This window comes from Dromiciops gliroides, chromosome 3 (genome assembly GCF_019393635.1).
Source record: "Dromiciops gliroides isolate mDroGli1 chromosome 3, mDroGli1.pri, whole genome shotgun sequence".
NCBI classification, from domain to species: Eukaryota; Metazoa; Chordata; class Mammalia; order Microbiotheria; family Microbiotheriidae; genus Dromiciops; species Dromiciops gliroides.
Window position 1 is genome coordinate 657,392,562 of NC_057863.1, and position 121,896 is coordinate 657,514,457.

The following is a 121,896-nucleotide window of genomic DNA, read 5'->3' on the forward strand; positions in this document are numbered from 1 at the left end:
AGAAGGTGGTGGCTGCAATTGAGCCTTCAGAAGGGAACGTGGAGGATGATTGGAAGGTCAGTGTTAGTCCCCTGGAGCTCCCAAGGAAGGAGGACAGGGGCACTGCAAGACCAAGACACACGTTTATGCTGCCTTTCCCTTTATCCAGGCCTCTGTCTCCCTGGCAATCAAGGGTGGGTCTGAGAGAAATGGAGTGAAGCAGGAGGGGAAAGGGTCAGGAGGCCTCTCCCTGTGAAGGGGAGAAGTGAGATGAAGGCCAAACTTCTAAGGAGCCTCGAGGTCCACTTTTTCTTTATCTTTTTCTTTTCTTTTTTTTTTTTTTTTGTGAGGCAATTGGGGTTAAGTGACTTTCCCAGGGTCACACAGCTAGTAAGTATCAAGTGTCCGAGGCTGGATTTGAACTCAGGTCCTCCTGAATCCAGGGCTGGTGCTTTATCCACTGCACCACCTAGCTGCCCCTTGTCCACTTTTCAAGATGATGTCTTGGGGGGGGGGGGGCTCCTGCTCAGCTAGAGAAGTCCCTTTCAGCTCAGAGACTTTGTGGTTCTGTGATTCTAGGCACCTGAGGATGAGGAGAATGAACCACTCCAGATTCTCTCCAGCAGTGGACAGAGCAGCTTCCATGCAGAAACCCAGCCCAGAGTGTCTTTCTGGATTGTCAGGTTGCCCCATCGGATGGCCCGGGCCGAGAGCCGAGCTGGGAGCCGCTGGCTCAGTGAGAAGCGTCATCGGCTTCAGGCTATCCGGGATGGGCTTCGAGAGGGAGCCCACGAGGAGGCCCCCTTGCACCTCCGCCCTGTGCCTCGGAGGGCCCATTTTCTCTACCTCCTAAGGCCCCCTCAAGGGCAGCTCTGAGCCCTGGGGGTTGGCAAAGAGGCAGGCTGAGGGCAGCAGCAGAGGAGAGAGGTGTGGATGTCTGTGTCAGCCCCTCAGTCCCCTTGGAAATGAATAAAGTTCTATCTTCAGTGAAAAAGGCAAGGCTGTCACCTTCAACCAAGATCTGTCATCACAAGGCCCTGTCTCTCTCATCTGTGGCCTTTTCTGTGTCTCTTCTCCCCTGTTCCATCATTGTATCCTGAAATAGAGACAGTTTCTGGACTAGGAATCAGAGACTTGGGTTCAGATCTCACCTCAAATACCTTAGGCAAATTATTTCTCAGATTTCCAGTTTCCTCACTCCTAAAATAAGCAAAAAGGGGATGAAGGTTTTGCCCTGGCCAGAAGACACACAAAAAACAAATGTAGGAACTGTGAAAACTTCCTCTCAGTCTCTCCAGAAAAAAACAAAAACCATCTCTGGGTAGAACTACTTGGTGGGTCAAAACCACAACTCGTGATCCTGCACTGAGGTGCTTTTTACCACCAAAGGGAACATTAGTTCAAAATACTAATGAAGGGGCAGCTAGGTGGCGCAGTGGATAAAGCACCGGCCCTGGATTCAGGAGGACCTGAGTTCAAATCCAGCCTCAGACACTTGACACTAGCTGTGTGACCCCGGGCAAGTCACTTAACCCCCATTGCCCCGCAAAACAAAGCAAAACAAAACAAAACAACAAAAAGAAATACTAATGAAACTCGGTAGGATATATTCTCCCACAACTTACCACACCAGGGGTGAGAGATACACAGAGAACAGGTGAGTCCACAGCACATGAAGGGAAAGTGCTGTTAGGTAATATAACATGAAAGGGTACATGCCCCAGGAACCCTTGGGGCTAGGGCCACTCTCTCCTGTGGCTTTACAAGGCTACCTATGTGCTCTTAAGATGGAATTTTTCTCTGCTAGGTATCTCCTTTCCATATGCTCAGCTGAGGGGCCACTGCTGGCTCTCCTATCTGCAGTGCAGTGGTTAGAAAGCATCTTCTTGACAGGGGGCAGGCTGAGCTTTTTTGATGCATAGTTCAGAGCCACAGGCTTTCGGTCACCACACCTAGCTAAGGACAGCCCCCCAAAAAGCCAGAGTGCCTCTGTTGTTCTGAATGCCTGTGCCTGGTATTATTTGAAGTTGTCCTAGATGTCAGTGCTTTGCGGGGCAGCTAGGTGGCGCAGTGGATAAGGCACAAGCCTTGGATTCAGGAGGATCTGAGTTCAAATTCGGCCTCAGACACTTAACACTTACTGGCTGTGCGACTCTGGGCAAGTCACTTAATCCCAACTGCCTCACCAAAAAAAAAAAAAAAGTGTTATCTCCAGTCCCAGTTCTGTCTTCCCTACCCTAATCTATCATGACTAGTCCTATCGCTTGCGGCTCTATAGAAATGAGTGTTCAGAGGATCTCCGATACCCTCAGTTGCCAGGAGTCATGTCTCTAGGACAGCCAGCTCTCTAGGACTTGTGAGACACTTTTGCCCCTTCACAGAACAGTTGGTGTCCCATAAGAACAGCTGTTTTACCTATTGGCATTAAAGGGTGTGGCATAGAACAGCTGTTTGGGGTGCCATACAAGGCTTGGCCACCAGGTGACGCTCAATGCTATAGCTTCCACAGCTCCCAACTATGTGGGTGCACAAAGTACCCGACAGTCTCACCTTCCCAGCCTCTTCTAGGGCTTTCTGAGTGGACCATTACACAGGGATATTCCAATAATAACTCCTGAATTTGTTGACTCGTGCCCCATCCAACTAGATCTACTCTTCAACATGGTCCCAAAGAATTCACTCAGCATATTGGTTCAAATACATTTATCCTGCGATGAAAAGCTGAATAGTAAGCTCTAAAGAGATTCAGCACACCTTTTCCTAGTAGAGCTCTATTTTCTTTTTTTTTTTTTTTTGGTGAGGCAATTGGGGTTAAGTGACTTGCCCAGGGTCACACAGCTAGTGTTAAGCGTCTGAGGCTGGATTTGAACTCAGGTACTCCTGACTCCAGGGCCATTGCACCATCTAGCTCCCCCCCCCCCAGCTCTATTTTCAATCCACCCAACCCTATTCTTTCTCACATCTCACTTTTTCAGACTAGGGGGATACAGCTCCCTGATCTAAACTTTACAGGAGAAAGGGGAAAGCATCTCCCCACACCCCAGCTTTTGACCCCTCTTGCTTCTCTTGTAAAAATAGTACCTAGCTCCTAGCTTAGCACCAGCCCGATGTGTTGCTCAGCTTGATGACCCAGCATTTCTTTTTTTTTTTTTTGTATTTGTAGGGCAATGAGGGTTAAGTGACTTGCCCAAGGTCACACAGCTAATGTCAAGTGTCTGAGGCTGGATTTGAACTCAGGTCCTCCTGAATCCAAGGCCAGTGCTTTATCCATTGTGCCACCTAGCTGCACCCCCCCTCCAGCATTTCTTTTGATGCTTGGGGTGGGCTGGCCTCAGGGGGGTTCTGGGAGCGCTCCCTTGGGGCCATGTCACCCATCTGCCGAACCCCACAGTTTTCTTCGCCAACTCTGGTCTGGCCAATGAAACCAGAAGTCTGAGGGGATCCTGAGCTGCTCCACGTTTCTATGGGCTTTGGAGACCCCAGAAGCAGGGCATGCAAAGACGAGAGTGGGGAGGGCAGGTTATGGGGGCACTCTTTGCTGAACTCCAATTTCTGCTAAAGGCAGAGTCACTGCCCCTCAGAGGCCCCGAGGGTGACTGAGAGCGGTCTGAGCTGTTTGCCTAAGTGGGCTCTGGTGGCAGTTTGGGGGAAATGCTGCGTTGAGAAGGGTTCTGGGGCTGGGGGGGAAGCCGGGGACCCCCCGGGATTGGGAGACTTCGATTCACGGAGCTGGGCACCTCTTGAGTTTTCCAAGGAGGATGGTCGGAAACTGCGCGACCCCTCCCTCCCGGTCCTCCCCCACCAGCCCCTGCCCCCGCGCCCTTTTCCTCGCCCCCCCCCCCCCCCGACTGAATGCTGGAGGTCATTCTCTTCCTGCCTCGGGGCGGGCTAAATTTAGCAGTCAAGCCTCCCCTTAAATTCGCTGGAAAGGCTTAGGTCGGAGCAACTTGGGGGAGGGGAGGAGGAGGAGGCGAAAGGGTCCGGAAAGAGGGGGCGGGACCGTAATTCCTTCCCCGCCCTCCTCTGGACTGGACCAGGGAGGGCGGAAAAGGACTGTGTTTGCGCAGGCGCGAGTCTTGACCAGGACGCATGCGCATGCCTTGGCAACGGTTGCTGAGCATTCTACTCCTGCGCCTGCGCCTGCGCCTGTCCCCTGCCTCGAGGGGGCGTCCGAGGGGTGGTGTGGGCAACAATTCACACAGGGCGCATGCGTACCCGCCCCTGCCTCCTCAACGCGCCAGGCCTGCTGATTCTGGCGGGAAAAGGATTCACGCCCAGCACCGTCTCCCAGCTTCCATCCAGTTGTCGAAGCCCAAGCCGGGCAGCAGGGTGAGGGGCGAGTGCCCCCCGGGACTGTCCAAAAGAGGGGGAGCTGGGGACCCTAAGACTGTCAGGGAGAGTGGGAACCTCAAAGCAGCCAGAGAAGGAGGCTCCGAACCCTGTGAGAAAGAACCCCCCAAGCCCTGTGAGAAAGGGCCCCCAGGCCTATCAGAGAGGGGGCCCCAAACCCTGTGAGGAAGAACCCCCAACCCTGTGAAAAAGAACCCCCCAAACTCTGTGAGAAGAAACCCCAGACCTGCAGGGGTCCCCAACCCTGTGAGAAAGGGCCCCATAACCTGTGGGGGCCCCAAACCCTGTGAGGAAGAACCCCCAGACCTGTAGGGGGGCCCCAACCCTGTGAGAAAGGGCCCCATGGCCTGTGGGGGCCCCAAACCCTGTGAGGAAGAACCCCCCAGACCTGTAGGGGGCCCCAACCCTGTGAGAAAGGGCCCCGTGGCTTGTGGGGGCCCCAAACCCTGTGAGGAAGAACCCCCAGACCTGTAGGGGGCCCCAACCCTGTGAGAAAGGGCCCCTAGGCCTGTGGGGGGCCTCAAACCCTGTGAGAGCCCCAGGTCTCAGAAAGGGGGTTCCCAAATTCTGTGGGAAAGGGCCTCCAGACCTGTTGGGGGGCCCCAAACCCTGTGAGAAAGGGCCCCAAGCCTGTCAGGCCTCCAGTTTCCCCAAATAGTGTTGATGAAAGCCCCCAGTCTGCTAGGAGACCCCCAAATCCTGTCAGGCCCCAAGTCTGGTCAGAGAGAGACCCCAAATGTCAGAAATGACCCCAAATGTTGCCGGACACCCCAAAGACTTACCAGTAGCCTGCCCAGATCCTGCCAGGAGCAGGGGCCCCAAGGGACCACTTGCCTGTTAGAGCAGGAGGGGGCCCCAGATCCCAACAGGAAGGCAATGTCCCCTCCCACCCCTCAAGAAAGAGCCCCAGCGAGACACCCAGGGGCAGGCCCCCCAACCCTGTGGGTGAAAAAACCCCAAGGTCCTTTCAGTGCCACCCCCTCCCCTGGGAGTGAGGCCTGGCCCAGGCCTCAGGCGTCTGGGGAGAAGGGAGAACAGGCTCTGGATAATGATCTGGGCTCAATTAAGGCGAGCAGGCCATAATTAAGACAGAAGACTGAGGGGTGCGGGCTGGGCCTGGGTCAGGGCCCTCAGTCCTGCTCTCTGCTCTCACAGGGGAGTCAGTGGCCATCGTCATCTGGCCCCCCTTCTCTTGAGAGACTGGGAAGCCGGTAGTCCACAGAGATCGTGCAGAGCCAGGGGGCCAACCCCAAAGTCCTCAGACCCGCCAACCTTATGTCAGAAAGTGGGTAATTCGTCGTGCCCTCTCAGGGTGGGGCTGGGGTAGGGGTTGATGACGGGGCCTCGGAGTCCCTGGGGTTCAACCCCAGCTGAGACCCCGGAAGGGGAAGGGACTCGTCCCAACAGGTGGTGGGAGGCGGCTGACTCAGCTCGGTGGGGCCTGAGGTGGGGCTACAGGGTGGGGATGGGGAGCCGTGCTGGGCCCTGGGGTGCAAAGAAGGAAAGAAAATGAAGGAATGAAGCAGCCCACTGTGCTGCTCCTCAAAGACCAGGCTGGGGGAAAAGCGGGGTGGGCCAGACTATGGAGAAGGACCAAGCGCCAAGGCAGAGGGGCAGGTATGGGTAAGGGCGAGGTATGGCATCCAGAAAGGGGCACCCAAGCTAGCCTGGAAAGGAGCCAGGCACTGCAGTAGCCACAACCCCAGAGGTGGGAGACAGACCAGGGTAAGTCACCCACTGAGGTCCCAGACCAAGGGGGAAGGCCCCAGCCTGGATGCCTAAACCAGGGCCTCCGAGAATCCTGGCGCTGCCACTTTTGAGCTGTGCCACACTTGAGCCTGTATCTTATTTTAGCTGAACCCCAGTTTCCTTCTCAGCAAAATGAAGCATTTTTTACTTTTAGGGGAGGGAATTACCTTCTCTGGGCCTCAGTTTCCTGGAATGTAAATTAAGAAGGAGTGACCTCTAATGAGTCTCAGGAGGTAGTCCTTAGGGGATAAATTTGGGGGGGTGAGTCCAGGCAGGGGATCTTGTGGGGCCCAGGTGATGGCCAGGATCTGGTATGGTGTTCAGGTCCTACATGGGAGTCAGAGTGAATGAGCAGGAATCAGCCCCTTCTCCCAGGACTCTTTGGGCAGCATACTGGGGGTCAGGCTCTGAGGGGGAAAGACCAGGGTTGTTGGTGACAGTGTCATATGGCTGGTGAGGAGGCCACAGGGTTAAGGAGCATGAGGCATCCCTAGCCAAAGGGGATCCCTGGCCAAAGGGGATCCCTAGCCAAATGACCCAAGAAAGCAGCACCTGCACAGGGGGGCTTCAACGGGCTTGGCTAAATAGGGAAGACAAGAGGGTTTTCATGGGGCTTGGGGTTGGCCTGGCCTCAGTTTCCTCACATGTGGAGAGGTAAATGGTCACTCATTGATCACCTGCCCAGCTCACTTTGCAGAAATCCAGTGGAAACAAAGCCACTTTGAGAGAAGACCTGGGCTCTAGTCCTAGTTTGTGCTACTTCTTGGCAGTGACCTTGTCACTTAACCTCTCAGGTTAACCTGTAAAATGGCAGGGCTGTGGCTGGGGGTGGGGTGAGGTGTAGACCAGGGCTTCTCAAACTTTTTCCACTTGACCCCTTTTCATCCGAGAAATTTGTTCACAGCCCTGGGCATATAGGTATATAAAATAGCTGTACATAACCTTTTACTGTTGCCCAAATTTTCACAAGCCCCACATTAAGTTAGGTTTCTCCATATGGGGTCGAGACCCATGGTTTAAAAAGCTTTGGTGTAGGGGCAGCTAGGTGGTGCAGTGGATAAAGCACTGTCCCTGGATTCAGGAGGATCTGGCCTCAGACACTTGACACTTACTAGCTGTGTGACCCTGGGCAAGTCACTTAACCCTCATTGCCTACCAAAAAAACAAAAAGCAGAAACAAAAAAATGCATATTCAAAAAGCTTTGGTGTAGACTAGCTCTAAATGGCCGATGGCCTCTCTTCCTACCAGTTCTAATACTTGGATGCTGGATCCCTCAGACCTGGGTTTATCTGGTGTAAGCTTCCCTGAGCCTGCAGAGGGCGTACAGAAACCGCAGGCCAAGCCTGGGTGGGTCAGGGCTGGAGCCTCCAGAGTAAGGCATCCTTCCCCCCACTCCAGCCCCCCCCCTACCCCCAGAGTAGAGGGAGAGGGGCTCAGGGAACATCTTTGCCTGTCAAGTGCCTGAACCAAAGCCAGGCATGAGTGAGCAAGCTGAGGTAGTCAGACGAGCTGCTGGAACAGAGAGAAAGTGTTATCCTGGAAGTAATTCTCACAAACTGGTACAGAAATAATGGCAACCTTGGGGAGGGGATAAGGAAAGTTCCCATTCCCTCTCAGAATTTGTAATGACAAAGGGGCAGCTAGGTGGACTCAGTGGATAGAGCACCGGCCCTGGAGTCAGGAGAAACCTGAGTTCAAATCCAGGCTCAGACACGTTGACACTTACTAGCTGTGTGACCCTGGCATGTCACTTAACCCGTCATTGCCCCACTACAAAAAAGAAAGAAGAAGGAAAGAGAAGAAAGAAAGAAGAAAGAAAGAGAAAGAAAGAAAGAGAAGAAAGAAAGAAAGAAGAGAAAGAGAAAGAAAGAAAGAAAGAAGATAAAGAAAGAAAGGAAAGAAAGAAAGAGAAATGTGGAATTTGTAATAAGAGAGGGAAAGTGAGGCATAGTCTGACACTCTAGATTTGGAAGACTAGATCAAAATGTTCTGACAAAGAATAAGTTAGCATCTCGTTGCATAAAATTGTATAGTTGCCTCAGGAGGAGTGGCAGACTCCTAAGAATGAAATTCTGCAGATACAATGGGAAACATTTCTGATAAACAGGAAAAGTAGAGTCGCGTAAATAGACATAGGTCTGCAAAGGAAATACCAACCAATTTCTATGTCATAAAGATCTCAGTAGGAGATGAAAGGAAAGGCAGGTAACTAAGGATGCATATAAAATCAGTCAGGACATCAGTATTAAAGTTCAGAGTGAGCTGAGACTGGCAATAAATGTCAAAGACAATGGAGAGGGGTTTTCTACCTAAAGGGGGGAAAGAGAAGGACCAAGGAAGTAAATCACTGCTCATTGTGAATGGAATGGTGCTAATGCATGGGGGCAGGAGTGTGTGTGTGTGTGGTGTGTGTGTGTGCGCGCGCGCGCACATGTCGTTATTCAGCTCTTTTTAAAAAAATTCTGTTTGCTCCATCAAAAAGAATGATCTTGAATTGGAAAGAATGATCAAAATTGACCTAATAAGGTGTTGAAATCCAAAAATAAGGAAAGAGATAATGAGAGTCCTGAGCAGCCTTTGCCGAAGTCTAAGTCATCAGGCACAGATGAACAATATCCCAGAACACTGAAAGAATTGTACATTGTACAGTAAACATAAATGCTGGCTAACAATAGGTGATGGAGAGGACTGGAGAAAGGCAAATTTTCAATGAAAGAAGAGAAGGGAATGTACAGACTATAGGCCAGTGAGATTGATTTTAACTTCTGTACAAATTCTACAATGTATTATTTTTTTGGGGGGGGGGGGACAATCAGGGCTAAGTGACTTGCCCAGGGTCACACAGCTAGTGTCAAGTGTCTGAGGCCGGATTTGAACTGAGGTCCTCCTGAATCCAGAGTTGGTGCTTTATCCACTGCTCCACCCAGCTACCCCTTCTCTAATGTATTTTTTTTTAAGTGAGGCAATTGGGGTTAAGTGACTTGCCCAGGGTCACACAGCTAGTAAGTGTCAAGTGTCTGAGGCTGGATTTGAACTGAGGTCCTCCTGAATCCAGGGCCAGTGCTTTTCTCACTGTGCCACCTAGCTGCCCCTCTCTAATGTATTATTGAGGGTTTGCTAATAAACACCCTGAGCAGGAAGCAGTGGTGACAATCTCTCAGCTTCCTTAAGAATATGGAGTGCCAGGAATAACCTCACTTCCTTCTTTGACCAGATCATTCCACGGGTAGATCTGAGGAACATGGTGGGGAGGTTTACCAAGGTTTTTGCAAGATTTGCCAGAGTCTCCCATGCTGATTAGATGAAGATATATGAGCTTAGACTATACAGTCCAGTAAAGTGTTTTCAGAACAGGTTGTATGACCACACCCAAAGAAAAGGCATGAGTTATTCTAGATTAACCTAGGAAGGGGTCGCTAGTGGAGTACCCTGTGAACATTTTTATTAATGACTTGGCTAAAGACATAAATGACATTTATCAAATTTGTAGATGGCACAAAGTTGGGAAGGACAGCAGACACAGTGGATGAAAATCAATAAGCATTTATTCAACACCTACTGTGTACCAGGCAGTATGCTAAGTGCTTTGAATACAAAAATAAAAATGAAAGTCACAGTCCTCAAGGAACTTACAGTCTGGGTGGGGGGCAATACCAGCACACATATAAATATATATAAATAAACACATTAAGCAGATGACATATGATAATGTAGAAGGTATTCTTGAACTGAATTTTTGAAGGAAGTGGGATTTAAAAAATTCTTTTAAAAAATTTTTTTAGAGGCTCTGGGGGTTGTGACTTGCTGAGGGTCACACAGCTAGTAAAGTCCCTGAGGCTGGATTTGAAGGAGCTGGTGCCCTATCCACTGCACCACCCAGCTGCCCCAGGCAATGGGCTTTTAAGAGGTAGAAGTGAAGAAGGTGGGCTCCAGCCAGTTCAAAGGCACTAAGACTAGAAATGGAATGTTATATGTGAGGAACAATAAGAAGGCAGGTCTGTCTAGACCTCCAAAGGGGGATAACGTGTAACAGGGCTGGGCAGGCGGCTGAAGCTGAGTTGTGAAGGGCTTTAAAGGCAGAACAGAATTTATGTGGACGGGGCTGGCCTCCGAGCTGAACTGGCTCTTCTGACTTTTCAGTTCCAAGCCCCTGCAATATTTGATGCTAAAGGCAATAAGTAGCTGTTGGCATTTGTTGAGTAGATGAGGGGCCTGCACTCTGGGAAGATCTCTTTGGCAGCTGAGTGGAACAGAGATTGAAGAGGACAGACTTGAAATGGGAGACCAATTAGGCGGCTAGTACCATAGTCTTGGCAAGAGACTAGGGCCTGCACAAGGGTGGGGGCTGTGTGAGCAGAGAGAAGGGCCAGATGGGGAAATGACGTGAAGATGGAAGAAACATTTGTCAATTGATCCGATATGTGGGAGTGAGGGAGAGTGAAGAATCAAGGACTCCAAGATTGTGAACCTGGGTGACTGGAAGGATGGTGATGTCTTCAATAAAAATAGACAAGTTTGGAAGAGGGGTGGGATTGGGGGGAAAGATAATGAGTTCTGTTTTGGATGTGTTGAACTGTAGGTGCCTACCAGACATCCAGCACAGCTGAAGATGTGTAACTGGAGAGCGAATTCTCAATATATAGCTCAGGGAGTCATCTGCTTAGAATTAAATGCATGAAAGCTGATGAGGTCACCAAGTGAGAAAGTGTAGAGAAGAGTCTTGAGGTACAGCCGCAGTGAAGAAGCAAGACATGAATAATAAATTCATTGATTTAAAGCTGAAAGAGATCTTAACTTACAGACTACCTAATCCACCCCACCCCTACCCCCATGGAAGAGCTAAGACTCGTCCACAGTCACATAGGTAGTAAGCAACAGAGCTGGAATTGGAATCCAGGTTCTCTGCACCCCCAACCCAGACCAGTTCCATCAAACCAAGATGTTGAACTGGGAAAGGGGACTAAGCAGTTACCAGACCAGTAAGACGGATGAGAGGACAGTCTCCACGAGGCTCTCCTGGATGCCCACTGCAGGAAATGGGGTCCAAAATGTCAAATCAGAATCCACAAAGTCATGCCAGGCTAGAAACTAAGTAGGGACAATGCCAAGTCCTAAACAAGTTTAGAAAGTGAACAAGTAAAGACAGAAGATGGGCTCCACAGCAGTTCACCTGCAGACCTGGGGGTTATAGCAAGTCCCATTTTCTTGTAAACAGCATGTTGTAGGATTCTGCTTTTTGATCCACTCTGCTATCCGCTTCTGTTTTATGGGAGAGTTCATCCCATTCATATTTACAGTTATGATTACTAGCTGTATATTTTCTCCTTGTTTATACTTTTTTCTCTCCTTTCCCCAGTCCCTTCTCACCAGTGTTTTGCTTCTGATCACCACCTCCCTCAATCTACCCTCCCTTCTATCAGCCCCCCACCCTTTTCTTTCCCTTTCCCCTCCTACTTCCCTATAGGGTAAGATAACATTCTATACCCAACTGAGAGTGTATATTATTTCCTCTTTGAGCCTAATCAAATGAGAGTAAGGTTGAAATAATGCTCATCCCTCCCTTCTTTCCCTCTATTGTAATAGGTCTTTTGTGCCTCTTCATGTGATGTGATTTACCCCATTCTGCCTTCCCTTTCCTCTTCTCTGAGTGTAATCCTTTTTGTCACCCCTTAAGCTTTTTTTTATATCATTACATCAAAATCAACTTATACCCACACCCTCTGTTTATGTGTACTCCTCCTATCTGCCTTAATAGGGATATAGTTCTCAAGAGTTATAAATATTAGGGCAGCTAGGTGGTGCAGTAGATAAAGCACCAGCTCTGGATTCAGGAGGACCAGAGTTCAAATCTGGCCTCAGACACTTGACACTAGCTGTGTGACTCTGGACAAGTCACTTAACCCTCCTTTTCCTGCAAAAAATTAAACAAAACAAAAAGAAAGAAAAAAACCCCAAGAGTTGCAAGTATCTTCTTCCTATGTAGGTATGTAAACCTTTTAAGCTTACTGAATAACATGTTTTGGATTCCCCCCCTCCCTGTTTTTCCTTTCTATGCTTCTCTTGAGTCTTGTATTTGTAAACTGGATTTTCTGTTCAGTTCTGGGCTTTTCATTAGGAAAGTTTTAATTTTTTGAATGCCCATCATTTCCCCTAAAAGATTATGCTTAATTTTGCAGGATAGTACATTCTTGGTTGTAATTCAAGTTCCTATGCCCTCCGGAATATCATATTCCAAGTCCTCCAATCCTTTCATGTTAAGGCTGCCAGGTCCTGTGTAATCCTGATAGTTACTCCTCAATATTTAAATTGTTTCTTTCTGACTGCTTGTAGTAATTTCTCCTTTACCTGATAATCCTGGAATTTGGATATGATATGCCTTGTAGTTTTACTTTTGGGGTCTTTTTTGGGAGGTGATTGATGGATTCTTTCAATGATTATTTTTTCCTCTGGTTCTAAGACATTGGGGCAATTCTCCTTGACAATTTCATGAAGTATGCTGTCCAGGCTCTTTTTTTTTTTTTTATCATGGCCCTCAGGTGGTCCAATTTTTTTTTTTTTTTTTTTTTAGGCAATGGGGGTTAAGTGACTTGCCCAGGGTCACACAGCTAGTAAGTGTTAAGTGTCTGAGGCTGTATTTGAACTCAGGTCCTCCTGAATTCAGGGCCAGTGCTCTATCCACTACACCATCTAGCTGCCCCAATTATTCTTAAATTGTCCCTCCTGAATCTATTTTCCAGGTCTGTTGTTTTTCTGAAGAGATATTTTACATTTTCTTCTACTTTTATATTCTTTTGATTCTGCTTTACTTCTTCCTGTTGTCTCATAGTGTCATTAGCTTCCATCTGTCTAATTCTGATTCTTTTTTTTTTTTTTTTAGTGAGGCAATTGGGGTTAAGTGACTTGCCAGAGTCACACAGCTAGTAAGTGTTACGTGTCCTGAGGCCGGATTTGAACTCAGGTCCTTTTGACTCCAGGGTCGGTGCTCTATCCACTGCGCCACCTAGCTGCCCCTAATTCTGATTCTTAAGGAATTACTTTCCCCACTTGACTTTTGCACCTCCTTTTCCATTTGTCCAATTGTATTTTTAAAGGAATTATTTTCTTTTTCCAAGCTATCAACTCTCTCTTGCATAATTCTCATTTCTTTTCCCAATTTTTCTTCTACCTATTTCATTTGGTTTATAAAATCCTTTTTGAGGGGGCAGCTAGGTGGGTCAGTGGATAGAGCACCGGCCCTGGAGTCAGGAGAACCTGAGTTCAAATCCAGGCTCAGACACTTGACACTTACTAGCTGTGTGACCCTGGGCAAGTCACTTAACCCTCATTGCCATGCAAAAAAAAAAATCCTTTTTGAGCTCTTCCAAGAAGGCTTTTTGGTCTTGAGACCAATTCTTATTCCCCTTTAATGGTTTACATGTAGGTATTTTGACATTGTTGTCCTTCTCTGAGTTTATGTTTTGGTCTTCCCTGTCACCATAGTAATCACCATAGTAATTTTCTATGGTGAGGGTTCTTTTCTGTTATTCATTATTTTAGCCTATTTCATGCCTTTTAAAGTTGAGCTCTGCTCCTGGGGTACAATGTGCACTCTCCCAAGTTTCTTTTGCTGGGGTCCACAGGCCCAGTCACTGACTTTCTGCTCTGAGGTCTCAGCAGTTTCCAGCTTGCTCACTGCACTATAGTGGCCCAGCCTAGTTGTGTCTGGTGGGTAGTGGCCTAGTTGGTAGGTCGCCTTCTGTGCTGAAGCTGGGGTGCCTTGCAACTGACCTGCTGTGCCATTAGCTTTCTGAGCTAGGACTAAGGGTCCTCGACTGCTGATCTGTGCTGTGGCTAAGAGCTATCGACTGGCTTGCTCAGACACCCTCTGAGCTGTGCTGCCCTTTTACCCAGGTGAGACAGACCTTTTCTGAAGACATTCTAGGTTATTTTAAGCTAGAAGATCGCTTCACTCCATCTTTTTGCCTGTTCTACAGCTCCAGAGTCTTAATTGAATGTTGTTTATGAGGGAAATTTGGGAAAGCTCAGGCAACTTCCTAGCTTCTCTCCACCATCTTGGCCCTGCCCCTCGGCCCTCCTGGAGCCCCCATTTTTTTTTTTGGAGGTCAATGAGGGTTAAGTGACATACCCAGTGTCACACAGCTAGTAGTATCAAGTGTCTGAGGCCAGATTTGAACTTGGGCTGGAGCCCCATTTTCAATAAGAATCCATGTTGTGATAAGACAGCCACAAAAGTGAATGGGATTTCAGGCACATTGAGAAGCATGGTGTCCAGAACTAGGGAAATCACAGTGCCATGGCCCCCACCCCAACCAGACCACATCTGGAGCATACTGTTCCCTTCCAAGTGCAGCATTTCAGGAACAACACTGATAGAGACCTGGTTTGTTAAAGAACTGATGGTGTTTCACTTGTAGAAGAGAAGACTTACAGGGCATGTTTTAAATATTTAAAAGATTAATTAGCCTTGTTCTGTGTAGCCATAGAGGGCCAAACTAGGAACAATAAGTAGAAATTGCAGAGACACAGATTTAGGCTTAACCTTAGGGAAATTTTCCTAACAATCATGCAATGGGCTGCCTCTGGAAGTGGTGGGTTTCCCCTCACTAGAAGTATAGCAGACATCTTTCTAGGCGCTAGGGGGCAGAAAAACAAAAATGAAAGCAATCCTTGCCATCTTCTAGACTGGATTTAATGAGCTTAAGTTCTAATACTCTGTGACTTTTGAGTTTGCACAGAGACACAGACAAAGACACGAGGACGGGGTAGGGAGAGACAGAGTCATAAGTAAAAAACAAAGATTGAAAGGTTTGTCTGGTGGGGGGGGGAAAGAAACAGGAGAGACAGATGGAGGAAAGAGCCAAAGGAGATGCAGAGATGGGAACAACATGGACAGGATGAACACAGAAAAAGGAAATGCAGAGAAGGGAGAATCAATGACAAGGAAGACGAGTGCAGAGATATGTGAGACCAATGGAGAGACCCTAAAGCCAAGGAAATGAGCACAGATACATGGCAGAGAAAGACAGAGGTAAGAGAGATTGTCAGAAAGCTGGGAGATGGGAGCAGCTAGGTGGTGCAGTGGTTAAAGCACTGGCCCTGGATTCAGGAGTACCTGAGTTCAAATCCAGCCTCAGACACTTGACACTTACTAGCTGTGTGACCCTGGGCAAGTCACTTAACCCTCATTGCCCTACCAAAAGAAAAAATTAATAAGCTGGGAGATGCCCACAGCAAGAGGAGCAACATCTGAGGTTTAAGAGATGGGCCTGTGAAGGTGGGGAAGAATGAGAACTAAGAGAAATGAGGAAAATCAGTACGACCTGTGTCCAACTTAGGAGTAAAGCATAGATGGATGTAGAGACGTGGATATGAAGCAGATGGCCCCAGAAATGGGAGTCCTGGACACGGATAGGAAAAGACGTGAACAGTGACCTCTCACAGATGAGTAGGGAGGGAAGAGGCAGCTTAAATACCAGGAGATGTGCCCAAAGATAGACTGGACTCCAAGGATTCCTTTCCCTGCCTGCCTTAATTTCTGAGCTGATGACGTCTGGACAGAGCCGAGCACAGCTGGGAGATTATAAGGAGAGGTCCAGGTCAGCAACTGGGTTCAGACAACCGGAGACAATTCCGCCAAGGATCGATGTCTTCCCAACAGTTATTGGATTGTTCTTGCCACTTGGGACTCTGGGCTCCTCTCAGTATCCTGTGCTCCTGAGCTGCCCACCTTCCTGCCTACCGACAGAAATCTTCCAGGGTCTTGTTGGCTATGGCAAGAGTGATGAGACTGGAATATTGAAGGACCTAGCAAGTGAACCAGATAATTCCCTCTCCTCCTCTCTCTTCCTCTAACCCTTTCTTGAAAGACATCCCTCTGGTCCTCCACTGGCCCACATTTTCAGGGAAACCTAAGTGTTCATGTCTGAAGGATAGCTTGGTCTGACAACAGGCAGGGTCAGTCGGTCAACAAGCATTGATTAAGTGCCTACTCTGTGCCAGACACTGTGCTATGTTCTGGAGATACAAGGAATAGTGAAAAATAGTCCCTGTTCTGCAGGCGCTCACAGTCTGATGGGGGAGACATACACAGGATATCATGGAGAGACTCAACATAGAGAAGGCCTAGAATGAAGGAGAACCAGGAAAGACTTCTTGTCTTGTGGGATTTAGTTGGCGTTTAGGGAAGCCCAACAGAGAGGAGGAGGGAGAGTTCCCGTCATGGGGGACAGCCAGGAAAAATCCCTGAAGCAGGGAGATGGAGGCTCTTGTGTGAAAAGCAGCAAGGCAGGGGGCCCAGGGCCATTAAGAACATGCAGTGGAGTAAAACCTTAGACTGGAAGGGCAGGAGTGGCGGGTTATGGAGGGCTTGGAACACCAGGCAGAGGGCTCTCTATCTGATCCTGGAGGTGAGAGGGAGCTGCCCACAAGTTCCTGGCAGGGGCAGAGTGGGGGGTGGAGAACATGCTCATGTTCCATCTTTTTAGGAAGATCATTTTGGAAGCTGAGTGCAGGATTGCCTGGAATGGGGAGAGCTGGGCGGGAGACCAACCCTAATACTATTGCCATAGTCTAGGCATAAGGGGATGAGACTTCCCTCCGAGAAGCAGCCGTGTACAAGGAGGGAAAGCTATGTGAAGGTAAAATCAACAGACCTTGGAAACATATTGGCTCTGCATGGGGTGAGAGAGTGAGGAGTCAGAGATGACATTGAGTTTCCCAGCTTAGGGAACTTGGGAGGATGGTGTTGCCCTTAACAATAATGGGGGGGGCAGCTAGGTGGTGCAGTGGATAAAGCAGGGTCCCTGGAGTCAGGAGGACCTGAATCCAAATCTGGCCTCAGACACTTGACACTTGCTAGCTGTGTGACCCTGGGCAAGTCATTTAACCCCCATTGCCTGCAAAACAACAACAACAACAACAACAAAACCCACCAAAAAACCCACAGTAATAGATAGGGAAGTTTGGAAGAGGGAAGACTTTGGGGGAGAAAGATAAGGAGTACATTTAGGGCACATCAAAATGTTTATGGGGTATCCCATTGGAGAGTCCAGGAGGCAAAGAAGTTAGGGCCAGATGTGAGAATCATCAGTTTAGAGATGGTAATCAGATCCATGGGAATTGATGAGATCACCAAATGAAGTCATATAGAAAGAGGAGAAGAGAGGGCCCCGGGCAGACCCCAAGGGACAACTGAGCTTAGAGGGTGAGGGATGGAGGAGGATCCAGTAAAGGAGACAGAGAAGGCAGGAAGAGAACTGAGGAGAGAGCCATGAACGGTGTCCAAGGCTGCTGAGAGGTCAGAAAAGGCAATTAACTTTGGTAACTTTAAAGAGTGAAAGGGGAGGAAGTAGAGATAGAGGTTACAAATGGTCTTCTCAAGGAGTTTAGCCACAAATGGAGGGGGAGGCCTAGAATAGTAGTTATGGGGATGAAAGGATCAAGTGAGGCTTTTTTGAGGTTGGGGGAAACAAGGGCATGTCTGTAGGCAGCAGGGAAGCAGCCAATAGGCAGGAAGAGATTTAAGACAAGTGCGAAAGGATGAAGGTGGGTAGAGATGTGCTAGAGAAGATAGGAGGAATGGGATCCACGGGTGCATGGAGAAGGGCTGGTGACTGGGGCCTAACGGAATTCTCCCTGTCTTTGCCCTCCCCATCTCTCTTCTCTCCTTAGTGGTGCTTTGGGATCAGCCTGAAGACTGGGGGCTTGGAACCCCACTCAGCCTCGAGGAACAGGTGCTTAACTCCACTTTTGAAGCTTGTGACTCAGAAAAGAAAGGTGAGGAGAGGGTATCATGGGAGATCATGGGGATGAATGGCTTAGACCTCGTGGCAAAGGGGATATGATGTGGAACACGAGTGTAAGGGGTCTGACCTGGCCTGGGGCCCTTTAGTGGAAAGGCTTGACTGACGGGGCTAACTTGGTTGAGGGAATAGGGTGACACTGAGGTCTGTGGGGGAAGGGGATGACTCAGTCCCAGAAGCCCTAGGAGGGGAGGAGGAGCATGGGGCATCTGGGGAAGAAGATGCCCTGGGCATTCTTAGAACTAGACCCTTATCTCCTGGGGAAGAGGCTGGCCTGGCCTGGGGGTCCCTGGGAGAACAGGGGAGGGCCAAGCCTGACCTTACCCAGGCCCCTCCTTGCTATCTCCAGGTGTGGTAGCTGTGGGTCAGGTTCTGGCCTACCTGGAAGCAGTGACGGGCCGGGGTCCTCAGGACAGTGACCTGTGCAGCTTGGCCCAGGCCCTGGACCCCCATGGGGAGGGCCCTGCCGCCACTGTGGACCGAGCCACCTTCTTCAGCATCATGCAGAGCTGGATCGCCACCTGCCAACTGGGGCCGTAGGTGCCTCCTCTCATTCTCCTTCTGTTCCCCCGGACCCTGGCCCTCCCATGGAAGCCTGGGGTGGGGGGGCGGGAGGTGGGAAGGGGCACTGGCCCCTGGCCACCCATCCTCCTTATCTCTCCTCCCCTCCCCTCGGGTGAGGGCCTGAGCTCTGTCCCTCACCATCTGGCCTCCCTCCCACCCTGCTGGGCCTCCTCCTCCGGCCTAGGCTTTCCTCCTGCTGCTCCCCCCGGGAGGGCCGGGCCTGCAGGCTTTCTGAGCTTCCTCCCTTTGCTGCAGGGCATTGGAGCTGGAAGAGGAGGCAGCCGCGGAACCCAGCCTCTCGCCATCTGGTGAGGACTCTATTTATAGCCTGCAGCAGGCACGTCCAGGGTCAGACAGCAGGGGGACTTCCCAGGGAGCCTGTGAGGCCCTACCAGACTCTGGAGCCCTGGCGCAAGGGCTGGTCTGCTCCGCCTGTCCCCCTTCCCTTTGGGTCCCTCCCCCTGCTGCTGGGCCTTACCCTCCTTCCATCCCTTAGTACAGTGGAAAGAGATTTAGAAGTTTGAGCCCTTTTGTCTGCTGCCCACTTTGATCCAAGGACAGTCTGTTCCCCTCTCTGGGCCTCAGTTTTCTTATCTGTGAAGTGGGTTTGGACTAGACGACTCCGAATCTTCCAGCCCTAAGTCCTATGATTCTGTGTGACACATTTCCCTGCTAGGGAATGTCCGAATCCGTCTCAATGTAGGGCCTAGCTCCTTGACCTTGGGGGTCAGAGGGTCTCACAGATCAGTGCCTAGACTATATTCATAGTCTCCTGGGTGTCTGTGTGTCCTTGTTGACTTAGGAGACCCTGCCCAGCTGGAGAGCTATGGAGGCGAGGAAGTCTTGCCTGAGATGTAAGTAGGCCTCAGAGGAAACCACTGGTCGAGCAGCAAGCATTTCTTAAGGGGCTATGCTGGTGTAAAGATAAAGGGACAAAAGTTAGCCTAGGTCTCCAAGGAGCCCTAGAAGAGACCACATAGATATGTGTGCATGCACAGGCGTGCACACACACACATACACACACTCCCAAAGTAAGCTCAGAGTCCCTTGGCTCTTGGGAAGGACCTGAGGTGGGGGGACGAGGCAATAATGGAAACCACGGCCAAAGCCTGGGTGATGCCAGGCTGGCAGAGATGGGGCTCCAGAAAGGAGAAGCGGGAGATTGGGCCAGAGCACCAGCCACACCGCCCCTCCTTGGTCATGCAGGCCGGCCACAGCTGAGCTGCTTAGCAGCCTGGAGGAGCTGGAACTGAGCAATCGGAGGCTGGCAGGGGAGAATGCCAAGCTGCAGAAAAGTGTGGAGACGGCCGATGAGGGGGCTGCCCGGCTGGGGGAGGAGCTGGCCTCCCTGCGCAAGCGGCTCCGCAGGTTCGCTGCTTCCCATACCCAGGGGGCCTGAGACCTCCCTATCCCACTTGGAGCCCTCTGTGCCCAAGGAATTCCCATCCCTTTGAGACAGTCCTCTCCCCGGGAACCTTGCAGGCCCCCGTTCTCCTCCAGGGGTACTAGCTGCTCTACTCCTAGATGATTTTAGGGCTCCTACTCTGCCCTAACCTTCCCCACGGTTCTCCCATCCACACTTCTCCTGGGCAGGACACAGTATGCCCCTCAAAGACCATCTTTTCTGAGCTCCCCAAGCACCTTGAATAACTTCCCCAGTGGCTATTACCTCTTTCCCCTAGGGTCTCCTCCAGTTGCACCCCTTTCCCACTTTGTCTCTCACCCCAACTTTCCTCCCAGTGTTTCTGTTTAGTGCCCATTTGAGTCCTGTGCCTTTCCCTTATCTTTCCTGGCTCAGTTCCCAGCAGGCTTTGCAGTTTGCCAAGGCTGTGGATGAGGAACTGGAAGATATGAAGAGTTTGGCCAAGAGCCTGGAGGAGGAAAATCGCAGCCTCGTGGCCCAGGCTCGGCAGACGGTGAGCAGGGGTCTGAGGCCTGCCCGTTCTTGCCCCAGGAGCCCTGAAGGAAAGCCCTTGCCCAGCCTTCCTTTGCCCCGCCCCCCCTACGGCTGACACAGAGCCTCCCAAGACTCCTCCATCAGAGCTTTTCAGTGCATCGCTGGGCAGCTGGGGAAGTAAGGAAACAAGGAGAGCCTGGAGACCACATCTGCAATGGGAAGGCATGGATAGAGTCAGTTCTCCCAGAGAGCCCTTGGCAGGTCTTGCAACCCGTGGCTCTGAGCCGGAGTCCCACAAAGGTCCCTTTGGCCTGGCTCGGGCTGGGAAGACCAGGCCCCAGGGACCCCCAGTGATGGGTTTTGTTTTTTCCTGTGATCCCTGGGCAGGAAAGAGAACAGCAGCAGCTGGTGGCTAAGGTGGAGACCCTGCAGGAGGAGGTGAGAGAGGGCTGTGGGCAAGGAACTAAAAGCGATTAACAGGAGCTCACCAGGGGGGAATCACCCTGAGCAATCAGCAGTCCTCCTCCTCAATCTGCACCATTAACATTCTCACCCTCCCCTTTTAAAGTCTAGACAACAGCACAGGTTTATGGCTTTGCCAATTTCTGGGGCATAAATGCTCACATTGAAAATTCGCCATCAGCCATCAGGAGCCGGTGAGAGCTGGCTCCAGCACAGGCCTTGCTCTTTAGGCCTATATGGGTGCCAGGTCCCCGGTAACCATCAGGGTGGGGTGGCAGGGCAGAGGACAGTCCCAGCCTCCCAGTTTAAGGTACATACCAGACCAGAGACCACACCAGTGCTAAGGATACCCCAGGGCGGCTATCCATGGAATCATCAAGTCACAGAATTAGGGCCTGTTGTAGAAGACAAAACCAAGGCCCAAGGAAGGAAAGACTTGTGCCCAAGGCCATGTGTACATCAAGTCGGGGGCACTAAATTATTCCGGGCCAGTCCTGTCCTTTTGCCAATGAAGAAACTGAGTCTCAGAGAGGTGAGTCCAGGGTGCAAGCTCCTAGAAATAATGAAGAGCAAAGGCAGGCCTTGGACATAGGTGGTCTGGCTCCAAGACCACTAGACCCTCAGAGCCCCCGTGAAGCCACAGCCACTGCCAGGCCAGAGGGCCCTGGAGGAATAGGAAAATCCCAGTGTATGTTGGGGCGGGGGGGGGCTCAGTCACCATCCTGCCTCGTGCCAGTGATCCGTGGTGCTCATGAGGTGCAGGCAGGACAATGCTCACATTGAGTCGATGCAGAGGGACCCCAATCTGGGAGTAGGAGGTACCAGAACTGCAAGTAACAACAGGCTGGCCCAGGCCCAGCCCAGCCCAGCCACATCATCTTGGCTGCCACCAGCAGAGGCCAGAGCCAAGGGTCATTAACATGATCCTGAGGCCTCAATTCCCTGACTCTGAGATGCCCCTGCAGTAACCCCTGAGGGTGATTCCAAAGGCAACTTTGGACCAACAGACGGGGCAGAGGGATGAGACCAGAGTAATTAAGGAATAGCTGAGCACCTCCCCCTCCCATACCTGTTCCTACCAGCTGGGCAGGTGGTGACTCAGCAACCTGGCTCCCCGTCCTTCCCCTGCCCTTCACTGGGCAGCCTGAGGCAGCTGAGGAAGACAAGACTGCAGGGAGCTGGCCAGGATCCCAGGCTGGGGAGGGACTCTGGATAAGGGGAGGGCCAGGGGTACTGGTCAGAGGCAGGCAGGCCTGCCCAAGGCCATCCTCCAGCTCCTGGGCTGCTCAGGGATTTTCTAGCCTCTCTTTTTGCTGTGTCCCAGCAGAATGGGAAGTTGGTCGCCGAGAGGGACAGTGCGAAGAAGAGGAATGAGGAGCTGGCCACAGAGAAGGAGGCCTTGAGGGTACTCCCCCAGGACCCCCCCAGGGCCCTTTGGGCCCACACCCTGCCTCAAGCCAGGTCCCTGGCACTGAGGAGACCCTGGCCTGTGAGCAATCATGGAATGAATGTTAGTGATCCACTGGGCCAGTGGCCTCACTTTATAGATGGAGAAACTGAGGCCCAGAGGGGAAGAGACTTACCCAAGGTCACACAGCTGCTAAGGAGTAGCATTGGGATTTGGACCCAGGTCTCCTGACTCCAAATTCCTGATACCCCAGGGACTGTTGGTGATACAATCACTGGTGGGAGGATGGGGGTGGGGAGGCTTAAAAGCAGACTGTGGTGCTTGTCCTGATGGGTGCCAGCCCTACAGCAGCCGGGGGGGGGGGGGGAGGGGCAGGACAAGTTGACTTCCTGGGAGCTCCAGGTCAAGGCCAGGCATGAACAGATGGACTGGCCCCCCTCTCCCTCCCTGCAGCGTCAGCTGTGTGAGTATGAGAGCCTCATTTGCCATCGAGACACTATCCTCTCTGAGGTGAGTGGGGTGGGGGACGTGAGGGGGGTCAGCAGGCCAGGTGAGCCACCCCTCCCCTCCTCCTCCTGCTCAGTTTCACCCTGAGGTGGGAGGACCAGAGGACAGGGGCCACCCCTGGGCTCACCCAGCATGGACACACTCTAGGCCCCCTTGCTCAGCTCTTGGCCTTTCACCTGCCCGTTAACGTAGGGACCCAGGGCACCAGGCCCTGGCTAGTCTGCCCCACCCAACCCTCTCCGGTGACTGTGACTCTGCTTCTGGGTTTGCCAGCGGACAAATTGGACAGAGAATCTGGCCGAGGCCTTGGAGGAGAACAAGGCCACAATCCGGGTGGGTCCCTGGCCCTTGGGCCACCCCCCCACAATATACTCTGCTTCCCTTGGTGACTGCCCTCTCTCCATAGGCCCATCCCTGACTGTGTCCCTCTGGGAGGTAGATACAATGGGCTGGGCTTCCTGGGAAGGGTGTCCAAGCAGAGGCTCAGGGTCCCCTGATTTGAGTGGGAGGAGGAAGCAAGGACACCATCACTGGGGGAGAAGGGCAGAGAGTCGCATAGCTGGGGAAGGCACTTATACTCCCTCCCTCTAGGAGCTGAAGCAGAAAATCTCTCACCTGGAGGAGCAGCTGAGTCAGAGCCAGGACGGGCCTGAGGGGTGAGTGAGGGAGGGGACAGGCCTGTGCCAGCCCCAGCCCCCAGGGAGAAGCCCCGGGAACAGCAGCAGAGTCAGAGGACTCAGACTAGGAAGCCGGGAGTTGGTGGAGGGCGGAGGGAGGAAGAGCCAGATGGAGAAGGTCTTCTCATTGCTTTGCCCAGGTTTCAAGAAGGGAGCCAAGAACTAGCTGGGGAATGGATAAAGCTGCACCCCCAGTCACTGTGCTTGGAGATTGAGGCCATTCAGCAGGTGAGACTGTCCCCTGCTACGGAAGGGCAGTGAGCTGCAGCCCTAGCCCTGCCCCCCCAGGTGGCCCTTCTAGTGTGGCCCGGGAGTGGAATCAATATCCTGCCCTCTGACCTGCAGGGGGTCAGCCAAGGATGCAGCCCCTCCCCTGATAGACAGGACAACATGGGCTCCAAAGAAGGGCCAGACTGGACCGTGGCTCTGTCCCTCCTCTGGGGGCTGGGGCTGGGAGGGCTTCTCTGAGGCCTTTCAGTGAGTCAGCTGCTGTCCCCTCAGCCTGCCCCTCACAGCCCCTGACTCTGCCTCTCGCCCCAGTCTGGGCTCTTCCCTCGAGCCCTCACTGGTGACCCCATCGTGAGCCCCAAGTCGTCTGACCTGCCTGGTTCTCTTTCCCATCTCCAGCCTCCTCTTCCCCGCCATGGCCATCCCCCAAACCCTGATTCTCTCCATTGTTCTCCCTCTCTCCAATCTCTAAACCACTGTCTTCAGTCCAGCTTCGGGCCCAAACTTCTGCCCATTTCAGCATCTGGTTCTCAGCTGGCCTATCTCCAGCCTCCAGCCCAGCCTCATCGCTTTCTGTCTCCTGCCCAGACTCCACCCCGATCCACAAGCCCATCTGTTGCCCCATACCTGCCTTCTCTCCGTTGCTGTCCCCCCCATCTCAGTGATGACCCCCTTTCCGAATCCCTCCCTGGTCTCAGTCCAAACCTGCCCTGCTCATTTCCCTCATTCTCTCTCAGAGACAAGAAATGGGAGCAGGCCTTCGCAACCCTCTGTGTGGTGCTCAGCCTTGGGGAGAAGCCTTGCATGGAACGGGAGGAGCCGAGGTCCTATGTAAACCCCTAGCTGAGGAGTTGGTGAGTGAGGAGTGGTGACTTCTAGGACCCCAGAGCCTGGGGGGGGGGACTAGAAGACTATTTATTCTAGACTTGGGAGTGGGGAGGGATGATTTCTATTGGAGAGACCCTTCCAGGAAGCAGCAAGCTTCTCCTGTATCGGCTTAGGCCTTTAGGATGGCCTAGAATGCGAGCTTGGCCTTTTTTGTACCCTGGACTGCTTTGGCAGTCTGATAAAGCCTGTGGATCCTTTCTCGGAATGATCTCCAGTACAGAAAAGAAAAAAGCATGGCATTAGAAAGGAGCTAATTACATTGAAATACAGTTACCAGATTAAACAACCACCAGCAGCCAAGTTCCTGGAGCCCAGGTCACCAAGCCCTTTGCTTAGAGAGAACCTGGCTGGGGGGAAAGAGGAATTTTCTGAGTGGGGGAGGGGGGTGGGGAAGCAGCTGGTGATATGGCTAAGGGGAGCAGTCAGAGCAGAGAAATGAAGGGATGGGGTCTGTGTGATGATCCCCCACATCCTACTCTCTTTCCAGACAACTGCCCAAGAGAAGCCAAGTGAATCACTCAGCAGCAGGGAGGAGAATTCCTGGTGCGGATTTAGCAGTGAAAAGGGCCCCCCCCCACCCCCCTGCCCCACTTTACTTACCCTGCCTCAGCTTCCCTTCTCCCTCTCAAGCTGTGGCCAGACCGGTCCAATCCCTCAGGCCCCTCAGAGGCTCAGACTGTCCAGCCACAGCCCATTCAGGGGCTCACTTCAGACCCCTTAGCCCTTCATCTCAGCACCCCAGCCCTCCCCTCACTGGCTACCCAACTTGCTGTGCTCCCAGCCTGGCCCAGCTGCGTGCCTACAGCCTCCATCCCCCGCTCCTGCTCTCCACCCCCCCCAACACCCCCCTCCCCGGCCCATTTCCTTCCTGTGCTGCTTCTAATAAGGCTGTCTGCCTGGGCTGCTAATTGGACTCGTCTGCCAGCTGAGACAGGGCTATGTAGGGGTCCCAGAGAGGTGATCCTCCCCCCAGCATTAGGTGCTGGGTTCCCTAAGGGAGGGGGTGTGAGGATCCAGATACAGTGGCCCCTGGGAGCCTGGGGGACCCTAGGAGCAGGGTCTCTGAGAGGCTGAGAGCCGAGGCCCAGATGCTCAGGTCACCACAGGAAGTAGAGTGGGGCTGGCTGCGATCCTTTATTAGGAAGAAGGTGGTGGAGCCTTGGGGGCCCCCAGGGAAAAAGGGGTTCTGTTAGGCTGGGGTGAACAGCAGAGAAGGAGGGAGAGGGCGGTGCCCCGGCTGGAGGAGGCTGTAATGACTGTGTCCTTTCCACAGCTCACTTGGAGAGAAGGGCAGCTGTGGACAGTGGGACCAACAAAGAGCCGGCGAAAATGGGCTGAGGCCCCAAGACGGGGTATGGAGCCCCCAGCCCTTCTCTTTCCAGTGACACCCCCCCCACACACACACACACACCCAGCTCCTGATATGCTGAGGGAAAATCTGAGCTCTGAGCGAGGAGGGCTGGGTAATAAGGCACTCAATGCCTCTAATGAGCCCGATGGCACAGCAGGGGTCGGCAAATCCGAACGGTCGTGGGAGGCAAGTCTGGTCCCCGGGGAGCCTCCCCCGCCCCTCCACACCAGCCGACACCCAGATAAACACAAATGAGCGAGCACACACGACCCTTGGGTACATCTGAGAGTGTCAGTCCATCAGAAAAAGGCAGGCAGGCGGCTACCCACAGAGCTCCAGGCAGCAGGCCTGGGGGAGGCTCTAGCACAGACTGGGCACAGAGGGGGGAGGAAGCCTGCAGAAAAAAAACAAACCCTTGGAGTTGGGAGTTTGAATCCTGGCTCTTCCGCTTCATGGGGAACACTAGGCAAGTGACTTCCCTTCTTAGAACCCCCAATTCCTCATCTGCAACAGAGGTTAGGTTCGGTGACCTAAGGATTCTTGAGTGTGGAAGGCACTGGCAGGGCTCGGCATGGCCAGGTCTATCTCGGGGCTGGCCCCAGCCGAGCTCCCCGAAGCCATCTAGTGGCCCCCGATCTCAGGAGCTGTCCACCCCGGAGGGAGAAGTATGGTCTGATAAGGCACCGTCCCTGACCTCAGGAAGCTCCCGTCAATAGAGGAATAGGACCCTCTAACTCTCCCCAACATAAAACAATACCTGGCAGGTGAGGAGGGCAGGAATAACAAGGCACTCGATGCCTCTGATGAGCTGAGGGCTCTCGGAGTCTGAAGGAACAGCACAGTGTGGGGCCCTGAATTTGGAGGCCAAGCCCACTCCCCAGTTGGGACCTCGACTTCCCCACAATGCAAGTGTTGGCAAAGGCCCAGAGACCGGAGATCCCAGGTCACAGAGAAGGCTTCATCTGACAGGGGCCAGCAGAAGTGGAGGAGGCTGTTTGCCCTTGACTCGGTGGGCAGCAGGTTTTGGTCAGATCTGTGAATGGGAGGGGCCTGAAAGCTGGGCAGCCCGTCATGTGGCATAGAGGCAAAGAAGCTCCGATCCCGGTCAAATGTCTCCTACTTACATGATCTTGGGCCCTCAGTTTCCTTGTCTGTAAAAGGAGAGGGTGCATTCTGTGCCCTGAAGTCTTTTCCATTGCTGCATCTCTGAGTTATGAGCAAAGAATAAAGCAGAGGGGTGAGAGCAGAGATGGGCAGGCCTTTGGGGAAGCTCTGCTCTGCTTGAAGGTTAGGGCCCATAGAAGGGAGAAAGAAGCATGAAAGAAAGCTGTTTGGAGGTGAAATCCAAAGGAAGGGAACTGAGACAGGAAACATAGAGGGAGATTCCTCAAGACTTGAAACCTAAGTGGGAATGAGGGCAAGAGAAGAGTCAAGGCGATGCCAAGGTTTGGGATGATGGGGGGCAGGGCCGGTGGAGAATGACAGCTCTGTGCTTTGGGAGCAACTGCACTGTGACTGGCCATGGCATGGGTTATAGTGCTTCCTCTGGGTGACCCGTTAGATGCTGAACCTCAGTTCAGTCTCTTTGTTCCCTCAGGCTGGACACCCAAGCACCCTCGGGAGCCTGCAGCCCGGAGACTCCCCTGATGCTGGGAGGTGAGGTGACCAGGCAGGGGCTCAGAGGGGAATGGGTGGGAGTCAGGGCCCTCACGCTACAGTGGGGCCCTAGTGCCTGGGCTGTGTCAGTCGCTGTGTGGCTTGGGCAGGCCTCCCTTTCCTCACCTGTCAGAGGAGAGGGCTGGCCTAAATGATTTCCAAGATCCCCCCTCCCCAAGCTTTACATACTATCCCTGCCATTGCTGAGGGTGCTCTTGGCTTCTCCCCTCAGCAGCCCCAGTGATCCAGGCCCCCATCAGGCCTTGGAGCCAGTAAGGAGCCAGCTGGTTTCAGCTCAGAGCAGGACAAGCTGGGATCAGATCTACCCCAGCCCTTTAACTGTCCAGAGACTGAGGTAAGCTGCCCCTGGACTCCCAGCCATGGGGTAGGGATCGTGATCAATCCCCAGGCCGTCATGCTGGCTGTGTCTGCTTCTTCCAGGATCCTCTGCCTTCCCTTGGCCCAGCCACGCATCCTGGGCCTCCTGTTACTGCTGCTTCTGCTCTCTGCCCTGGTCCTGGCCTCCTCCCGGTCTCTGGCCTGGCCCTACCTCCAGCTGCATTACCTCGGGCCCCCACCAGTGTGAGCCCCTGGCACTGTTTCTGATCCAATAAATTCCCTCCATTCCCCCACCCCCAGCCCGGAGTGCTGTTCTGCTTTGTAGGGACACCACTCCTTAGGGAGACCCTGGAGACCTGAGCGTGACTTCCTGCATCTCTCCTTGGGTGCTGGTAGCATTCTAGGAGCTGGTGGAGTTACTCTGTCACCGCTCAGGAATAGGGAGTCCCCATTCCCCCCCAAGTTATGCAGGGTCACTACAGGGGGAGGAATGCTGAATGTGGAATCAGAAGGCCTGGGTTCAAATTCTGCTCCTGCCCCCTTAAGGCCCCTGCTTAACCCTTAAGGTCCCTCCATTAATACACTCTAGGTAAAGTTGTAAACTGATCCAGTCATTCTGTAGAGCAAAGGGCAATAAAACTGTGCGTGCTCTTTGACCTAGTAATACCACTACTAGGTTGGTATCCTAAAAGAGATTTTTTTAAAAAGTTGAATTTGAAATTGGGGTGATGCCCATCAATTGGGGAATGGCCGAACAAATTGTGGGATGAGATTGGGATGGAACACTAGTGTGCTGTGGGAAATGAGGAGCAGGATGCTTTCAGAAGGACTTATGAAAAATGCAATCCATCTCCAGAGAAAGAACTGATGGTATATGAATACAGATTGGAGCATAAATGTTTTTGTTCCTCTTTCTAAAGTTTTTTTGTCTGTTTTCTTTCACAACCTGACTAATGTGGAAATGTTTTGCATGACTGCACATGTATAACTTATGTTGAATTACTTGATTTAAGGGGGGTGGGGAGGGACAGAGGAAGATAATTTGGAACATAAAATTTTAAAAATCGATGTGAAAATTTGTTTATACATGTAACTTGGGAAAAATTCTAAATAAATAAATAAAATTAAAAACAACAACAACACAACCAAATCTTTAAGGTCCCCCCTGGGATGTCCTGGCAGGAAAAGACTTTCAGGATCATCTAGGCCACCTCCCTCATCTGACACCTGGGGAAACTGAGACCAGGAGGCCTCATTCTCCTACCCAAGATTGGACTTTACACGAACAGTAACCCTAGAACCTTGTTCGGTTGTTAGCCAACTTTTATATGGCCGAATTTCTGCTATTACAACCAATTAGCTCTCTCCATTCTGAGTCTGGAGTTTGGGCCAATTAGAAAGCCATCTGCGCCCACCTGAACCCCCTTTGGACTTCCTGGCAGGGGCGAAGTCACTTGGGAACGTCGACATCTGATAGTTAGTGATGCACACCTCGCCATCCCTCCAGGAGGATTTCAGTGACCTCTCAATCCCACCTACCTCCCAGTACCCTGCCGGCCAGCCCTCTGCCCCGACTGCATCTGTCAGGTGTTTAGCTCTCCAAGCTGTGCTGGGGGCAGATTGGATAGAAAGGGCAGGAGCAAAACAGGTCCTGGCAGGCTCAGGTCCAGAGGACCAGAAAACCAGAAACGGGAGAGACCAAGAACGATGGAGAGAGCAAGAGACAAGCCGAGATAAGATGGTGAACAGAGAGAGAGAGAAGAGAAAGGAAAGGCGGGGAGGGAGGGAAGGGACGGGTAGACTGAGCTAGAGAGGAGACGAAACGGAGATAGCCCAGAGGTCCGGAACACCAGAGGCAACGGGAACCCAGGAAAAGGAAACGCCTCCCCAGGGACACAAAGAGGGAAACAGGCCCGGAGAGTCAGGCACACCCGTACAAGGGCCGGGGACGGACACTGAGGCAAGGAGGGAAATGGGAGTGACGGAAAGCAGGCTGACACGGGATAACCGGAGGCCCCCGGGACCGGGGCAGGGTTGTGGCAGCCCGGCCCCCAAACTCCTCCACCCCCCAATGCAATAAAAACACCCGAAACTGAGAAAAGACGAAGATTTTTTATTGGAGGAGGGGTGGGGTGTAAGGACGCCGCGGGGAGCGCAACGTCAGTTGGCGGCCGCATCGCTGACCACCAGGAGCTTGTGCATGTAGGAGTTGAGCCAGCGGCGCCGCTCCAGGGCGGCCAGCAGGCGCGCCCGCTCTCGAAACGCAGCGTCGTCCGCCACCACCAGGCGCCGTTGGGGTCCGGCGCTCGGGGCAGGGTTCTGGGGGCCGGGCTCGGTCTGGGGGCGGGGCTCGGGGGCCCGGGCCGGGCCTGCCTCCCCAGTCAGCTGCAGACTCCAGTCCCGAAGGGTCAGAGACGCTGGAGGCGGGGCCCACGGGAGCCAGGGGCTGAAAGGGGAATGGGTGGAGGGAGAGAGATGGGCACCGGGGCTCCCCTCCCTGGCTCTCCACATCCCGATCAGTCTCGAAGGGCAAGGAAACCGCGACCACTCGGATTCCCGCCCGCGAAATCCTACCTGCAATCGCCTTCAAGTCCATGGCCACGCTCCTGTCTCCCCAGTCTGGTCCGATCCCTTCCCATCTCTGAGCCCACCACTCTCCCCCGCCCCGAGTCCCAGCCCAGTGTGTCTCCCCAGTTTCTTCCAGAATCTCCTGCTCTCTGTCGCTTTCTCTCAAGCCGTCTTTGGTGTTTGGTTCTTCTTTCGATCTGAGACTGTCTCTCAGGAGTCCCATCCTCTGCTTTCCTCCCTCCAGTTCATCTGCATTGCTATCTCTCGGGGTCTATCTCTTTGTATCTCTTGTCCCTGTTAGTCACACCTATCACGAGCTCAACCTCTCTCTGTCTCTGTATGTCTCTCAACCCATTTAACTCTGCGAGTCCTTGGTTCCTGTGTATCTTTCAGGCTCTCTGTGTGTGGCCTGGGAGAACATCTCTTGGTCCGCACCCCCATACCTACCTGGGGCTTTCAGGGCGGGGCAAAACAGCCCCGGTGGTGCCAGGGATCCCAGGCAGCAACAGCAGCAGTAACAGCAGCAGCCCGCACCGGCGGCGCCCTGGGCTCTTGGGGTTCTCCATCACCTGTAGGGGACACAAGTCCTGCTCAGCCGCTCCGGCCATCTCCCCACTCCCCCTCCGGTCTCCTGGCAGGTCCCGCCCGTACCCGTCTTGTTCTGTCCTGAGCGAGGCGCAGCCTATCTCCGCCACCCCCAAAGCCCTTATAAGGCCCTCGCTGACGCAGGCCCGGGCCGGGCAGGGCCGCAGCGGTCACGCCGCCCCAGCCTCATTAGGCTCTGCTGCCGGTAATGAGCCGCAGAGAGGCGGGGGCGGCCGAGCGAGCCAGCGCAGTCGGGCCTAATTGGGCCCGGGAGGGGCCAGGGCTGGCGAGAGGGAGAGAGATGAGGGGACAGTAGAGAGACAAGCGGACCCGATTAGGCAAGCAGAAAAGACAGGGCATGGGGTGATTAGAGGAGACGTCGATAGGTAAGCAAGACTCATGGAAGGCCGGCTCGACGTTCAGACCATCAGAGAGAGGAAAGACATCACATGGAAGACAGACGTAGAGGAACCACCCCGGAAGAGGAAGAAAAGGGATGATCAGGCAGCCAGGGTCCAAAAGAACTACGGGACAGACAGGGCCAGAGAGGAGTGGAGAAGGACGGAGGGACATTGATGGACAGGGAGAAAAACGGACTGTAGAGAGAGCTGCTCCAATGGAAGGCTCCGGGAACAAAACCGACAGGTCTCTAGTGAGAGTCACATCAAGGAGACAGAGCCGGCTTTGGGAAGGGGAGGGCGTGGCCCAGGAGGCCTCTTCTCCCTGACCACCCGCACCACGCCACAACTCAGGGCCCAGATGAATCGAGGCCGCTGCCCAGTAGTAATATGACCACCAAGTGGACCCTCCGGGCGCTACGAGGTCCCAAGAGCTTGCAAGGGTCAGAAATGGGAAGATGTAGAAGGTGAAAAAGGGGTTAACAGAAAAATCTAAGACCTAAGCTCTAATTCAGATATGAGCCCTAAAAGAGATTTAGACGGGGCAGCTAAGTGGTGTAGTGGCTAGAGCACCGACCCTGGAGTCAGGAGGACCTGAGTTCAAATCTGGCTTCAGACACTTAACACTTACTAGCTGTGTGACCCTGGGCAAGTCACTTAACCCCAATGGCCTCACCAACAATACAATGAAATAATAAAATAAAAACAAAATAAAGGAGATTCAGGGGGCAGCTAGGTGGCACAGTGGATAAAGCACTGGCCCTGGAATCAGGAGGACCTCAGTTCAAATCTGACCTCAGACACTTGACACTAGCTGTGTGACCCTGGGCAAGTCACTTAACCCTCATTGCCCTGCAAAAAAAAAAAAGAGAGAGAGAGAGAGAGATTCAGACTCCAGATAATGGATAACTTAAGATTTGGGAAACAAATCAGGGCCTGGGTTCTTGTTACGCACATTAATCAGTACCCATAACAAGAACAGAAAGAGGCAGGTCATATGATACACAATGATTACACTGACAGGGTATAGGAAATTCTACTGATAAATGAAGGTATTTTGAAACCAGACATGGGAATCAAAAAGAGACTTGCACAAGAAAAAGGCCAAATTTGTCCCCAGATTCCCTTAGGCCGAGTAAAACCCCCAAAACACACCTCCACAGAAAAAAGGTACCTGCCTTGGGGGTTGGCTTAGGACCCCAGGAACTCCAAATTAGGATAAGCCCTCCTCAGTACCTCCCTAAGGTAGAGATTATTGTAACGAGACTGAATCAATTTATCCATTCTATAAATATAACTATCTTTTCTTTTCCTACTGGAGAGATACCTTTCCACTTTTCTGCTTCTCTCCCTGTGGTCACTAACAGTATTTCAATAAAACTTGGGAAACTGAGTCACTGAGTCTTGTAATTCTTTTGGGATGACTCACGATCAATTTGACTCTAATTCCATCCCACATCACATGAAGCCCCAGAAAAGAGAGAGGCAAAGAACTCTTGGGTTTCCAGGCATGGGGCTCAACACCATTTAAAGAGCCTTGTCTACCCCCTTCTCAGCTCTGTCCCTTTAAGAGCAAGACCGGTCGCCAGGCACCGAGATTCTCAAGGGAAGGATAGTCAGGTGCGTCACCCCCTCCCCAAGGCCCCGCCTGTATCCTTGTCTCCACAGCTCACCTGCCTGCGTCCAGCTTTCTCCGCCCGCTGCTGCTGCTGTTGCTGCTCCTTTGGCCTTGACCCTCAGGTAAGGGACCCGGCACCCCAGGCCCGCCCCAAATAGGAGCCATGGCGTTCAGTCTCCCCCCACCCCATCCCATCCCACCCCACCCCACCGCAGCCCATTCAAAACTCCCCTTCCAGGGATCCACTGGTCCTGGCTCTCTTCTCCCCCACCTCCTTCTCACAAGGGATCCAGGAATCCCCACCAAGTAACCGAGGCGTCCTAGTGCCTCAGGATCCCCTCAGCACCCCTCCCGAGCCCAGGCTGGACGCAACTGTCCCAAAATGAAGTACCCAACAATGTAGACCCTTGTCTGCTCCTCGTAAAAGGACCCTGGGATCACAGAGGGATCCCTAAGGGATCTGAGAGGTCGTCTCCGACACTGATTTTAGAGGTGAGAAAAGTGACTCCCTGAGAGGTGGAAGTGACCAAGGTCACACAAGTAGGAAATAAGTGGACCGAGCCAGCAATTTGAACCCACATCCTCGGATTCCAAATGGCGCTCTCTCCACCCCGTTCCCAATCCAGGCCACCCCACCCCGACGAAGGCGTTTGGAAGCCCAGTGCCCCCCGCCTTCTAGTTACACAGGCTTCCCCTCCCCCCAGCCTCCGCCCCTCGGGGACCCCGCGTCTTCTTCCTTAGAGGGTATCCGAGCAACTTCGAGTGTAAACAAGCGAAAAACGCTGTGTCCCTCGGGGTATGGGGGCAATAGGGGAGGGGCGTTGCCCATCAGCTCCCTGCTTTCGCTCTAAGGACCCTGATCAGGGTCAAGGACGGGGAAACTAGGAGACATCTCCCATCCCTCTTGCCGCGCCAGATCTCCCCCTTTGGGGACCCGCGCGACTCGGGGAAGGAGGCAGACTACGACTCCCATGATGCTCGGCACTCCAGTCTCTCCAGGTTGCGAGCTCTGGCGCCCGGGAGCCCATTGGGACTTGTAGTTCAGCCTCACCCTTCCCTCCTGGATAAAGTGCTGGTCCCCCGCTGAGGGGCACGGGGGGGGGGGGAGGGGCGCAGAAGGGGGGAATGGGAACCTGAGGACCAATGGGAGCACAAGGGGTGGGAACAGGGGCTCGGGTGTGGCTCCAGCTCCAGGAGTTCACCAATTTTCCCCCGCGTAGGTGAGGCTCAGTTTGTGCGCCATGAGATCGCTGTGGTTCTTCTTCGTCTTCCTTCTCCTCCATCTGCAGCTCCCAAGGCTCGGAGTCAGCCCCTTCAGCTCCGCCGCCTCCGGAAGCTTCGAAGCCGTACAACGTGGAGAGCGGGGTTGTCTCCCCTCCAGAGACCCCGGCCCCGAATCCCCAGCAGTCAGAATCGCTAGAAGTTTCCCACTCTCTCCCCCCTCAAACTTCCCAGCCCGAATCCTACAAAAGCCCAAGCCCTGCTACTCCCGGGACCGTACAGCCAGAATCCCTGAGGGTCTCTGATTCCTCTCTGCCAGTAACTTCCCAGTCAGAATCTGCTGAAATCGAGAGCCCGAGACCTCCTGACATTATACAGCCAGAGCCCCGCACTTCGGACTCTTCAGCTGTACACCCAGGGTCCCATGTCAGCCCCAGTCCGGACCTCTCCGAGACCCCCCCCTCTGAATCCCGAGAGGCCCCCAACCTTCCTCTGAAAACTCCCTCCCCAGAACCTCCCAGTGCCCCGCAGTATGAAGCCTCCGAGACGTTCCGCCCAGCTCCTGGGACCCCCGGCTCTGACCTCCAAGGACCTGTGCAATCAGAGTCTTCTTCGACCCTTAGCCCTGACCCTCCAGAGGTGCCCCGCCTAGAATCCTCCCCCGTTCTTCAGTCTGAGGCCCCAGAAACACCCCATCCAGAATCCCACACCACCCCCAACCCTGCCTCTCCTAAAGTGGCCAATATGCAATCTTCTGCCACCCAGAGAGCCCGACTCCCGGAAATCCCTAACTTAGAATCTTCCATGACTGGGTCCCCAGATACTTCCCACCAAGGACTCCGTCAATCAGATCCCCAACCCTCGAAAGACCCTCAGAACCCACTCCCTGTAGCCGCCAGGCTCTGGAGCCCCCCACCTCCCCCTGGGCCTCCCGCTCCGGCCAGGCCTCTGCAACGGCGACATGGGGGCGACACTGTGAACACCATCATCGTAGTGGAGAGAGTACAGGAGACAGGTGAGCGGGCCTGGGAGTAGGGAGGGATGGGAGATGTCTCCTGGTTTCCCTGTCCTCGACCCTGAGTGAGGTGAATATCTAGGCCAGCTTAGAACCAGGCGCTGGGGACTGAGAGACAAGACACCTGGGATGCCTTAGGGGCCAAGGGTGGGAGAGGGGACACCTGGGCTCACTAGCGGCTCCAGGCCCGTGGCCACGAAGGATTCGCTGGCTGAGCCTCTCTCCCAACCCGGGCTCCGTGCAGGTGTGACCCTGGTGGGCAGGCCTCGCGGCGCGGGAGGCGGGGCTCTGTGCCTCTTCCTGGCCGGGGCTGGGCTCCTGGTCGGAGTTTTCCTGCTCCTTTGGTGTCTATACCGCCGGGCTGCATCTTCTAGGCCCTTTGGACACCACCGGCTGCCGGATGACAGCGATGAACCAGGTGAGCGCAAGCCCCGCCTGCTCGTCAAGGGCCCGTCCTACATGCCATTAAGACCCTGCCCTTTCTCCAGGCCCAGCCCACTTTATTTCAGGGACTGGAGGTTTCCTCCCTCCCTCTTCCTTCTCCCCTCCACACAAGCTCCACAGCCAGCTTTCTTCCTCTTCATTTGGAGGAAAAGGGGAAAGGCAGCACCAAGACCGGTAAGGGAGGGGGGACCTGGAGAAGGAAGTGAGGCGACCGCACAAGCGGAACAACGGGGGGGGGGGGGGAGGCTGCAGGAGGTATTTTCTCGTCGTGGAAAGCTAGATTTGGAACCTTAGGCCCTGGGTTCGAGTCCTGAGGATCTTCTGCCGCTCCTCGTTTGGGCACGTCAGACTTCTGTTCCTGACCTGAGTTCTGGGGTCTTCTCTAGCTGTCCATCTATGATTCTGGGTGTGTTTGGAGGCGGAGGGGGGTAACAGTGATAGATAATGTCCTGAGAAGAAAACTGGCTTTGACCTCAGGGGACCCGTGTTCGAGTCCTGGGCTCGGTCATTTCCTTCTCCATGCGACCCTGGGCAAATGACGTGGCTTCCATTCTCTGAGCCTCAGTTTCCCCATCAGTACCATGGGGTGGAGTGGGGGCTGGAACTAGGTGGTTTCGAAAGGCAGCTTACACACGCGTGCGCAAGCAAGCTAGTGGAATTGGGAAGGGACGAGCCGAACTTTTCTACCTCCAATGTCTTCCAAAGCTCTCCACCTGGACGCCCCGAAGGATCCTTACGACCTCCATTTTTACGCCCCGGACGCATGGGTTCCCTCCCACATCGCCACCAAGCAGCCGCCCAGTACGCCCCCTCTGCCTCCCAAGCTGCCCCCGCCCCCGGGTCGGAACTCGTCGCCACCGCACCTGGAGCCGCTCTCCCCTGCTGCTCTGCCCAACAACTTCGTGTGAGCCCGAACCTAGCCGAGAGAGGGGTCCCGAAACCTGGCTGCTGCCCAGCATGCTTTGCGCTTGTAGTCCTAACATGGGGGTGGGGAGGGGGAAGGTCTGAGGTGCTTTGGCTTCCGTTCCTGGGGACCCCACTTAACTAAGAATTAAAAAAAGATCGTCCCTAGAACTGGTCCCGTCTCATCTTTTGAAACCCAACTGGACGACTTGGTCACTGAGGGAACTAAGGGGCGCTGGGAAGGAACTGTCGAAGGAGGCTAGAGGTTCAGATATCTGGGGCCACACCTAGGTCTACATTGACACGACAGTATTTTATTCTGACCAGACCTGGCACACACTCACACACTCACAAACTGGCCCCTCCCCCCTCCCCCCAGTTGGGGTCCTCCGGGACCATAGTCAGCCTTGGGCTAGAAAGGGAAGGGACCCCGGCTGTAGGTCCCTCCTGCCCAGAAGGCCTTAGGCCTTGGAAATATTTTTGGGAGACCACGGCGAAGGCGCTGGGCATGGAGGATGGAGCAGGGGAGGAATAAAGTGCAAGGACTAAGGGAGCCTCAGACCATCTCTGAATGCGGCTGCCAAGGGCCCCCTCGGTTGGAGAGGCGCTGGCTAGTGGGGCAGGGCCGGGAGGAGACTCGGGGCTTAACTCAAAACCACCATGTAGGTGGCTCCGGGGGACCTAGAAACCACAATTAAGAAGCCTGAGAAGTCCCCATTCTGGTTTTTGTTTGTAGAGAAACTTTGAAACCACAACTGATAAAGCCATGAGAGTTTTTCTATGAGGGCCTGGAGCTGGGAGGGGGGGTTGTAGTTTCAAAATCTCCTCTGACCATTGAAAGGGGGGGCTTTAAAACTGGCATCTGGTTAGTGCTGTAGCAGAAGTGAGCCCTAGAAATAGCTGGGGAAAGTGGGGCGTTGCTAGAAGGGAGCTTGAAACCGTTGCTCTCTGACAGAAACGCTGGTGAGAATCAATCCCTGGAACGGATTGGGAGGGAGGGGAGGAGGAATGGGCGGAGCTTCAGCCCAACCTCTCCTGTGATTGGCAACATTCAACTGGGCAAGGAGGAAGCGGGGAACTTGAATCTCCTGGAGGAGGGATTTTGAAAACTCACAAGGAAGGCCCCTGATTCCAAGTTTGGGCTGAAATCTCTCTGAAGATTGGGATGCCGGGAGTGTCCTCTCTGGAGTGTTTAGGGGAAACGGTCTTGAAACACCTGGGAAACTGAGAGAGGCTTTCGAGTGTCCCCTGGGAAGGACTAGCCTTGAAACCAACTGTTAAGACCGTTAGCATCAGTGGACTGAGAAGGAAAGGATATGAGAGGGAATCTTATTACCGGGGCTGTGGGAGGCTCAGAAACCCACTAAGGCAAAGGGGAAGGGGGGTGCCTAGAGACCCAGAAGGCCTTTTGGGGGTCCTGGAAACTGCCAATCTGCAGCCCTGCAGAAACATCGAAGTGGGATTTGGGGGTAACTGGGTGACCTGAAACCACTGGGAATGGAGTCTGCGTTGGGATGGGGCGTCAGTAGTCCCTTGGGGTTGGGGGCCAGGCGGGCGGGGCAGGACTTCTGCCGGTGGCCCCGTAGGAGGGCGGAGGCCCAGGACCCAGCGCCGGGCCCGGTCCAGGGGGTGCTCCTGGTGGAGCCGGCTCCCCAGAGGCAGCAGCATAGAAGGCAGGTTCGTCTGGACCGTCGCTCTCATCACTACTGCCTGCTAGCTGATCATGCTGGACAAGGCCCGACTTCTCCTCGCTCAGCTCCTCGGGCTCCGCCCACGGCTGCTTCTCCCCAGAGGCGAAGATGCCATAGAACAAGACTCCCCCATAGTGCACAAGGGAAGCGATGAGGAATACGTACTGCCACTCCTCCCGGGTCTGCCGCCCGGGACGCAGGCGGGGAGGAAGGTACAAAGAGGGAGCGGGGGACGGGGAGAGGGAGAGATATAGGGTGGGACGAGACGGTGGAGAGACGGGGATGGGGAAGAGATTTAGGGGAAGACCGGAGGGAAGAGGGAGGAACGGAGAGACAGAGAGACCCAGAAGAGAGGGAAAGATGGGAAGAGACAAAGACGGGCAAAAGCAGGAGGGAGAGGGAGGGATATGGGAAGAGACAGAATCGGGCAGACCCAGGTGGGAGGAGGGAAATGGGGGGGGGGAAGATAGGGGAAGAGAGAGATGGAGAGACAGAGATGGAGAAGAAGCAGATATCAGCAAAGACTCGGGAGAGGGGAAGAGACAGGTAGAAGCGCAGGAGAGAGAGAGAGAGAGAGAGAGAGAGAGAGAGAGAACAGGAGACGGGGAGAAACAGAGGGATTCCGAGTAAGAACACAGGGAAACAGAAAGTGGGAAAAGAAAGAGCCAGTGAGATTCCAGGTGAAACAGGTAGTTAGACTCTGAGAACCAAGGAGAACCAGAGGCAGATGTGGGGAAGCGGGGAGGGGGGAGCGGGCCCTCACCTTGTGCTTGGTCATGGCCCCCACGATGATGGGACACACCATACCGCTGAGGGTGCCCACGCCGTTGGAGATGCCCATGAGGATGCTGGCATAGCGCGGGGCGATGTCCAAGTGGTTCACGTTGAAGCCTGGGGGCGGCCAGAGCGTCCTGAGTCGCTCCCTGCCCAGCTTGAGAAGGGGCTGTGCCCAATCCCCTCCCCCAGACCTAGCCCGGTCTCAGGCCTCACCTGAGATGGCGAAGCCGCTGAAGCCCACCGCCAAGACCAAGAAGGAAATAGCTACACCCTTGGAGTGGGAGTAGCCGACGACCAAGAGCAACGTAGCCTCCATGCCGAAGCCTGCGAGGACCCAGGAGTCCTGGCTGCCCCCTCGGGGACCCAGGCGTGTCCACCGCAGCCCCGCCCCCTCGGGGACCCAGGCGTGTCCACCGCAGCCCTACCCCCTCGGGGACCCAGTTGTCCCCTGTCATAACACAAGAGGCGCCTTTCCCAAATTTTGCCTCCCCCAGCCCAGGTATCCTGGCTCCCGCTCCAAGCCCCCTCCGCTGGCCCAGACTGCTTCTCACCCCCGCAATTCATCATCTTTCGAACATTGGTGGTGGACATGATGTGGCGGCTTCTCAGGAAGTCTGCGATCTGGCCCCCGATGGGGACGACTATAGTCATGACGAGGTGTGGGAGCGCGGACACTAGTCCCACCTGTGAAGTGGGGAGAGGAGGAAGGGAGGAGGACCGGGAACCCGTCCGGCCGATTTTCAGGCTCCGCCCCTTCCCTGCACTGGTCCCGCACTGCCTCCAGAACCTCCCCTCCCCCTCAGGTAGTTTGGCTGCTCCCCGCTCTACTCTTCCCTTCCCGCACTTGGCATTCCCTGCTCGGCTCCGAGCCGGGTCCGAGATAAGGTCTCTTCTTCACCTTCGGCTCCTGCCCAATCGGTGACAACCAGGGACTAGCAGGAGAGGAAGTTGGGGACCCACCTTGCTGATCTCAAATCCGAAGACCTCCTCAAAATAGGCGGGCTGAGAGATCAGCAGCAAGTAGAAGGTCCAGCTCCGGCAGAAGTTGGCCACGATGATGGCGTAGACTGGCATGGACGTGAAGAAGCGACGCCACGGTGTGCTGAATTTCTGCCGGGAGAGGGAGGGGCATTGAAGGCAGAGTGGACACGGAGGCCTGCCTAGGGACGCTCCCGCCCCCCGCTCTTGTTTCTGAGATTTCAGGGGTCCTTCTTTCCCCTACCCCCGCCCTGCTCCTGGAAGCCTAGGCATCTTCCCCCTCCCCTTCCTCGCTCCGAGTGCAGTCCCCCGAGAACTCGAGTCTTTCCACCCTCCCCTCGAACACTAGGCAACCCCCGCGCCCGGGGGTCGCAGGCGTCCTCTCTTTCCCTCCAAGGCCTGCCCTGGGTCTCCGAGTCCCCGGGCACCCCAGACTGACCGCGAGCGGGTTCATGAGGCGGGCGCTCTCGCCGATCGCGTCCTCAATGTACTTGCGCTCCTCCTCTGAGATGCTTGGGTGCTGGGCTGGAGATTCGTAGGACACCAGGAGCCAGAAGAGGTACCAGAAGATCCCGAAGCTTCCTGGGGGCCGAGGGTGAGAGGACCAGGTGACGCAGGGAGCGCTGAGTCCCCCCCTCAGGGTTCCCCCAGAGTGGCTCTCCGGCTCCCCACTCACCATAGACATAGAACACGGAGCTCCAACCCGAATACTGGACGAGGACTCCGGCGAGGGGCATGGCGACCACCGCCCCAGCGTAAGAGCCTGCGGGACAGAGCCGGGGGCTAGGAAGTCAGTTGGAAAGCCAGTGCCTGTCCCGCCCCTACGGGGACACAGGGATACCCTTCCCCGAGTCCTTTCCTCTCAAAGACCCCCAGCCCTTTGGGATCTAGGTACCCAAGTCGGAGCCCCTACCAGAAACCCAAATGCCCTTCCGCCAGCCCCCTCGCCTCCCCTCACCCAGCACTCACCGCAAAAGGCGGTGGTCGCCAGGCGGCTGCGCTCCAGGGGTGGGGCCCACTTACTCCAGATCCCGTGGCAGGCCGGGTACGTGACGCCCTGAGTGGGATTGGGGGGCAGAAGGGGTGGGGTCAGGGATTGGGGTGGAGTTTAGCTTTGAAGCGGCGGTGCTAGAAAGACAGGGCAGAGGGCTCGAAAAATGAAAGAAGCTGGGAGAGTGGGAAGAAGCTGGGAGGGTGGGGCCGAGAAAGGCGGGGAGGGGCTTGCGGAAGTGAGAGGGTTCGCACCTCCACAAGCCCCTGCAGGATTCGCACGAAGATGACGCAGCCGTAATGGACACGGGCAGCGGAGGGGATCAGCATATTGAGGGTAGACGTGGCCACTATGGCGAAGCCGAAGACCCTGTAGGCAGGAGAGGGGCGCGGTGGGCATGAGCCAGGCCACGTCCCCATTAGTTCTTAGCTCCGCCCCAAGACCTATAGTCCCGCCCCCTCCCTGCTGCCACTGCTTTTTCCTCAAGTCCCAGTTCTTTCAGCTCCCCCCCCACCTGTTGGCCGCAAACTTCTGGCAGATGAAGCCCCCGGGAATCTGGGTGACGATGTAGCCCCAGAAGAAGGAACCGTGGATGAGGCCCACGGTCTCAGGGTCCCAGCTGAACTGGGCTTTCTGTACAGGGCAGAGAAGAGACCCCCCGCCCCATCAGCAGGCAGTCAATCAGTGATTGTCCCTGATCGAGTCACCAATCATCCCTTCAGCATTCCGCAGCGCCCGCGATCTACCAGGCTCCTTTCTGGGCGCTGGGGTCTCTGGGTCTCTACGTTAGTCTCAGTCTGTTTCTCGTTCTCGGACCCCGAGACCTTAAGACCCTCTGCCACTCCCCATCTGTCCACAATCCGTCGTTGTACTTTGCTTTGCTTCTCCGAGATACTCGGTGTCTCTGGGTAGCCAGGTCTGTGTCTCCCGACAGTGTTTTCCTCGTCCTAGATTAGCTGTCTCGTCCGTCCGTCCGTCTGTCCTCAGGGAGTGATGTCTCTGTCTACCTGGGTTCCTGGTTCTCACAGCCTCTTACTCTCCATGTCTCTACTTCCCTGGGTCTCTCAGTCTTGGTGTGTCTTCGCATCCTTGTGTCTCTGCGTCTCTCTAGCTGTCTGAGTTTCCTCGGGTCTCTGAGCCTCCCTGTCCCAGCACCTCTGCGTCTCTCAATCTCTAAGCCTCTCTTAGCTGACGAACCCTAAGTGGGGAGGGCCAGTAGGGAACGGGGGCGGGGCGGGGGCTTACCTGCACGGTCACGTGGCCGCCCTTGTGCACCGTACTGTTGTTCACCATGGACACGATGGCCACGCCCAGGTTGCAGCGGATGCCGAAGCTAATACAGAAGCCTAGGCCGCTCATGACAGCGATGACGTAGCGGCGGGGGAGCCCCCAGCACGTGCAGTCCAGCACGGGCCGCTGCCGCCCTGTAGCCCCGCTAGAAGCCACCGGCCGACCATCTGCGCTCAGCTCTAGAGTCTCCGCGCCTTCCTGCCGTTTCTCTAGAAGCCTGAGCCGTGGAAGGCGGAGCTGTTGTCCGGGACTCTCTTCGGGGGACCCGGGCGTGCTGTCCCCCGGCTCTCTCCCCTCCAGGAATCTTCTAAACCCCCTCTCCTTGCGGGAGCCCAGCGTCCCTCCTCCCTCAGCCCTGCCCCGTCAGGGACCCAGGTTTCCCTTCCCTCCCACTCCTCTTTGGGACCCAGGTACTTCGCCCCCCAGCCCCTGCCCTATAAAGGCTCAGGCAGGCATCCTGTGCTGGCCAAGTCTCCTGGTGGACCCACACGTTCGTTCCCCCAGCTTCCTCGGAACCCCTAGAATAGGCCCCAAATACGAGGAGGAAGCGGGGGAAGGGTTGGGGGGGGCGAGTTGGCGGCCCGGCCTCCTAGGTCCCAGCGGCCCCCGCGCTCGCACACTTATTCCCAGAAATGTACTCAGCAGCCCAAGGTGTGAAGGAGGCTGGCGGGAAGGTGTCGCAGGAACAGCTGTTTCTCTGCCGAGGCGGATAAATAAACCTTCCTCCGTCTGAGCTTTGCTCAAAGCTGACCCCCTAATCTGAGCATGTGAGGCTGTGGACCCTCTCCGCAATGCTATTTGCCCCCGGGGACCTTGGTGTCTGAGCCCATGGGAGGGGGTTATCATAGAGACAGATGGGGCGCTCCTGTGAACGGGGGCGGACTGTGAGCCTGGGATGACGATTGTATGAGCTGGCCCGAAGACAGAGACACAGAGACAAGGAGAGAGGAAGAGACAGCCAGAGCAGGGTAGACAACCAGAGGGGGAGGAAGTCGAGGACAGCCCGCAGAGGCAATGGGCAGACATTGCAGGTGTGGATAAGGACACTGGGGCAGGAGCCAGAGCCAGAAACGCAAGACAGAGATGGAACGGGAGGAGGGATAGAAGTCGAGCCAGGAGAGGAGCTGAGAACAGATGGAGCCCGAGAGAGACGGGGGAGGAAGAGAGAGCTAAAGAGACACAGAGAAAGAGGGAACGGCCAGACCGGCTGGGGTGGGGGAGAGAACACGGGCACAGACCCAGGCCCCCTACGGGGGAGGGACGCGCAGAGCAGGCCTCCTCAGAGAAGGGGGCAGAGACAGAAGAAACAGAGGTGCGGAGCGCGTGAGCCGCAGAGACTCAAGGGAAGACCGAGTTAGAGGGAAAGAAGAGAGACACGAGGAGAGATAGATAGGAGAGAGACAAAGGGGGCAAAGGGAGGAGCAGGCCGACTGAGGAGAAGACGGACCGAGAGAGGCAAAGGCAGAGGAGAAAAGGGGCAGAATTTCAGAGCAAAAAGTCGGAGACCAGAGATATTGATGGGTATGGGGGCAGAGACAGAAGGGAACAAAGAGAAGGGGAGATTGGGAGAGACACCCCCCAAAGGAGATGGCAAAAACCACCGAAGGGTCCAGATAGCCCCAGCACCTCCCCAGGGGCCCCTGCGTGGCCTCCACTATCACCGGGTGACCTTGGAAGGCTCCTAGTCCTTTCTGGGCCTCAGTTTCCTTCTCTACACAGTAGGAGCAAGAAACAATTCTCTCACTAGGGTTGCTCCATCTCCAGCCTCTCAGTGGGCCCCTACCAACTGCCCGGTGGAGCACAAAGGGTCAGGGAAATGTCCAAGGTCACCCACCAGGGGCAGCGGGAACCTAGGCCTCCTAGCTCCAAGCCTAAAGGCTTCAGTCCCAACTTATTGTCGAGTGTCGGGTTCCGGCTGCGGTGGCTCATTGATCGTCCACCGCCGGCGGCCGGGGTGGGGGCGTGGGGGGGGGGCTGCGGCTCCTCTCAGCTTCTCTCGGTGTCACGTTTCAGCCCCAGCTCATCCTGAGAGATATTCCTCTCTCTGAGATCTGCTTCTCTTCTGCCTCCCTCACTCACACACTGCCCTCCAGGCTCTCCCCGAGAGTCAAACTACCCTCTGTTCTTTCTGAGGGTCTCATCCTTGGGAAGTGGGGGGTAAGGTCAGCTGTCTGGATATCCCTGGTCCCTCCTGCCACAGCCTCACCACTCAAATACCAGAGGTGGGCAAAAGCTGAGCCGATGACCCACCACACACATCTAGATGGGGACGGGGAGAACTCAGAGGAAAGAGACAGGAATTAAGGCATGTAGAGGAGAGAGATGAGCCAGAGATGGAGAGGCTGAGATGAAGAAGACACAGAGAGATTGACACCCAGGGAGACCAACACTGAAAAACACTCAGAGACAGAGAACACCTAGATCTGGGGAGACTGAGAGACCGAGTGACCAGAGTCAGGGACAAGGGAAGGAAGACCTTGGGGAAGGGGCGTTATTTAGGATGTTCCCTGGCCCTCCTGGGGCTCTGCGGGAGGGTGGGGGCTGCATCTCTCCATCTTCTCCTTCACACTGGAATATTTTGAGCTAAGTGTGAAAGCAGGTGAGAAGGAAAGGAGGGGCAGGGATGTGGGTGTCAGGTGGGGGAAGGTCAAGGTCACAACAGCCTCCCCATCACTTTGATCCAGTCCTGGCTAGAGGGACAGAGTCCAGACTCCAACCTGGAGGACCAGTGGAATCCCTGGTCAGCCCTAGCCTCTCCAAGGGGAAGTGTTCCTTAGAAGTATCCGAAGCTCCTAGACTCGGTCCTCTCACAGCTCCCACCGCCCCAGGAGCCTAGGCCTCAGGCTGGGGCCTCAGCCCCCCTTCAAGGACACACGGATCCTCCCCCCCCCCTTGGCAATCCGCTTTAGCTTTGGATTAAAGGGAGGGGCCGAGGGGGATAGAGACGCACACAGAGACATACAGAGCGGTCTGTGCCAGGGAGACAGGGTGAGAGAGGGAGAAAGGAGGAACCCCGAGAGGTGAGAACATGCAGGAGATGAGAGAGGCAGCGGCAGGAAGGGAGGCCCCCAGCTCAAGAGAGAGACATAGAGAGATGGGGAAAAGAGACACAGAAGGATATGGAAGAGACAGGGAGGGAAAGACTGAAATGGGAAACGGAGCAAGAGAAAGGGGAGCTGGGGACGGAGATGGAGGTGGAGGGGAAGAGGGATGCAGAGACGGAGACAGAGTGCGAGATACGCAGAGGCGAGAGCCCCAGTGAGCGCGCTGTCCAGGGGTCCCGGGCGGTCCCACTACCGGGCGCTCACTCACCGGTGCAGGCGGCCCAGGGCGCGGCCCGCCAGCTTCCGAAACTCGTCTTGCCGGAACTCCATGGCTCCGGCTCCCCTGGCTCGGTCCGGCCCGGCCCGGCCCGGCCCGGCCCAGCCCCGGCCCACGCTGCCCCCGCCCGGCTCCTGCTCGGGCTCCGGCTCCGGCTCCGCTGCCGGGGGATGTGGACGCCCCTGCCCGAGCCCCAGCGGCAGGGAGGGAGAGAGGCGGGGCTGCCCAAGACTCCTCCCCCGCCCGCCCGCGCTGCCACCAGTCGCTGAGTGAGCGGAGGCCGGGCCCCGCCCTATAAGGGACCCCGGAGTTGGGTGCTGCCTTGAAAGACGCCCCTCCTCTGAGGTACCCAGCCCATGAGGGACCCTAGCCTAGTCCAATTCCCTGGGGATCCCAGCATCCCAGGCTCCTACCTTCTAAGTCAGTCCCCACCCCCCACCCCCCGCCATTTGAGACCCCTCCTCCTGGACTGTAGTAGAATTCCCCCCGTCTCACCCTCTGAGACCCGGGCTTCTGAGACACAAACTCCTCCCCCCACGATGGGCATTTGAGGGACCTTCGGCTGCTAAGGACCCTCCGTCCAATCCCTAGACCCAGCCATCTGAGAGAACCCAGTATGCGGTCCGAGAGACCCCAGCTTCTGAGACTTCGCCGCTAACCCTCTGAAGGCCCTTCAGAGACCGAGAGCACGCCATTACCCTCTGAGGGAGCCAGGAATAGTGAATTCCTCCCCGAGAGACCCCCACCCTCGGAGGAACCGCCAGCATTTCCAATCCCAAATCCCCCTCAGAAGGTGCCCCAGCACCTGATATCCCAGTCCTTCTTTTGAGCGTCTGAGACACCTCCACCCCCCACTCAGACGTATTCCCTGTAGACCTAGATGAGGTCCCAGACTTTTGAAGAACCCCCTGCCCAGGAAGGGTCGAGGTCTGTTAAACCCTAGCCCCAGCCCTCGAAAGGAGTCCGGAGTCCCTGTCCCTCTTGAAGGAGGGAGTCTTCCGAAGAACCCAGGCACCTGCGATTGTGTACACGCCCACCAGCGAACCCTGACTGGAGCACTCCCTCCGAGAGACCCAAAGAAACTCGTCCTGTGGGTTGAGCGACCCCTTCTTTCCCACTTAGGGCACGACCCCCCAGGAGCCTGGTCGACCCAGCTTCAGGCTTCCGCGTCGCCTCTTGACCGACCTTAGGGTCTGGACTAGGGTAGTCCATCGGATTTACGGACCACCGCGTCTAAATCTCAATCTTAATCCCTCAAGAGACCCCGATATCTGGCCCCCGCCCCTACCGGGACTTTAGCAACCTCCCCAAATCCCGCCCCTCCCTGGCCCCGTCCCTAATTAAGGCACCGCCTCTGCACTATATATAGACCTAAAGACCTCCCCAGGGGGAAGCCCGGACGCCTGAGTTCCGCCCCCCCACCCCCACCCCAGTCACCGCCTAGCCCTAGATGCCTAATGCACTTGGGGATTAAATATTTATGAGTTCGTCTGTAGCTCTCGCCTCAGGATGAGGATGGAGAGCGGGACACGAGTGGGTGGACTCTGTAGCTCAGATCCAAGCCTTCCAAGAGCATCCTCTCAGACCTCCCTCCCTCCCTTCCCAAGTCTCTGTCTCTCCAGGGATTCGTCTCTGTGTCTCTCTGCCTAGTATCTCTGGTTCTGCAGCCGAATCGGCCTCTGGACTCAATCTCTGTCTGTCTCTGAGCTTCCTGTTATCTCTCAGTTTGGAGCCCACTCGGTCTCTAGTCTCTTCATTTCTTTTTCATTCTTTCTATATCTGTTTCTGTCCCATCTCTGTCTCTCCCCTGTCAGTCCCTCGCCCATCTCTGTCTCTTATTCTCCCTCCAATCTCTGTCTCTCTCCATCTCTTTCTTCCATGTGTTCAGAGGCAGCTTAGGTGTCTCAGTGGGTAGAGGCTTAAATTAGGGATCTGAGTTCAAATGCTCCACCAGACACTTATTTAAACTGTGCGACCCTGGCCAAATGACAACTCCTGTCAGCCTCAGTTTCTTCAACTGTAAAATGAGTTTAATAACACCTACCTCCCAGGGTTGTTGTGAAACTCAAATAAGATAATTGGGCACGGTGCCTGGCACAAAGAAGGCCCTCAGTAAAGGCTTGCTTTCTTCCTTGTTTCTTGTCTCTCCCCCACATATCTATCTTTCTTTGCCCAGGTAGTCCTCAGACCAGGAAGGAGTGTTTATCCTGGGAGCCGTCAGCAGCACAGTCCCGGGCAGGGAAGAAGGGGACCGCCTGGGTTTCTGAGAGGAAAGGATTGAAAGAAGTCCCTTAAACGAAGGGATTAGGGGAGTGTGCCCTCGAGGTGAAGGGACAGAAGAGGATGCTTCTGGCTACGGGAGGGAACTCCTGAGTCCTAGAGGGGCAAGGAGAAGCCTGCACCAGGCAGCCTCGAGGCCAGGTGCTGTGCGGGAATGGGGGTTGGGCGCAGCAGATGGCTAAGGGGAGGAGGGGAGAAGAAAGCTGACCGCAGCCACCGTCATCCCCTACTCCGGCTTATGCCTTTGCCATGGAGACGGGAAAAGGAACCCAAGCCCCGGAGCTCCGCCCCATAGACCTCCTTTCGGCGCTGACTCAGGGGTGGCCAGCAGCTCCTTCCCACACCAACCTGAGGCGGGCACCTCCCGGGAGCTCTGGAGTGGACTACAGCTCCCAGTAGCCCGAGGCCGAGGCAAGGACTCTCTCCGCAAAAGTGGTCCAGGCCGCTCCTGGGAGCTGTAACCCCAACAGCGGGGAGACCACCGATGGTCCCCAACTTGAGGAGTTCTCACCACATGGCTGCCATCCCAGCCTTTTCTGGGAGTCGAGTCCCTTCAATCACTCACTCCTCCAGGGCCCAGAGGGTTAGTTTGTTGTTACTTGTCTTTCTTGAAGACAGGACCATAAAATCAGGCGATGTCATGACTTGAAGTGAATTGGATTTAAGTGAGGGAGGGCTGTGCAAGGTCACTAACATCACTCTCTCCTCCAGTCATCTGGATCTAGTGGCAAGATATACACCAGGACGACTGGAGACAGCCCCAGATGTGTAAGGCAATTGAGATTAAGTGACTTGATCAGGGTCACACAGCTAGTAAGTATATAAGGTGAGATTTGAACTCAAGTCCTCCCAAGTCCAAGGACAGTGCTCTATCCACTTCACCCACCTAGCAGCCTCTACTTCAAGATTAAGGGAGGTGCGGGGCAGCTGGGTGGCGCAGTGGATAGAGCACCGGCCCTGGAATCAGGAGTACCTAGGTTCAAATCCAGCCTCAGACACTTAACACTTACTAGCTGTGTGACCCTGGGCAAGTCACTTAACCCCACTTGCCTCATTAAAAAAAAAAGAAGTTAAATGTAAAAAAAAAAAAAAGATTAAGGGAGGTGAAAGCCCCCTGAGCTGATCCTCAGGGGCTGGAGCAGTGTTTGGGACAGATGCTAGGACACCCTTCCCTCATCCTGCTCCCCAGAAGGACCTTCATGGGGTGCCTAGTACAATTGCCTGGTTTTACTTGAGAGGAAAATGAGGCCCAGAGACGTGAAGTAATTTGCCCCAGGTTACATGAACTGCCTTAGAGTCTCTGTCTTTGACGAAAAGCTAGGACTGACCCCAAATCCATTGTTTTCTGCACTCTGTCAAGGTCTCTGGGTCTTCATTTGTAGGCACCTCAGTTTTAAGGACACTGATAGGGTAGCTAGGTGGCGCAGTGGATAGAGCCACAGGACTGGATTTAGGAGGACCTGAGTTCAAATCCCACTCAGACACTTTACACTTACTTAACACTGATAAACAGAAGTGTCCTAAGAGAAGCAATCAGGATGTCAAAGGGCCTTGAGATGGATCAAGTCGTGAGGATTAGTTGATGGAAATATGAATATTTAGCTTGGAGAAAAGAAGCCCAGGGAACCATGTGCTAGGGTTCCTTTGGAAGAGATTAGATAGTTCTGTGACTCAAAAGGCTTAATGCCGCTGGGGAGAGACAGGGAGGCAGGGAGATTTGCAGAGACCATATAGGCTGGCTGTCCAGGAAGGTTCCTGTTGAGAGCTGCACCAAAGTGCTCAGAGCTGTTGCAGGAGTCTCCTGTCAGGGTCCCCACCCCCCTCGATGAAGGCCTGGCGGTTATGCATGGTGAAGAGATGCTGGTTCTGCTAACTGGCTTAATGGACGACTTACTTAAGGAGTTCTGGGGTCTCCTGCAAGTGGATGCTTCTGTAATGCCAGACACCTCCCCCCAAACCCCTCCCAGCCCATTTGGAGTTTCAGTCTTAAGTGGGCCACTTATCGTTGACCTGTGGCCACAAGTCTTCCCTTCTTTGTGCCTAGGCATAGCAAATGAAGGCCTATCCGAGGGATGGGTCCTGGGAAACCCCAACAGCTTCTCCCAGTGCTGGCCCAGAAGCCAACCTGCCTCCTGCCCATGTCTTCATGCCCACTAGCTGGGCACTCTCCGAGATTTGGGGTTGGAGGGGGGAGTAATTACTGATGGAGACCCCAGAGAGACAAACATTGAGCTAAAGAAAATTCAACTACTTTCAACAAATCTTTATTAAACGCCTACCGTGTGAGGCGCTAGGGTTACAGACAAGGGTAACCTGCCCTCCTGGGGCTTACAATCACCCACACGCAATAAGACCTTCTCAAGAAACAGACTTCATACACTTATGCCACCCGCCTAGGACTGGGGGGGGGGGGGAGAGAATGCTAAGCAAAGCCGGGGCCTGGCTTCTTTCTAGGGTTCTAAGCTGGGGAAGGAGAGGCGATATGGTAGAAGGCGGGGCTACAGACTGGGGAGCTGGGCGGGGCTGCAAGAAGGGGCAGAGCCCCGCCCCTGGAGGAAGGCAGGACTGCTGTGGGTGGGGGTAGGGAGGGTGACATCTATAACTCTGGGGAAAGTCGGTGTTTGGAGACGGGCCCAAGCCCGGTCACGCGCCGCGGGGCACAGGCACGGGCCCAGTTGGGCCTCGGCCTGGGCGATACGACGCGCAAAGCGGCTCCGATCGCGGGCCAGCTGCTCCCACGGACCCCGGCGGGTGGCGCGGGCGGGGCCTGCCCACACTGCCAGGAGGTGAAGCCGAACCGTACTGGAGAATCGGACCTAGAAGGAGGCAGACAGTGAAGATGGCATGATCAAGTGGGCTCCCAACACCCTATCCCCCCCTCCCCAGCTTTGCAAAGTATTCATCCCCCAGCCTCTTTTACATAGGCGAAAACTGAGGCCTAGACAGGTCAAGACAGAAGTAGCAAGTAAAAGGGGAAGGGGAGAAAAGGAACAAGCATTTATTAGGTACCTACTATATACCAAACATTGGCCTAAATCCCTTTACAGATATTTAGTAAATAAAGCAGCCTCCAGACTGTGTCTGAGTGCCACCTGCATCTGCCCCCTGCTGAGCACATATCACATGTGTAGCCTGAATGGCCCTGGGGACAGGCCCCCCCTGGCCCAAGAATCTGAAGAACTTGGGTTCAAATCCTACCAGTTATGTGGCTCCAGGGGCAAGTCTTTAACCTTCCTGGGCCTCAGTGGCTTCCTGGAGCTGGACTGAATCAAATCTATGATGCTGTATCAAGCTCTGCCTACCATCCACCCAGCTTCCCTTCCCAAGGATGGGACTAGCATCCGGGTTTTTACTCACCTTCCTGCCTGGAGGGGGCTCAGGCTCTGGCTCCACAGGGGCTCTTCTTGGCCTCAGTCGCCTCTTCAGCCTCTGGGGCAGCTGAGGTGGGCTCCAGGGTGGGGGCTGCTCAGCCCCTGGGACGAAGATGGAAACAAGGAAGGGCTGCAGCCCAGGGCCTGTCCTGCCCGCTACTTCTGCTTTAGCGTCTTCGTCATCCTCGTCCCCTCCTTCCCCGTCAGGCACATCTTCCTCATCCTCCTCTTCCTCCTCTCCAGGTCTGTAAGCCCAGGCCCTGAGCAGGGGACTGGTCAGCACTGGAGGAGGGGACTGGCTGCATGCTCCTCCTTCGTTGTCACCTTCCTCAGTTTCCCCCATTCCCCTCTCATGTGCCTCTCCTCTGAGCTGCCGGGCCGAAGCCCAGAGCCTGTGAGGGCCACTGTCCGAAGGGGAAGGAGTTTTTCCGTCAGCTGACCCTAGAGCCTCGGACAGTGTTTCGTACCAGGCCTCCTCTCCTGGGTCTTCATTGTCATTCACTTTGTCTCCAGGCCAGTGGGTCCTTCGTCCCATGAGGAGGTCTCTGCCGGCAGGCCTACTGTCAGGCTTCTCCCTCCTGGCTGCTCCATCATGCACCTCCTGTTCTCCAGACTCATGGTCAGCTGGACCTTCAGCAACTCCTCCATTGTCTTCTTTCCTCACCCACCCTCCAGCCCAAAGCAGGGGGCCAGAGCTGGCCTGAGCTCTTCTGGCTTCAGGCCAAGGTCCCAGGGGCTGGACCAAAGGGGCCTCCTTCTGCCCCTCGGCTCTCTTGTCAGAGTTCACAAGCTTTGCTTCCCTAGGCTTGGGCTGGAGGCCCACCCTCCATAGCTGGGCCCAGGCCCAGGCCAGAAGGAACTGCAGGCCAGAGAGAAGGCTGCTCCGGAGGGAAGCCCCCAGGGGGATATCCATGGGATGTCCCAGGTCAGGGCTGGGCTGCAAGAGGAGGAGTCAAGCAGACCCAGTTAGACTTGGCATGAGTCACAGGACTGATGCAGGAGGCCAAGCATTTGGTAAACCCAGCCTTCTAACTGACTCCTCTCCTGTAGGGACCCCATTGGTTCCTTCCCTAGCCCCTGAGAGCCTCAAGCAGTGCTTACAAGGCAGCTGGTGGCTCAGTGGCTAGAGTACTAGGCCTAGAGTCAGGAAGACCTGAATTCATATCTGGCTTCTGATATCTTACTGGCTGTGAGACCTTGGGTAAGTCCCTTAACCTCTGTTTACCTGTTTCCTCAGCTGTAAAATGGGGGTGATGATAATAGCACTCACTCCCCAGGGTTGTAATTACATCTGTAAATTACTTAGCACAGCACCTGGCACCCTGAAGTCCTTAATAAATGCTTCCGCCCTTCCCTCCCCCACTGCTGGGGGTGCTCCTCGTCCACCTTGAGAATCCAAGGGTCCCCTGGATTCTTCCTGCCCTGATCTTCTCAGAGATCCCAGAGTCCCCTCCCTGCCTCTCTCCTCTGGGGTTCCCAGCTCCCTGTCCGGTCCCCTCGAGGGTCTCGGTACCCCCTCCCTGCCTCTCCTCTTTGGGGCTCCCACCTCCCTGTCCCGTCCCCTCGAGGATCTCCCCTTGCCGTCCTCCCTTCCGGACTTACGGGATCCGGGCTGTGCGTCATCCTGGGGGCAGAGCGGGCGTCCGAGGGCACGGCGATGTCCAGGGCGGGTACGGCGATGTCCAGGGAGGTCTCGGGCTACAGCACATGTTGGCCAGGGACCCCGAAGGCTCGGCGTCTGCGTTCGATCTCTGGCTCAGGGCCTGTTCGCTCTCTCTCTCTCTGTCTGTCTGTATTCTCCGTTCTCCGTCCGGTTAGCTCAAGCGCAGCTACTCAGGCCCTTATATAGGACGGGCTGGCGTCATGGGCGGGTGTTTCTCACGTCAGGGGAAGGGGCCGCCGGAGGGAAAGCGAAAAGGCGCTGACGTCACTCCCTCCGGAGTGCAGTTTCCATAGATGGAATCAGCTCGAATCCTCGGGCGGGGGAGGGGGGGGGCTGATGTCACGAAAGGAGCGAGCTCGGAGCTCGGTGATGTCATGGTCCCGTGCTTGGGGATCCCGCGCCCAGGAGGTGATTCAGGGCTCTGGAACCTCGGAGAGCAGTCTAGAGCAGCCCCGCCCAGCCTTGCCCTTCCTCTGGATGCCGGCTCTGTCGCCCAGCCCTGTGCTACTCCAGTAGGTGATGAGCTTGCCGTCCGTGCCCGTGGCCTAGTCGCAGACCGACTAAAGGACATGGGGCCGAGTGCAGAGCCCTGGAGCCCTCCGCTGCAGACCGCCTTCTTCGAGGGTACCGGAACTCGAGGATTTCCATCTGGGCTATGCCACGTGCCTCCTCTGTGACCCCTCTAAGCCTCAGTTTCTTCTCCAGTAAAACCAAGGGGTGGGAGCGAGGGCCTGTCCACCTGAACCTCTAATCCCTCTGATCCCATTAATGTCACTGCACAGCGCTCAACCTTCTGGCTGGACCTGTAGAACCTCCTCACCCAGTCGGTCAGTCAGTCAACAATCTCAGAGCACAGTCCAGGACAGCCTTCTGGCCCAGCCTAGTTCTGCACTCCGCTCCCAGACCCCTAACCCCCCAAGCCCTTCTGCCTGTGTCAGCCGGACTGCATGCTTCCCTTCAGCGAGCCCGGAGTCTGAGCCCCCAGTCACTTTACTCTGGGTGATCCAGGAGGCTTATCCGTAGCCCCTTGGGTCACACCCCGGCAGCTGTGGGGGCCGCGGAGACTTGGGGTCAGGTTAGGGGATGGGGCCGGGACAGAGGGAGGAAGAGCGTGGGTGGAGGAGATGAGAACAAGGGAGAGACACAGACCAACTGGAGAGAAAGGGAGAAGTCCGGACAGAAAGAGAGGGAGAGACAGGCAAGAAAGGAGAAGGAAAGGTATGCGGAGACTGACGGCGAAATCCAGGGTTAAGAGAGAGAGCCTACGGGAGAATGACTGAAAGGGTGGGGAGACTGAAAGAGGAGGAATAGATAGAAGAGGAAAGGAGAGGGGAGGAGAGAGAGAGAGAGAGAGAGAGAGAGAGAGAGAGAGAGAGAGAGAGAGAGAGAGAGAGAGGGGGTGGGGAGAGAGAGAGAGGAATAGAAGGGAGAGCCGGCCAGAGAGAAAGAGAAGAGGACAGAAAAAGAGACAGAGAAGAGAGGAGGAGGGAGGCAGATGGGGAATAGAGAAACAAGGGAGAAAGAAACAGCAAGTGACAGAAAGAGATAGAGACACATGCACAGAGAGGCAGGGAAACAGAGGCAGACAGGGCCAGCTAGAGGGAAAGAGTCCGAGCAGTGAGAGACAAACAAAAGGAAAGAGAACAAGAGGTGAGAGAGACTGAGAAAGGGTGAGCAAAGAGCGTGAGCATTGTGGGTCAAGCCGAAGTACAGAGCGCCAGGTGGGGCTGGGGGCTGGGCTCTTGTGTCTGCGCTGATCCCATTTTCTTCCTCCGGAGCCCCCGGTAAGTTTGTCGAGCTGGGGAGGGGGGGGGTGCCTGGGTCCCTTTGCTGTAGGGAGTGAGGAGGGAGAGGGTTACAAGGGCAGCCAGGCTCTGAGGAGTGGGAAGGCGTTGTGGATCTCTAAGCACGCAAGGGAGGGGCAGATTCCTGGCCTGAAGGGGAAGGGGGTGGGGGGGCTGGACATAAGAGGCCTCTTTTCTCGGGCCTCCCCCCAGCAGTTGCTGTAGCCACCCACCCCTGGCACTGGCCCTTCGGTATGTGGCAGGGGGCCAAGTCCTCCCCCAGTCCCCAACTCTTCCCCCATTCTCTGTCCCTCACACAAGGAGGCTTTTCTCTTAGCCTCCCCACCACTGGGGTCACTGAACCTTCCCGGGGCTCCTCCTCTTGAACCTCCCTCAATCTTCTTCTCCTTCCTCTAGTGGTCCCCCACCATGGAGGAGGGCAGGCCCAGGAGCAGCCTCAGTTTGGCCAGCAGTGTCTCTACCGTCTCCTCCATCAGCTCAGCATCACCAAGGTGATGCAGGAGGCTGGGTGGGGCCAAGGAGGGCTGAGGGCCTCCATCTCCTGAGCCCTGGGGAGGGAACAGGAATGAGGCCTAGGGAGGCAACTTCCGACACCCCAGGTCTGAGGCTGTCCCCAGGCCTGATTGCTTCCCCGCCTGGATGCTGAGGGCGCCTACCGCTGGCAAAGAGTACCCAAGTCTCCTCATCTTTTATACTCCTTCCCTGCCCTTTGAATCACTGTGGCACAGGGGACGCCCTGAGAGCCTAATGGTTCGGGGCATCTGCTCCTGGGCAGTCAGACTTAAGCTTCTTCAGGGCAGCATAACCTCAGGCATGTCTCTGGATCCCCAACACTGCCCACACAAAGTAAGCACTTTGAACAAATCCTCCTCCGATGGAACTGAATGAATGAGTGAGATCTGAGATTTCTGTCCCGCCAGCTCCCCTTGGCCTGAGCCCTAAGCCTGCCCTCTGGGTAGGGTAGAGTCACTCCATTTCACCCCCCTCCAGGCCAGAGGCCCCACCCCAAAGTGAGGGAGGGGGAAGAGGGTGACAAAAGGGCCCAGCTCCCCTACAAAGGCTTCTCATCCCTAGTCAGCCCCCTTCCCTGCCTCTCTCCCCTCCAGCCCCCCCCGGGTAGTGAGCCGAGTCCGATGCCTTTGGGAAAAAGGGGGAGCTCCCTCCGCAGGGGACCCATTCCGAACCTGCCTGTGCCACATCCGAGGCTGGATGCATAAGCAGGTACAGTAGACCCAGGGCCTGCCTCTCCCCCTCTTGTCTGGCACCTCCCTCTGCCAACCCATCGCCCTATTATCTGGAGTGCACAGGGACTCCATCGTGTTCCCGGCCTTGGCACTCTCTGCCAAGGTCACCATCCAATCTACTGCTGGCCTCCCAGCACTGTCTGTGTCCCTCCTGTGACTCGTTCCCTCCATCTCTCTCTCCCCATCTCTACTCAACTCCTGGGACATGTTCCGGTCTCAGCCAATATCTCTATCAGCAATAGCTCTGGTCTCAGGTTCAGAAAATACTGCTGGTTAGTCCTGGCTCTCTAACTTTCTGTCTCCATCTCCTTGTCGCTCTGTCTCTGTTCTCTCTGTCCTTTGTCTTTCCTTACTCTCCTTGTTGCTCTGTCCCTGCCTTCTTGTCCCTTTGTCTTTCCTTATCTCCTTGTCCCTGTCTCCATCTCCCTGTTCCTCTGTCTCCATCTCCTTGTCCCCCCTGTCTTTCTTTATCTCCTTGTCCTGTCTGCCTGTCTCGTGCCTGCCCCCTGCCCCAATCCTCCCTGAGGCTTCACCTGCCCTCAGAGCATCAGGTGCCTCTGGTCTCTCCTCCCAGGACAGCGGTGGCCTCCGGCTCTGGAAGCGGCGCTGGTTTGTCCTGTCTGGCCACTGCCTCTTCTATTACAAGGGTCAGTGTCCAAGGGGTGGGGTGGGATGGGGATTGAGAGACCTTCACAGTAACCCTGGCCCTTGACCCCTTGCAGACAGCCGGAGGAGAGCGTCCTGGGCAGTGTGCCTCTCCCCAGCTACAGTGTGCCGTCCAGATGGCCCCGGGGCCCCCGTGGGCGCCGCTACACTTTCACTGTGAGTCAGAGAGAATCTGGGGGCCCCTCCCCCTGAAGCTAGCTGCTAGTGCCTCCCTGGCCCTCCTCCCTTACCTTCCATTTACTCTAATCCATAGGCTTTGTATTTATCTGTGACCACATCTTTCCCAGCGTAGGCTGTAAGCTCTTTAAGAGCAGGGACTGCACACCATCCTTGGCCTGGCTCAGAGCACCAGACAAATGCTTATTGTTCATCGTTCCCCCTCCAAAGAACTCTGCCAGCCCTGCCCCAGCCCTTCTCCTTCTGGCCCAGCTATTCTTTTCAGGAGCTATATGCCCCCTCAGGGGTCCCCATCCTCTCCTCTTCGACTCTCTCCTCAGGCAGAGCACCCTGGGATGAGGGCGTATGTCTTGGCTGCAGATACCATGGAGGACCTTCGAGGATGGCTTCGGGCTCTGGGCCGGGCCACGAGAGCTGAAGGGGATGACTAGTAAGTGGAGGCAGGATTACCTCCACCTGAATCCCAACCTCTAGATGTCTCTGCCCCTGAGTGGGCCTCAGTTTCCTCATCAGTAAAATGGGGGGGGCGTGTCAGACTTCGGTTGTTCAGTCTTGTCTGAGTCTCTGTGACTCCATTTGGGGTTTTCTTTCTAAAGATACTGGAGTGGTTTGCCATTTCCTTCTCCAGCTCATTTTACAAACGAGGAAACTGAGGAAAGAAGGGTGAAGTTACTCGACCAGGGACACACATCTAGTAAGTGTCAGAAGCCAGATTTGAACTCAGTTCCTCCTGACTCCAGGCCAGGTGCTCTCTCCACTTTGCCAGTCAGCTGCCCCATGTCCAAGAATCCAAGAATCATAGATGTAAAGTTAGAAGCCACCTCGGGGGTCATCTCCTCCCACCCTCTCATTTTACCGAGGAAGAGACTGAGGCCCCTGGGGTTAGTTAAAGGATTTGCCAGAGGTTATGTAGGTAGTAAGCATCTGGGATGGAATTTGAACCCAATTCCTGAACCCTGCCCTCTTGCCACTGCCTCAGGCTCCCTCAGAGAAGCTACTTCTTGTAGCGGAAACCCAAGTTCAAATCCTGCATCTTCATAACCCTATAAGCCTGGGCAGGTGGCAGCCTTCTCAGCCTCAGTCTGAACGAACAAACAGAGAAAGCTGTCCTAGGTGCTGACAATGTTCCATGCGCTTGTGCTAAGGGTTGGTGATACAGTCACAAGAAAGCCGGCTAGTCACCGCCCTCCAGGAGAATACCTTCTACCGGGGGAAGAGAGCACTTAGAGCTACAGCTGGAAAGGAGGGAGGAGTGTGTGCCTTCATGTATGTGTGGGTGTGTCCATTGAGGGTATGTGTGTGTGCTTGTGTGGGAGGGTGGAGACAGTTCCCCTCTCTCCAGCCTCTCTTCTCTGCTCTCTCTCCTTTCCTCTGCCTAATGGAATCCCTGAAGTCTCCTCCTGGAATTTCTTCCGGCTGCTCCTGCTTGCTCTTCCTCTGTCCTTCCTCAGATGACCCGTCCCCAGACTGTCACCCCCTCCCCTAGTAGAATAGTAGCAAAGCACAGGCCGGGGACAGAGTAAGAATCAACTTCTCAGAGTTCAGAGAAGAGCAGTAATAAGAATGATAATCAGCCAGCATTTATAGAAGAGAGCACTTTAAGGTTTTCAAAGCAGACCCTCAAAACACATCATCATCATCATCATCCCCATTTGACAGATGAGGAAACTGAGGCAGATAGCGGTAAATGACTTGCCCAGGGTCAAAGAGGCTGGTTGAGTTCAGGTGCTCAAGACACACATCCAGTGCCCTATCCGCTGCGCCACCTAGTGGTCAGATTAACTGGCCCAAAGAGCACAAAAAGGACTAATTAATCAGAGCTAAACCTGGAAATGTCTTCTCCTTCTCTGGCCTCCAGGGCCAGGCTGAGGAGATAGTGGTTTGTTCTAGAAGCAATAGGGAGCCACTGAGGATTATTGAGCATGGAGATGGTGGTGTGTGACTTGGTTAGACGTGAACCTAACAAGATGGTTGCTTCTTTGGTGTAGTAGCCCTGGATTCCGGGGAATGCTCCTGAGTGAACCCTAGCCCAGAATTCTGTTGACTTTCTCTCTCTGCAGTGGCCCCCAGACTGCACCTACTGGACCCCCAACTGGAGAAGGCCCTGGAGGTCCTGGGGGACCTCCTGAGGTGGGGAGTGGTGATGAAGGCCGCAGTGCTGAGTCCCTGGAGGTGGCCAGGATCTCTGGTGGGCACAGGGAACTCACCCCCAGCCCTCCCCCTGGGCTTACAGAGCCACCCCAGAGGAGCAGACAGAGGTCAAGGAGTCCAGAGTGAGTGTGTGTGTGTGTGTGTGTGTGTGTATAGTGGGTGGAGGGAGGGGAGAAGGGATGCTGGGGGAAAGGGGCTCCCTGTCTTAGGAAGCCTCCTTCTCCTTTTCCCACAGGCTGTTTTCTCCCCTCTCCCGCCCCCCATCACCCCTGGGCCTTCCGAGGCCACGTTCAGCCCCTGCACACCGCCCCTCTGCTCTGATGGGGGGAGATAGCCGGCCCCACACCCCACTGAGTCGGATAGATGTCCGGCCCTTACCCGAGTGGGCCCCAGCCTTGAGAACCCTGTCCCGTCCCTCCACTCCCCGACGGGTACCACCATCAGAGACAGGGGCACTGAGACCCCCCAGGAGTCCCCAGCACTGGTCCACTGAACCCAAGGCCAAGGTGAGTGCCTCAGTGAACAGGAGACCTACATCAACCATGAGGCCTTAGAGCCACTTAGGTTACATGCCTAACACCTTTGCACCTAAGGCAAAATGGGAATCGTAGTCTATGGTCAAATCCCTGTGGTTACCTTTGGAAGGGGAGATGCTGCAATCTTTCTGGAAATGAGCAGTCAGCTTGGTCGGCTTGTTGCTGACCTTTCTTACTAAGACATTATGGAAATTTGGGGCCATTCTCAGCCTGTTGGGGAAGGCCATGGATGCTGATGGAGTTCCTTCACTACCCATGAGGTTTTGGGGGTTGTAGCCAGTTTGCCTTTAGTGGGCTAGACTGAGGATGGTGGGAGAGCCCACGAGAAGAAAGAAGAGCCCCTCCCTTTACTTGGAGCCAGGAAAGGCTACCTCTCCGGTTCCCTCCCCTTGTGAAGCTCGGTTCTGTACCCTACACCCTAGAGTTTCCTCCACATTTATTGTGGCCCTGACCAGCTTGCTACATCTCCTTGGATCTCGCTTTTCTTACCTTTGGAATGAGGGTGGAAGATACCTGTGGGACCTCCCTTTCCTCCCGTACTCCCAAAATTGTAACTAATAAGTCGGCTTAACCTGTAGAAATGAATGACTGGAAGACGCCTCTTACTTTAGATCAGGCACTGTGTCCAGTCGGGGACAGAGGGAAAAGAGCCCTGCCCCCCAAGAGTTTACAGTCTTTTTTTTTTTTGGTCGGGGCAATGGGGGTTAAGTGACTTGCCCAGGGTCACACAACTAGTACGTGTCAAGTGTCTGAGGTCGGATTTGAACTCAGGTCCTACTGAATCCAGGGCCGGTGTTCTATCCACTGCGCCACCTAGCTGCCCCCCAAGAGCTTACCTTCTAAATCGCGGTGGCGACCCTTGCTCTGAGCCCCTCCTCCCCGCCCCCAATACTTTCCGCATGTCTCCTCAGGCAGCGTCTGGATATCCGCAGCTGTCCCCCAGACCCGCGGGAAATCGGGGCTCCGTGGCCTCTTTGGTAGGTTTCCTGCCCCGCCCCCCGCCCTCCCCTAGCCGCCGAGCGGGCTGTGGGGGACCCAAAGGCGGCGGACACTCTTCTGGTTTCCTTTACAGCAGGCCTCGCACCCGCCGACGTCCGCCCCTACGATGGATTCTCCGCTGCACCGCAGCGCAGACACCGACGTGAGTCCAGGGCCCTGCGCAGCGGAGGGGGAGGTGCCGCGGGGGGAACTGGACTCCTTCGACTCTGTGTTCGGGGGCGGGAAAGGGTGCGACTCTCTCAACCCCTGCTCCGCAGGCGCTCCTGACCAAACTTTGCGGGCAGGACCGGCTCTTGAGGAGGCTAACAGAGGAAATGGCAAAGAACCAAGAGGAGAAGGTGTGTGTGGGGGTGTCGGGGGTGCTGGTGAAGGAGGACGCGGTGAGAGCGAGGAACGGGGAGGACATGGAGCTAAGCCTGGGCGGGGCGGCATGGTGAGGGCGGGGGCTCTGAGGACTTCGAGCAGTCCGGGGGGTCGGGGTACGGGGAGAGGATGGCTGCATGGTGAGGAGCACGGCGAGAGCTTGCTCAAGGAGGACATCAAGTGTAGCCAAGGGGAGGAGCTGAAGTCTGAGGGCCAGGGTACAAGGTCGCGAAGAGGATGGCTTCTCCACACCGGTAACCATCCTCACTCCCTCGACGGCAGGAGCGGCTGGAAGCGGCCCTGGAGCTGACGCGCCGGGCTGTGGGGGAGCCTGGGCCCGGAGGCAGGGCCTGGGCTCGCCTACGGCTTCTGCAGGACCGGCTGGTGGGCGTCCGAGCGGCCCTCTGCCACCTGGCCCAGGTGAGCGGCCCAACTGAACAACCACTGCGCAAAGCATTCTACTCTTGAGGCCGCTGAGGCCATTCTCATGGGAAATGGAAGCTCATTTCTTCTCCTGGCACGGTCTGCCTTTTTAGGGGCTTCTGGCAGCCCTAGCCTTCCGCACCCCGGGCCGAACTACAGAAATGGGTACGGGGGGGGGTGGGCGGAGTTTACCAGGGCTGCGATGGAGCCTTACCCGCACCTCCCTTTTTTCCTGTCCTTGGAGGAAAGGGAACGGGTTTGGGACACCTACAGCGGCCTAGAACAGGAGCTGGGGACTCTGCGGGAGACCCTGGAAGATCTGCTGCACCTTGGGCCTCCTCAGGTACCGCCAAACGAACCCCGCCTGCCCGGCCCCTGAGCCGAGCCTCCCCACTCCGTCTCCCAGAGCTGCTCCAAGCCACGTCCCCAAACCTTTCAAGTCCCGCCCCTCCTGCCTAAGCTTCTCTTCTCCCCTCCAGGCTAGGGTCTCTGCCCAGCAGCAGCTGTGGATGGTGGAGGACACATTGGCCGGACTGGGGGATCCGCGTTGGGGGCGTCCCCACGGAGATGGAGATGGGCCCTGCGCCCCAGCAGGTGAGATACGACCGCCTGTTGGACAGGAGCTCCCAACCCTCCTTGAGCCCACTCCAACCCTTTTCTGCACCCCACCTAGGTCCAGGATCACCCAGTTCTCCCCGGGCCCAGAGCCCAGACGGCCAGTGCTCTTCATCCCCTGCCCCATCTCCATCCCCACCGCCATCCATTGGGCCCAAGGTAGGAGACCAAGGGAAAATCCCAGGCTATTGTGGACACATCAGGATCTGGTGGGGGGGGGGGGGGTAGAGGGTTACAAGCCTGGCTTTACCACTGGCAGTGAGCAGGCTGACCTTTTGGTTGCTGGCTATCTCTGGCCCTTAGTCTGTAAAATTGGGGTATCCGACCTAAATTGTCCATTTCTTCTATCCTGTGACCTGAGTCCGTCCCCAGGTTCCCTGGGAGCTTGAGGGTTCCTATCCCTTCCTGCTCTCTGTCTGTCTGCAGGCTCTGGCCTCCCGGGTCCGAATGAGTGCCCAGGAGCAGCTGGAGAGGATGCGTAGGCACCAGGAGGCCGGGAGGCTAAGGCTCCGGCCTCTGTCTCCTTCGGGGCAGACAATGCATCCTTCAGCAGTTCGAAGGCAGCTGGAACCTGGGTCAGAGAGAGATGCGGTGAGCCACTCTTGTGTTTGGCTTAAAATCAGCAGGGCCAGGGGAGCAAAATCTCATCTCAGAGGAAGCCAAGGCTGGGAGGTAGACACTTGAGTCCCCAAGGGCAGCAATTGACACTCTGGCTTCTCTTTTCTTAGCCTCTCCTGGATGCCATGGGTCATACAGGGACCTCTCAGCAGTGGGTCCGGAGCTCTGGGTCCTGGAGTAGGTAAGAAATGTGGACTAAGGGGAAGATGACCATGCCCCCTGGAACTCAGGCCATGCAGCTCAGCCTCAAGACTAACCTCTTCCCCCAATCATTGTGTAATATTCCCCTTCCCTGGGCCTTAATTTCCCCATGGGCAAAGTGAGGGCAGAGTTGAACTCAGTGACTTTTAAGAACCTATCCCCTTTCCAAGGGCCCAGGCCCTGACTCTGCCACAATCATTTCTGCTTTGGAAAAGGTAACACAGCTGATTTCATCCTAGGCTGGTGTGATACAATGCACCATGCATTAAGCTCTTACTCAAGAAGCTGGTAGTCTGCTGGGAGGTTCAGGGGGAAAACGTGCTGAATTGGGAATCCAGGTTCAAATTTTGACTTTGCCAATTAGTTATAGCCATGTGAACCTAGGTAGATCACATCGGTCCCCCACCCCCATCTCACCTCCGATTCCCCTGATTCATCTGATCAGTAACTGATACTGCCCAGGTGTAAATGTAGGGCCACCCCACTTCTAAACCTGGGAAGTGGGGATCGTGTAAATTACAGTCGACACGATTCCAGGGTATCCCTGGGTACTTTAAATAGGAATGTAGCTGGGATTACTGAATTCGGCCAGAGTCCCCATGACTCTCCGATTCCCTCCCCACTTTTGCAGCTCTCGGAGTCCCCGGCCCTACATTTCGTCCCCTGAAGGACATCGGGAGAGGGTCCTTAGCCTGTCCCAGGCTCTGGCGACTGAAGCTTCGCAATGGCATAAGTTTATCACAGGTCAGGGATTGAGAGAAAGGGTATGCCAGGTTCCTCATGGGAAACTCCAATCTAGAGGTGACTGTGAACAGGAGCAATTGTCTCCGGACTCCTGGGTCCGGGAGGGAGAGGACTCCTAGGTCCCGGGCGGGGGAACCGGGCGGCGTTGGGAAACCCGGCCAGCCGGGTCTCGGGCACGCTGGTTTGACTCATATGCTCTGATTCCCTCCAGATCGAAGCCTTGAAGCCCCTCCGGACTCCGCTTCCAGGTTGACTCCGCCCCCTCGCTCACCTCCGGTAGGGTCTCCGCCTCCCATGGGGCGGGGCCGAGGAGGCCCGGCCACCTGGGCCCCGACGTGGGGAGGGGCGGCTCCGCCAGATGAGGGGGCGTGGCCTCTGCGTGTCACGCTGCTCCAGTCCAGTTTCTGACACGCCAGCATAGCTGCATCCAATTGGGGGTAGAGGGGCAGGGCCAGGAGGTGCTTGAGGTGCCTCAGGCGACCGTCCATCCCTCCATCTCTCCATCCCTCCCTTCTTTGCAAGTCTTGATTAAACTTGGTTGTGATCATTCAGGCCCTGGTTCCGCCCTCCTTTCTTTCTGGGGCCCTGACGTCTACCTTTCCTGACCGGGATGAAGCCGAGGGAGGGCACGCTAACTCCGGGTCGCCTTCGGACCCGCTTCCCTCCGGCTCGTTGGGAAACAAGAACTACGTTTCCCAATAGTCTATGGGGCTCTTCCCGCCGGCGGCCTTGTTCCTCTGCTCGCGGGTCTTCATGGGAGTTGTAGTTTTTGGACGTTGTCTAACCCGAGTATTGGGCAGGGTTTTCTAGGAGCCTGGGCGGGGTTTGTAGAAAGAGACGCCTAGATCCCCCAGGGTATGGCCTGGAGAAAGGTCTTGTGGATCCTCGTAGGAGGGGTTAGAAAAGGGGTCTCAGGGTTGTGAGGGTGGGAAGAGGAGGGAGGAAGGAAGAAGGTCGCTGGGGGTCTTTGGACCTAAAAGGGGCGGGATCTCTTGTGACAGCCCTATGCTAATCAGGATCAGGGTCTAACCCCCGGTGGTTGCGGGGGCAAAGGTGCAGAGGGACAGACACCAAAGTGAGGCCAATCGTCCCACGTGAGGCCACTGGTCTCGGGGACTGGAAATGGCTGCGGGTCCTTGCAGCGAGGGGCGGGTGGTCTTGGTGACCGGCGGTGCTCGGGGTATAGGCGCTGGCATCGTACGCGCCTTCGGTGAGCCTGGACTTGGGGAGGAGGGCTGTGGAGGGGACGTCCCTGGACGCCCACAATCCGGGCTCATGGGCCCTCACACTCCGGTTGTGCTCGACATGGAGAATGAGGTGGAGATAGGGGCAGCATTGGCTTGAGTGGTATAGCGTTCCAAGCTGAGGTGGGGCTGAAAGAAGGGATTGACTCCTGGGTGGGTCCCCAGGGGGTGTGGGACCCAGCCCTGAGGAATCGTGGAGTTAGGGGAAGGAGACGCTTGGATTCCTGTAATTATGAGAGCCCGGCACACCTGCGAACCTGCGGAGGTGGGGCTAACAGCGAGACACCTACGTGCCTGGGGACCTTGGGCCCAAGGCCAAACATGTCCTTTGCCCAGGCTATCACGGGATGGAGATCACGGGTTAGGGGAGGGAGGGTCTGGGGCCACAAACAGCTGCAGAGAGGGGGAACCCGAGGCCCTGAAACCCTGCCCTGCCTTGCCCCACAAACTAGATTTCCAAATCCACCCCTACCTCTTTTGTGTCCTAGTGGAGAACGGTGCTAAAGTGATTATCTGTGACAAGGATGGTGAGTAAGAGACCCACGTGATCCCTTCCCAGCGTCAGGGACCCACGTTTCCAGTCCCAGCCCCCTATCCCACTAACTCAGTGGCCAAGGTGTCCTGTCCCCAGCCCTTCAATAACCCTGGTGTCCTGCCCCCAGCCTCCTGTCTCTCAGGAACCCAGGCTCTCCCTCTAACTCAGTCCTCTGGCCCCCCTGCTACCATTCAGATCAAATCTCCAGCCCTGCTCTCTCCCCAGAGTTAGGGGGCCGAGCTCTTGAAAAGGAATTTCGTTTAGTCCAGCCACCAGCAGGAGCTGTCTTTATCCGATGTGATGTGACCAGAGAAAGGGAAGTGGAGGTGAGCTCCCCCCACCCCACCTCTCTGCTTCTGGGTTTCCTCAGGTCTCTGCTCTTGCTCTTCTCCATGACTCATGTAGGGGAACAATGTTGTGGGGAGGGAGCTTGGGAGAATCCCAACATTCAGCTCCCTGGCATTCCCTAGCTTCCCCAATTTTTTTTCATTCTTTTTTTTGGGAGGGGGGCAATGAGGGTTAAATGACTTGCCCAGGGTCACACAGTTAGAAAGTGTCAAGTGTCTGAGGTCGAATTTGAACTCAGGTCCTTCTGAATCCAGGGCCAGTGCTTTATCCACTGTACCACCTAGCTGCCCCTAGCTCCCCAAATTTCAGCCTCCCTGCAGTCTTAATGTCTCTTTCTCTTCATTTTCTGTTCATTCTTTTCTGGGGTTTCTTCCATCCACATTTCTGTGAGTCTTGGCGTCTCTGCCTCAGGATGTCTCTGTCTCTTATAGACTGTCTCTGAATCTCCCAGTCTCCCGCCTCTCTGGTCCCTGATTTTGGGGATCTCTCAGGCTCTGAGGCTTTGTCTCCTGGTCCCCAGGCCCTGATCTCTGAGACCCTGCAACGTTTCGGCCGCCTGGACTGTGTGGTGAACAATGCTGGACGCCGTGAGTGCCCCCCCATCTCCCCTTCTCCCTTCCATCCTCATCTTCCCTGGCCTTCCTTCCTCTCACCCTTCTTCCTCCCTGCCTAACCCAGATCCCCCAGACGAGACCCTGGAAGAGACATCCTCCCAGGCCTTCCGAGAGCTGCTGGAGCTGAACCTCATTGCCATGTACATGGTGTCCAAGGTGAGCCCCACCAGCGGTACACAGACCACCAAAGGCTTTCATGCCTAGGTGTGCCAGGCTCTCATAATTACAGCAATGTCTAGCTCTGGAGGCAGTGCAGATCCTTAGTAGCAATGGCTGGGGCAGCTGGGTGGTGCAGTGGATAGAGCACCAGCCCTGGATTCAGGAGGACCTGAGTTCAAATACACCTCTTGGGGGCGCCCATCACCTCTCACCCTGCAGACTTAATGGGTCTGGGCTGAGTTTGCAGAACATGTAGCACTCTGTGGGCTTTGCAAGATCATCTTTGTAGTAAAGGCAGTGCCTGAAAGGATGGGTGGGAAAATGTAGGACCCAATTTCCAATCATCTGCCTCTTCTTCCCTGTAGGACCTTAAACAAGCCTTCTTTCATGTCCCTGAGCCCCAGCTTCCTCATCTCAGCTGGGTCAAGCAGGGAGGGCCAGAGAGACACCAGGTTTTCTGAGGTCAGGCAATAGGGTTTTTTCTTTTCTTTTAAAATTGGATTTTTCCCCCCAAATAACAAAAATATAACTTCTCTCCTTTCCTCTCATTTCCCACTTCCCTTTGGAAGAGGAAGAAAAAAAACCCCAAACCTCTGTTACAAACATATATAGTCTAGCAAAAAATTCCCAGCATTGGCCAAGTTCCAGAACTATATAACTCAGTCTGTCCTCTGAATCACCATGTCTTCTGAATCAGCCGGCTCTATCATGGATTTATTAATGGTTTAGATATTGTGCTGAGGGGGAAAACCCCCATCCCTGCTCAAGGAGCTCAGTCTTTTGGGGGCAACAACATGCAAACATATGGCTTATGGCATATATAGGAGCAATGGGAGGTCGTGACTTGAAGAAGGCACTAGCCTTGATGGGTTCAGGAAAGGTGACATGGAATCCAGGAGACAAGATGAGGAGGGAGAGAATTCCATTCTTGGTGGGTAGCCAGTGAAAATGCCCGGGGTGGGGGCAGCTAGGTGGTGCAGTGGATAGAGCACCAGCCCTAGAGTCAGGAGGACCTGAGTTCAAATCCGGCCTCAGACACTTGACACTTACTAGCTGTGTGACCTTGGGCAAGTCACTTAACCCCAATTGCCTCACCAAAAAAAAGAAAAAGAAAATGCTCAGGGGAATGGCTTGGTCCAGGAGCAGTGAGCAGGCTGCCATCTTTGGATGGAAGAGTACATGGGGATGTAAGGAAGGCATTGAAGGAATTGAAGGAATTCATAAATCAGAGGATTGTATATTTGATCCTGGAGGTCATAGGGAGCCACCAGAGTTTATTGACTGGGGAGGGGGGAGGGGAACATGGCCAGACTTTTGATTTAGGAAAATCACTTTGGCAACTGAATATCCTGGCGTGGAAGAGAGACTTGAGGCAGGAGGCAGGAGTAAGGGAGAAGAGAAAGGCTGAGCTAGGCACTCATTGAAGGAAGAAGCAGAGTTGAGGGGTTGGTACATAACAGTTGGTAGAATCTTCATTGGATTGGGTGAACTTCAGGAGGAGAGATTACCCAGTGATGGTGACAGAGGAAGCACCTATAAGTAGCAATGGAGAGCAAGGACTGTCCAACTCCTCCATTTTGACCAGTGAGTGGCAAGAATGAGTGAAGAAAATACGGCTGGTGCTGGAAAGGCTAGTGAAGGAGACTGTGTCATCTAAGGGAGCTGGGAAGGAAAAGATGGAAGACGCAAGCTAGTTACAGAGCAGCACAGTGGAAAGGGTGGCTTTAGAATAGGCTATTGAGGGAGGGAGTGGGAATGAGGGAGCAGTCAGTGGTGGATAGAAAAATGGTAGCTGGGGCTTTGAACCACTGGTATGGGGAGGGTATGGCACAGAAGGAATATATTTATCCTTGAGGAATGAGGAGATCAATTAATCAACATTTACTAAGGGCCTACTATTTGCCAGACACTGCGCTAAGTACTACGGAAACAAAAAGAGACAAAAGACAGTGCCTGTCCTTGAGGAGCTTATAGTCTAATGAGGTTAGGTAGGTTGAAGGTAGAAGAGAATCCCAGGAGCTTAAATAAAGAGGCTTTTCAGGGACTTTAGGAAGCTCCCTCCCCTCCTTTTAATCTTTCTCCCTGGACTTCAAGCTTCTCCATTGTAAAAGGAAGGGTAGAGTCCAAGTGTTTTCCAAGGTACTTCTCTATCTTTTGTTCTATCACTGTCAAAGAGACTGAGACAGAGATGGGGTGGAGTTGGGCGGAGGTTCTGGGGGACCAAGGGATACATGGGAGAGGAACAGGTTTGAGAAAAAGACATTTAAGGAGAGAAAAGAGAAGGAAAGCATTGGAACCCAGGACCTGAGGACAGTGGTCAAACCCAGCCTGGTTCAGCTGTTTCTTCACTGGGCGCTGCAGAAGGTGTACCCAGGTGAGATAGGATACACCTACAGGGGCCAGCACCGAGGCTAGAAACCAGGAGGGGACGAGGCTTTGGATGTAGAACTACTCCAGAAGCAGCCTAGCCAAAGGGGAGGGGCACATTTAACATTGAAGACGTTGAGAGAAATAAGATTAGGGAACAGTTGTGGGTACTGAAAATACTGGTGTGGGAAGGGAGATAAGACTGCCTTCACACTGATGCCGGAAATGGGCAGATGAGGAAGGGGTGCCCAGACTCAGTGTGGCCAGGTCGATTCTACCTGTGCCAGAAAAGCGGTTTAACAAACTTTGGAGGCAGGTTACCTAGAGCTGGAAAATTGAGGTGGATTTAAGATGAGAAAGGCCTGGCAGTGGGTTGGTCATGGGATAGCCAGGAAGGGTGAGGTTAAGGGGACAAAGGGACTAAGGAAATGAGGGATGGGGGAGCTAAGGGACTGGGGTTGGGAGTAATGAGGGACAGAGGATCTTGAGAGACACTGAGAGATAGAAAGGGGAAAAAGCCTTGAGCCAAAGAAGAAATAAGGACTTAAGTAGAAGGTCCCAGAGGAGGAAGAGAAAGTAGACTCTAGATGAAGATTCAAGGAGTATGAAGAGATACCCCATCTGACAAGGTAGATAAGTCGGTAAGATTGAAAAGGAAGTTAGGGGTGAAGGGGTGAAGGGGGTGAGGAGAGGGTCTTCTTCTGGAATTAAAGATCACCTGAAATAGTTGGCCATAATAGGTCTCCCCTGGAATTACTGATAAAAAAGATGGAGGATCTCCCTTCCAGACTCTTCCTTTATCACAGTCACTTGGTACTATCTCTTCTTTTGTAGTTCACTCAATCCATATTTACTTTCCATTATCTATCAGCAGAATCTAGATTCTGCTGGTTGTTAACCATCAACCCCCTGGATTCTCCTTTTCTCCTTCAATGAATTCATGCCCAGCTCAGTCCCTCTTTCCTCCCCAGGTAGGGGACTTCCATTTATAGGATGATACTCCCTCAATACCTTAACCTTCTTCAACTTTTAACTCACCTCCACCTCACCTTACCTCCACACAGTGATAGTTAAATTTCAATGATGTGAATAGAGAAGTATGAGGGTTATGTTTTTGTCACAGCCAAGCGAGATTATAATCTATGCTCAAAACTTAAACTGGTCTGCTGCCCCCCAGAGGGGAAGGGGAAGGCATTCTGTGTTTTTCCATGAGAGTAAAACATTCCTTTAAAATTCCTTAGTGTGAAAACGAAAAGGAAAAGGCATCTAAAGAGACACAGAGGCACCTAACCTGTGTCAGGAGTTTTAGGGGTAAAACACTTGATGCTCCACCATGCTCCAGCATGGATCTCTTCCAGAAGAGAGGAGGGTGCTGGATGCTCCAAGAACATAGCATCTCTTCCAGGGAGGCCTGATGAAGTGGGGGCAGAGGTGTTTCCAGGGGGTGTCCAGAAGAGGGCCCTTATCCGCAGACAGTTACTGAATCAGCCTACTCTGAACCTGATAGCAATAACAGGGAAAGCTATTAGTGTCCTGGGGTTATGTGCATGTACAAGAGGTAGCCAGGCACCTAAAGGAACTGACTGGTCAGACGGGTTAAGTACAACCAGCTTCTGGTGATTCACCAGGACACAAATACTCTTGGCAGAAGAACCTGAGACAACATTGCTTAAGATGAGGAGGATGTTCTGAGTAAGAAGACAAAGACCCAAGGGAACAGGTGGTGTTTTCCTCTGCTTGGAGAGAGATTTCAGGCAGTGAAACCAGATTGGAAGGGGGTTGGAAAGTGAGTGGGAGGTGAGGAAGTAGAGGCGAGATTTTTCGAGGAGTTTGGCTGTGAAAGGAGGGATGATGGATCTTATGAAGGGTTGGTGGGGTAAAGAGTTGTTTTTCAAGGAGAGGGGAGACAGGGCATGTTTGTCAGCTCCCAACTGGGCACGACCAGCAGGAGGGAGAAACTGAAGATAGAGGAAGGGAGAGATTGAGTAGCAATCTAGAGAAGCCCAGAGGGGATGGAATCAAGGGTTGTGACCTTGTAAGAAAGGAAGGGTTCTCTCTTCTTCAGACACCAAAGGGAAGGAAAGAATTGGAGGCATGATGTTATAAGGAGAAGGGGGGGAAATCAATTTGATTTCTTGAGAAGGGAAGACAAGATTTGGAGCATCCACTCTGGGCATGAGATAGAGAATACCATTGTGGGGGTCAGGGGGAGAAGTAAAGAGGTTAACAGGCAGCATTAGGGTCCAGTCAACATTAAATCCCAGTTTTGAAGGTGACTTTCCTCCAGTGGAGTTTAGAATTGCACAGATAGGGGCAGCTAGATGGTGCAGTGGATAGAGCACCGGCCCTGGATTCAGGGGTACCTGAGTTCAAATCTGACCTCAGACACTTAACACTTACTAGCTGTGTGACTCTGGGCAAGTCACTTAAACCCAATTGCCTCACCAAAAACAAACAAACAAACAAAAGAATGGAACAGATAGAAGGCAGTGGGTGGAAGTATTGGACACTGAGGTGAATTGGTTCCCTAGAGTAAAGCTTGGAAGGGGAGCATCCAGGACAAAGCAGGGGAAGGCCTGATTGAGCAAGGAGGGCTGGAGGGATTCTGGGTTTGGGGGAGGACAGAAGATCTTTTTTTTTTTTAAAGTGAGGCAATTGGGGTTAAGTGACTTGCCCATGGTCACACAGCTAGTGTTAAGTGTCTGAGGCAGGATTTAAACTCAGGTACTCCTGACTCCAGGGCCAGTACTCTATCCACTTCGCCATCTAGCTGCCCCCAGAAGATCTTTTTTATTCAGGTTTTTTGGAAATGAGGTGGGGGTCCGAGCTCAAGGGAGGCTGGCAAGAGACCAGGCCAAAGGAGGAATGGCGAATGGCAGGGAGGGGCTGCTCGTGGGGATGTCGTCTACTGGGAGATATTTCAGGGGACATCACCCTGTCTGCTCTGAAGTCTCCAAATAAGGACAGGCATCAGGGTGGGAGGGAAGCCTACTGAGAATCTAGGTCCTTGAGGAGAGAGGGAATGTGGCCTGGCAGGTGGCTAACTGCTTTCAGATTCTAGTTGGGGTAAAGCAGCCAACCGCTGCAGGGGGAGGATCTGGGAGTGGCTCAGGATAGCCCCAGGGTAGCCTAGATGGGTCCCTGCCAGGTTTCCAGGAAAGGTGAGAGAGAGCTGGAATGAAGGGCACACCCTGAGCCTGGAAAGAGGCTCCGAGAAGGGGAAGGCAGAGGTCAGGGACTGGCAGTGGGCAGTTTGGGCAGCAGGGAGAGCAGGAGGTGGCAGTTTGCTACAGGATGGGCAAGTCATGTGGCAGCCTCTGTTAGTTTTCCCCCCTCTGTCAAATGGGGATGTTCAGCCTGATCGCAGTGGTCACATTCTGTGATCCTGGAGAGAAACAGACAGACAGCAGGGGAAGTCCCGGGGAGGGAGGCCAAGTAAAGGCACCGGGGCTCATGACCTCCTTCCTTCTCCACAGTGTGCCCTTCCCTTCCTTCGGCAGAGCAGTGGTAGCATTATTAACATCTCCAGCCTGGTGGGGGCCATTGGGCAGAGAAAGGCTGCATCTTACGTGGCTACCAAGGTAGAGGGGGATGGAGGGGATGGGATCGCTTCCTCTCTGGGCTAGGGGTAGTGTCCAGCCCACTCACACTTGATGCCCAAACAAAAATACCTGGTCTGGTCCCATTGCTATGGGGTTGGCTAGATCTGACCGAGACACATAGCAAGGGTAGGGGCCAGAGGAGATGGGCTGAACCAGTGAGGCCTGAAACTCTATCTTCTAATGAGCCATCAGTGTCCCTCTCAGCCTAAGTGGAGGGTGGGGTGCTCCCTAGACCAAGGGGCTTGGCAAGGCCCCTCCTAGGACTGCCCAGACTCTGGTTTTCCATTCCCCTAGGGGGCTGTGACTGCCCTGACCAAGGCCTTGGCCCTGGATGAGAGTCAGTATGGTGTCCGAGTCAACTGGTAAGTGGCTGAGGTGGGGGGAGTCAGGGTGAGAGCAAGAAGGAAGCCTGGATGGGAGGGGATGTGGGAAGATGGAGTGGGGGTAGGCCGACAAGGCAGGAAGACTGGAAGGGCTTCAGACTGGGAACTAGGGGTTTTAGCAATTGAACACTAGGGACAGGAGATGGGCTAGAAGGGGTCTCTGAGTGCTGCGACTAGAGAGACTGGGATGGACCAGGGAGGGGAAGAACTGGACAGAAGGAGATTTTGGAAGGGATGGAACGAGATATTTGGGGGGCCTGAGATTAGTGGGAATAGGAAGACTGAAAGGGGCTGAAAATGAAGCCAGGGACAACCTCGGGTGGGCAGGACTGAGGGCACTTTGGGCCCTGAGAACAGAGAGCCCAAGGGAAGATGTATGAGTTTAGCCAGAGACTGGGAACCTTAGAGTACTGGAATGGAGGAAGTGGGGGTCTGGGATAGGAAGACTTTGAAATAGGGAGAAAGGGAGCTTGGGTTTTGGAGGTTTGGGAAGATTGAGATCAAGAGAGAAAAGCCACCACAGCCATAGCAGGGAGCTTGGAGTGCAGGGGTTTGGCAAGAAGCCCCAAGGCCAGGGAGCATGGAGGGGTTGGGGGTGGGGACGTAGAATCCATGGCCCCTCCCCCTGCCAGTCGCCACTTGGCTAAAGGTCTGCTGTGCCCTCTTCTGTGACCAACTTTGGCCCTCCCCAGCATCTCCCCAGGAAACATCTGGACCCCTCTGTGGGAGGAGCTGGCCGTCCTGACCCCCAATCCCTCTGCCACAGTGAGAGAAGGGGAACAGGCGCAGGTACGGGGCGGGTGCGTCAGGGGAGGGGGGGAGCGGGCAGGCCCCCTTGAGAAAAGGGGCATCAGCCCGTGCCCTGTTCCCCTCAGCCCCTGGGACGGATGGGCAGGCCGGATGAGGTGGGAGCTGCTGCCGTCTTCTTGGCCTTCCACGCTTCCTTCTGCACCGGCGTGGAGCTGCCCCTGACCGGGGGCGCCGAGCTGGGCTACGGGCGCAAGGTGGCCCCCACGTGACAGGACGCCCCCTCCCCTCCGCCATTCCTCGCCCTCCCGGGCTTCCCTTCCCTAGAAGCCAGTCTTGCCCTGCCTGGCACTGGGCCTCAGTTTCCTCTCTGGGAGCACGAGTGTGGGTGGGCCCTGCAACCCTGGGGCCTCCCTCCGCTGGGGCAGGGGGGAAGCTAGGGAGGGAGGCCCCCAGATCCTTGACCCCTTGACCCGCTTGTCCTCCACCCATTCCTTCCTCCCAGCTCCTTCCGTCTGATAAATCGGAAACAAAGATAAATTGGAAACAGAAAACAAGAGTTTATCTTTCGATTTTATTTCCTGCCTGCCTCGGCCCCTGCCCCTGCCCTTGCTCCTACCCTTGCCCGTCACCTGGCCCCGGCCCCTCCCTGCCAGGCCGAGGGCAGACTGCATGTCCCAGCAGATCCCGGTAGCCGCCAGCCACGCTGCGGGACTGGGGGGCGGGGAGCCCCGGGGCCTCATGGGGAATGTAGTCCACTTGGTTGGATGGGGGGCGCAAGAGCTTGTTGGGGGTCCAAGGTCTGACAGGGATTCTCCGGCCCGGTCTACCTCCCCTCAGCCCCAGGCAGACCAGAGGCAGGCCTGCAGCGAGGGCCTCGGCTAACGGGCCCCTTAATGGTCTCCCCGGGGAAGAAAGGAATTAACTGGCAATTAGGCAAGATTAATAAAGGAGGGAGGGAGACTCCTCCCTGCCAGGGAAAGAATCTAGAGCATGAGTCTTCACTGGGGGGAAGGGGCTGGGAGAGGGTAGGGACTGTGTGGGGTGGGGACGCCGGGGGAGAGGCTGCATGGGGTGGGGACTCCTGGGTCCTCAGGTTGGAGGGGGGAGGGGCCTGCGTTTGGAGACGCGAGGGTCCCCGGCGTGGAGGGGGAGGGGCTGCGTGGGTGGATGACGCGAGGGTCCCCGGGTGGAGGGGGAGGGGCTTGCGTGGGGATGACGCGAGGGGTCCCTGGGATGAGGGAAGTATCGCCCGTGGAACCGCCGCCCGGGGCGCGAGGGTGGCGGTGGCTGCCCTTTGTACGGGCCCCGGGGGGGCAGGGGGCCGCGGGCGCTCTTCTGATTGGCCGGCTGGAGGCGGGCGCGCCGCCAGCCAGGGGTGGTGGCTGGGTGGCCGCGGAACTCGGGGGGAGGGTAAAGGGGCCGTGCCCTTGGGGGCGGGGCCCGGGCTCGGGGGCGGGCGGAACTGAACTTGGCGGAGCCGCCGGCCCGGGCGGGGCCCACTTCTCGGCGGGTACCGACCATAGGCAGCGGTGGGCCTGGGCAGGTGGGTTCGGGGCGCGCGGGCAGCCCGGGTAGGGGCTGGGGGAGGATGGCGAAGTCGGGGTCGGGAGAAGGGCACTTCCCGGGCAGCACATCCGGCCGGCGGGGGGCAGCGGGAGCCCCTGGCAACGTTAGCTGATCCTCTGGAGCTGCACGGCCCGGGCTGTCCCCCTTGAAGCCCTGCCCGGACGGGAAGCTCACTACCACTCAGGCTTTCGGCATTTCCCCCTCCCTCCCCCCCAGACCTGGCCGGACAGATGCTCCATCCGCTCTTTTTCCACGTGCTTCGCCCGCGGATGGACGCGGCTGTCTGGGTGAGGGGTGGGGAGCCGGGCGTGGGGAGGTCTTCCTCCCCCTTCCCTTATCTCGGGAGGAGGCGGCTTATCTCCCACCTGCCACCGAGCCTGCTTCGCCCCGGGCCAGAGGGACCGCCCCCGCCCCGGGGCGCGGAGCTGAGAGACCATCCAGGGGTCACCCGTGCGCCCTGGGCGCAGACGCCTCGCGCTTGGGAAGGGGCGGCTTGATCGGTCCTTAATAAGGGTCTAAGCCCCCCCCCCCAAGCCTCGCTCCGGACCTAGGGAGGATCCCGGTGGTGGCCTTGGAGGCTGAGCCGGCTCTGCCTGATTCTCCTTCCAATCCTCAAAGCCCATTCGCTGCTCGCACCCTGAGACTTGGGTTCTAGGTCCCGTGCCTCCCCATTCTCCGTGCCTCCCCATTCTCCGTCTGCTTTCTGGTGCTGGTCGTCGGAGTCTTCCAGACCAACCTGGGCCTGCTTCCCCGTTAGCCTAGCCCGGGGGTGGGCTACATTTTAGCCCTCCTTACCGTTCCAGGACCAGGAGATGGGCCCCGGCCACTCCTCGCCCCAGTGGCCTTCTCTGCAAAGGTGTGCCCTCAAAGCAGGCCCCCCAACCAGGCTGAGCTATTCGGTGGCCCCCAAGGCGTTTCCAGGCTGAAATCCACAAACTCCGGTCTGTCCTGCCATCCTTCCCTCCCAGCCCTGCTCAGTCCTCCCTTTCCTTTCTGGGGTGATCTCCAACGATGGTCAGTCCAAGAACAGGGGCAGGAATTGGGCCTCAGCTGGTGCCTCCTCAGCTCTTGCCCAGGACCTGGCCTCTCTTCCCCCCTCAGCCCTAATGTCACCACTTCACTTCCTCAGCCTTCTTCACTCGAAGAGTCTCCCAGTGGCCTCAGCCCAGGTCTTCAGCGTCCCCAAGATGTGCCCCAGGCTCCAGGCCTGGATCCCTCCCAACCTACCCACAGCTGTTTGCAGATCCCCTTGCCTGAGCACCTGCCCCCTCCCCACCCTTGGCCTGCTTCCCATGCAATTTGGTGTTGCCTGGTGATGGGAGAACTCCCTGGGCCTGGCAGGAGACCAAGGACAGTCTGAACCTGGGCAGCCACAGCTCCTTTGATACCCTTCTTTCACCTCCTAGGGTGGCCTTGGGCAGAGTTGGCCTCATCCTGCCTATTCTGGGTCTTCTTTGTTTGTTTGTTTGTTTTTGTTTTTTAGTGAGGCAATTGGGGTTAAGTGACTTGCCTAGAGTCACACAGCTAGTAAGTGTTAAGTGTCTGAGGTCAGATTTGAACTCAGGTCCTCCTGACTCCAGGGCCGGTGCTCTATCCACTGCACCACCTAGCTCTTCTCCCGGGTCTTATGCATGAGTGGGGGTTTCACCTCATCCCTTTTCTCCTTGACTCCCCCCATTCCCTTTTCCCACCATTGTCCTCTTCCCTCCTGCCAGCATTTCCATACCTCCCCACCTCAGTTCCCCTACAGTCCTTTCAACTTCCATTCTCCCCCAAGAGTCTCCCCCATTCTGGAAAGCTTCCCTTCCCATCCTCTTTCTCAGCTGCCTCTCTAGACTGGGGTGGCCAAGTCAGGCCCCTGCAGAGACTGGCTGGAACTTCTAGGAGGTAGGTCCTCTCCCTACCCCTTGTACCAGTTTCCTCCCCCAGCCTGGTACAATTGCCCTCAGCCCCCCATCTCTCCCCAAGTCTCCCGCTCTCCCAGTGCCTCCTTCCCAATCTCCTCCCTTTCCTTTGATTCTTCTCAAATTCCCCCCAGTGTCTCCCTCTCCCTCTCCTCTCCCTCTCCTACAGGTCTCCCCTCTGCCCCTTTTATCATATCCCTGTCAATACCCATGTCCTCCTCTCTGCCTTCTGTCTCTCTACTTCCTTGGGTAAGAGGATTTCGACCCAGAAGGGGCCCTAAAGGCCTCCTATCTCCTCCTTTCAAAAAGAGCAAGAAGGGGCAGCTAGGTGGTGCAGTGGATAGAGCACCATCCCTGGAGTCAGGAGGACCTGAGTTCAAATCCGGCCTCAGACACTTAACACTTAATAGCTGTGTGACCCTGGGCAAGTCACTTAACCCCAAGTGCCTCACCAAAAAAAAAAAAAAAAAAGAGCAAGAAGCTGAGGCCCAAGGGGCAGAGATTGGCCCCAGACCACAAATAGAGTGGAAGCCCTGGGTACTGACCCTAGGACAGTAGTACCTGGCAGGCTCCCAGTAAGTGCTTGATCAATGCTACTTGAAGGGTTACCAGGCCTGGTCCTAGGCTTCCCTCACTTTGCCTCAGTGGATGGCGCTCCCTGTGTCTCACTCCAATAAAAACAGGGCCAGGCTAACAGTCTCCATTCCTTTATCTGGGACAGTGTGTCCCAGCCTGTTGGACTCAGGGGCTCAGGCGTAGACTCCCTCCAAGGTCCCAGAGCCAGAAGCAGGGCCTGAGAGTGGCATTGAGGCCCCAGTCGGCCCCCTGGTAGCTGTGCACAGGAGCCCCGGTCTGGGCGTCGGAGAAGGCCAGGAGGCCAGCCTCCACCTCCAGGTACACGGCCAGACGCTGGGGCTGTTGCCGGATAGCTAGGGTCACTTCAGGGGTCCACAGCTGGCCTCGACTAAGCTGCAGGGCCCAGAGCCCCTTGTTGGGCTGGGGGTGGAGGTTACCCTCGCAGGCCACCCCCACGGCCCAGCCCACCGACTGGCTTACATCCACTTCCCAGTAGTGAGAACCGTTACACCAGCTTTGTCGCCCAGGACGCAGGGGCAGAGGTCAGCCTGCTGGGCGCTGGCCCGGGGCCTCAGCCTCACTGTCCTCCCGCCTTCTAATACTTCCAGGCCGGGGGCAGCTGAGTTGGGGTCAAAGCGCACTGGGGGGTCATCCCGTTCCAGTTCCCCTGACAGCCGCTCCCGGAAGCCCGAGCGGCCTCCTTAGCACTGCCTGAGCCCGGCCTGCCCCTCCCAGGCCTTCCCCCGGGGGTCACACCTGGCCCCCAGGCTCTTGCCAGCCTCAGCCTCCAGCTTTCGGAGTCCCTCTTGGACACCGCTGTCAGCCAGCAGGCGGGCACTGGGCAGGTGCAGCCAGGACGAGGCCTCCAGGAGCAGGCGGTCCAGGCGGCGGGCATTGGCTGACAGGCGGGCTCCTTGGGCTCGGCGGGTGGCCTGGGCATGGCGTTCAGCAGCCGCCAGTGAGCTCAGCAGGTCCTGCTCGGCCTTGCTCAGGAAATGGCGCAGGCCCTCAAACTCATGACCCAGACGTTGGCGCCTGACGGCGGCCTCTTCTCCAAGATGGGCTACCTGACGCTCCTGCCGGACCCCCGCATCCTCCAGAGCCTCCCTCTGGACACGCAGCCTGCCCAGAGCCCCCCTGAGGCGGGCGCGGGTGGCACGGCCCTCCTCGGCCAGCGGCACCAGGTCGTGGCCCCTGTGGGCTCTCTCAGGGTGGCAGGCAGGGCACAGAGTAGCCCCATCGCGCCGGCAGAACAGCCAGAGCTCCTCTGCTGGGTGTTGGGGGCAGGGGCTGTGGGGCAGGCTCCTCCCCGGCCGTGGCTCAGCCCACTGGCTGCTACTAGCAGGCCCTGCGGCCTGGCCCACATCTTTTTCTTCTTGGGGGCCCTTGGCCTGCTGGCTGCCAGGGGTGCCCTCGGCCTCCTCAGGAGCCTCCTCCTCTTCCGGGGCCTGATCTTCTCGGTAGGCTCTGAGCTGCCTGTCTGTCTTGCTGCCCTGGTCCTCCTCGCTGTCTGAAGCTATCTTCTGGGGCCCACCATCCCTGGTGTCTGCAGCCTCCTCTGCCTTGTTCTCTGCGCTTGTCTCTGGCTCCCCGTCCTCTGTGTCTTTGGCTGCTCTGGGGACTCTCTCGATCTCAGTCTCTCTTTCCTGGGACCCATCCTCTGGGGCCTTTGGTGTCTCATCATTCTGGCTTCCCTTGGTCTCCTCCTCAGCCAGAGATGCCGCCTGCTCATCCTCGGCCTCCCTGGCTTCCTGGCTTTTGCCCGTGCTGGTCCCTGGGCCCGGGACCCCGTCTTCACCCGCGTTAGGCCTCAGCCGCTTGGCGGCCATGGCCACGTTAGCCAGTTGGCAGTTGGGCCGAAGCTTACGCTTGGGTGAGCGGGCCCGGCACTGGGGGCAGGGGAAGCGCCGGCCCATCTCGTCCCAGCAGCGGGTGATGCAGGCGCGGCAGAAGTTGTGGCCGCAGTCGATAGTGACCGGCTCGTGCAGGTAGTCCAGGCACACGGCGCAGGTCACCTCCTCCTGCAGCAGACGCACAGGGTCCGAGGTGGCCATAGCGGGGCGGCACTTGGGGCTCCTGCCCCCTCCAGCCCCCACCTAGGGCCCCTGCCCTCTCTTGCTCTGCCCCCTGCTCCCTCTCCCTGCCAGCCAGCCATCGGGGGGCCATTGTGAGGTCACCCCTGGTGGGGAGGGGTTTCTAGGGAACCTTGCTGGACCTGGAGCCTCAGACGGAAGCCACAGCTGGAAGGACAGAACTGACACTCTGGGCTCCCCACCTTCATCTGCCTCCCACAGTCCAGCCCCCCGGGGTAGCTGGCTGCCTGCTGCCCCTAGGGGCTGATGGGAGGGGCCATCTCTTCAGCCACAACATTCTCTGCCTCCTCCCAGAATGGGCTCCAGGTTGGGCTAGAGGTCTGTCAGCTGCCTGGGGCCTGATCCCTGGGGTCCCCCAGACCCAACCCCTTCTTCTTGCCTCCCTTCATCTCCTCTGGGGGCCAGTCCTGGGCATGGGGGCCTGGGTCCCCGAGGGGATTGGTAGTAGAGGCCCAGATGCCAGGGATCCCTGGGACTGCAGCTGTGAGGGTGGCAAGCTTGGGCCCAGAAAGCTGCTTAGCCCAGCACTGGATCATCGGGAATGGTTTCATAGTCCTGGGTGTAGGTCTGAGTGGCTGGTTCTGTGCGGTTAGGGAGTGGGGTGCTGGGTGCCCCTAGGGGAATGGCTGCTCTATGTCATCACCTGATGGTTGGGGGTGGAGGGGAGGCTCTGGGACCCCTGAAGGGACCGAGGGTGTCTCCAGGATCCCGGAAGGCCTGGCGGGGCTCCTCCCTGACACCCCGCCACATGCCTTGACCTTGGGTCCTCTCTTGCCCCCTATGAGGCTATACTTACCAGGCTCAGACCCCCTGCCTGCCATCCTCTGGGCCTCTGGCATTCTGAGTGCATCACAAGGGTTGGGGGCAAAGTCCCTGGGGAGGAGTCTGGGACTGACCTCTGATCCTTGGGGAGGGCCCAAAGCTGCCTGAGCAGATTCCAGAGGGAGGCCCCGCAGCCCGCAGGGTGGGGCCAGGCCCTCTGAGGCCTGCTTCCCTGCCCCCCCCTCCCGCCCCCCACTGAAATGAGTGTTGGGTCAGCAGCCCGCATGACCCCTTCACCCTTTGCCCCCTTGCCCTCCAGGCCTTCTTCATGGGGAGGCCATTCGCAGGCAGTAGACACGGAAGTATCTTGGCTTTGAATCCCACTCCAGAAACGGGAACTGTGTGAGGCAGGCCTCCCCTGGCAGAGCCTCAGTTTTCCTGTCTGTAAAACAGGACAGTACGGGTTATTCCCTTTCCTTCCCTAGCAGGTCTACTGCCTGGGCTGGGCTGACTTTAGTTTTCCCTGCAATATGTGCTGTTGTTGTTATAGATCTTGGCCAAAAACTCCGTCCGGTGCCTCATCACCTTGGGCCTCCCAGAGATGTTGGGCCAGCAGCTTCAAGTGAGGAGCCCCACTGACACTGAACTCCCAGGGGGTGGGGGTGGGATGGGGGTGACTTAGGGTCCGAAGTATGTGGGGCCCACAAGGGGAGCAGGGTCGGAGCTCAGGAGGCCTGGATCCCCCAGGGGAGGAGACTGGATACCATGGAGGGGGTGCTGAGGTAAAAAGCCTGTCCCAGCACCCTGAGGGTGTTAGGAGGAGGGACACCCCAGTTCTGTGTCTGATGCTTTTAATGCACAATTCCCAGAGGCCTCCACAGCCATCCTCTTGGGCTAGCTGTGGCCACGGTTGCTCAGCCTAGGGACCTGTGAGGGGCTCTGGGGTCGGGGGTGAAGCCAAGGCCTCACGGCTGGTTCCCCGGGCCCCAGGCCTCCCAATTGCAGGTGGAGCTAAGCCAGACACCACAGAGGAAGCCGGACAGTGGGGAACCCCCTGTTGTTTGGGAAGCGGTTCACAGACCACATGCTGACCGTGATGGAGCAGCGAGGATGGGCTGGGGTGTGCCTTGCATCCACCCTTTCCGCAGCCTCATGCTACACCCAGCCTGCTCCGCCTTCACTACAGCATAGAAGTAAGGCCCAGGCCCCTGGCCCACACTCCTCAGTGGGTGACCTCTGGCTGCCTCAGGCCCTGGCTGGCTGGCTGTCTCTCCCTCTCCTGGACTTTGTCTCTGTCTCTCTCTCCCTCCATTGCTCTCTCTGTCTCGTGTATCTGTCTTTTGTGTCTATGTCTCTTTGTGTCTCTGTATGTGTGTCTCTGTTTTTCTTTGTGTCTCTGTCTCTATCGCTATCTCTCTGTCTTTGTCTCTGTGTCTCTCTGTGGCCCCCTCTCTGTCTCTGTGTATCTATCTGTGTCCTCCTCTCCCTCCATCCCTCTCTCTCTCTGTCCCTGTTTGTGTATCTATCTGTGTCTGTGTTTGTGTCTCTCATCTCTATCTTTCTCTGTCTTTCTGTGTCCCTGCCTCTGTCTCTGTCCCTCTTTGTGTGTGTCTCTCTCTGTCTCTGGGTCTCTCAGTCTGTCTCTATCCACTGTCAGCCTTACCCTCTGTCTGTCAGTGCAGTAGCTATCTACCACCCCCCTGGGGTGCTAGGTCTTCTGAGGACAACATGACACAAAAGCAGAAAGTCAGTAATGTAACAATTCTTGGGGCGGGGGGGGGGGGCCTGCAATCTGCCTAAGGCCCATGGTTGGCCCCCACTCCCCCAGCTTTGGTAGGAGCTCCCCCACCCAGCCCAGCTTACAAGAGGCAGTAGCTCAGGCAGATTGAGAGGCAGCAGACAGGAAGCCACCTGTAAACAGGTAACCAGCCGTCTCTCTCCAGTGTCTTGAGTGGGCCTAGGAAGCAGGATGATCATTTGTCTGAACAGACAACAAAGGGACAAAGGGCTGAGGGTCCCTCCATGCAGGAGGCTCAGAGAAGGCCTCATGATATTCTGGGTTTTCTGAGGAAAATGGGAAGGGCTTGCCTTGTTTGGGAAAGTCAGGGAGCCCCCCCCCAGAAGAGGACACCCTGATCTCTGGATCAGGAGGTCCAGGACCACTGAGCTCAGTGTCCCCTGAGGTGAAAGCAGCACTGGTGAATGTGATCTTGAGCTTTGTGGGTGCTCTGTAGGGAGGCTCTGTCCAACCGGAGGGATGCCTCCCTGCTGCCCGGACACAACTGGTAACAACAACGCAGAAGTCCACCGCCCTCCTGGGGCATGTGCCCAGCAGGAGGTAGAGAACCTCTCCTGCCCGCCATGGCTTGTGGAAGCTACTCATGAAACTGCCAGAGGCCATGCATGTGGAACTGCGGGGCCACTGGGCAAGGATCAGGCAGGGGTAGGGAGGATCCAAGTTGGCCCCAGAAAAAGGATGTGACTGAGGAGTCTGGGAAACATCCCAAGGGTGGCACCAAAAGCATGATGACCTAGTGATGGGTGATGTCCACCAAAGGCAGGGGCAGCTGGGAAATTCTTTTGGGGGGGGCAATTGGGGTTAAGTGACTTGCCCAGGGTCACACAGCTAGTAAGTCTCAAATGTCTGAGGCCAGACTTGAACTCAGGTCCTCCTGAATCCAGGGCCGGTGCTCTATCCACTGCGCCACCTAGCCACCCCAGCTAGTTCGGTTTTGAACTCGGGTCCTCCTGAATTCAGGGCCAGTGCTTTAATCCACTGCGCCACCTAGTGGTCCCCGGCAGCTGGGAAATTCTTGACCCACCTCAATAAAAATTTAAGTCTTCCAAAGGGGAGAAGAAAAGATAAAGAGAAATGCTTTCCCAGGGTTGATTCTTATGTGGGAGGAAGTGTCTACAGGAGGCAGAACAGGAGCAGCCTCATGCAGCGGTGACTGACCTCCCTGTCTTGGAGAACCTTGACAGAGAAGGGGGGAGAGCCAGGAGCCAGCAGATAGGCACCTGAGAGCTTGGTAGTTCAAGAAATTCAGAGAAAAGATAGGTGAGCTCCCCAAGGTCTCAATCTACAGGGCCATTTAGCTCAGGAATGAGGTATGCTATGTAGGTATCACAGGCAACTCCTCCAAGACTCAGTGAGTAGAGGAAGCCAGGCCAGATGGGGGAAGGTGATGGTGAGATTGTGACAGGGGCCCAGCACCCAAGGGGGGGGGGGCAGTGAGGATTAAGTGACTTGCCCAGGGTCACACAGCTAGTAAGTGTCAAATGTCGGAGGCCGGATTTGAACTAAGGTCCCCCCGAATCCAGGACTGGTGCTTTATCCATTGCGCCACCTAGCTGCCCCAAGAAGGGGGCTTCTAAAGCCACATGAGTGAAAAGAGATCAGAGGAGGTCAGGGATCTTAGGCGGGATGGAGCAATGAGGACTGATGCCTTTGAGATGAGGGAGGAAGGGGGTGATTTTCAGCATTGATGAACTCAAGCCAGAAGTCCATGGATTTTGTGCCAGAAGGGTTGTTAAGAGCCACTTGGGTGAACCTCCTCGTTTTAAACAACGATCGAGGCCCAAATCAGGTAAGTGATTGACCAAGGTCATGAAGGGAATAAGTGTCTCTCTGTGGCCCCCTCTCTGTCTCTGTGTATCTATCTGTGTCCTCCTCTCCCTCCATCCCTCTCTCTCTCTGTCCCTGTTTGTGTATCTATCTGTGTCTGTGTTTGTGTCTCTCATCTCTATCTTTCTCTGTCTTTCTGTGTCCCTGCCTCTGTCTCTGTCCCTCTTTGTGTGTGTCTCTCTCTGTCTCTGGGTCTCTCAGTCTGTCTCTATCCACTGTCAGCCTTACCCTCTGTCTGTCCTTTGGTTTTCTGTGAGCCCCTCCTGTGATGTCAGCAAGATGGCAGAGAATAGAGAAGGGCACAGGTCTGAGAAGATACCTCGGAGCCCCTGTGGATTATAAGCCAATATCAGTACTGAAGGGATGACTAGTACATGTTTAGAAAGGGAAGCAGTGATCCAGAGAACTTGTGAAGCCCGTCAGGAAGGGGTCTGGTCAGCCCATGCTTAAGCTCATGTGATGGCGAGTTCACAAAGGGAAGCAGTTTCCAGAAGAGGGTGGTGGTGATCCCCACCCCTTCAGGCCTCATCCAGAGCATTGTACTCAGTTCACAGACAGATTTCACCTGGCTAGAAGTTTAAATACTTTGGCCCCATAACGAGAATACAGGACTCATTGAGAAAAACCCTGATGTTGGGAAAGACTGAAGGCAAAAGGAAAAGGAGTCAGCAGAGAACATGGAAATAGTGGATAGGAACTTGTACAGACTTTGGAAGATGATGGACAATAAGAGAGCCTGGCGTGCTTCTGTCCATGGGGTCACAGAGTCAAACAACAACCAAAGGACATCGGCCCAATGATGAGAGTTGTCCAGGTGTGACAGGAGGCAGCCATTCTCCTCATTCTTGGAGCAAGGCCAGCCGTGTATCGTCGGGGTGGTTAGAATGCTGGTCCTGGAGTCAGGAAGACCTGAGTTCAAATGCTGCCTTGGACACTCAATAGCTGTGTGACCCTGGGCAAGTCTTCCTTAGTTTCCTCAACAGCGCCTACCATGCAGGGCTGTTGTGAGGATCCAATGACGTGTGGCGCATAGTAGGTACTTAATGAGCACTCGTTCCCTCCCCCAGGGATGCTCTTGGGGGGTGCTGCCAAGGTTCCCGGCCCACGTGGTCTCGTCTTCCCTCTCCCTTCCTGGCTCTGTATCAAGAGACTTGGCAGCTCTGACCCAGGCGCTGGGCATATTTCCCTGCAGCTCTTTGAAGGCATGAAGGCTTTTCGGGGCAAGGACCAACGCGTGCGCCTCTTCCGCCCCTGGCTCAACATGGATCGCATGTTGCGCTCAACCTTGCGGCTCTGCCTCCCGGTGAGAGAGACAGCCCCAGGGCAGTGGCCGAGGGCATGGGGGGGGCAGGGAGAGAGCGGAGAACACCCTCTCCTCATGTGGCCACAGAGCAGCCTCTTCCCCTTTTTGTAAAATGAGTGGGGATGAAGGCCGATGATCCCGAGGATCTCCTTCAGCTCCCATCTGGGGCTGTTGCCTCTCTTCCTCTAGACCTTTGACAAGATCGAACTTCTGGAATGTATCCGCCGCCTGGTGGAGATCGACGAGGAATGGGTGCCTAGTGGGGAGCAAAAGAAGGCTAGCCTCTACATCCGGCCCACCTTCATCGGCAATGAGGTACCCCCTGAGGGAAGGGAGGGCAGGCAGATCCCTGGGAAGATCCAAGGCCTGGGTGCCTGAACACCTGGGTCTCTGAGTGGGGAAGGAGCTCTGGAGAGGTCAGAGGAGGGGGTGCATAGAGGAGGCCAGTCTTCTCACCCAGCCCGCTTCCCCCCATCTCCCAGTAAGGGAGCACAGCAAGACCCCAACTGCTACAAGGAAGTAGTGTGCTTGGGCCTCTTGGGGCTCAGAGGGAGAGTGGGAAGGCCAGGGCCTGGACTCCTGGGTTTCTGATGTCCCCCTCCCCCTTCCTCAGGCCTGTCTGGGTGTCCACCCCCCGCTGAGAGCCCTGCTGTATGTCATCTTGTGTCCTGTCGGCTCGTACTTCCCCGGGGACTCCTTAACGCCTGTCTCACTACTGGCTGACCCTCGCTTTGTCCGGGCCTGGGCCGGTGGGGTTGGTGACTGCAAGCTGGGAGGGTGAGCAGAATGCCCTCAGCCCTGACTTGAGTCCTCTCCCCTCTATGGGTCTGGGTCACAGTTGGTCTTGCCATCAGATGGGTACAGGGTGGTGAGTTCCAAGCACCCCCTCGGCTTGGGGAGAGGATGCGCATCTAGGAGAGAAATGGAGGCTGGAGCCCAGGGGCGTCCACTCATCTCCCTAGAGGGAGGGACGATGGGCCTGTGAATGTGGGCACTGAGGCTGCCCCCCCACCCCTGGCAGGAATTATGGGCCGACGGTGTTTGTGCAGCAGGCTGCTCACCGAGAGGGCTGTGAGCAAGTCTTGTGGCTCTACGGCCCAGACCACCAGCTCACTGAGATAGGCACCATGAACATCTTCATCTTCTGGACCCACAAAGATGGCGGTGAGTGGGGATGCCGCCGCCTCCTGGCCCCCCCCATGCTGCTGCCTCCACAGACTCCCACCTGTACTCGTGAGCTCAGCCGGGGCTCAGGGGGAAAGGGCCCAGAGACTGGGGAGTGGTTGGGCTGAGAGGGAGGACAGCAGCACCAGCAGTGATGGACGGATGTCTGGGGAAAGGTTACGTTTTAAGTTCCAAGCTGTCTCCCTTCTTCCCTCCTTGCCCCTCAGGGGAAACTTCCTGAGGAGAGAGCTGCCTCTTGGGAGGCCTGGGCCAGAGCGGAGGGGCAGCTGTGGGTTAGACCAGAGGCTGCTGACTAGCTCAGAGGTCTTCTGCATTGGTGGGTGGAGGACCCTGGGATCGTGGGTGAGGGGAATCTGACCATCCCTGCCCCCTCCCCAGTGCTGGAGTTAGTGACCCCCCCACTGGACGGAATCATTCTTCCTGGGGTGATTCGGCGGAGCTTGCTGGACTTGGCCCAGACGTGGGTGAGTGTGATGGGGGCAAGGGACTGCTGCTCCTGGGCCCTCTGCCGGCCTGGCCTTGTGTGGCCACCACCTTCCAGGCCTCTCTGCTGTGTGTCTCTGGAAGCCCTAGGACAGGGTTGTGCTGTCCCTCTGTCTCATTCTCTTCTCTGTCTTTGTGTCTGCCTCTATGTCTCTGTGTCTCTGTAACTCTCCGGGCCGGGCCATCTTTCTGTCTGTCTCTCTGTGTCTTTCCAGGGCTGTCTCTCCATGGCTTTCTCTGCATCTTTGCCTCTCTGTGTGTCTCTGCATTTCTCTGCGTCTCTTGTGTTTCTCCATGTCTCTCCCCAGCCTGGGTTGACGGGGCCTCCAATGTCCCCACTCCACACAGGGGGAGTTCCGAGTGTCGGAGAGGGAGGTGCGCATGGATGAGTTGCTGCTGGCCCTTCAGGAGGGGCGTGTGCGAGAGATCTTCGGCTCAGGCACAGCTTGCCAGGTGTGCCCTGTGCATCGAATTCTCTACCAGGGTGAGGTAAGGCCATCCTGCCCGACCATCCTGGGGACCCTCCTCCCCTGGGCTCAGGCCAGGCCCTTCCTGAAGACTCTCCTGGGGCGGGGGATGCGCTGCCGGTGCTTGAGCAGGGAGTGACGGGGGACTGGAGAATTTGGGGTACCGGCCAGGCTCCCGGGCACTTCTCCATGATGCTTCTTCCTTATTCGCCAGCACCTTCACATTCCCACCATGGAAAATGGGCCTGACCTCATCCACAGATTCCAGAAGGAACTGTGTAACATTCAGGTAAGTGCAGGGCTCCCTGTGGGGTGGGGGTGTATGCTGGAGCTGAAGGCGTCCCAGGCAGGGAGCCTGCTTCAGGTGGGCAGCCAGCTGGCAGCCCCTCTCCCAGGCCAGGCTGCTTACTTCGGCCCCCCTCTTTTCCCTAGTATGGAGACGGCACCCACGAGTGGATGCTTCCTGTGTGACTGGAAGGCCAGATCGGGCCCTGCTGACCCTTTGGACCCCCCTTCCCCCTCTCCAGATCTCATAGTACTTAATTCCCATCCTCTCCCCTTTCTCTGTCCACCTCCCAGCCAAAGATTCCAAGTGCAATATAGTTCTCCAGGCTTGTGGTCAGGGACACCTGGGTCCCTGCAGCCCCCAAGCCAAGCTACACTCCCAAAGCCATATGAGCCAGGATCCAGGTGACTGGCGCCTGTTCCCCCACCCCTCAGGGAGCACCACACTCCGTTCCTCATCAGCCTTAGAGGGTAACTGCTGGGGGCCTGGATGATGTCAGAAGATGACCCCCTTCTGATTCCCAGACCCCTAAGCCTGGCTGAGGCTCCAGTGAATTTTATTTCCTGCATTTTCCAAATAAAAAGCCAAAGGACAGGAGGGTGTCTTGTCTTGGGCCCGGAGCAGTATCCCTTCCATCAGGGACCCCTTGTCCCCTCCCTTGATGCCGTCTTGACCTCACAAAGAACTGACAAGGCTTTGGGGGAGCCCCAGAAGGTATATCTCCCTCAAGGCCTCAGGGCCCTTCAGACTGGGGCCCCGTCCTACACCCCTGAGGGAGCCCCCTTCAAAGATGTCTGCACACCATTTGCTATTGTCATCTATCTGCTTTATTGCTCAGAAGGTGAGCTAGAAAAGAGGCATAAATAAGATTGAGGTGCTCAGCCCTCAAAATAAATAGTAGCCAGGGCCTGCCTGAGCCAGGTGGGGTGGGGACTGGCTGGGCTCAGGAAGAATAGCTGGGGCTTCTGCCCTGCATGCCCCCCACCATGCTCAGTGGGTCTGCTGAGCCCACGTCTGGGGGCTCGGGGCCCTGTGCCCAGGGTGGCTCTGGCCCAGGCAGCCGGTCGCCAGGAAGCGGCAGGAAGCGAGAAGGTCCAGCCTGTCCCAGGGAGGCCTGGGAGGACAGCCGGAGGGTCCGCCCGTGAGCCTCTGATTCATACACATTGTAGCCATCCCCCAGCAGGTGTTCTCGGAAGTTGCAGGCAGAAGGGTCATAGTGGACCTGCAGGGGCAAGGAGGTAGGGTAGGGTCAGCCAGAGGCCGTGCCCACTGTGTGCCAGCCATCTGAGCCTTCCCAGCTCCCACTGTACAGGTCATGGGTGTGGGGGAGAGCCGGACTGATATGGAATGAGGGGGAGGGTGCAGGGAGATGGTGACTGAGGTGAGGGAGGAGAATGATTGGGGGAAGGGGTTTGGGTCGGGTGGGGATCACTGGAGAGCAAGCTCCTATGCCACCCCTCGGTCAAACACAACCTTCCCTGGCTTAGGCTGGCTCCGGGACTTCCAAACACTCCATATTATACCCCAATATCCTCTCTCTGGTCTCCCTGGCCCACTGGCTTTTCATGCCTGGAATGCACTCGCTCGCTCACCTCTGCCTCTTAGAACCCATAGCTTCCTCCAGAGCCCAGCCCTGGCACTCCCTCTCCTGCCCTAGAAATCACTCAGTGTCTTTGGGGAATCCCCTAGAAAGCCAACCCTTTAAATTCAAGAGTGGTGATCTCGGTTTGTCTTCGCACAGGCCCACAGTCGAAGCCTGGGGATAAGAGATGGACTTCAAAGAGGGGGTGGGGACAAGAAGGAGAGGGAGGAAAGAGGCTGAGCCAGGGACATGATCAGGCTGAGATGAGGGACTGGGGCAGGCTCTGGCCTGTAGGGCTGCCTCACCGCTCCATACAGCTCCCCGTCGGGCCTCATACACAGAAACCGGGAGCTCTGGACAGCGAGGATACGGATGACGCCAGGCTTCACCGCCTTCAGCTCCAGAAGACCTGGGGGGAGGGAACACTCAGGGGTCCTGCCTGGCATCCCTCCTGGCTCCCAGGCTGCTGTCCCAGTAAGTGGCCACTCCATCCACTGCCCCTTGTAGCCCCATCCCACACTCACTGTTGGGGCTCCTCTCAGCTGCCGCCCGAACGGCCCCATCAGGCCCCATCTCCACGTGTGCCTCTGTGTCCTGGCCGTCATCTGTGTACAGGTGTCGGAGGCGGACCTGGCCCCCAAACAGGAGCATGGGGCTGGAATCAGGGATGGGGTAACCCCAGCCCCTATAGGCCAGGAGCAAGGACAGCAGAGGAGCCAGGTAGCCCGGGGCTCGCTTCCTTGGGCCCATTGTTCAAGCAGTCAAGAGGCTGGATGATGGGATGGACAGGTCCTTGGGACTGGCAAGAGGGACCTCTGTGGTGCCCGGCAGCCTTGGTGCGCAGGGCTTGGGGTGCTCGTCTGCTGGTGTGCTCTGGGTGCCGAGGCCTGGCACTCCTGGCAGGAGGAGCAGAGTGCAGGCGTAGGGGTCCCAAAGCTCTGATTCCTCTGGGTCTCCTGAGTAGAGGCTGGGTCTGGTTCCTCCTCTTCCTCTCTCTGGATTTCCTGTGGCTGTTCTGTGTGCTCCCTTGGGGCTTATACCTGTCTCCAGGCCCCCTCCGCCCACCCACGGTCACCTGCTATCTTCATGAAACATGACCCACTTGGCTGGCATCAGCTCTTCCACCGTGGCGAAGTCACCACCCCACAGGGATGATGCAACCTGGGCTGGGGGTGGGCGGGGGAGAGCTGGAGTGGTTCTGTGAGCTCGGATGCCTGGTAACCTGAGAGGATTGGGGGTACAGACACCCCTGGGGCCCTTGGAGACTGGGGGCCCTGCTATCTTGGTCCTAGGAATGGGGCCTCAGATGCCTGGGATCCTGGGGTCTAGGTGGCAGAGTCCCTGAGAGTGGGGCTTGGACTCCTAGATGAGCCAAAGTCAGAGGTCTCTGAAAAGGTAGGGCCCAGACATGGAGATCCATGAGAAGTTGGGGGGGGGGGTTGCTATGATGCCTCAATCAGAGAAAGCAGAGACCTATATTCAAAGGCCCTTTAAAAGATGGGGCCTGGATACTGGGATCCCCCAAAAGAGGGGGGATCTGGACACCTCCATCGCTGAGAAAGAGGGGACTAGACATCTGGGTCCCTGAGAAGTTATGGCCCTGTTCACTTGTGTCCATGAAAAGGTAGGGACCCACATCCCTGGGTCCTGGAGTAGGGGGAGACCTGGACGCTTGGGTCCCTGGATGGTGGGAACCCAGATTTTTAGGAGGAGCTGAGCCTGGGGGTCCAGGGAGCTGGGCCTAGGTTCCTTGGCACCCACTTGGGTCCCTCCAGGGCACCTACTGGCTAGGAGGGGGACGGAGGAAGGGGTGAGAAAAGGTAACTTACAGCTAGCTGGTGAAGCCCATTTCTGGGGAAGGTCTCCCTGACCCAGGGTCCAGAGCCTCAAGCCTAGGCCCCCTGCTGGCCATGCCCCAACAAATGCAGCACAGGTCATGGGAGACCTTCGCGGCCTCCTGATGCAATAGCCGCATTTCTTTCAGCAGGGATTTTTCCTGAGAGGAAAATTCCCAGCCTGACCCTTGACTCTGGGGTTCTGGGCAGGGTCAGGGCTAGGGCCTGGGAACAAGAGGAGGCTGGTGAGGTCAGCTGGGGCTCCCTGAGTTATGGATGGGCCTTGGGAGGTTGGGGAGAGTCAGGGTCTTCTGCAAACTTGACATCCATTTGAGGGTTTGGCGGGGAGGGCAGGAGGCTGGCAAAGCAGACACCAGAGTCATTTAGAAACCGAAGAGATGAGGGGGAGGGTCCCAGGCGCTTGGATTGCCAGGGGATGACAGATGGGACGTGCATCCCTGGGTCCTTTCAGAATGGGGTCTGAAACCTGGGTCCCCAAGGAGTGAAGGATGATGGGATGTCAGATACCTGGAGAGGGGCCACCTGGTTCTTTGAAGCCCTGAGGGATGGGAACTAGACATCTCAGGTCCAGAGTTTCTGACGAATGGGGCCAGAATCGTGGTGAAGCCAGAAGATCTGAGGAATTGGCTTCTGCAAACTGGGTGCTGGGAGAACAAGATTTGGATCCCTGAGGAGCTAACAAAGGATGGGGGCCGAGACTACACACCCTGGGGCAGTGGCCTCTGAGTAGTTCTGACCCTGTATCCTGCTCAGAAACCTCCAATGTGTATAGATCCACTTACTGACAAATGATCCATGTGGATTGTGGTTTCAATAATTATGTACTTGATCAAACATCCACAGAAACAAATTTTAGAAGGAAAAGTTTAAAGAGAAATAACATTTTAAGCTCGAATCAACAGAGCAGGAAGGTGGCATTAGGAGACCTATAATTTTTTGGGGGGGGTGCTTGAAGCAATTGGGGTTAAGTGACTTGCCCAGGGTCACACAGCTAGTAAGTGTCAAGTGTCTGAGGCCAGATTTGAACTCAGGTCCTCCTGAATCCAGAGCTAGTGCTTTATCCACTGCGCCACCTAGCTGCCCCAGGAGAACTACACTTCTTTTTTTTTTTTTTTGCAGGGCAATGAGGGTTAAGTGACTTGCCCAGGGTCACACAGCTAGTAAGTGTCAAGTGTCTAAGGCTGGATTTGAACTCAGGTATTCCTGAATCCAGGGCCGGTGCTTTACCACTGCGCCATCTAGCTGCCCCCGAGAACTACACTTCTTAAAATGTTTCGTTTGTTGGAGGGAATGTGGAAAAATAAGGACACTAATGGATTGGTGGTGGAGTTGTGAACTGATTCAGTGATACTAGAGAGCAAGTTGGAACTATGCCCAAAGGGCTATAAAACCCTTTGATCCAGCAAAACCACTGCTGGGTCTGTATCCCAAAGAGATTAAAAACAAAGAGGGGAGAAAGATCCATTTGTACAAAAATATTTAGAGCTGCCCTTTTTATGTGGTGGCAAAGAATTGGAAATCGAGGGGATGCTCATTCATCAGGGAATGGCTAAACAAGTTGTGGCATATGGTTATGATTAGAATACTACTGTACTATAAGAATCAAGGGGAATGCTTTCAAAGGTTGGGAAGACTTCTATGAACTGATACAAAGTGAAATGAGCAGAACCAGGAGAACATTGAACACAGGAATAGCAACATTGTACTATGATCAACTGTGAGTGACTTAACTATTATCAGCAATACAGTGATCCAAGACCATTGCAAGAGACTCGTGAAGAACACTATCTCCCTCCAGAGAGAGGACAAGGACTGATAGAGTCTGAATGCAGATTGAAACAATTCTTTTACTTAACTTTTCTTGCTTTTTTTTTTGCAAGATGGCAAATGTAGAAATATGTGTTGCATGATTTCACATGTATACTTGACATCACACTTCTTGCCTTCACAACAGGTGGGAATGGGTGGGAGAGAATTTTGGAACACATTTTTTTTTCAAATTAATGTTAAATAATAATTTAGAAAATTATATGTATTATTGGTATCTTTTATTTTTATATAGACTATATTTCTCCCATGTTCTTTGTCCCAGAGAGTCATCCCTTAAAAAGATATTTTTGGGGGCAGCAAGGTGGCACAGTGGATAAAGCACTGGACCTGGATTCAGGAGGACCTAAGTTCAACTATGGCCTCAGACACTTGACACTTACTAGCTGTGTGACCCTGGGCAAATCACTTAACCCTGATTGCCCCACAAAAACAAAACAAAATATCTTTTTTACATTTGGGGGTTTTGGGGGTTTTATTTTTTTGTTTTTCAGGGTTTTTTTTTTTTTTGCGGGGCATTGAGGTTAAGTGACTTGCCCAGGGTCACACAGCTAGTAAGTGTCAAGTGTTTGAGGCCGAATTTGGACGAAGGTCCTCCTGAATCCAGGTCAAGTGCTTTATCCATTGTGCCACCTAGCTGCCCCCTCCCATCTCTTTTTGGGGGGTAGACTTGGTCTTTATAATTTAGCAAGATTGGGTTTCAATTGTTTTGTGACAGTTGTTCTTTCCATTGACAATATTAATCATAAATCAATGAATAAACATTAAATTCCTTCTATGTGCTAGTCATTTCGATAAGATCTGTGATACAGAAAGAGCACACGCGGGCACACACACACACACACACACACACACACACACACAGAGTCTTCAAGGACGTTACAATCCAATAGGGGAAGACAACAGGCAAACAGGAAATGATCAGGAATCGAAGGCAGTGGAATTAAGGAGAGTTAGGGGAGGCTTCGAGTAAAAGGTTGCATCTGGGCAGCAGCTCACGTGAGTCACTCAGCACAATAGTGTTGCATCGCATTCATGGACCAGTTCCGACTTTCCCCACTCAAAGGGCACCCACTTGATTTCCATTTCTTTTCCATCGCAAATATTTTGGTGTAGAGCGAGAAGCCCGTTTTTTGTCAATGACCTCCTTGGGGTAGGTGCCTCGCTGTGAAATATCTGAGCCAAAGGACTTGGACATTTTTCCAAAAAGATTGGACCAATTCACCGTGCCAAGTACGCATGAATGAGCCGGGCTTCCCACAGCCCCGCAGGTGACGTGACAGCCGCAAGGGGGCGCGCCACCGTGCAAAAAGTGCCGGAGCCTGGAGTCAGACAGATTAGGCTCGCGGGTCACTTGGGATAATAAGTCACGTACTCCCACAAACTCCTTGAGCTCATCCTGAGTTCTTTGTCTCTTTGGCTATTTTTGCCAATTTACTGGGTGGTGAGGGAACGGGGTGGGGGGGAGGAAGGTTGAGGCACGGAGACGAGGGAGGGGTGATAAGGGACTCCTGGACTAGGGAAGTAAGTGGCCAAGACGTTGCGTCGCACAATGCCTGGTATATAGTAGGCGCCTCGTAAGTGTTTATTGGCTGACTCACTGACCGCCGATTGGATATATGGGATTAGAGAAAGGGAGAAGTCATGAAGAAAGTCCAAAGTTGGGGTCCTTCCAGGATAGGTGGGTACCCCCTCTTCTGGAATAGGGAGGTAAGAAGAGAAACAAAGTAGTCACGTGACATTCCATTCATGCTCATCCCGCCCCACCTCTCCACCCCCACACTGAACAGGAGGAACCTGTTCTTTTAGCCTCCCCCACCCTCCAGGCGTTCCCTCCCTTTCCTACTTCACCCCACCTGGGCTAGAGGTTGGGCTCTGGGGTTCTTGCCCGCCTTGGCCCTGCCCCCTTCTGCCTCCTCCCTGGAGTGGAGCTTTGTCTGTGGCTGGAGGATAGGTCGCCGGGGTTGAGAGACAGAGGAGCCAGCATCTACCCCCCAGATCGGAGTGCGGGGCTCTCGCCTGGGCCCCGGAGGGAAGCGTGCGGCTTGGGCAAAGCCGCTGGGAGCTCGGCATTGCCTGGCAACACAAGGATGAGGCTGGTCCGAAGGGAAGAAAGAGCACTACCCAGGGCGGACGGAGCTCCATCTCCCCTCCCTTTCCGCCTTAGAGCGCTCTAGTGACCACACCCAGTGAGGCTGGGGGGCGAAGGGGCTGCCTAGACCTCTGACTGCCTGCAGGAAGACGGTGGCCCCAGCCTGGAGCCCAGGTGAGTTAGACTGGGTGACAGCCCCCGTTCCCCACCCCCTTCTCAGGGACGGACACACCCTGCAGTAAGTGCTTACTCCCATCCATCCTGTCCCTTCTCCCTGGGTAGTGCCTGTCTCCTCGGCATCTCAGACTCAAGTTCCCGGCTTCTTTCCACAACTATGTGGATCCCTTCTCGCCGGCAACTGTGCTGGGCCTTCCTGGGTGCCTCATTCCTCTCTGTCACCTCCTTCTTTTTCCACCTCTGGAAAGGCAGCTTCTCCCCCAAACTGGTTTTCTCTGCTCTGTGCCACAAGCAATGCCCAGGCTTAACCCAAGTGGCCCTCTTCTGCCTGCCGGGGACGCCGCAAGGCCCCAATGATCTTTAACTTTTCACAACCCAGCAGCAAGGCCTGAGCCTGGCATCTGGACTATCCAGCCAGAGGGGCGTTTTGGAAACCAGATGGGCCAGTATGCCACCCTCTATGCCCTGGCCAAGCTGAATGGGAAGCAAGCCTTCATCATGCCAGACATGCATGCCACCCTGGCCCCTGTCTTCAAGCTCACCCTCCCTGTGCTAGACACTGAGGTAGCTGCCCGAGTGCCTTGGCACCTCTACCCTCTTCGAGACTGGATGTCGGAGGAGTATGCCCACTTGGGCAGCCAGGACATGCTGCAATTTACTGGCTTCCCTTGTTCCTGGACCTTCTACCACCACCTTCGGGCTGAGATCCACAGGGAATTCTCACTGCACCACCACATCCGAGAAGATGCACAGGCTTTTCTGCATTGGGTCCAACACAGCCGGGGCAAGGGCAGAAGCCTCACCTTTGTGGGAGTCCACGTCCGCAGGGGCGACTATGTGGAAATGATGCCCAAGCACTGGCGAGGTGTGGTGGCTGACCGTGCCTACCTAGAGCAGGCCCTGTCCTGGTTCCGGGCGCGCTACCCTGACGTGGTCTTTGTGGTGACCAGCAAACGGGATGAAGTGGTGCCGAGAGAACATTGATCCCTCCAGGGGTGATGTGGTGTTTGCTGGCGATGGAGATGAGGAGGTGCCTGGCCTCTGACTTTGCGCTGCTCACTCAATGCAACACACAGTAATGACCATCGGCACCTTTGGCTATTGGGCTGCTGCCTACCTAGCTGCAGGGGAGACCATCTACCTGGCAACTACACCCTCCCTGATTCCCAGTTCCTGCATTATATTCAAGCCTCAGGCTGCCTTCCTGCCAGAGTGGGTGGGCATTCCTGCAGACCTCTCCCCACTCCTGCACTGATCTGCCTGGAGCTCCACTGAGTTCAGTGACAGTGGAGCCTTCATGTTTCTCACTAATAGTGAGAGAGCTAGGATCCCAGCTCCAGGACTGGGAGATCTCCTTCAGGTTCTAGAGTTGCCCACAATGCTGTCCTTTGGGGATGGACAAGGGTTCATTGCCCCCAAGCTTTGGTATGGGCCCAAAGGGAAAGACACCCCAAGATTTGGCAACCTCTTTCTCCCTGTTGATGGATGCTAATGTACATTAATCCAAGATCAATGGGTTCCCATCCTGGCCCTGGGTAACCTGGTGAATGGTTTCCCTGTCCTGATCCTCAGTTTCCCCATTTGCAAAATGAAGGTATTAGACTGGCCATTTTTGAGACCCCTTCAGGAAGAGCTCTAGACCTCGAGATGGGATTCTTTTGTTTTGTTTTGGTTTTTTTGGTTTTTTGCAGGGCAGTGAGGGTTAAGTGACTTGCCCAGGGTCACACAGCTAGTAAGTGTCAAGTATCTGAGGCCAAATTTTAACTCGGATCCTCCTGAATCCACTATGCCACCTAGCTGCCCCCTGGGGACTGAATTCTAAGAGCAGCAAAATGTCCATGCCTCTTGTTTCCTTTTACAGAGGGGGGAAACTGATGGCAAGAAGAGCTGGGCAGGTGATGGGCTAGCTAGCCTTAGCCACCAAAAGTGAGATTTGGGACCTAGACCTGGGCCCCCTCACCTCTATCCCCCACCTGTGCCTCAAGAGGAAAGAAGCTGGGAACAGAGACCGGAAGCAAGCCTCAGACTCCTTTAAGAAAACCTGGGGGAGAGAGGAGTGGTCCAGGAATTATCTTATTGATTTAAATATTGCAGAACATTTAAGAAAAACAAAGCCAATTTTAAAAAGCCTTGTTTCTAGAACATTCTAATCCTTTATTTTGTAAGGAGGGGGCCGTTGTGTTGGGACAGGGTGTTCCTGAAGCTCGGGGAGGGGGAGGCCACTCCTATGGAGCGCTGGCCTGTTATCCTCACTCTTTCCAAGGTGGGTGAGCCCCGGAGGCTCCTGGGAGTTAAGGGTCCGGGCGCCTCCTGTTCCAGGAAACTAGCACTTCCAGAATCCAGTCAGAGAACTGGAAATTCTAGTCCCTTGCGGGGGCGCTGGAAACTCTCTACACTACCTGAGTGCCCATCCTCTCCGGGACCGAGTCGCTCCTCCCAGTGCCTGCCCGCTCTGGGACCCAGGCGCTCCTTGTCTTAATGGAATGCAGACACTACACGAAATTGACTGCATCTCCCAGAAGTGCCCTGGGTTCGGAGCTCACTCGGTCAAGGAAGCAACTGTCCCACGGGTTGCTGGGAGTCGTAGTCCCGGTACCGAACCCCCCACTCAGCCTCCAGTGGGGCGTGGGAAGAGAGGCGCTTGACCCCCTTGGGGTCTCTCAGTCACAGTCCGGGATTCCACAGCCCTGTGAGGTCACAGAGAGGCGCTCTTGCCTAGCACCTCGGTCGCCCACCAATGAGTGTCCAATAGAACATATTTGGGAGGGAGGCGGTGTCTGAGTTCCTTGGAGAAGGGAACGGTCCACATGGGAGTCTCCTGACCTGGCCCATACTCCCGGAACCAGATAAGGGCTTAGAGATTCTCTACTGGAGCTCAAAGAAGAGGGGACTGGCTTGGGATCTCCACCCCATCAGCTTTCCAGGAAACTGGGACTACAGCTCCCAGCAGCGCCCAGGGAGCCGTGCCCTTACAGAAGACCGCTCCCCGAACCGTGGTGACTTATGGGCAATGTAGTTAAACCGGCGGGTTTGCAAGGTAGGTGGCGGCTTTCTGGACTGAGGAGACAAGGCTAACCCCTCCCTAGCCCCTCCCTCCCTCCTGGCAGTCCCCCTCGGGGACCTTCTCTCGCCTTCCCGCCTTCCCTGGGGAGAGGAGGGGAGGAGCCAGGAAATAGGTCACACCCCAGCCCCTGAGTGATTCCCAAGCCTCCGATTTTACGGTGTTATCCTTGAGGATAACTTCACAATCAAAGGCTCAGGAGGTGTCCCCATCTTATGTAGAGAAACCCCCTCAGTTGGAGGCTCTTCAGTTTCAGGTTGCTTGGAGATTTTTCCCATCCTAGGGTCCTGTTACATGTCCAGGGCCCCCTTCACTTTGGGGTCTCAATGGCAGAGTTTGGGGGTCCCGTGGAACTCCCAGTCTCAGGGCTTGTGGACCATTGCATTTAGGGACACGCCCAGAGGGAGCCCTGTAGGGAATCCCTCGAGCTGGGTGAATTCCACCAGCAAGGGCAGTCTCCTAAGCTCCGCAATGCTCCTCTGGCTCGCGGTCTTGGCCCTGGCCCTGAGCCCGCGTGGAGCGTGGGGATGCCTGCTCTGCGACCCCGCAGTGGTGGCAGGACTACGAGATCTGGAGCAGTTCTACCTGCCCAGTCACATGGACGTGGGCCCCAAGTCCTGCAGACTTTCATGAACCGGCTGGAGGAGACTGTGCGCCAGTTCAGCGAGCTGCCCTTTCAGGAGAACTCCTACCAGGGCGTCATAGGTGAAGAGCAGCCCCCGGGATCCAGGGTACCTGCATGCAGCGCAAGCGCACTCCGCTGACGGCGGTGGCCCGGGGATGGGGGGCGGGGGGTGGCGCGGCGTTTAGGGGGAAGGTGTCGGCCAGCCTGGCTGAACGCCTGGGACCCATCTCGCCCCTTCTATAGATGAACCCACGCTGAGCAAAGCGTCCTGGGCCTTCCTGAAGGAGTTGAAGCGGATCAAAGATAGCGACCTCAAAGGTGGGTCGTGGCTAGGGGCTCCAGGCATCAGGCCCGAGAAGGGGGCAGCCAGGGATGCTCACGGACCGTGTGCCCCCTGCTCCCTGCAGACAATTTCCTCTTGAAGGAGCTCACCTGGACGCTGCATATGCAGAAGGAGAATTTCGCCCGCCTGGTCCGGGAATTCTACAGAGAAAGTGAGGAAGAGCCCTGGAGGACCTGCTCCCCAGCCCGCACCCCCTCGGGCAGCCCAGCGGCGTTTGCCCTGCCCCCACAGGGAGCTCTGAGACCATTGCGAAGAGCCCAGGGGAGCTCCCGCGTCTTTGCTCCCGCACCCTCAGGGAGTCGGCTCATTCGAGAAATCCCTAAGCATTTGCCCCCTTCCCCTCGGGGAGCCCTATGACCTTTGCAACATTCCTCCTGGGGAGCTTTGTGCCTTTTGCCCTCGCCCCACCGGAAAGCCCAGCACCCTTTGCCCTGACCCTCCATCTACGGGGACTCCGGGTTCTGGGCCCCAGCCCCATCCCTTCTGTGACCTCGGTGATTCCAGTGCCCTCAGGGAATCTTAGGCTTACTCTGTGGCATCTCTCGGGAGGATCTAGGCCCTTCGTTCCCCCAGTCACATACCCCTTGCCCTTTGGGTAAGCTCGGATCTCTTCTTCCCCACAGGTTTTTGTCCCAACAAATGCGGTGAGCGCCTGGCTCTCCCCTTTTATCCCGGGCCCAGTTCCAGCCACCCTTCAGGGTCCTGTCCTATCTCCGGCTTTGCCCGCTGGGGATCTGGAGACATCTCCCAGCCCCGCCTCCTCCCAGCCCCTTTGCCCAGCCTCCTCGCCCTTACGCCTACCCCCCACCCCTCGCAGGCCTCATGATGCAGACCCTCATCTGGTGCTATGGGTGCGAGAAGCAGGTGCACGCCCTTTCAAAAATCTTAATGACTGCGGTGGTGAGCTGGGGTTGGAAGGTGGGGAGGAGGTCAGGGGCTGGGGGCGGGACCTCGTCGCAAGCGTCACGCTGACAATTACTCCTATCTACAGTACAAACCGTGCGGGTGACTGAGAACGGGGACTTGGTCTTGGACTGTGAGCTGAGTTGGCATAAAGCAGCCGAAGGGCTCACCGACTACAGATTCTACAGGGTACTTAGTCTCAGATACTCGAGGGGACCCCACTGACCCTAGGAGTGGTCCCAAGGGACACCCGTGGGACCCGCACTAGCTTCTGAGTGACCTGCCCCCTTCGGACACCTGTAGGACCCTCTCGGCCCCTGAGTGATCCAGGGATTCCCATGGCACCCATTTGTGACCCCGATGACACCGGTGCTTCCGGGCTCCGTGTCGTTCCTGTCCCTGTGAACCCTAGAACCCTCAGCCAGGCGGTATACAAGCTGCCCTGACCCTTCAGTGTCCATTCCCGGGGGCTGGGGCCAGGTCTGGCCAAATGGCTCAGAAGTCCTGATAAGGCGGGGCCAGGAGGCCACCCTGACCAAGCCCATGGTGTCCTTGGAAGACGCTGGTGTCTATTCGCTGCATCTTGGGCACCGTCGCGTGCAGAACCCAGCCACAGTCCATCACCTACCAAGTTAAGGGTCAGCCTTCTTTTTCCCAGACCCACGTACACGCTACCACCTGGGGTGAGGCCTCAGGAAGGTTTCAGAGGATGGGGGCTGGTCGCGCTGTGGGGAGCCGGCCCTGAGCGGGCAGGGGTTAGTCCCTGGGGGCGGGGCAATGTGAATGGGGCTGGGTCTGACTCCTCCTCACTGACCACCCTCCCCCCCCCCCGCAGTGACTCCGGAAGAGGAGGAAGAACCCGAACCCTCCGATTCTGGCCAAAGGCCGAATCCTAGTCCCAGTCCGAGCACTGAGACCAGTGTACACCCGAATCCGGTTGTGGGTCCGAGTCTACCCGCCTCCCCGACTCGGACCACCCAGACCAGTCAGTGGACTTTCCATGGTCACGGGCCCCGCCCCACAGTTGACCAGGAGCCCGGCAGGGAAGAACAGTCCATTATGACTTCGACTTCGGTTCCGAGGAAGACTTTGGCTCCGACCACTAAATCCCCGCCCGCAGCTGAGCCAGGCTCAGAGGCTGATTCCGGCTCGGACGCTGAATCCGAGCCGTGCACGGGGCACGGGGATGTCTTCGCCGACTCGGGCCAGAACACCGCCAAAATCCTAACATTACCCTGATCGGACTAGTCGCTGGTGGGGTGGCTGCGGTTCTGGGGAGCCTGGCGCTGACGTGAGCACTGGGCGCGGCCCGACCCGGTAGTTACCACCCGGGCCAGGCCAGAGTTGGAGGGGTGGAGTCCTATGGGGCGGCACCACCAGGGCGGGGATAGGGCGGAGGGGGCAGGGCCCCACAGGCTACCCACTGCCAAGGGGTTCGTGGGGGCTGGTGAGGGAAGGGTTTGAAGGGGCCGCAGGCTGCCTCACCCTCTCCTGCCTCCCTTCCAGCCTCTATTGCGCCCGCAGGGCGGGCCTAGACCTGGGCCGGGCGGGGAAGCAATGCCATGGGAATCCCAACAGTCAGTGTGCCTGGATGGAACCGTCGGCCCAGGGGTACGGAGGTCCCGGCTACCCCCCACCTTTCAGTCAATAAAAATGTGTCCTCTTTTTGTGTGTCTGTCACTCAGTCCAGCGGTTCAGGTCTAGGAGGGGTCTCCTGGATCCTCGAGGGCGCGGGCCTGAGTTCCAGGGTCCCTTTCATTCCTGAAGGGGGTGGTATTGGGACTTGGATGGCTGGGTCCCCAAAGGGGCGGAAATCGAAGAAACAGAGAATTGGCCAAGCGCTGGGGGGCGCTGGACGCCCGGGTCGTGCAGGTCCGAGCCGGGCTTCGCTCCCCTCCCCCCTCCCCGCCCCTGACAGGACGCCCCCTCCCCGCTCTTCCTGCCCGGCTTCCTCTTGCCTTTTCCTGTCCTGTTCCCACCCAGAGCCAGGAGCACCAGGAGCCAGGCGGGAGCAGGACCCAAGCGTCACTCGGGAGCCACAGGCCGCGGGCCCTCGGGAGGAGGGTGAGTCCCTGGCGTTCAGGGCCTCTGGTCCCTCAGGGACCTCGGCGTCCTCTCCCGATGCCCTGTCCCCCTTGAGAACCCAGGCGGTCTTATATCCCCCCAGGAGATGCTGTCGGGCGAGCGGAAGGAGAGCGGGAGCCCCCGCTTCGGGAAGCTCCATCTCCCCGCCGGCCTCTGGATCAATTCTCCGCGGAAGCAGCTGGCGAAACTGGGGCGCCGCTGGCCCAGCGCGGCCTCAGTAAAGTGAGTGCGAGTCACCCCCGCCCCCGCCCATGGACCCAGGAGTCCCCATCCCCTAGGTCCTCGCTAGCTTTCCAGGGATCCAGGAGGTTGGAGACCTGAGACCCCACCCCTTCCTGCCTCAGGCGGCCCTGCTGGCTCGAGAGAGACCCCGACTGTAGCGGGACTTGAGCCCCTCTCGGGGATCCCGCCTCCTTCTTCTCTCGGGGTCCCAGGAGTCCATCATCCTAACTCTAACACATCAAAGAGGCGCAAAGCTTCCCTTCCCCCCAAGTGTCAGGGCTCTCAGACGTGCGCCCCCGTGCTTCAGCGTGTTGGACTCCCCCTTAGCCCTTCCCGCCCCCACTCTTCGCGTCTCGTGAGGGATCTCCCTCTTTTCCTTTTAGATTCTGGACGAATCTCTGTCTCTCTGGCTGTGTCTGTGTCTGTCTCTCCCCCCCCCCCACCTTATACTTCACTTCTCTGGTTTCTCTCCCCCCTCCCCTTCCTTCCTCCGTCCGTCGTCTTCTCTCTCCCGCTCCCTATGACTGTCTATTCCCCCTCTCTTGCTCTGTTCTTGTTTCTGCTTTGTCTCTTTCTGTCTCTCCCCTCGTTGATGGTCTGTCTCTCTTTCCCGTTCTGTCCATCTGCCTCTTTCTGTCTCCCTCCGTCCGTCTGTTTCTCTGTCTCCCTCTTTCTCTCCCCCTCCCTATGACTATTTTTCCCCTCTCCCGCTCTGTTCTAGTTTCTCTGTCTCTACCTCTTTCTGTCTCTTTCCCTCCGTCCGTCTCTCCACCTCTCTCCATATCTTTCTCCCTGAGCCTGTCACTGCCCTGTCTCTCCTCCCTCTTGACTCGTTCTGCCCCTCTCTCTCTGTCTCTCTGCGTCTCTGTCGCTCTCAATCTCTGCTGTCTCCCTGGCCTCCGTAGGTCTTCCTCCTCTGACACTGGCAGCCGCAGCAGTGACCCCGCGCCAGCCCCTTCGGGTCATTCGGGCCCGGAGCTGCGCCGCGTCGGGGCTGTGAAGGCAGCAGGGGGTGCCTCCGGGAGCCGAGCCCGACGTATCTCCCAGCTCTTCAGGGGCCCAGGGGCAGGGACTGGGACCGGGGGCGGGGCGGGCACCGGGTCCGGGGGTGGGGCCCAACGCTGGGCCAGCGAGAAGAAGCTCCCGGGGTTGGCTGGAGCCGTGGGCCCCGAACCCCTTCAGGCCTCGTGGGGTCTCCCGGGCTTCGGCGGCTCCAGCCCGGCCCCGGGCGTACTGAAGATCTTCGGCTGCGGCCTCGCCTCGGGCACCAATTATAAGAGCGTCTTGGCCACGCCCCGCTCCACAGCCCGCGAGCTGGTGGCCGAGGCCCTAGAGCGTTACGGGCTGGCGACCGGCGGGCTGCCTGGAGGTGGCGGTGAAGGTGTCACGGGGGGCGGAGCCGAGGCCTTCGCGCTGTGTGATGCCCTGGGCAGGCCACCAGCGGCCTCGGGAGGAGCTGGGGAGTGGAGGGCAGAGCACGTGCGTGTCCTTGGCGACTCCGAGCGCCCCCTGCTGGTGCAGGAGCTGTGGCGCCCGCGGCCTGGCTGGGGCCGGCGCTTCGAACTGCGCGGCCGGGAGGAGGCGCGCAGGCTGGAAGAGGAGGGTCCCGCTGCGGCCCAGGAGGACGGTGAGGGCGGGGCTGGAGATGGGCGGGGCCGCTCCCCGACTCTGCTGGGCTCTGCTTTCAGTGTGCGGTTCTGAGTTTCTGCTCCCCAGCCTTTCTATCCCTGGCTCTGCTCCTCTTGGTGCCGGGTTCTCTGAGTCTTTGTCCCTCCCACTTCACGCTCCCCCCCCCCCCGCCATGTCCTGAGGTCTCTGTGTTTGTCTAACCAATGTCCCCAGGTGGCCTCTCTGTTCCTCCTCTCTGCTCCGTGTCTCGTCGGGTTGAGCCCCTGCGCCTCAGTCTCTCTTTATCTCCGTCCCCATTCCTCTCGGTGTCTCTGTCTGCGTCTCTACATCTCTGTCTCTGACTGTCTCTGACTGCGTGTGCATCTTTCTTGGTGTCCGTGCCCTGCAGGCCTGGGGGGCCCATCATGGCGGCCTCCGAAGAGCCGATCGCGGGCAGCATCGGGCCCGGGGTCGGGCCCGGGGCCCGGGCCAGCCCCTAGCGGGGCGTCGGGCTCCGGCTCCGGCCCCAAAGAGCGGTCCGAGAACCTATCCCTGCGGAGAAGCGTGTCCGAGCTCAGCCTTCAGGGTCGGCGGCGGCGGCAGCAAGAGCGACGGCAGCAGGCACTCAGCTTGGCCCCGGGGCCTGGGGAGCCCGGCTCGCCCTCACCGGCTTCTGCTCCGGCCCAGTCTGACTCCTTAGATGCCAGCGCCGACTGGGACCAGCTGGTGCAGTATCTCATTCAACCACCCTCCAGCCGCCCCTATTTCCTCATGCTAAAGGGTTACCGAGAGGCACAGGTGAGGCCGCCCGGACGGCTGGCCTACAACTTCCAGAAGGCGTAAAAGGCCAATATCGTAAGGGGACGGGTTGGGATGCGGAGAGATATGGGAGAATCCATCTAGAGGTGAGGGCGGGAGTGGGGAGACTACCCGGAGGAGCAGAAAGGAGAGTCCACTTTGAGCTAGCTGTTCGCTTCTTTGAGGTGGAAGGAGAGAGTTCTTTTAGGGAGAGAGCCTGTCGGGGGAAGAGGTGGCCATGAAAAGAGGCCGCCTGTCTTGGGAACTAATTAGCCAGTGTTTATTCATCAGAGGTCCTGGAATGAGGCGCCAGAGTCGGGACCCATTAGCGTTCTCCTGTTTACCCTCTGCTTCCTTATTTCCCCAGGAATTCGTGGTGTATGTGATGACTCGGGAACAGCACGTGTTTGGACAGGGTGGGGGGAGCTCAGGGGCCCGCGGAGGGCAGGCCCCCCATGTGGACACCTTCCTGAACGCGCCTGACATCCTGGCCCGCCACTGTACAGTGAGGGCCGGAGCCGAGGGCCCAGCCCACGTGCGCCCAGCCCGGGGTGCTGCTGTCACCCACAATGGGGGGCAGCTACTGCGAGAATCCGAGCTGAGGCCCGGGGACCTTCTGGGTCTGGGCGAACACTTCCTTTTCCTGTACAAGGACCCCCGAGTGGCTGAGGCTGGCCGCCCCCCCTGGCTCCCAGCTCGGCCCCTGGCTGCACCGCCAGGCCCCGGCTGGGCGTTCTGTTGCCGCCTCTGTGGGAGAGGGCTGCAGGAGCAGGGGGAGGCCCTGGCCGCCTACCTGGATGGGAGAGAGCCCGTCCTGCGCTTCAGGCCAAAGGAGGAGGAGGCGCTCCTAGGAGAGATCGTGCGGGCGGCGGGGACCGGTCTGCAGCTGCCCGCATTGGGCCCGGCCACTCTGCTGGCAATGTGTGTGGAGCATTCAGCCCGAGAGCTGGAGCTTGGCCATCTGCCTCGGCTGCTGGGTCGTCTGGCCCGCCTCGTCAAAGAGGCTGTGTGGGTGAGGCACCCTTGGGGCGCGGCATCCTTGGGGCGCTTCCCTAGGGAGGGAACAAATTCCAGGGCGCTAGGAGGGCTGGGGAGGCAGCCCGGACATGGCCCTGAGGCAGAACTGTTGGATTTTACTCATGAGAGAAGCCAGATTTTATCATTTTAGCTTCATAAGACATTGACTCAGAAGCAGAGTCCTATGTACTACATGAGATTAGCTTCTAACTTCAGGACTCCAGTAAGAGGGCAGCTAGGTGGCGCAGTGGATAAAGCACCGGCCCTGGATTCGGGAGGATCTGAGTTCAAATTTGACCTCAGACACTTGACATTTACTAGCTGTGTGACCCTGGGCAAGTCACTTAACCCTCATTGCTCCGCAAAATAAACAAACAAACAAACATAAACTTCCAGTGAGAATAAACTCACGACCTCCCAAGGCACCCCATTCTACACTGGGATTGGAGGATAGCTCTGATTGTTAGGTTTGACTTAGGCTGGCTGTGGATACGTTCCTTTCTCCAACTCCCATCCCAACTCCCACCCCTTGATCAATAGATCTGCCTTTAGGTCCAAATACATAAAGACAGTCTCAGAGAATCTTGGCATGTTGGAATCATTGAGGACCAGGTCCTCCAGGAAGCTCTTGGAACCTTGCAGTCATATAACCTAGGAACCTTGAACTCTTAGAATTTGAGACTTAAAAAACCCCACACTAAACCTTGAACTTCTAGCAACTTAAACCCTTAGGATTGCAGACTGTCGATCTGAATTCCTGTAACCTTGGATTTCTAGAACCGGAGACTCTTTGAAACTTGGATTCTTAGAACCTTAGATTCAGAATCTTGGACATGTAGAACATTGGGCTCATCGAATATTGAACTCTTGGAATCTTAGACACAAAATCGGTGACTTTCAAAATCTTAGACATTTGGGACTCTTGAGATCTCGGGTTCACATAATCTTGAGAGATATTGAATTCACATAATCTGGAACTCATAATATCTTGATCTCGGAATATAAGAATTTACTAGAATCTGAAACTTATAGAATCTGGGACATGTAGAACCTTGGACTTAGATGATCTTTAACTGTTGGTCTCTTAGACACATATAATTTTGGACCCAAAAGTTGGACACATAGAATCTTGACCTCTTAGAATCTTTCACTTTTGTACTTACAATCTTTTTTTTTTTTTTTTGGTGAGGCAATTGGGGTTAAGTGACTTGCCCAGGGTCACACAGCTAGTAAGTGTTAAGTGTCTGAGGTCAGATTTGAATTTAGGTCCTCCTGACTCCAGGGCTGGTGCTCTATCCACTGCGCCACCTAGCGGCCCCCTGTACTTATAATCCTGAGCTCAGAATCTGATAGAATCTTGGACATATAGGTTATTTTCAAAATTCAATTTTATCTTATTTTTGACTCCAAATTCTGTCCCTCCCACCCTCCTTCCTCCCCTCACTCCCCAACTGGGAAAGCAAGAAAAAAAATCCATTACAAACAGGTATAGTCACAAAAAAAAAAAAAACCAGGTATAGTCAAGCAAAGAAATTCCCATATTGATCTTATGGAATCTTGGACTTTGGAATGATGTTGACTCAACCTTGGACTCTCTTTACACCTTGGACTCATAAGATCTTGGATTAACAAAACCTGGGAATCATAAGATCTTGGAATCTCTGGATCTTATAGCATTTTAGAATCTTGGCTATGTGGAACTCTGGAATTACAGGATCTTGATTATTAGAATTTTAGACACACAATGCCAAGTCCTGAGAACAGTATCTTTGATTTTATGTACGTGTGGGGGGGGTGTTTGGTTTTGGGGGTTATTTTAGAACAGAAGAATGTCAGAACCAAAAGGGCCTTTAGAGGCCACCTATTATCACCCCTTATTTTACAGAGAAGAAAAGTGAGTCACAGATGGGGCCTCCCCATCTAGGGCAAGTTGAGGGACACGGTGGGGTGTGGGTGAGACCCAGACTCAAAAGCATGGTGAATTCCCTCCCTTGTTTCCTGATGCCCTTCTTTTTGTGCATGTAAAAGCAAACAAACCCCACTTTATCCACCACCCCAGTTCTCAGTCCCTTGGCCCCAAACCTCCCCTTCACTAACCTGACCAAATCTCTTTGCTCCTCTCAGGAGAAGATCAAGGAAATTGGAGACCGGCAGCCAGAGAAGTGAGACCCCACTGGGGTTGGTGAGGGTCAGAGTTGGGAGACTCTGGGGTGGGATCCAGCCTGTGGGGGCTGATCATAGGTGTTTCCCCCATAGCCAGCCAGAGGGCACCCTAGAGGCACCACTCAGCATCGAGGCGGTGGCAGCTGAGCTTCGGCCCCTGATGTCCTGGATGGCGAACACCACTGAGCTGCTCAGCTATGTGCAGGAGAAGGTGTTGGACATGGAGAAAGAGGCTGATCAGGAGGGTGAGATAAGACTGGGTGTCCTGGCCCTCCAGAAGCCCAAGAATCCAGCTACCTCACATCCTAAATCTCTCAGGGGCAGCTTTCTCCGGCCCTATGGCTCTCCCAAATGGAAGGAACCCAAGGGTCTAGCCAACATCTCCGAGATTTGGGATCCTGTAGGGAAGTTAGAGGGACCTGGGCAGCCAGTGTGCCCTACATCTAGGGACTAGGACCCCACCGCCCCAGGTGAGGAGCTAGCCCTAGGTGCCCTCCACCTCTCAGGGGTAGGTGTTTCTTGCCCATGGCCACCCCTATAAGGACCTAGGCAGTCAGCAGGCTCACAGCTCCTACATTTTAGGGATTAGCATCTTTTGCTGTCCTCTGACACAACCCTCACACCAGCACTGGGGGGTGGTGGGGACCCTAGCCACCGTATGTCCCCAACTCTTTCTTCTACTCCAGGCCTGTCCTCAGACCCCCAGCTCTGCAGTGACCTTGAACTGTGTGACGAGGCCATGGCAGTGCTTGATGAGGTCATCATGTGCACCTTCCAACAGTCAGTCTACTACCTCACCAAGGTGGGTCCGGCCCTCACTTTCTGCCCTGTTCTTGACCTCCTCACAGCCTCAGGGGCCAGAGCCCTGCCCTCACTTGCCACCATGGATGCTGACCTCACTCCCTGCCCTGTGACCTCCTCAAGGCTTCACCCTTCCCCCTCCCCAGCAGCCCTGCCCTCATTTCCTGCTGTTCTGCCCTCTCTTGGCACAGGGGTCATTGCTCTCATTTCCCGTTCATTTGAGGGTCCTGGGGCCAAGCGGGTCTCACCCCCTCCTAGGCTTTTGGCTCATCCTGTCAATGTCACTCAGTGGCTGGCCCTCCGGGGCCTCCCTTCCTGTGACTGCACGGCCCTGTGCTTTGCCTTTAATGCCTGATTTTCTTAGGTCATTTCCTGTCCCTGGACTTCACTTGCTGCTGCTCTCCTCTTGCTTCCTTCAGTAGATGTTGACCTCCCTTCCTGTCACCAGCAGCAGTGGGGCCGGTGAACCCTGGTTGGGGTGCTGTGAGCCCTGGGGCCAGGCACTGTCCCTTTTCTGGACCTTGGCTTCCCCCTGGGTACTAGGAATGGACGATTTCTGGCTCCCACCCCAGCTGGGATGGCTATTCCGACTCTGAATCAGCTTCCTGTTCCAGACGAGGTGGCCATCCCACTTCCTTTGGGGTACTGTCTCCCTAGCTGTCCTGACTCAAACCAGCTTCCTCACACCTTCTCACCTCCTCAATTGTCTCTTTCCCTTTTGGAGGAATTCCAAGCAGTGCGGCCCTGTCCTCCTTGGGCCTCAGTCTCCCTCTCGGTCTAGGCCACTCAGGGATCCTTTGACCTTTCATCTCATCCAGGTCCTTGGGGGCTATTCTTCCTGTCCCTAGTATTGGACAGGCTTTGGGGGCTGCTGGGAGTTGCTGTCAGCTTTTTACTGTCTTCCTCTGCCCCCTTGTGTTCAGACACTGTACTCCACGCTGCCAGCACTTTTGGACAGCAATCCTTTCACTGCTGGGGCAGAGCTCCCGGGTCCTGGGGCAGAACTGGCCGCCATGCCCCCGGGGCTGAAGCCCACTCTGGAGGTGTTCCAGACGGCCTTGGAGCTGACCCGACAGTGTGAGCTGCACCCAGACCTGGTGTCCCAGACCTTCGGTTACCTGTTCTTCTTCTCCAACGCATCTTTGCTCAACTCCTTAATGGAGAGGGGTGAGCATGAGTGAGGGAGGCTGGGAGGCCAAGTCCAAGGGAGCCCGGGGCCAGGTGACCGCCCCTTGCTGAGGATCACTGGCTCTTGTCTCCTTTCCCCTCTTCTCCAGGACAGGGCCGTCCCTTCTACCAGTGGTCTCGGGCAGTGCAGATTCGAACCAACCTGGACCTTGTTCTGGACTGGCTTCAGGGTGCAGGACTGGGGGATATTGCAGCTGAATTCTTCCGAAAGCTTTCCATGGCTGTCAACTTACTGTGTGTGCCAAGAACTTCCCTGCTCAAGGTGATGAATCGCCAGCCCCTCGTAGGGACAGACAGGTGGGCAGGTGGGCAGGCAGGGAGACAGGACACAAGAGCCAATGAATTCATCACCAACAAGCACTATTAAGCAAGTATCTGGTGAGCACCGGACACTAGAGCTACTAAGACAAAATGAAACAGTTCTTCACTCCCAAGAAACTTGGGAGTTCTAAGGGATAAACAACATATTCACAGATTCAATTCAGGAGATAGGAGTGGCCCCAATGACTGGGGTGGAGTGGGGGGTGGGGGGACTCAGGAAAGGCTTCATGTAAATGGTAGCCCTGGAGCTGAGGATTCTAAGAACAGAGATAAGTTGTATATTCTAGGCAGGAAGAGTGGCCAGGACAAATCTACCCGGCATAATAGAAAAGGAAGGCAGAGTCAGAAAGATGTGGCTGAACTGGATAGCAGAAAGTAGAAGCCAGTTTTGGTCTAGGCCAAAGCTTCTTAAACTGTGGGTTTCAATCACATATGGGGGGAGGGTTCTAACTGAATGTGAGGGTTGAGAAAAAGGTGGCAACAGTAAAAGGTTATCTATGCTTATTTTATATACCTATATTACAGGGGTGGAGTAAAATTTCTTGTTTGTTTTTTTTTTGTGGGGCAATGAGGGTTAAGTGACTTGCCCAGGGACACACAGCTAGTAAGTGTCAAGTGTGTGAGGTTAGATTTGAACTCAGGTCCTCCTGAATCCAAGGCCAGTGCTTTGTCTAAACACTGCGCCACCTAGCTGCCCCTGGAGTAAAATTCTTAGGCATAAAGGGGCTGCAAGCAGAAAAAGTTTAAGAAGCCCTGGTCTGGGCATCTTAACCTAGAAGCCCAGGGGTTCAGAATGGAGTCCTGGGGGGAGGGGATGTTTACACTTTTCTCAGAAGCAAGGGGACTATTGACTATTCCTGGAACTAGAAGTGAGGGCAAAGCCTAAAGTGACAGGACAGCTGTTGAGAGAGACGCCCACATTGGCAAGACCCTGGTTGGGGCCCATTGTCTTGGTGGGATTGAAGCTCCCCTAGCAAATCCCAGGTTGAGTAACAGGGAGACATGACCTGTGGTCAACACTGTCCAGAAAGCAGCAGGCCTGCACTTAACGTGGGTGTTTTGGGGCAAGTCAATTAACTTTGGTGGGCCTGTTTCTTCACCGTGAAGCTAGGGGCCTACACTAGATGACTTCTGATCTCCCTTCCAGTTCTAGCTCGGGGATCCCTGGCCCTTCCCCAGGTGTGTGCCCCATCCTTGGACACTAGTCAGGCAGAACTCCAGGTTCTTTATAGGGCTTGCTTGTTTCCATGTCCTTAGACCCCATCACTTGTAGGCCTCTTGTTCACCGCGGTCTCCAAATACCTCCGACCTTTAACACCCATTCCCCCTGCCCTCACCCCTACCCTGCTCCTCTCTTAGGCCTCTTGGAGCAGTCTTCGGACAGAGCACCCAACCTTGAGCCCTGCCCAGCTCCACCACGTGCTCAGGAACTATCAGCTGGGCCCTGGCCGCGGTCCACCCCCAGCCTGGGAGCCACCATCAGCGGAGCTGGAAGCGATGGACACCGGTGAGGAGCTCCCTCCACCAGCCCCGCCCTCCCTGACTATCACTGGGCCTCAGTTTCCTCTTCTGTAAAATGAGCGAACTTGGCTAGAGAACCCTTGAAGTTCCTTCCAGCCGTTGAACTACGCTCCTCTGATGCCCTACCCTAGCGGACCCAGGAGCCCTTTCTCCCAGCTTTACGTATGCCCCCGTTTTTCATTAACCAAACAAACACACATGGTCAGAATTAGGCCTGTCTGGTGCAAAGTACTACAAATCCCGACAAGCCTTGCAACAGTGGGGCTACCAGGAAAGGAAACAGCCGCAGACGCTGCCCAGGGGTTGTAGTTCTCTTGGCCCGCGGAGAGAGCCGCGGGAGGGGGCGGTTTAACAGGAGGGCACCCACTCCAGTTACCTAGGATTTGGCAGAGCACCCTCACCCCTACCCCAATTCCTTTAGAGATTTAAGTTTTTGAGGTCCACTCTGACTATCCCTCCCCACCCCGCCAGGAGACATCTTCGAGAGCTTTTCTTCGCATCCGCCCTTGATCCTGCCTCTAGGTGGTTCGCGCTTGCGCCTTTCGGGGCCTGTTACGGATGATTCCTTGCACGCCGAACTGCGCAGGCTCCGTCGCCTGCTCTGGGACCTGGAGCAGAAAGAGCTGCCGGCTAATCAGCGCCACGCTCTCCCCATGGCTTCGCCGCCATGATCGGGCGTCTGCGCTCGGGGCTTGCCGGGAATTATAGTTCCTTCCACCCGGCCCCTCCCCCATCCTCCTTAGTCAAAAGTCCTAAGCCTGGAAAGAACACGCGGGGGCGTTCCCGGGGCTGCCGGGAGTTGAAGTTCTTGGGCATTTCCTGGGGTGCCGTAATTGTTTTCCGGAGAAATAAAGGAATTAGGAGCTTGTACCCAAGCGTGTCCTCGTGGGGAACGTGTCCCTAGGGATCTCAGGATTTCGGGCTGCCAAGCGCCCCCTCCCCAGCCTCATCTCCCAGGGATCCTGGGCGGGGCGGGGGGGGGGGTGTCCTTTAAGCTTCGAGAAGGCAAAGCTCCCCTCTCCAGGCGCCGCTTCTTAGGAGTCCATGGAATTCCCACCCTCAGAGGTGCCTCAGGGCTTCCTGCAGCCTTGCCCTCCTGGAGATCCAAGGATTCCCCTCCCCAAGCCTCCGCCCCTCTCCTCGGAGAACCTGGAGCCCTTCTTCAAGCCCAGCCTCTTTAGAGAAACCTTCCAAGTGTCTGCTTTTCCAGCTCCCCCACCCCTACCCTGAGGCTCAGCAGTTCCCTCCCCCTGCCTTGAAGATTCTTTAGACACTTCCTCAGGCCTGGGAGACCCAAGGATCCCTCCCTCCCCTCCTCCCCTCCCCGCCGCCTTTTGGATAACCCCGGGGTCTCTCTAGCCTCATCCCCCTCGGGGATCCAAGAATTTCTGATCCCAAGCCCAGACCCCTCCGGACCCAAGGGTCCCGCTCCGCTCCTTTGGGGAATCTTGGAGTTCCCTCCTCGAGCCTCGCCCATTCAGAGACTACCCTCTCTCAGAGTCACCCTCTCAGGAACTCGGGCCTCCCCTCCGCTAACTTCGGAACCACCACAGGGGTCCCTCTGGCCATTCCCTCAACCCCGGGAACCCAAGAGTCCACTTTTTCAGCCCCAGTCCCTAGGGGACCCCGGCGTCCCAGGCCCCAGCTTGAACTCTCTTCTCCCCCGAACCTGACACCCAGCGCAGCGTCAGGGAAAAAGCTAACAACAGGTGGCTCCCGCTGGGGGCCGCGCCCCCGCACCTGCGACTGTCCATCCCTGGCGGCCCCAGCCCTCTCCCCTCCCCCTTCTCGGCCACCCCAATGCCTTCCTCCTTACCCCCGGCAGCAGGGTCAGAACACGGAGTAAGGCAGCCTCGGGACCCAGGCGTCCAGGCCTTCCACCCCCCACCCCCTCCCTACCCCCATCCCGTCCCCACCCTGACCCCCCATCCCCTCAGAGCACCCCGTAGACAAGTAACTACTAAGTCTCTTCTGGAGGACCCGGGACAGTCGCGAAGGGGCGGAGTACAGCGGGTCTGGCCTGAGAGGGTGGGGCCTGGGGTCTCAAGCCTTGCCGTCGCACCCGGCTAGATATTTTGCACTCCAGCGGCCCTGGTTCCACCTGGTGAGATGCCCCCCAACCTTTCTCGAGGGAGAGGGCGTCCTAATTTTTTCCCTGCTCCTAAACCCCTCGCCCCGTCCCTGTGTCCTCAGGGACCCAGGAGTTCAGATCCACAGTCCCCACCCCGGAATTTGGCATCAGGGACTGGGCTCTTCAAGGACTGGGCATACTACTCTCTAACTCCCATCCATTCTCTACTCCCTCCTTAGCAAAGCTCCCAGGTCGCAAATTTTCTGTTGCTTCTTCCGCCCAAACTCTATTTCCCTCCGGGACCTAGACGTCCCGGACACCAGGGGGGGCCAAGAAGAGTTCCTTATCCCTCCGCGTGAATAACGCCCGCCCGCTTCGGCCCTCTTGTCTGACCCTCTGCTCGCTCCGGGGGGCCCCCACCCCCCGCCTTTCAGACCAGCTCCTCTCCACGCTCTTCCTGGCCATGACCCTCGTAGCCTCGGCCCAGTGTTCCCAGCTCATCCGCTCCAAGTTCCGCTCCGGTGAGGGAATCTAGCCCGGAGGCCCGCTTGTGCAGAAATGGGGGTGCACGGGGAGATCGGTGCACGGCCTGAGTGTGCAAGGGGACTGAGGGAGTGAGTGTGCCAGAGATGGGGAAGGGAGGGAATCTAGGGAGGGGAATACAGGTGCCAGGAGGTCGTGTGCAAGGGGCCTGTGTCCCAGGCTCTGCAGTGGAAGCTGTGGCAAAGGGACTTCTCCCTCCCCCCAACCATTCAGCCCAGGCTTGGTTCCCGGCTGACCTTCGGGCTCACAGAAGTCGGGAGGGGGACTTGAGCGTGGGGGGGCGGGGCCGGGCGGCCCTGACCCGGCTCTTGGCTTTCCCTCAGTCCTCCAGCTCCGTATACACCGGAGATCCCAGGACCAGCGTGAGAGTGGACAGAAGCCCGACCAGACCTCGGCTGGGACGCAGGCTTCTAGTCATTCAGCCCTTCTCCCCAGTAATGGCTCCACGGGACCCCAGCGCCTGCCCCCAGCTCCTGCCCCCCGGGGGAACACAGCCTTCTTTCACCTCGTCTTCTTTTCCACCTAGGGATTCAGGTAGCTTCTTACCCGACTCCCTTTCTCATTCAGACTCAGACACTAAAACTCCAAATTCTGTTCTCCTTCCCCTTCAAGTACCCAGATGTGCCTCTTCTTAGCCCCTGCCCCACCACCAAATTTTTCAATCCAGTCCAAACAAGTTACTTAGTCCCAGTTGTAGACTAGGCAGATTCCTGTATCACTGGGGAGTTAGATTAAAACAAAGAGCGTTAATTTAGCTTAATTAGGTTAATTTAGGATAATCAGAAAGCATGGGGAGAACTAATGTGAAAGGTGCCTGGAAAGGGAGGCTGGAACCCCACTTGGAAGGGCTTTAAATGCCAAAGAGAATATTTGTATTTGATCCCAGATAGGGAGCCACTGGAAGTCCTAGAGCAGGGCAGGAACAGAATCAGATCGATGATTTAGGAATATCCACTGGACAACAGTGTGGAGGTTAGACTGGTGGTAGGGAATACAATGGGGTGAATTTCAATAGGCAAGGTGAGGGGGGGGGATGAGGGCTACTTCATCCCTTCCTTAGGTCTCTGTCTCATCCTTTCTTCCTACAGTGGACCCCTGGATCTCGGCCCCAGCCCCCGACCAAGCCGCCATCACCAGTTCCTCGGCCTTGTTCTGTAACTCTGGGGTCCCCAAACCCAGTCCAGCAACCCTCCCGTTTTCTGGAGTGTCATTGAAAAAGGTGAGTTAGGGACCGAGAAGTCATTTTGTCTGCAGCCCTCCGACACATGGGGTTTGGCGGACTTCTCGAACTTTTAGCTCCAAGACTTGATGCTCGAATTCCTTTGGGGCGTCTGTGTTGGCGTGTGTGCGCTGCGGCTCCCCACCTGCCCACCTGCCCACCGAGGAATGCTCTCTGGACTACAACTCCTAACATGCCTCAAGACCGACTCGGGAGAATTAGGCAGGGCTTTGGCCAGAGGCTTCATGGGAAGTGTAGTTCTGGCTGAGGGGAGGGCGCCTAATCTGGACTGGAAATGCTTTGACAGGCCAAAGGAGATAGTCAGCAAAGGGAGCCCAGGCCCAGGTTGAAAGCACTCAAGTACCACGCGTATGTGCCCCCCGAGCACCGGGGAGGGCCAGGGGCAGCGGCGCCGGCCCAGGAAAGCCCCTCCAGGGAGGATGGGCAGCTCCCAGAGCACAAGCAGGACCTGTCTTTGCTCAGGTGAAGTTCCGTCCTCTGCTCGGCCCAGCAGCCCTGGGACACTGTGAGACAATCCCCCCCTCCCCATGCCCCACGGCCCCTCTGTGTCCTAGCTCCTAAGGTGCCAACCTTCCCTGCATCCAGACGGTCTTCAGAAGCACCTCGCCCAATCCAGACCCCCAAGGGGCTCCAGGGCCTCTCTCTTTCCTTAATTGGGGGTCCCGGCTCCGAAGGGGATTAACCCTTCTCTCCCAGGATCCGACTCTGGAATCTTCCATTACGCACTGCAGGGCTTGGGGATCGAGACCAGGTCTCCAGGACAGCCCCGCACCCCCGGAGATCCCCCGACCAGTGGCCCCTAAGCCCAAGTTAGAGCTTCAGACCCTCCGACTGGAGGAGTTGACGGTGAGTTGGAGGGAAATGAGACCCCGCTTCATGAATCCCCAAGCTGAGGCCCCTTTGGGAGAGCAGGTGTCCCCCTGGCAGTTCCTTCTGCTTGAGGCTCCAGGCTCTCTCGCCCGATTTTGAGTCCCAAATGTTCCTTCTCAACCCCGCCCCTGGGGGCCCCAACGTCCCTTCCTCAAGTCTTCCCCACAGGGCCCCAGGCGTCCTCTCTTCCAACCCAGCTCCCAAGACGACAATTCCAGAAATCCTTTCGTCCAGCCTCCCCATCGAGGGCCCAGGCTCCCCTGTGCCAGCCCAGCTCCCTCGGGGACGGGACTCCCTTCGTCCAGCCTTCCCCGCGAGGTCCCAGGCTCCCCCTCCCCCTCGGAACCCTTCCTCCCCTCCCCCGGCGTCTTTCTTCCAGTCGCCCCATCCCCAGCCTCAGAGTCGATGCGCCTGCCTGCCCGCAGGTATCGGAGCTCCGCCAGCAGCTCCGCCTGCGGGGCCTTCCGGTGTCCGGACCCAAACCGGCTCTGCTGGAGCGGCTGCGGGCGCCCGGGGCCCGGGACAGGCAGGCCCAACTGCAGCGGCCGGTGCGGAGCCCCGGGGTCCGCTCCCGTCCCAGTCCAAGCTCCAGCTCGAAGCCCAGGTCTCGTCCGCGACCTCGGACGGAGCCCCAGGCCCCTGCTAGAACAGCCGGAAAGTCTGTGAGTGCTGGGAAGAGGGAAGGGGGCAGGAAAGGAGGGAGGTGCTTGGGAAAGGCGGGGCAGGAGAGAGGAGAGACCAGGAAGGGAACATGTGAGAAGCCCCACAAGGGCTGGAAAAGGGGCGTCGAAAGGGGAGGGACCAGAAGACGGGAAACGGGAGGGGCTACGAGTAGGGGAAGGGCAAACTGAGGGGCGGGGCCAGGAGGGGAATGGGCTGGGAGACTGGCGGGGGCGGGAGAAAGGAGAAAGAGCAGAAGGGGCGGGCTAAAGGAGGGGCTGGAGGAGAAGGGCGGGGCCAGGACTGACGGCCAAGGGGCGGGGCTGAGCTCTCTGCCCATCCCCTCAGCCCTGGCCCCGCTCCGCTACCGCCGAGGCCCCGCCTGCTCCTCCTGCCCCGCCCCGAGTCCTGTCCTTGGAAGAAGAGCTTCAGGAGGCCATCCGCCGGGCACAGGTGTGCGGGGCTGGGAGAGAATGGGGAGGGGAAGGGATAGAGGGGAGAAGGGAGGGGGAGGACCAAGGCCAGGGGTGCGGGGCCCCTTCTCACCTCCTCCCTCCCTTCCCCCCACCGCAGCTCATCCCCCATCACTCCATCCAAGACATTCTCGACGAGCCTCTGGAGCTGCCTGCAGGTGAGAAATGGAGCCGGGACCGCGGGGGCGGGGCTGCGTGAGGGGTGGGGCCGGCCTCGTGGACTTCGGGCGCGGAGGCCGTGATGGAGGCTGGGGAGGGGGAAGAGGTCAAGGGAGCTGGAGGCCAGGTCCCTCGCCCAAGGGGCACCTCCAGGCTCTGACAGCCTCCTCCCCTTCCTCCTCTGCTCCTTTCAGAAGCTCTGCCACCACCCCCGTTGGATTTCCCGGGCTCCTTCGACCTCCTTTCTCCGTCCCCACCGCCGGGCTCCGAAGGCCTGTCCTCAGTCTTCTCCTCCTGGCCTCCGTCCCCTGCCAGCTCTCCGTCGCCGGGACCAGGGCGTCCTCTGGAGGCGGCAGATTGGCTGGAGGCTCTGACCGGAAGCCCGGCTCTGGACTGCTCCGGCCCGGCCCCCAGCATTTTTTGCACCGACTTTGCAGAGCCCGGGACCAGCAGACTCTGGGACTTGGGGGTGGACGAGTGGTGATGGGAGCCTGCAGGAAGGGGGCCCTGCCGAGGACGGGGACACCCACGGACCAGGAGACACCGAAATGGCCACACACGTCCTGACACACTCACAGACACACTCACGGTCACAAGCAAACACTGGCAGAGTTAGGACATAAACCAGGACAGAGAAAACACTCCATTTCCACAGAGAGAAATACAAAAACATGCAGAATGGCAGAGACACAGAGGGAGGAGAAATGAGGGGGAAACCGAGGAAGAGTCCCTGACAAATTCAGAGCTACAGAAATGGGCCAGCTTTCACAGGGCCCCTGAGGAATGGAGAGAAGGACCTAACATTGAGGGGCTTAAATCCCAAATCCTTTTCAAGGTCTCTCTCTCCCTGCCCACACTGGGGGTCTGGGACAAGTGATGTTGAGGAACACCCCCCCCCCTTCTTAGCAGACTCAAACATTCATCTTTTTCCTCCCTAAAGTGTGAGCACCAGTCTGGCCAATTCCCAGCACTTGGCCTGCCTCAGGTGTGATGATTGTAGACTGAACCGCGGACATCCCTTAGGGAAATTCCTGAATCTCATACTCAGTTTTCCCATCTTTAAAATGAGAGAGTTAGATTCTAAACCTCTCTCTGCCTTTCAGAATCTGTGGTTTTAGACTCACTTTGTGACTTTGGATGAGACAACTGCCCTCTCTGGGCCTCAGTAAAATAAGAACTAAAGGTTACAGACCCTCCTTTTCAGAAGCTTCAATATTCAGGAGGGAAGGGGAGGCAGTACAGAGACCCAGGTGGATCCAGGCTCTCAGCCTCCTGGTGTCTGCTCCTGAGTGTACCGCTGCCCATCATTCCTGGAATCAGAACCCCAGAACCCCTCATGCCTCCCCAGGGGTATGGGGAGGTCTCTGCCCATATAGGCAGGACCATGTCTGGTAGGTTGGGGACAATTGTCCAGGTTCCTGAGGCCAGCCTATATCAAGACACTCGGGGTTATGACTCCTGGTTGCAGCAGGAAGGGAGCTTCCAGTGGGGACTCAATATTTTCATCAGTGAATAAACCCATGGAGGCTTCTACTGTGTACTCTGCCCAGCAGGAGAGCCAGTTGCTGGTGACCTTGAAGGTGGCATCAGCACATCAGCCCAAGCCACCCATGGGAGGGAGCTCCCACAGTGGACCACCTCGCCCATTCACTACTTAACATATACCTGAGAATTTAGGGTTTGTTTGCTTTTTCCATTCATTCTGAGCCTGTGATTTCATTGGTGTGGAGAACTCCTGGAATTAAAAATCTCTCTACTAATGTGCCAAGTTTAGTAGGGGGATTCAATTCAAGCTATCCAGCATTTATTAAGTGCCTGCTGTGTGCAGAATACAAGACTAGAAAGTAGGGAAACAAAAACATCAAGGCGGCAAAGCCAGCTGCTTGCCTTTAGGGACCTTAGCCTAATAGGGATTCAGTTCAATTGAACTCAACCAGCATTTAAATGAGGGCTCACTGTGGGCAAAACTTCACAATGAGGGCTGAGGAAGTCTTGAAGTTTAGGGTCTCTGCCCTTAGGGAGCTCTCACACTCACCCTGGGTCACCCAGAATTGGAAGGGACCAGAGATAATCATCATACTTCAAGGCACAGCTGAACAATAAGCCCCACCCTGTCCTGCTTCCAAGGTAGAATCCAGGAAGTCTGAAGAGCCCGGGGAGGGGGACTCTCCAGCTCCCAAGGCATTTATGACACACTCCTTGTAGACTCCTAGACCCCAAAGAAGGTTTCAAGGTTGTCTCTGGGTGCCCAGTGCCCAGCACAGAGCCTGCCCAACACTGTAGGAACCTGATTGTTGGATTGAATGCAATGAATAGCAACCCAATGGGTGTGTTTCTGTCTCTACTTGTATCTTTCTAGAAGTGTGTGTGTGTGTGTGTGTGTGTGTGTTTTGCTCTGGGTTTTTCTAGAACCAACACTGCGTATTCTCTATTGTCCAATTACTTAAGAAGGGCAAAGTATAGGGGGCAGCTAGGTGGCACAGTGGATGAAGCACTGGCCCTGGATTCAGGAGGACCTGAGTTCAAATTTGGCCTCAAGACACTTGACACTTACTAGCTGTGTGACCCTGGGCAAGTCACTTAACCCTCACTGCCCTGCAAAACCAAAAGAAGGGCAAAGTACTCCTTGAAGTTCCAAGACAAAGGGCCTTGCTAATCTGGGGGATAAGAGAAGCTTCCTGTTGGAAATTCTGTTTGTGTGGGGTTTTAAGGGAATTGAGGGGGGGCAGGGCTGCTTTCTCCCAAAACTGGGGTGTTGGGACAAAATCTAGCTAATCCTTGCTCCCTACTATTCCCCTCTGACTAAAGAAGCCAGGCTAGAGTTGTCTGGACTTGGGTGGGGGTGGCTTCCACCATCTTATTCTCTGGCTGCAGTCCTCCTCAGTTCCAAGCACAATTCAGGGCTTTCTCCAAGCAACATCTCTTTGCTGATCCTGGATCACGCTGTTTCAATAGTCCTAGGTCGATGATTCAATATAGCCACTCCTTACTTCCCATCAAGTGATTGCTGGTTACAAGCCATCTCAAGTCAACAAGTTATCTATTAAGCTAAGCAGCCCCCACCATGTAGCACTTGACTGTGCTAAGTCCTGGATACACTACTAGGCTTTATGTGGTTGTCATGTAATTGTCTCATCAACATAGATACCTTACCTGTGAGCATCCTGCAGAGAATATTGTTTCTCCAATATTTTCTGAATAACAAAGTGAGTTTTTAGTTCTGTCTCCAAACCTTGCTTCAGTCTGTGAAAACAAACAGACCTCTTGTACTTGCTTATTTACTGACAATGGTTAGATGAGCTTCTCTGAACCCAATGATGGTTATCCCTGCAAGTGAAATGAACAAATTAATGGCCAGTTTGTCCACAGTTAAAATATAGTTTTTTGTTTTCCTGACAATACCTTGATTTTAGATTTCCTACATCTAGTAGTGACTTAGTTGAGGACAAAATCCCCAGACCTTTGTCCCTGGTCCTATCTCTGTTTCCCCAAATTGACTATCATAGAAAAGTTAACCTTTGGATAGACATAGAATTGGTGTGTATATAGCAAAAAGGAATCCATTTTTTTCACACTTCAAAACTACATTCCTTTTTGCTATATACACACCACTCCTGCATCTATCTAAAATATGCCTGTTACTTCTTCATTTTCAAGGGACAAGTGGCAATTGTTCATCCATCCAAATGTTGGGGTCTTTTGTCCCATATTCCCTGATTACATCAAGAGGCAGGTTCTGGGCTGTTCTTCCATCTATCAGTCATTCAGATATTGGTAGGTTTCTCCTAAGTGTGATCAATCCGAGGCTGCCTTTCCCTTGGGCTCTGTGATCCACACCTGGGAAGATATCCCAGAACCTGGTTTAGTTGAGTTTTTTGTCACATTCATGCTGATTTACTATTTCCAAACACTCACCAAAATTTGG

General features: G+C 55.9%; 14 protein-coding genes across 16 annotated transcripts; 9 read left to right on the forward strand and 5 right to left on the reverse strand.

Moving 5' to 3' along the window:
• Window positions 1–18,239: 18,239 nt before the first annotated feature.
• Window positions 18,240–28,552, forward strand: KASH5 (KASH domain containing 5). Its single transcript, XM_043998577.1, has 17 exons — window positions 18,240–18,416; window positions 18,700–18,752; window positions 19,247–19,298; window positions 19,651–19,812; window positions 20,243–20,360; window positions 20,729–20,779; window positions 22,131–22,208; window positions 22,665–22,721; window positions 22,992–23,051; window positions 23,310–23,374; window positions 23,536–23,623; window positions 24,361–24,477; window positions 24,999–25,054; window positions 25,785–25,863; window positions 27,460–27,518; window positions 27,754–27,873; window positions 27,960–28,552. The coding sequence occupies exons 1-17, from the start codon at window positions 18,382–18,384 to the stop codon at window positions 28,102–28,104; spliced, it is 1,395 nt and encodes a 464-aa protein (XP_043854512.1). The 5' UTR covers window positions 18,240–18,381; the 3' UTR covers window positions 28,105–28,552.
• A 1,465-nt stretch (window positions 28,553–30,017) lies between these two features.
• On the reverse strand, window positions 30,018–31,203 carry PTH2 (parathyroid hormone 2). The gene is made up of 2 exons (XM_043993999.1): window positions 30,873–31,203; window positions 30,018–30,303 (listed from the first exon to the last, which is right to left on the reverse strand). Exons 1-2 carry the CDS (start codon window positions 31,031–31,033, stop codon window positions 30,018–30,020), a joined length of 447 nt encoding a protein of 148 aa, XP_043849934.1. The 5' UTR covers window positions 31,034–31,203.
• Window positions 31,204–34,267: 3,064 nt separating this feature from the next.
• Window positions 34,268–36,779, forward strand: GFY (golgi associated olfactory signaling regulator). Its single transcript, XM_043995145.1, is given in 4 exon segments — window positions 34,268–34,312; window positions 34,314–35,262; window positions 35,507–35,680; window positions 36,412–36,779. Coding segments are annotated over 4 exon segments (1,371 nt in total). The 3' UTR covers window positions 36,615–36,779.
• A 122-nt stretch (window positions 36,780–36,901) lies between these two features.
• Window positions 36,902–45,842, reverse strand: SLC17A7 (solute carrier family 17 member 7). The gene is made up of 12 exons (XM_043995144.1): window positions 45,649–45,842; window positions 42,292–42,553; window positions 41,561–41,679; window positions 41,301–41,415; window positions 41,025–41,112; window positions 40,732–40,818; window positions 40,495–40,637; window positions 40,038–40,187; window positions 39,629–39,761; window positions 39,291–39,401; window positions 39,064–39,191; window positions 36,902–38,482 (listed from the first exon to the last, which is right to left on the reverse strand). Exons 1-12 carry the CDS (start codon window positions 45,708–45,710, stop codon window positions 38,132–38,134), a joined length of 1,749 nt encoding a protein of 582 aa, XP_043851079.1. The 5' UTR covers window positions 45,711–45,842; the 3' UTR covers window positions 36,902–38,131.
• A 4,363-nt stretch (window positions 45,843–50,205) lies between these two features.
• PPP1R15A (protein phosphatase 1 regulatory subunit 15A) lies at window positions 50,206–54,359 on the reverse strand. Its single transcript, XM_043991126.1, has 3 exons — window positions 52,911–54,359; window positions 51,295–52,245; window positions 50,206–50,753 (listed from the first exon to the last, which is right to left on the reverse strand). The coding sequence occupies exons 1-3, from the start codon at window positions 52,929–52,931 to the stop codon at window positions 50,436–50,438; spliced, it is 1,290 nt and encodes a 429-aa protein (XP_043847061.1). The 5' UTR covers window positions 52,932–54,359; the 3' UTR covers window positions 50,206–50,435.
• A 79-nt stretch (window positions 54,360–54,438) lies between these two features.
• PLEKHA4 (pleckstrin homology domain containing A4) lies at window positions 54,439–64,049 on the forward strand. Its single transcript, XM_043995645.1, is given in 21 exon segments — window positions 54,439–54,755; window positions 55,173–55,267; window positions 55,883–55,913; window positions 55,916–55,969; window positions 55,971–55,997; window positions 56,595–56,671; window positions 56,743–56,842; window positions 57,184–57,293; window positions 58,924–59,136; window positions 59,250–59,520; window positions 60,462–60,527; window positions 60,623–60,691; window positions 60,807–60,887; window positions 61,195–61,332; window positions 61,580–61,678; window positions 61,815–61,929; window positions 62,009–62,109; window positions 62,377–62,541; window positions 62,679–62,749; window positions 63,401–63,513; window positions 63,725–64,049. Coding segments are annotated over 20 exon segments (2,181 nt in total). The 5' UTR covers window positions 54,439–54,755; window positions 55,173–55,184; the 3' UTR covers window positions 63,922–64,049.
• A 403-nt stretch (window positions 64,050–64,452) lies between these two features.
• Window positions 64,453–74,069, forward strand: HSD17B14 (hydroxysteroid 17-beta dehydrogenase 14). Of its 3 annotated transcripts, XM_043996968.1 has the most exons (9): window positions 64,459–64,723; window positions 65,246–65,284; window positions 65,518–65,618; window positions 66,161–66,227; window positions 66,319–66,410; window positions 72,257–72,361; window positions 72,677–72,744; window positions 73,458–73,554; window positions 73,641–74,069. In XM_043996968.1, the coding sequence occupies exons 1-9, from the start codon at window positions 64,636–64,638 to the stop codon at window positions 73,782–73,784; spliced, it is 801 nt and encodes a 266-aa protein (XP_043852903.1). In that variant the 5' UTR covers window positions 64,459–64,635; the 3' UTR covers window positions 73,785–74,069. The 3 variants fall into 3 exon arrangements, with proteins under 3 accessions (XP_043852905.1, XP_043852904.1, XP_043852903.1); XM_043996970.1 differs by lacking the exon at window positions 73,458–73,554 and having other exon boundaries at window positions 64,453–64,723; XM_043996969.1 differs by lacking the exon at window positions 72,257–72,361 and having other exon boundaries at window positions 64,454–64,723.
• Window positions 74,070–77,071: 3,002 nt separating this feature from the next.
• On the reverse strand, window positions 77,072–79,784 carry LOC122748736 (E3 ubiquitin-protein ligase TRIM39-like). The gene is given in 6 exon segments (XM_043994664.1): window positions 77,072–78,076; window positions 78,079–78,260; window positions 78,262–78,311; window positions 78,314–78,433; window positions 78,436–78,501; window positions 78,503–79,784. Coding segments are annotated over 6 exon segments (1,881 nt in total). The 5' UTR covers window positions 79,616–79,784; the 3' UTR covers window positions 77,072–77,726.
• Window positions 79,785–79,900: 116 nt separating this feature from the next.
• Window positions 79,901–88,362, forward strand: BCAT2 (branched chain amino acid transaminase 2). Its single transcript, XM_043994667.1, is given in 16 exon segments — window positions 79,901–79,976; window positions 80,967–80,996; window positions 80,999–81,038; window position 81,099; window positions 81,407–81,466; window positions 81,468–81,510; window positions 81,513–81,587; window positions 81,590–81,609; window positions 85,234–85,344; window positions 85,534–85,659; window positions 85,958–86,121; window positions 86,366–86,508; window positions 86,908–86,993; window positions 87,361–87,501; window positions 87,694–87,768; window positions 87,912–88,362. Coding segments are annotated over 16 exon segments (1,230 nt in total). The 3' UTR covers window positions 87,951–88,362.
• A 207-nt stretch (window positions 88,363–88,569) lies between these two features.
• On the reverse strand, window positions 88,570–90,371 carry FGF21 (fibroblast growth factor 21). The gene is made up of 3 exons (XM_043994666.1): window positions 89,872–90,371; window positions 89,653–89,756; window positions 88,570–88,987 (listed from the first exon to the last, which is right to left on the reverse strand). The coding sequence occupies exons 1-3, from the start codon at window positions 90,095–90,097 to the stop codon at window positions 88,709–88,711; spliced, it is 609 nt and encodes a 202-aa protein (XP_043850601.1). The 5' UTR covers window positions 90,098–90,371; the 3' UTR covers window positions 88,570–88,708.
• A 4,518-nt stretch (window positions 90,372–94,889) lies between these two features.
• Window positions 94,890–97,596, forward strand: LOC122749762 (galactoside alpha-(1,2)-fucosyltransferase 1-like). Its single transcript, XM_043996280.1, is given in 3 exon segments — window positions 94,890–95,652; window positions 95,655–96,250; window positions 96,252–97,596. Coding segments are annotated over 3 exon segments (1,095 nt in total). The 5' UTR covers window positions 94,890–95,456; the 3' UTR covers window positions 96,555–97,596.
• Window positions 97,597–98,711: 1,115 nt separating this feature from the next.
• IZUMO1 (izumo sperm-egg fusion 1) lies at window positions 98,712–100,280 on the forward strand. The gene is given in 4 exon segments (XM_043996281.1): window positions 98,712–98,966; window positions 98,969–99,065; window positions 99,229–99,303; window positions 99,393–100,280. Coding segments are annotated over 4 exon segments (600 nt in total). The 5' UTR covers window positions 98,712–98,831; the 3' UTR covers window positions 99,686–100,280.
• A 1,466-nt stretch (window positions 100,281–101,746) lies between these two features.
• Window positions 101,747–112,822, forward strand: RASIP1 (Ras interacting protein 1). Its single transcript, XM_043996279.1, has 13 exons — window positions 101,747–101,842; window positions 102,215–102,295; window positions 102,399–102,538; window positions 103,444–104,165; window positions 104,556–104,944; window positions 105,312–105,956; window positions 108,086–108,123; window positions 108,218–108,369; window positions 108,811–108,926; window positions 109,849–110,092; window positions 110,203–110,375; window positions 111,794–111,941; window positions 112,427–112,822. Exons 1-13 carry the CDS (start codon window positions 101,789–101,791, stop codon window positions 112,624–112,626), a joined length of 3,102 nt encoding a protein of 1,033 aa, XP_043852214.1. The 5' UTR covers window positions 101,747–101,788; the 3' UTR covers window positions 112,627–112,822.
• Window positions 112,823–113,880: 1,058 nt separating this feature from the next.
• Window positions 113,881–120,285, forward strand: MAMSTR (MEF2 activating motif and SAP domain containing transcriptional regulator). The gene is given in 11 exon segments (XM_043999018.1): window positions 113,881–114,059; window positions 114,461–114,547; window positions 114,893–115,047; window positions 115,049–115,103; window positions 115,658–115,788; window positions 116,096–116,271; window positions 116,541–116,655; window positions 117,105–117,341; window positions 117,688–117,792; window positions 117,913–117,970; window positions 118,166–120,285. Coding segments are annotated over 10 exon segments (1,380 nt in total). The 5' UTR covers window positions 113,881–114,059; window positions 114,461–114,489; the 3' UTR covers window positions 118,456–120,285.
• Window positions 120,286–121,896: the final 1,611 nt, after the last annotated feature.

Coding starts and splice junctions, on each gene's coding strand:
- HSD17B14 (XM_043996968.1), top strand. CDS start 64,636: ATGGCTGCGGGTCCTTGCAGCGAGGGGCGGGTGGTCTTGGTGACCGGC. Junction 65,285..65,517: donor GATTATCTGTGACAAGGATG/GTGAGTAAGAGA, acceptor CTCTCTCCCCAG/AGTTAGGGGGCCGAGCTCTT. Junction 72,745..73,457: donor TATGGTGTCCGAGTCAACTG/GTAAGTGGCTGA, acceptor GGCCCTCCCCAG/CATCTCCCCAGGAAACATCT.
- FGF21 (XM_043994666.1), bottom strand. CDS start 90,097: ATGGGCCCAAGGAAGCGAGCCCCGGGCTACCTGGCTCCTCTGCTGTCC. Junction 89,757..89,871: donor AGCTGAGAGGAGCCCCAACA/GTGAGTGTGGGA, acceptor CCCTCCCCCCAG/GTCTTCTGGAGCTGAAGGCG. Junction 88,988..89,652: donor ACGGGGAGCTGTATGGAGCG/GTGAGGCAGCCC, acceptor TTGCCCCTGCAG/GTCCACTATGACCCTTCTGC.
- KASH5 (XM_043998577.1), top strand. CDS start 18,382: ATGCAGAGCTGGATCGCCACCTGCCAACTGGGGCC. Junction 19,299..19,650: donor GAGGAAGTCTTGCCTGAGAT/GTAAGTAGGCCT, acceptor TTGGTCATGCAG/GCCGGCCACAGCTGAGCTGC. Junction 24,478..24,998: donor AACCCCTAGCTGAGGAGTTG/GTGAGTGAGGAG, acceptor CTCTCTTTCCAG/ACAACTGCCCAAGAGAAGCC.
- SLC17A7 (XM_043995144.1), bottom strand. CDS start 45,710: ATGGAGTTCCGGCAAGACGAGTTTCGGAAGCTGGCGGGCCGCGCCCTG. Junction 41,680..42,291: donor GCGGCCACGTGACCGTGCAG/GTAAGCCCCCGC, acceptor TGCCCTGTACAG/AAAGCCCAGTTCAGCTGGGA. Junction 41,416..41,560: donor CAGAAGTTTGCGGCCAACAG/GTGGGGGGGGAG, acceptor TCCTGCCTACAG/GGTCTTCGGCTTCGCCATAG.
- PTH2 (XM_043993999.1), bottom strand. CDS start 31,033: ATGGCCGGAGCGGCTGAGCAGGACTTGTGTCCCCTACAGGTGATGGAG. Junction 30,304..30,872: donor CCCCGCCCTGAAAGCCCCAG/GTAGGTATGGGG, acceptor TTCCCCTTTCAG/CCCCTGGCTCCCGTGGGCCC.
- RASIP1 (XM_043996279.1), top strand. CDS start 101,789: ATGCCATGGGAATCCCAACAGTCAGTGTGCCTGGATGGAACCGTCGGC. Junction 102,539..103,443: donor CCCAGCGCGGCCTCAGTAAA/GTGAGTGCGAGT, acceptor TGGCCTCCGTAG/GTCTTCCTCCTCTGACACTG. Junction 110,093..110,202: donor CAACTCCTTAATGGAGAGGG/GTGAGCATGAGT, acceptor CCTCTTCTCCAG/GACAGGGCCGTCCCTTCTAC.
- PPP1R15A (XM_043991126.1), bottom strand. CDS start 52,931: ATGACGCACAGCCCGGATCCC. Junction 52,246..52,910: donor TGACGCACAGCCCGGATCCC/GTAAGTCCGGAA, acceptor CTCCTCTTGCAG/CCCAGCCCTGACCTGGGACA. Junction 50,754..51,294: donor AGCCCCCTCCAGGCAGGAAG/GTGAGTAAAAAC, acceptor GCCTCCTTCTAG/GTCCGATTCTCCAGTACGGT.